The sequence below is a fragment of the Phymastichus coffea genome, unplaced genomic scaffold (genome assembly GCF_024137745.1).
Source record: "Phymastichus coffea isolate CEN01 unplaced genomic scaffold, Cenicafe_Pcof_1.1 PCOF00152, whole genome shotgun sequence".
NCBI classification, from domain to species: domain Eukaryota; kingdom Metazoa; phylum Arthropoda; class Insecta; order Hymenoptera; family Eulophidae; genus Phymastichus; species Phymastichus coffea.
The window spans coordinates 1-119,697 of NW_026706963.1; the positions used below are offsets into that span (position 1 = coordinate 1).

General features: G+C 36.8%; 11 protein-coding genes across 20 annotated transcripts; 6 read left to right on the plus strand and 5 right to left on the minus strand.

Moving 5' to 3' along the window:
* Window positions 1-6,421: 6,421 nt before the first annotated feature.
* On the plus strand, window positions 6,422-27,044 carry LOC131672534 (tyrosine-protein phosphatase Lar). 3 transcript variants are annotated; one of them, XM_058949821.1, is made up of 14 exons: window positions 6,422-6,571; window positions 6,662-6,772; window positions 6,853-7,131; window positions 7,201-7,485; window positions 8,762-8,862; window positions 8,931-9,260; window positions 9,322-9,472; window positions 10,444-10,740; window positions 18,153-18,292; window positions 18,359-18,731; window positions 18,827-20,238; window positions 20,308-20,534; window positions 20,645-22,490; window positions 22,561-27,044. In XM_058949821.1, the coding sequence occupies exons 1-14, from the start codon at window positions 6,466-6,468 to the stop codon at window positions 22,627-22,629; spliced, it is 5,727 nt and encodes a 1,908-aa protein (XP_058805804.1). In that variant the 5' UTR covers window positions 6,422-6,465; the 3' UTR covers window positions 22,630-27,044. The 3 variants fall into 3 exon arrangements, with proteins under 3 accessions (XP_058805804.1, XP_058805805.1, XP_058805806.1); XM_058949822.1 differs by lacking the exon at window positions 10,444-10,740; XM_058949823.1 differs by lacking the exons at window positions 6,422-6,571; window positions 6,662-6,772; window positions 6,853-7,131; window positions 7,201-7,485 and adding an exon at window positions 7,769-7,877.
* A 395-nt stretch (window positions 27,045-27,439) lies between these two features.
* Window positions 27,440-29,231, minus strand: LOC131672485 (uncharacterized Golgi apparatus membrane protein-like protein CG5021). Of its 3 annotated transcripts, none has more exons than XM_058949737.1 (5): window positions 28,960-29,231; window positions 28,456-28,530; window positions 28,145-28,379; window positions 27,725-27,967; window positions 27,440-27,637 (listed from the first exon to the last, which is right to left on the minus strand). In XM_058949737.1, the coding sequence occupies exons 2-5, from the start codon at window positions 28,509-28,511 to the stop codon at window positions 27,566-27,568; spliced, it is 606 nt and encodes a 201-aa protein (XP_058805720.1). In that variant the 5' UTR covers window positions 28,512-28,530; window positions 28,960-29,231; the 3' UTR covers window positions 27,440-27,565. The 3 variants fall into 3 exon arrangements, with proteins under 3 accessions (XP_058805720.1, XP_058805718.1, XP_058805719.1); XM_058949735.1 differs by having other exon boundaries at window positions 27,725-27,979; window positions 28,960-29,227; XM_058949736.1 differs by lacking the exon at window positions 28,960-29,231 and adding an exon at window positions 28,639-28,657 and having other exon boundaries at window positions 27,725-27,979.
* Window positions 29,232-29,315: 84 nt separating this feature from the next.
* On the plus strand, window positions 29,316-36,963 carry LOC131672484 (zinc transporter ZIP11). 3 transcript variants are annotated; one of them, XM_058949734.1, is made up of 7 exons: window positions 29,316-29,591; window positions 30,241-30,765; window positions 32,215-32,482; window positions 32,924-33,075; window positions 33,256-33,341; window positions 35,853-36,110; window positions 36,495-36,963. In XM_058949734.1, the coding sequence occupies exons 2-7, from the start codon at window positions 30,658-30,660 to the stop codon at window positions 36,571-36,573; spliced, it is 951 nt and encodes a 316-aa protein (XP_058805717.1). In that variant the 5' UTR covers window positions 29,316-29,591; window positions 30,241-30,657; the 3' UTR covers window positions 36,574-36,963. The 3 variants fall into 3 exon arrangements, with proteins under 3 accessions (XP_058805717.1, XP_058805715.1, XP_058805716.1); XM_058949732.1 differs by having other exon boundaries at window positions 29,318-29,591; window positions 32,215-32,644; XM_058949733.1 differs by having other exon boundaries at window positions 29,318-29,591; window positions 30,245-30,765; window positions 32,215-32,644.
* A 10,411-nt stretch (window positions 36,964-47,374) lies between these two features.
* Window positions 47,375-53,969, minus strand: LOC131672499 (transcription factor Sox-9-B-like). Its single transcript, XM_058949760.1, has 5 exons — window positions 53,501-53,969; window positions 51,148-51,294; window positions 49,058-49,433; window positions 48,631-48,989; window positions 47,375-48,384 (listed from the first exon to the last, which is right to left on the minus strand). Exons 1-5 carry the CDS (start codon window positions 53,662-53,664, stop codon window positions 48,054-48,056), a joined length of 1,377 nt encoding a protein of 458 aa, XP_058805743.1. The 5' UTR covers window positions 53,665-53,969; the 3' UTR covers window positions 47,375-48,053.
* Window positions 53,970-57,553: 3,584 nt separating this feature from the next.
* Window positions 57,554-63,481, minus strand: LOC131672517 (85/88 kDa calcium-independent phospholipase A2). 2 transcript variants are annotated; one of them, XM_058949782.1, is made up of 9 exons: window positions 63,234-63,481; window positions 62,873-63,148; window positions 62,543-62,794; window positions 62,367-62,457; window positions 61,835-62,291; window positions 60,875-61,176; window positions 60,348-60,801; window positions 59,346-59,939; window positions 57,554-59,157 (listed from the first exon to the last, which is right to left on the minus strand). In XM_058949782.1, the coding sequence occupies exons 3-9, from the start codon at window positions 62,764-62,766 to the stop codon at window positions 58,892-58,894; spliced, it is 2,388 nt and encodes a 795-aa protein (XP_058805765.1). In that variant the 5' UTR covers window positions 62,767-62,794; window positions 62,873-63,148; window positions 63,234-63,481; the 3' UTR covers window positions 57,554-58,891. The 2 variants fall into 2 exon arrangements, with proteins under 2 accessions (XP_058805765.1, XP_058805766.1); XM_058949783.1 differs by lacking the exons at window positions 62,873-63,148; window positions 63,234-63,481 and having other exon boundaries at window positions 62,367-62,542; window positions 62,616-62,651.
* Window positions 63,482-63,586: 105 nt separating this feature from the next.
* On the plus strand, window positions 63,587-67,740 carry LOC131672518 (transmembrane channel-like protein 7). Of its 2 annotated transcripts, none has more exons than XM_058949785.1 (5): window positions 63,587-63,657; window positions 63,996-64,313; window positions 64,487-64,734; window positions 64,840-65,514; window positions 65,585-67,740. In XM_058949785.1, exons 2-5 carry the CDS (start codon window positions 64,136-64,138, stop codon window positions 66,803-66,805), a joined length of 2,322 nt encoding a protein of 773 aa, XP_058805768.1. In that variant the 5' UTR covers window positions 63,587-63,657; window positions 63,996-64,135; the 3' UTR covers window positions 66,806-67,740. The 2 variants fall into 2 exon arrangements, with proteins under 2 accessions (XP_058805768.1, XP_058805767.1); XM_058949784.1 differs by having other exon boundaries at window positions 63,602-63,844.
* Window positions 67,741-67,824: 84 nt separating this feature from the next.
* LOC131672521 (ribonuclease H2 subunit C) lies at window positions 67,825-68,718 on the minus strand. Its single transcript, XM_058949790.1, has 3 exons — window positions 68,450-68,718; window positions 68,058-68,290; window positions 67,825-67,984 (listed from the first exon to the last, which is right to left on the minus strand). The coding sequence occupies exons 1-3, from the start codon at window positions 68,589-68,591 to the stop codon at window positions 67,952-67,954; spliced, it is 408 nt and encodes a 135-aa protein (XP_058805773.1). The 5' UTR covers window positions 68,592-68,718; the 3' UTR covers window positions 67,825-67,951.
* Window positions 68,719-68,809: 91 nt separating this feature from the next.
* LOC131672519 (zinc finger protein ubi-d4 A-like) lies at window positions 68,810-81,257 on the plus strand. Of its 2 annotated transcripts, XM_058949786.1 has the most exons (9): window positions 68,810-69,235; window positions 69,330-69,439; window positions 69,841-70,083; window positions 70,175-70,380; window positions 70,458-70,527; window positions 71,966-72,121; window positions 75,032-75,778; window positions 77,444-77,556; window positions 78,049-81,257. In XM_058949786.1, the coding sequence occupies exons 1-9, from the start codon at window positions 69,156-69,158 to the stop codon at window positions 78,178-78,180; spliced, it is 1,857 nt and encodes a 618-aa protein (XP_058805769.1). In that variant the 5' UTR covers window positions 68,810-69,155; the 3' UTR covers window positions 78,181-81,257. The 2 variants fall into 2 exon arrangements, with proteins under 2 accessions (XP_058805769.1, XP_058805770.1); XM_058949787.1 differs by lacking the exon at window positions 71,966-72,121.
* LOC131672520 (iodotyrosine deiodinase 1) lies at window positions 78,052-83,865 on the minus strand. Its single transcript, XM_058949789.1, has 6 exons — window positions 83,312-83,865; window positions 82,641-82,875; window positions 82,240-82,461; window positions 81,592-81,908; window positions 81,272-81,519; window positions 78,052-78,189 (listed from the first exon to the last, which is right to left on the minus strand). Exons 2-5 carry the CDS (start codon window positions 82,849-82,851, stop codon window positions 81,334-81,336), a joined length of 936 nt encoding a protein of 311 aa, XP_058805772.1. The 5' UTR covers window positions 82,852-82,875; window positions 83,312-83,865; the 3' UTR covers window positions 78,052-78,189; window positions 81,272-81,333.
* Window positions 83,866-84,714: 849 nt separating this feature from the next.
* LOC131672501 (ribosomal protein S6 kinase alpha-5-like) lies at window positions 84,715-94,387 on the plus strand. The gene is made up of 10 exons (XM_058949762.1): window positions 84,715-85,544; window positions 89,535-89,618; window positions 90,007-90,225; window positions 90,352-90,467; window positions 90,557-90,757; window positions 91,100-91,528; window positions 91,609-92,522; window positions 92,597-92,775; window positions 92,856-93,102; window positions 93,213-94,387. The coding sequence occupies exons 1-10, from the start codon at window positions 85,244-85,246 to the stop codon at window positions 93,247-93,249; spliced, it is 2,727 nt and encodes a 908-aa protein (XP_058805745.1). The 5' UTR covers window positions 84,715-85,243; the 3' UTR covers window positions 93,250-94,387.
* Window positions 94,388-97,780: 3,393 nt separating this feature from the next.
* Window positions 97,781-119,108, plus strand: LOC131672506 (uncharacterized). Its single transcript, XM_058949768.1, has 5 exons — window positions 97,781-98,211; window positions 98,289-98,618; window positions 118,567-118,677; window positions 118,759-118,914; window positions 118,990-119,108. Exons 1-5 carry the CDS (start codon window positions 98,005-98,007, stop codon window positions 119,050-119,052), a joined length of 867 nt encoding a protein of 288 aa, XP_058805751.1. The 5' UTR covers window positions 97,781-98,004; the 3' UTR covers window positions 119,053-119,108.
* Window positions 119,109-119,697: the final 589 nt, after the last annotated feature.

Consider the following 119,697-nt stretch of genomic DNA (forward strand, 5'->3'; position numbering starts at 1 on the left):
CTCGCATGTCCTGGCCACTTCCCAAAGGTCCAAGAGTCAATATTTCTCTCGCCTTTTATCGTAAACTCAATATAAGAGACTTATGTTTTATGATAGCCTGTATACGGAGGACACGTCGTTCCATAGACTTATTCCATGTAAGTCAAAACCCACTCAACCTTAATGGCTTGCCTGCCTGCCTGCCTACTTCTTCCGCCAGCGCCAGCGACCTCCAACATCAGACAGACATGTTCATGGTTTCAATATAACCGAAAGCTTCTTCTTTTCCTATTTCACCTTTCCTCCTCATCCGTCACTTTCATATTTTGCTTTCTTCATCCACTCCCCTTTTCTGATCGCCTGGCGCCGCGGCATCGTCCTCGTAACCGCCGGGGGGGGGGGGTCCCCGAGATCGATACATTTTCAAACGGGTTAAACTACCCACGCTCGATAAGTCTCATTTGCCGCGCCAAGTGTCCAAGCTCCTTTCCCCTGCGAATCTTATCAAAGTTACGTAAACAACTTTGCTGCGCAATCGACCTAATCCCGAGACATCGCTCGAGCGGAGCAGCAGCGCGCAGAATTCATTTATCTTTAATTTTCAATAAGTAAATCCGTTTCTCTGAAATAAAAGCCATAGAAGCGATAACGCTGATTGTAAAGCCCTCGTGAACACTATAAATCTTGGTCCGCACGCCTACACACGTACCACATACATACATACACATATATATATAGTACTAAGTGGCGCCGTGAGAGAGAGAGAGGTGTTGGCTTGGTTCAGCTTATAGTGTCGTTTCTGATGAGCCCTACACACTCAAGCTTCCTCGGTGGCGCACTTTCTCTGCTCTCCTCGCGCTATCTCTCGAGGAGCTTGACAGCTTTATTTCTCTCTCCTTCCCTCACCCTGTAAGCTCCTTTTATTGATATCGGATACGCGGTCCACGCGAGCGGCCTTGCCTTTTCATTTACTAATAAATAAAATTAATAGAGCTTTCTCAACGCAAGAAAGCCGGCGGGACTTTTCTAGGAAATGATTTTCAGCGAAACGCTGCCGGAATGCAGGTCAGAGGGTAAAAAACCAGCTGCGGGCTCATAGCATTTCCTAGGGGGAAAGAGAACGCAGCATATCTACCGACTGCCGTTCGACTATTAATTACAGGTAATCCATTAGCGCAGACAACGCCCGATCAACTTGCGCCATGCTTCTCGTTGCGCACTTCATTGTTCCTCCCACGCTTCACGGCCTTAGCCGGTTTCCCGCGGAAATTTTAAGCTGCCGTTCGGACTCGCGCGCAAATTGGACGAGCGTTCTAGGCATCCCCGCAGCTGGAAACTCGTCCCTCGCGAGGCATGCACGCGAGCCCAGAAAACAAAGAACGAAAAACGAAAAAAGAACGAAAGAAAGAAAAAGGTGGAGAACGCTCGCAAGAGGCATCGGCCGAATATTTGCGAGCTGCCTCGGCCAAGTGATTGTTTCGAGGATTATAGCGCGAGTCGGCGAACAAGCCCGCGATCGTTTGAAGTTAAGTCAAATTGAACTGTTTTTGAAGTAGTTTGATTGAGCAACATGAAAAGCGATTCCACTTGAAGCTCCAAACTCGACAAGGTCTCGAAAGAGCATGCTGGCAGGGCTTCAAATGAAAGTACGAACTCGCGTTGGCTCGTTTCACCGGTTCGTTTTCGACGCGATGCAGGCGCGGGGGAGTAAAACGGAGCTAGCTCAACTGAGGGAATGGGAAATGAGCAATGTAAAATTTAATCTTTGACGATCGCGCGCGCTCGCACATCGGATTGGCTGTCATTTATTTGGTTCGTTGGCGAGGCTGGCAAAAAACGGGGAGCTCGCGCCAAATGGGTCCGATGCATTGTTAAAAGGCTGCACGAGCACTAGACAAGGGCGTTATTGTTCGGCCGATCGCTGCGCCCTGGGATCGAGCAGAATAGGAGTTTGTCAAACAAGCGTTTCTCGGTTTGATTTATCGGCCAGGCGGTTAAATTATCCGAAAGTAGCCGCGAGTATAGCGGCCGATAGATCATATCGCTGCACTTCCTGAATTGTAGGTAGCCAGCTCGGTTCGCTTGCTCTCTATCCGCGCGTGCCCCGTGCAGTTGCCAATTGACGATGATTTGTGCCGCCGTGCTAAGAATCTGGAAATGCACGCGCCGTGAAAGAGGGCGGGGGCGTTGGGACGGAGAGTGAAAACCGTGCTGCAAGAATCCATTAAAATGAAAATAAAACGTCCCACGGACGAAAGAAAGCAAACGCCCGGTGCTGCGGTCGCGAGGGCCATGGCTAAGCGAGCAGTGGCGCGGCGAAAAAAGGAAAAATCGTGAGCTTCAATCGACTTGGCAGAAAAATCACGAGCTGGTGCGAAAATCCGCAAAAATAAAAAGGAAAAAAAAGAAAGGACAGCCAAAAGAGAGAATGAGAGAGGGAGAGGCGAGAGCCAGAAAAAGCCGCGCGTTAAAGTTTCAAGCGCGACCAATAATAATTCACACTTTAATGGATTCTTGCTCTCTTTCCCTGGCTCTCTGGCTGTTCTCCGACACGGGAGAGCGAGAGCTTCTAATATTGGCGGGCTCACGTGACGTAGAATGCCCTAGCGTGGGTGGAAAAGGCGGGGAATTGGGGGAGGGGGGTGCTTAACTGTAGGTGTATTTGTGCGTGCCGTAGGGTGGGTACCGAGCTCGAGCAGGCAGTTTGGTCCGCTAGTTGCTTACATTAGCATACGAATGGCCGATCGATCCCGCGGCGCTGCTGCTACTGGTGCTGCTGATACTGGTGCTGCTGCTGCTGCTGCTGCTGCTACTGCTGCTGCTACTGCTGCTGCCTCTGGTGCTCTCCTCGGTGACGGCGACGGCGACGCCGGTGATCGGCTTATTCTGACTGGCAAGTGCAGTTGAAGAAAAGACCGTAGATCAACGCGTGAAAGCCTCGAGAAAATGGAAGCTCGGCTCTCGGGTTGCCAACGGCTATCCTATGACCAAATGCCGCCAAGCGTTTTCAGTTCGCTCTCTGCCTCGGTCGGCGGCAGCGTTTCGGACTCGTATGCGTACGCTACTTTCGTCAGCGAGAGAGGGAGAGGAATTCGCCTCAGTTGCACGCGCTTTGAAGCCACGAGCAGCACATGCTAACGCAGTTAGCCAGCACTTTGCCAGCAGCAGCCGACGCTAACAACGTTTAGACAGCCCCGCTTGTCCTCTTCTAGCCACTTACCTTGGCATCCTTCTTCCCCCCGAGCTCACTAAGTCTCCAGAACGACGCGTATGTACACTCCGAGCCTGCACACTTTCGCCCTCGTTCTTTCTTTTTTTTTTCTTTCTTTCTTTCTTTCTGCCTTTCTTTCTTGCTCTTCGCTCGCACGCGTGCCAATTTTTTCGACGGAACAATGTCTGCCTTTCGCTCTCCTTTTTTAATATTTCCTCACTCATCGACTCCTCTTGTTTTCCTTCCTGGTTTTCTCTCTCTCTCTCTTTCTCTCTCTCTCTCTCTCTCTCTCTCTCTCTCTCTCTCTCTCTCTCTCTCTCTCTCTCTCTCTCTCTCTCCCTCTCTCTCTCTCTTCCACCCTCGTTGTCTGTGCTCTAGTTGCGTGTGTTCTCGAAAGCCCCTCTCGCTCGTTTCATGAATAATAAAAAGATAGAAGAGTGCTCTCATGCTGCTTGCTGCTCCTTCTAACGCGATCGTTTACCCTGAGAGGCCAATGTTTTTTCATTCTCGGCTTGGCCTCTCCACCCACCTTCCTTCACGCCTTCCTCCCTCCCGCCTTACCACGCTGCTCCCATTGATATGGATATGCTTATTGACTGTCGACAGGTAAAAAAATTGCCAATTAAAGTTCGATAAAAATTCAACGGCAGCCAGCTGGCGTGTGATCGAGAGCCAAATGGTTGTAGCACGCGTAATAAGCAGTTTTGTCATCATCAGTCTGTGAGGCCTGCCGCCACTAATCAGCCGAGCTGTGATCCAAATGCGAGCGCAAACGCTTTGAGCTGCAGCCTCGCTTGCTTAATGGCCTCCGACCGGCTGTTTACCTCCTCGGCGCTCTTTGAAGAACCCGCGCGCATACACACGAGACCATTCATCAGAATCCACTATTTGCACCGACCTATCCTCTTTTTGAGCCTGCGTGCGCTTCGATGTCTATATGACCGCGCATCTTCGTGCGCATGCGCAATTGCAATTGAAATCGAGAAAACGATTGCGTCGGTCAACCGAACTAATTTCCCGAGTACGGGCTCTTGTTAAGCAAAGTACGCGCTTGCAGCGGATCACTCACTATACCCGATAAATGCGGCTCGCCACTCGTAGCTACAAAAGAATCTCAAGTACTTTATCCAGCCGTAAACGCCGTTAAATCCGCGCCGGCGCGTGTTTTCTTTGTGAGAAGTTGGCCGAGTTACTCGACAACATTTCGCTATTGCAGGCTCTCTCCCTCTCTCCCTCTCTCTTCGCTCTTTGATCTCGTGTGACTGCTTGTGATCTTTATTTTTTTTTGTCCTCACCTGCTTTATTTGCGTAGCAAAGATGCTCTCGCGAATGAATAATTGAAGGCTAACCCGGAATGATTGAAGCGAAAGTAAAAGAGAGGATATAGGTGTGAGAGATGCAGCTGCATTTTTCTCAGCAGGCGCGCGAAGCGATAGAGCTGTGTAAGCAGCTTGATTGATGTTCAGTTGCAGTCAGCCAGTGTATTCAAAGCTATTATTGTTGTGAGCTTGCTTGAATGGCTGCTTCTTTTTTCGGCGCTCTTATTTTTCTCTGTCGTCAGCAGTGCCATTCGCGCGGGAAAAAAAGAAGAAAAAAAAGAAAAGAAAAAAGAAAAAAAAAACAAGAAAGAAAGAAAGAGTGAGAGCGAGAGAAAGAGAGTCTAACTTATAACCTTTTGGCTGTCATTCTTGTGAAATCGTCCGGCACACGGTGATATGTTTTCAATGCCCTGCCGCTATATATCCTGATTCGTCACTGATCTTCTCGCTTATCTCGCACTTTACTTCCCTCTGCTTCTTCTTCTTTCTTCGTCATTTCTTACGCTGCAGCTATCGACGCGCTTATTAAATGTATGTAATCTCGAAGGCTCTCTCAGAGTCGCGATCGTCGCGGTTGTCGAACATCAAACTTCTTTTCCTTTCTAAACGATTTACAGCTATATTTTTGCACCGTCAGAACAAAAAATAAAGTGCAGATCCTAAAAGGATTCGTTGCAGTATAAAGCCGCAAACGCAGCATACGGTATTGAAGACTGACATTGGTAATCGAAAGGGAGGCATTGAGAATTGTTATTTATTGTCAGTGGCATTGGCATATAGGCGGCAAGGAGCGGCGATCAAAGCGGCGGGAATGCCGGATCGAGTGAGAGAGAGAAAGAGAGAGAGGGGGGAAGAAAGAAGTAGAAAAGGAAAGGAATGAGCTCGACTAAAGAAAGAAGGAGTGGCTTGGGTGCAATACTATTCAATTTTTTAGCGATATTGAATTTCAATAGGATTCTCGGCTTGAGTCTGCTGGAGCTGCGCATCAATATCCACACTAAGAGACTAAGCTGCAAAGTCGAGGAAGCCTCGAAAGCTTTTTCTTCCTTTTTTAGCCTTCCCCTCAGCATCTTTCTACAAATGGAAGATGGACAGAGGCGAGCGTAACTTCTTGTCCTGTGGGAGTCCTGCGAGGGAGAGCGGAGGCGCGACTCCGCAGAGGAAAATACAAGCGTTAACTGTGGCGACGGGTAGCGCGGAGCGACGGTCCTCAAGCGATTCGCATTGAACATTTATTCGCGATGCCCGACTCTGAGACAAATTGTCCATCAATACCGACACCGTCGAGACCTCCATATAACCTTTCTCAAAATTTGTTTCATCAAATCTGTACAAGCGGGTGTCCAAGTGAAGCCTCGTAGAAGGCCAACTTGCTTTTTTTTCGAGGGAGTCTATTACATATTGCGCCACCTACTAATATACTCAATATTTCCACGATTACCACGAACGCTCGACAGAGTGCCCTCCGCTGCCCCCACTCCCCACTCACTCTAGTTGTAAACCGAGATTTTTACCGTACTACGAGTTGAATGACTGGCGGCGCCGCTCGTCTCGAGACTGATCTTTGACCTCTCTTCTCGCAGAGAGGTAAAAATAAATTTTAAATATGCCAGTTTATAACGTAAAATCGATTCCTCGTGTACTACTTGTCAATCATTCAACTGTTTTACTTGCCGATACACATCCAGCAGCGTACAGCGTCTTAATTGCAGATGCTGCGATGATTTTATTATCGTAAACATTTATGTTAGAAATAAAGCATAAAACGTGATTTTCGACCTTAATAAAAAAAAGCGATCAAAGACATTCGGGGCAATCAGAATTATTGAAATTAAATAAATATCGGAAGGGAGGTCTTAAGCGAATTCTGCCGTTTCAGCGGACCAACTACCCCAGGGCTTTCCGATGATCACTCAAGCACCAACGACCAAAGTTACGGAGAAAGGGCACAACGCTATGCTGTCGTGTTCGGCGGTCGGCTCGCCGCCACCCATTATTTCTTGGATGAAAGATATGCTACCAATTGACACCTCAAATCCCCGTTACACCGTACTGCAGTCCGGTAAGTCTCGCTCTACGCAAGTTCGTCACGCATCCCAACCCCCACATTACGTTAATAAGCTAATTCGAGTACGCGCGTGCGTGCGGCCAGGTTCGCTTCAAATATCAGAGTCAGAGCCATCGGATCAGGGCAAGTACGAGTGCGTGGCCAGCAATTCCGTCGGCACCGAGTACTCCAAGTCGACGATGCTCTACGTGAAGAGTAAGTGTATCTCTGAGCGTGGCTAGATTTGCTTTGCTCGGTGGGTTCGCGATGGGTTAGTTAAACGTTAATGCGAACAGTGCGCCGAGTGCCGCCGCAATTCTCGATACCGCCGGAGCCGCAGTTAAAGGTCACGCTGGGCTCGTCGTTAAACCTGACCTGCGTGGCCGTGGGCTCGCCGATGCCGTACGTCAAGTGGCGCAAGGAGCCAGCCGTGGATCTTACGCCCGACAACCAGATGCCGCCCGTCGGCAGGAACATGCTGCAACTGACCAACATCCAGGAGTCGGCCAACTACACGTGCATCGCCCAGAGCGAGCTTGGCATTATCAACGCCACCAGCCACGTGAAGGTCAACTGTGAGTACCGCTCAGGCACGGGAGCGAGAAGATTGGTCGAATAATTGCCTCTTTTATCTGTCGATTAAGCGCTGCCGCTTGCCCCGGAAAAGGTGCAAGTCTCGGAGATCACTGCCACTTCGGTGAAACTTTCGTGGTCGTACAAGGCGCCGGATCAGCTCGCCTACTACGTCATACAGCACAAACCGAAGCACGCCAATCAAGCGTACGCCGAAATCTCGGGCATTACCACCATGTACTATCAAGTGCGTAACCTCAGCCCCTACACCGAGTACGAGTTCTTCGTGAGTGCCGTCAATGAGATTGGCCGTGGACCGCATAGCGCGCCGGTCCTCGTTACCACCGGCGAAACCAGTCAGTATTTGCTTACCCGATTCTTTTCAATCTTGATCAAATCCAAACTGTCTGTTGGTTTTTCATTACTAACCACTTTCCAGTTTGCTTTTTATAAATTTCATTCCCCTGAAACTTTACTTTTTCCATCCACTTTTTCCCCACCTACTTTTTCGCCGCAGTGTTCGATTAGGAACGCACTTTCTTTTGATTTTTTTGGGGAGGGAACGAACAAGCCAGTGGAAAAGTCCAATTTTTTTTCCCAGCACGTTCGGCGTGTCATTTTTCTAATGCTTTTCTACCTCTTTTTCCAAATACCTTTGAAAGACAAATAATTTTTCGAAGCGACTTTTTTTGAGGAAAATTTTGCATTTTTTTTTTCATGCCGTCAACCGCGGACTCGATTAATACACGTAAGTGACTCAATATGCATTTTTGGTAGTTTATGCAAAAGCACTCATCCGACTTAGTGGTTTTCTCTTTTTTGCACTTTTATATTTTTTATCTCGTTAGAGATAGTACTGTCGATATATTGATTGGTTTTTACCAGTTTTTGCACACTAATTCTCTTCCGTTTTCGAGCACCAATAGTTGTTCGGCGTTAACATGCCAACGGCTAGTTAGTCATATGAGTATAAAAGTAATTTGTAGATAAAGTATTGGCTGTTGACATAATGTTTGATTTCGTGTATATGTGAACAACAACGACAATCGTTATTCATCTAATTCTCGTTCACACTTACACAAGCTACAAGCCCCACAAATAAAATAATCCAAAATAATAATCAACCAACTATTTTTCATTTAGCGGAATCAACAAATGGAGGTGCCAGTAAGTGAAAGTCAACTTTTAAGAGTGCTTTAGTCATTTTTATTTGTCTGACTCTTATTTTCATTCAGCAATGCCAATAAAGTCGGATAGAACCGAAAATTGTACGAAAAAATAACGTTGAACCATTACATGAACAGTTTTATCAGACTTTGAGTCTTACAATTTTTATGTTCTTAATGTTTATGTGTATTGCACATTGTAGTTGTAGTAAAGCAAAAGCGCGAATAAACGATCCTAGTAATCGGTTAGTCAACAGAAACAACATTCTCGCACAGTAACAGTTTGAAGCGTTGAGTTTTTGTTTATTTTGTAAAGTACGTTTGAATAAGCTAAAAGACGAATGAAGACCGGTGCAAATGAAGTGGCGTCGTTTTAATTTTCTTTAGTGTGGAATGTGAAGATCGAACGAATAAAATCGACGATGAAATAGCACGAGTGAAAAGTTAATTTGCAATTGTGTTGCAGCACCGGGAAGCGCGCCACGCTCGGTGCAGGTTCGGCCGCTGAGTTCAACGACAATGGTAATCCAATGGGACGAGCCGGAGACACCAAACGGCCAAGTGACGGTGAGTACTCCGAGACCGAGGCATTCCGGGGCTGATCGACTTATCGATGCGCGACGGCAATTTGGCAGGGCTACAAGGTCTACTACACGACGGACCCGGGCCAACCGATGTCCAACTGGAAGTTCCAGACGGTGGACAATAGCCAGCTAACGACAATCTCCGACCTGACGGCTCACGTGATCTACACAATTCGCGTGCAGGCGTTGACGAGCGTGGGACCAGGTCCGTTGAGCGCCCCGGTGCAGATCAAGACGCAGCAGGGCGTGCCCAGTCAGCCGGAAAAGCTGACGGCCGTGGAGGTAGGCGAGACCAAGATCACGCTCACCTGGAACAAGCCTTCGCACAGCGCGGAGAACATCCTCAGTTACGAGCTCTACTGGAACGACACCTACGCCAAGGTTCGGTTTCGCGCTCCGGTGGGTGTCGCTGGCTAGAGCCGACGAGTTTTGCCTGTCGCAGGAGAAGCACCACCGCAAGATCCCCGTGACCGAGAACTACACGCTGAGCAACCTCTACCCCAACACGCTGTACTACGTGTGGCTGGCGGCGCGCAGCCAGCGCGGAGAGGGCGCCACCACCATTCCCATACCCGTGCGCACCAAACAGTACGGTAAGCAAACGGCAGCGAGACGAGCAGACACGCACGGGCGCGCCGCGCGCCCGCTCCGGCTCGTAATCGCCACTCGCGGATCGAGCCGGCAGCGCCGGCCGCGGCGCCCCGACAGGTGAGCCTTCCTCTCTAGCCCGCTGTGAGCGGCCCTCCCGAGACGAGCGACAGCTGCACGGCAATCTCTCACGTGTTCGCCGCTTTCTCTCTCTCTCTCTCTCTCTCGCGGGCGCAAGTTTATGCGCAGTATGCTCCGGCCGCCTTATCGAGCGCCGCTGTAGCTGATGCTCTGCACGCTGCCCTCGTCCGGGAGAGCTGTCACTTAGTCAACAGCCCAGCAATTCACAGTTTCACAGTAGATTATATCACGTCAAGCTACAGTCGAAGCTTCTTTTGGTCACCGATTAACTTGATTCACGTATAGAGCACCATGATTATTGTCGAAAGCACCCATTCAATAAGATGAATACCCGTGGGAGAGTGAGAATGATTGCAACTTGCATGAATTTTATACAATATATAAATGCCACTTCTTTGGATTTGCTATAATACTTCGTATAAACATATCTATCTATATATATAGATCTACATTTTTTACATTCACATTTACATTTACATGTATATCTATATTATATCTCTCGCTATATCTATATATACATACGCTCTTATATGAAATTGCACAATTACTGAGCACTGCAAATACGTAAATCGATGTGTGTGTATGTGTATGTGCGTACGTTATGGCACCCCTCGTCTTACAATGGTAGTATTGTTCTTTTTTTTTCTTTTTTTATCTTCCTCTCATTGCAATAACGTTTACGAGATTTCACTTTGCGATGAATCAGTCGAAACGCGCTGCGGAACGTTGAATTGGAAGAGTCACCGTGAAAAATAATCGAAATTAAGAATGATAAATAGGCGGTATGAGGATCGGAAGTTGACGGTAGGGTGTTCTATAATCGAGTGTTATACAGTCCCCGGGGCACCACCTCGCAACGTCAGCGGTCATCCGATCAGTCCAACTTCAATACTGGTCAAGTGGGAGCCACCTCCAGCCGAACGGTCAAACGGCCGTATCGCTTACTACAAGCTACATTACGTGGAGACCGGTCGTAGCGACTCCGAATCCACGATTATAACCCTCAACCAGACGGAATTCGTGCTCGACGAGTTGAGCAAGTGGACCGAATACAGGATATGGGTGGTCGCCGGTACCAGTGTTGGCGACGGACCACCCAGCTACCCCATTACTGTCAGAACTCACGAAGATGGTATGTATGATCCTACGACAACAGCCAAATAATTTAACAACTACCGACCGACTACTTAACTTTTTCTCATCGATTTGCTCGATCTTATCCGATAAGCCATTATAAGTCCTTGCGCGCTTACAACGGTCTTTCTCACTTGGAAGTCGTATTTGTACTTTGCAATATTGGCATTTCGATTGTGCATCAAATTACGTTTAAAAAGACCCCGAGGTAACAGAAAACAAACTCCCAAGCGAGAAGATATCTCGAGACACTTAGGCAGCAAGATACAATTTTTCTCAAGAGCCAAAAATATAAAAGCCCGCCAAAAATTACATCACCTGTCTAATTCATACTGCGCATTAATGGCATAAGCATTTCTAGAAGTATGGATCCTCCAGTTTCTAGTGTTTTATTCTTTGCGTTTTTTCATATTTTGTAATATTATTTCTCCATTTTTCTCGATTAATCTCGTTCGCAATCATTTTTAAACGCGCATTTTTTCGAACACTTTTTTTTGTATATATTTTTGGAAACAAGATTTTTACTCGAGATTTTTTTATGAAAAGGATATTTTTTGGCTGGCATGGTTTATATTTTTGGAATTTTTGTAACCATGTTATCACATAATTTTTGCCCGTCAAGAAGATATTTGCAGGTTTTTTGCAGCCATGGATTTTGATTTGCTGATAATAATTTTTGAGTCAGCTAATTTTTTCAATTTTCAGGATTAATGGTTTTCGTAGTTTCATTTTATATAGATTGAAATCGCTGCCGTGTCTATTAATTCTACATTGGTCGATATGTACCATCATTGTTTTTTTTTATAATTTAACCATTTTTTCTTTCATTCATCAAAGCGCTTACAGGAGCGGATGTTCCAGGTTTCGAATATTAAAGTTCCTAGAATTAAGTTTTTTCAATATAAATTAAGTAGGGATTTGGACCGTAACAAAACTCATTTAATATTCGCTGTTTATTTAACATAAGTTAATTGTAAGTATGTAGTAATACGCCATCAACTTTTTACAAAAAAATAAACAACAGAGCATAGCTCAGCTTATTGACAATCAATTTTGCTGCAATGAAAGTCACAGTTCCAATATACTTTACACCATAAATATCAGAAGTTGGCCAATACTACAAATACAATTACACAGTTCACACTTATTTTAACTTTGCTTAAAACACGCAAATAAGAATATTAGCATTGCTAAATTAATAATACCTTCGACTTCGCGTTTGAATTTATAACTGAATGCAATAAGTAACATATGTAGAGGATTTTCTAAATTAAAAATAATCTTATATTAATTTACATGCTTATTATCATATATTAATTAACATATCCTCTGATTTGTGTGTTTATTCATTCGTAAAGCTATACTACTCTAAAAGTAACTGTACCTTTCTATGCAAAGTTGTTTCATTATACTATATGACTAAAATCTAAATCTCTAATATCTTTATAAATTTAGTTTTTATTGTTTGTATATGTTTAGAGCATGATATATTATTTTATTTATCTTCTACTATCGCCGTCTGTTTGAACTGATAATAAAATTGGAGATTCGTTTAAGAATTCTATCGTGACTTCTAGTAAATTATAAAAAATGATCATATCTACCGGAACATGCTAAGCTCCACCAAGTATTTTTCTAAGACGTTATTGATTTTCTTTTATTTTCGCCAAACTTTTCAAAAGTTTAATGAAGGCTGAGGCAGAATCTAATATTTTTAAACCAGTGATAATGTCAAAACTTGAAATGAATGTCTAAGTACTGATTCACGCAGAAAAATAGAAATGGTTTAAACTAAAAACTAACACAAATAAACAAACTTTCTAAAAGTTTGGCGAGATATTTAGGTTTATGAAATTAACTTGGCTTTGAGTGACTATTTGCGGTACTTTTTACGGCATATACAATAATACGGATAACTTTTAATCCGTTTTTCGGGCACATTATTATAATAAATACACCGTAGATGAATATTTGTACACTAAAGCACTATGTGTCGTTATTTCTTTTACGTGTACGTTCATGCGTACATACTCGTATAAATATATGTGTATATTCTGGACGAACTTCACCTTACGCGACACCACTGCACTCACTAACTTTTCATCGCTTTAAGCGCCGCACCCCTATCACTTAATGTCACGTGTAATCGATGGACAAAATTTACAAATATTTTACTGTATGATTGTAGATTCAACGTATTTCAATAATAATTGTTCACGCTCTTGGGCACTTTCGCACCGCACGTAGGTTTCTGCACAATCAACAAAATAAAGCAAAGAAAAGCGGCTTTTGCCCAGATTTAGGAAAAATATTCTCGCTGCTTGTTTAATTAACCAAGCAGTTTTTTCTGAGGAAAATAGTGAAGGGGTCACTGTTGCGATGAATATAATTAAAGAATAATCAATTCACACGCAATGGTCACCAAAATCTGCTTATGCGTTTTACAATAAATAACGTTGCAAAGTATGTCATCATGTACATATTTCAATTTCACTTTCCTTGTAATAGATAATGTAGCAATGAACCGTGTGATAATGAATAGATTTTAAATATTTTGAAGACATACTATTTGTAACGTCACAGCTCGTAAATTTATGCACCACTACAATCATGCAAAAGTTCGTGTTGATAAAATAAAAATTGTATAGTCACATACGGTGTTTACATCTGATAAAATATTGCACCTAATTCGTAAGTACCAAGCACTAAATGCAAATAAGCAGCAGCACCGAGTATGGTCAATGCACCTTCACAAGTAGGCGCACATAATAAAAATATGAGAAATAACGAAAGGCATAGCACATTATATCTTGTCTCGCACAAATCTTCGTGTTTGCGTGCTCGTACCTAATGTTTTTTATAAATATATATATATATATATATCAGTACACTAAAAGTCGAGCTAGCAAGAGAGTGAGTTATATATAATGGTGCGTAGACAGAATAAATGAGATACGTGTGAATGTAAGAGAAAAAGTAAGCTTACATGGCAACTTCAAGAGTACAATTGTGTATTTTTCAAAAGTTATGTCTGAATAGAGAATCAAACATCTTGACAGATACATGTTTGAATTTTGAACGAAATTTACAGTTTATTTTTGACTCGTCGTCGGCAAGCGTCCTTTCAAGTAAGTTACTTGCGTAGTTTTACTTACGTACGCATAACCAAGAACCCAAGGGAATCTACACCGACCTCGGAAGGATGCTCAAAAGTTTCAAGTAGGCTTCGCCCTTCCTAGTCGACTGCGACACTAACAACTTATTTTTTTGCGGGCAGAACGTGCATTAATTTTTATAATATAATGTTAAATTTCAAATAATATAGTATTAAACTCTCGGTAGCTCAATGGGTAAGAGCACATGTTCCTGTGCAAGAGGTCGCAGGTCCTTCAAACCCTGAGCGTGTGAAAATTTTCAGAAATCGAATTTTCATGTGCTTGTTATGAAAAAATTCTCTTCCTACAACCTATTAGAGAGGCTAGTTGTATATCTATCATGATTATAGGGAACCAAGACTAATGCGTACAGATACCTATTGTATTTCTATATCGTTCAAAATGAACGCAGTTTTCAAAATTACAATATGATAAAATTTTTAAATTCACAGAAATACGAAATCCAACTTTATATTGAACGTAAAAATAATCTATTTAATAATCTCCTCAAATTATACCATTTACAAAGTAGAAAATCTATAGGTCAGATTTCAATTATAATGGCATTGTTGATCTGAAGCATCAACAACTATTCATATTAAAAATCATTTCTGTAATTTATGTTTTTATCATAATCTCGTATAAATGAAGATTAACATAAATATAGTTTACTTAGCAATCTAATGAAATGAAGCACGTGTCGATAAAATTACGAACTCTTGCACTGCTAATTTAAATCATCGGCGAATCATTTACATTGGGAATCACCTTTGTATTTGATACGTATTTGTTTTAGTATCCTGATTTCGTATTTTCTCGCTTTATCGTCAGAAAATTATTTACAGTGTTTATTTAGTGAAAAAATTCTGCCATGAGGATATAAACTGTTTAGATGTAAAAGCATCCGAGGGTAAATGTTAAACTTGCCCTGGTATAAAAGAACAAAATAGAAATGGCGTTTAATGGTGTTCCGCGTTCAATAAACAACGAAAAATCGATGAAAAGTTTCTTTTAGTATTTTCATTAGTGAGATATCTACTTTTGTATGAAACGTAAAAAACGCTTTACTGCAGAAGTACAGAATGGAATTGACAATATCGAGAATGGCCGACGACGACGTCTCAATTTTACCAGGTTCAAGGATTACGAGTGGTTCACATTTGAATACCAATAGATAAAATTAACTATACTATTAATTTAGTTAATCGATGATTATTTCTTGAAAAAAGACAGCTTTAAAATTGAAAACAAAAGATATCAATAAGTCTGGTAGAAATGTATTTAGGGATAAATTATAAATATAAAAAATATGTTAGAACAATTCTAGTCACGTTATTACTACTGTTTTTTCTTGAGCTTTAGGTAAATATCATTTCAATAAAATTATGTAATTAAAAGAAATCTTTCATAGCAACGAATGAGTGCAATGTAATCATTTCAAGATATCTTAACCGATAAGGTCACAAGCAGTTCATTAGGGTAATATAGTATTTATAGACATTAACTTTTACATTTGTAATAAACATAAATATTCCGAATCTTCTCTCATTTCAATCCTTTGGAACTACGAGCGTGCGAGTGTAACTGGAGCAAAGAATTTTTTTGAAAACATTCTGTAATTTTTGTCACTCGCCACGTGCCATATTTTTCGACAAATGGTTTTTGTTTCATAACTTTCCAAAAATGATCTACTTTCAAAAATACAATTTTGCTGTATAAATTTTATGAAGACTTTCCACTTTATTTTGTGCATTCTTTTCAATTATTGATATTTGTACTTACAAAAACTCTCAGTAGAATCACTGCATCATCAAAATAACAGTTTTTTTGTAAGGAAATAACATTTTTTTACGTAAAACGCTAATAATAACTATTGTTTTGATGATGATTGACGGCCTTTAGTTCTTTAATAACATTCTTAAAGTAGTGATTGCGCATGTGAAAAGAAAAGGAATCGATATTCTCACGTCTCCCGCCTGTACAATAAGATCAGAACTGTATGCTTACCGGAGTACTCAATAATGAATTGAATAATTTAAAAAAGTTTTTCGATACGTATACCTACATCAAACGTCTCGTTGAGTGAACAACCATCAGATGTCCGGGTTCAACAAATTTTTCAATTCTTATAATATTAATATTTACATTTTTAATGTACAAGTGTTTTACTTACGTTCAGACGAGACGGTTGGAATTTTATGATATTAAAACTAAGATACAATTGAAACTTTTACTCTTCATAAAATTTTTATCAAAATAACAGTCTACATATATCGACTGTAAGCAGAACTAAACCAAATGACTTAAGCGTAGAAATATGTCAAATCTAAGTAATTATATTAAAAATATAATATAGATTAACCAATCTACATGAAACAATAAATACATATTACTAGTTGTAGAGCGAAAGAATTTTTTTGAATACGTTTTTGGAAATTCTCTAAAACAGAAAAAAAAACAATTTTTGATGAAATTTTTTCTCTTTTCAAATATTGTGGCGACTTTTGCCGGTCCAGACTATGAAAGTGAGTATTTATCTCAAACATTTTTGTCTCTCTGTTCGTCTCTAGTTTTTGCAAATTTTTTATGTATTTTTATATTTTTTCACATATTTTTGATGTTGGATGAGGAATTTTTGCGAGACGAATAATTTTACTAACTTTTGTTTTTTCATTTAATTTTTCCGAATCAAATTTTTTATTAGCAGTATGAAAACGACCACTATTTTTTTTTAAATTAGTTAGGCATTCAAGAAATGGATGATTTTTTTATTCCAATGCCTTGATTAGATTACGGGGTGATGTAAAATATAACGACAATAATGGTGAAAGCGACCTCGAGAAAATCAGGAATTTTTATTATTAAGAAAATATAATACATCGTTATATTTGTCCTTATATTTGTCGAGGAAACATCCTCTTCGTGTCAAATTTTACAAAATATCAACACTTGTAAACATTACGTACATCAGGAAATTCCGTAAACTCTAACTATCCAATAAAAATAACGCGAATATTATCTCTTGCGAATAATTTTTCTGAACACCATTCTACTAATTTACATTGTGTTGTGATTTTACATACTTTTTGATATTTAGTAAATGTATAATTTAATCAGAATAAAAAGTATATGTTTTGTACATACTAAGAAAAGAGAATAAGCTATGACTCTAGCTGTTGTAAATAATAATGTTTGAACGTTCTCGCTAATTGATTGTGCAAACACAGCTTTTGCAAGTACACGCAATTCATTCATCACAATATTTTTACATATTAGTTCGTTAGGAAAATAGCTTTTTATTCAAATATGAACTTATCGATCAACCATTTTTCAAATGAACCTTATGGCTCTTATTGTAATCGGCGGCATTCGTATAAGCAAATGAGAAAAGTCATCAAAATCTAACATACTGATTCAGTTAAATGTTATCTGATCAATCGATAGGATGGGACCATGATACATATATGTATAATATCGAAATGAATCGAAGATCACATATATTATTGGTATTCAAATGGAAATGATGATTAAAAACTAAATTTCCGAAATTGAGCAAATCTCGCTGTTTCAAAATTAACAGCCTACGTACAAAATTCCTCGATGTGAATGAATGCTACAGATCTATTCATTTTCTCTATTTTTAATTTTTATTGCTTTGTTATCCTTATTACGAGATAGTGGATTTTTAATATATACATTTAATTTTTGTTTAATTTGCATAATATCTATTTAGTTAGTAATGTATAATCCAGTAAATTTATTTACATATTGATTTGTTTCAGTATTCCTTACCAAAGTGCCGTCCATCTAATTTGCCGCCTATTTATTATTATTATCATTATTATTATCATTATTATTATTATTATTATTATTATTATTATTATTATTATTATTATTATTATTATTATTATTATTATTATTATTATTTTAATTATTTTAGTGTAGTTCTTAATATTATTAGCCTACATTATTATAGTTAAAATAATATTAAAAAGTTTGGTTATTTTATTTTTGTTGGTAAAAAAAGACGTATAATTTTAGAATGAATCTTGAGAAAGAGTACGTGAGAGTATTTATGAAAACGAATGAATGTTGAATAAAAGGGAAATGCAAGTGATGAGCATAGTTAAACTTGAAGCACGTAGAAAGTGCGAGAGGGAGAATCAGAAAATGAATGAGAGTATGCGTGTGTCAGATACACGTAATGATAGAGAAAGTAACTGAAACTAACGTATGCTTTGGAACCGATTTGCAGTACCGGGAGACCCACAGAACGTGACGGCTCAGCCAATAAACTCTACAGCAGTGCACGTCAGGTGGGAGCCACCTAAACTTAAAGAGCGCAACGGCGTTATCCGCGGTTATCACGTGCACGTCCAGGAGGTTCACGAGGAGGTAGGTGCTCGTCCGCGATAAATGAGGAGGCGTACGTAGCATTGAACCACATTCGACGCCTTACAGAACAATCGCCAGCTCGACGAGCCAATCCGTAGCATTATTCTCGAGGAGAACGTGTTGTACGCGAACGTGAGTGGCTTGCAACCCGACACCAGCTACTCGGTGCAGGTGGCCGCGCTCACAAGGAAGGGCGACGGCGCGAGATCCAAGCCGGTCGTCGTTAAGACCCCCGGAGGTGTGCCCTACAGACCCCAAATGAATGTCAAAGTTTTCAATCAGGAGGAGCCTATCAAGATAGAGCTCGAATGGACCAAGCCCAGCGAGACTTTTGGACCCATCCTCGGCTACAGGATACGCTACGGTATCAAGAACCAAACCCTGAAGGAAGAGTTTATAGAGGGTGATGATACTTTCAGCTACAGAATCGAAGACCTTGGTAAGTAGTATTTTCAGTCGGTTGGAAGCTTTTCAATCATATCGCAGGCAAAATATAACTGTTGTTTGTGACCTAACAACCGATTATTATTGCAGAAGAGCGTGGCGTTGACTACGAGTTCCGAGTAGCAGGCAAGAACGCGATGGGCTTTGGCCAGGAACAAGTGCGCAACTGGTACAGTCCAGAGAGCATTCCGACAGGACCACCGCGCAACCTAAGCTACAACTTCCAAACTCCGGACACGGTTTGTGTGAGTTGGGAGCCGCCAAGTATCCATCAACGCAACGGACAGATCATCGGTTACAGTGTGCAGTTCCACAAGCGTCAAGATCACACGAGCGAAGTCAGTCGTAACACGAGCCAGACCCGAGCGGTATTCAGCAATCTCGAGAACGATCAGGAGTACCTTTTCCACGCTAAGGCGTACACTCGCCTCGGTGCTGGGCCCTACTCCGAAAAGATCACCATTCGCACCGACAAGGATATTGGGCGTGCGCCCATGTCACTTAAAGCCATTGCGACTTCAGACTCGAGCGTAGAGGTTTGGTGGGAGCCCGTGCCCAACCGTGGCAAGATTCTCGGCTATCAGATATTCTACACGATGACCGCCGTCGAGGATCTGGATGAATGGAAGCGCAAGCAAGTTGGCCTTACCGAGTCCGCGGATTTGCTGAACCTCGAGAAATTTGCCACTTACGCGGTGGCCGTTGCTGCGCGCCATAAGGACGGCAAGCTCGGCCGGCTCAGCGAGAAAGTTACGGTCAAGGTATCGCCGGACGATGTGCCTCTCAATCTACGAGCACCCGAAGTTTCCACCCACTCGATGAGCCTCAGTTGGGGTCCTCCCATCAAGCTCAACCCCGTCAATTACAAGGTTTCTTTCGACGCGGTCAAGGAGTTTGTTGACTCGCAAGGAATTACCCAAACCCAGCTGATACCCAAGCGAACTCATCTTTTCGAGTCCACAAATCTTGAATGCGACATTAAGGACCTGCAGCCTTTCACTACCTACAACGTGAACGTGAGCGCGGTTCCGGCTGATGGTTCCTATCGACCTCCCTCCAAAATCACCGTCACCACGCAGATGGCCGCGCCTAAACCCATGGTTGGGCCAGCATTTTACGGCGTTGTCAACCATGAAGAAATTCAAGTGATCTTACCCCAAGCCTCCGAAGAATATGGTCCAATATCGCACTACTATCTGATCGTCGTGCCCGAATCTCCTGATACCATTAACAGGCAACCAGACGAGTTTACCGAGGATCAAATCGCTCACTCACACCCTCACTCTCATCATCAGCAGCAGCCACAGCAAATTGGCAAACCCGGCCAAGCTCCTGTCTCCGACAACCGGCCATATATCACTGCTAAATTTCCTCATAGAGACATTCCCTATACCTTTCATCTTGGAGACGGTGGCACCTACGAGGGTTATGTCAACCGCAAACTTGACAAAACTAAAAAGTATCGGATATTCGTGCGAGCGATCGTCGATACTCCCAGAAAAGTGAGTATTTGTTCTCAATTTCATTTTTTATTTCTCCAGAGTAATTAATCGTTAATTTATCGTGTATAGCACCTTTACACATCATCGCCGTTCTCTGAGTGGTTATCCCTTGACATGAGGGCACCTCCTCCCGGTGATCCACCGCGTCGACCGAATCCTGATGCACCACCCGATGGAAATCCTGAAGTTTCAGTCGACAGAAGTGGCCATGAACCTGGCATGGTTTGGGTCGTTGGACCCATCATCGCTGCTCTCATGGTCAGCGTCTGTTTAGTCCTACTGTTCGTCATTAAAAAGTAAGTTATTTTTAATCTCGTTATAAACAAGGATAGTCGAACACAATATAACTTAGAATTTGTATATTCTATTGATAAGGTGATACTTACAATTGCTTTTTTATTTGCAGACGCAGACAACCCTGCAAAGCTCCCGATCAGACAGCGGTAACGCGTCCACTAATGTCGGCGGACATGAGTTCGTCGCACGCGCCTTCGGATCCCGTTGAAATGCGTCGACTGAATTTCCAAACGCCCGGCATGATTTCGCACCCTCCGATCCCTATAAGCGAACTTGGGAATCACATAGAGCGACTGAAAGCTAATGACAATCTCAAATTCAGCCAGGAATACGAGTCGATCGAACCAGGTCAACAATTCACATGGGACCACTCCAACATGGAAGTGAACACTTCGAAAAACCGGTACGCGAACGTAATCGCGTACGATCACTCGCGGGTGATTCTACAGACGATAGAAGGCGTGCCAGGCTCGGATTACATCAACGCCAATTATTGCGACGGCTATCGCAAACAGAACGCTTACGTGGCGACGCAGGGTCCGCTGCAGGAGACATTCGCAGACTTTTGGCGCATGTGCTGGGAGCTGCGCTCTGCGACCATCGTCATGATGACCAAGTTGGAGGAACGCACGCGCATAAAGTGCGATCAGTATTGGCCGAGTCGCGGTACCGAGACGTATGGCCAGATGCAAGTTACCATTCAAGACGTGCAGGAGCTGGCCACTTACTGCATCCGCAGCTTCCAAATAAGTCGGATCGGCGGACAGGGCGCTACCGGCGAGAGAAGAGAAGTAAAGCAGCTGCAGTTCACTGCCTGGCCGGACCACGGAGTGCCCGAGCATCCTGCGCCCTTCTTGCAGTTTCTTCGACGCGTGCGCAGCCTGAACCCGCCTGACGCCGGACCTCTGGTGGTGCACTGTAGCGCCGGAGTTGGGCGGACTGGCTGCTTCATTGTCATCGACTCGATGCTCGAGCGCATCCGCAGCCACGACAAGAGCATCGACATATATGGCCATGTGACATGCCTGCGTGCCCAGCGCAACTACATGGTCCAAACTGAGGACCAGTACATCTTCATTCACGACGCGCTTCTCGAGGCGGTGGTCTGCGGTCAGACCGAGGTACCGGCGCGCAACCTGCATTCTCACATGCAGCGCCTGATGCAGCCGGCCTCGGGTCCCGAGGCTCTGGGCCAGCCCGACGGCATCACCGGCATGGAGCTCGAGTTCAAGAAGCTGGCCAACATCAGGGTTGATTCGTCGCGCTTCATCTCGGCCAACCTCGCCTGCAACAAGCACAAGAACCGGCTTGTGCACATACTACCGTACGAGTGTACACGCGTCTGCTTGCAGCCGCAGCGCAACATCGAGGGCTCGGACTACATAAACGCCTCGCTGATCGACGGCTACCGATACCGCGCGGCCTACATTGCCACCCAGGGTCCTCTGACCGACACCACTGACGACTTCTGGCGCATGCTTTGGGAGCACAACTCCACCATTGTGGTTATGCTCACCAAGCTCAAGGAAATGGGCCGCGAGAAGTGCCACCAGTATTGGCCATCCGAGAGGTCGATACGCTACCAGTGCTTCGTCGTCGACCCGATTGCTGAGTACAACATGCCTCAGTACATTCTGCGCGAGTTTAAGGTGACAGACGCGCGGGATGGATCGTCGCGCACGCTCAGACAGTTCCAGTTCATCGATTGGCCCGAGCAGGGCGTACCTAAGTCCGTCGACGGCTTCATCGACTTCATCGGGCAGGTGCACAAGACTAAGGAACAGTTCGGTCAAGACGGCCCCATAACGGTGCACTGTAGTGCCGGGGTCGGACGCACCGGCGTCTTTATCACCCTCAGCATTGTTCTTGAGCGTATGCAGTACGAGGGAGTCGTCGACATATTCCAGACCGTCAGGATACTGCGCACACAGCGCCCGGCGATGGTGCAGACCGAGGTAGGCTTTACACATAACTCTTGATCCATGTCACTTCGATTTCATGATGCTTAAATGTTGCGTTATATAGGACCAGTACCAGTTCTGTTATCGAGCCAGCCTCGAGTACCTGGGTTCGTTTGACCATTACGCCAACTGACAGCCAGACAGCCGAGAGTCGGCCGCCAGCTCAACTTTGGCCTATCGTAGTGATCGTACACGGCAAAGCCAGCGCGAACACGATCGGACAGCCAAGGTCAGGAAGGTCTAGTGGTACGATGAGTCGTCGTCGTCGCCGCCGTTCCCACCGGCAACACAAACTCAGCTACAGTCACAACCACAGCTGCAACAACAGCAGCAACAGCAACCACCGCGTCCACATCGCCGACAGCATCCCCATCCACCTCCGTCATCGGGCTTCTCGGCCAGCCACTTCGACGACTCTTAATCATGACCTCCATCTCGCGTGTCGCTCAGCTCTACCAAAGTCATCGCCGATGCTGCTACGCATTTTATATTTGATTGACAACAATTGTTTGATTAGGAATATACGTGTAATCGACCATCTGACTTGACCAAGTTTCTAAACTTTGCTCATCACTGCCAATTTTAATTATAGTCGACTTTTCGGTAATTTTTTAATCAATTTTAACTTATAAATGTTATTAAATATTTTTTGTTAGATCGGTGTTTATTTTTACAATCGTTAATTTCTTTTTATCTCAAAGATATCCAACAGTGCATTTAAACATTAATACTTTTTAAACTCAATCGTGACCACGTTACTACTTGTTGTATTAATGCCAAAATAAGGCTGCGAGTAAGTTTTTTACTTAATTTTTCTATAAATCATAAAGACAAAACTAATCATGTTGTCCACTCTTTCTGAGATTGGAAAACAAAAACTACGTTTTTCAAAGGATTATTCTTAATTTTGAAATAAATCGTCAACGTTATTTATGTAAACAAAGACAGAATACAGAGTGAGAGAGAGAGAAAGAGAGAGAGAGAGAGAGAGAGAAAGAGAGAGAGAAAAAGAGAGAGAGCGTGTGTATGTTTAAGAGTGTGTGTTTTGCGTATTGTATGGGAATGTATAAAGGTCGCAATTACACTGCCAAATTGATAAATGACAAGTACGGATACTTTTTATTTTAATTTAGCCGGCTCTCGAGCAAATTGATAAATGACAAATATTTACGACTGCAAAAAATATTCTTCAAAACTTCATTAATTTTAGTATATAAGTGATTATTGTAATATTAGCCAAGTGAACAAAGAAATATAAACAGTGCGTGATAAACGAATGAACAGTGTACCATCGTACAAAAAAATTGTAATATTAACAAGATCTAAATGTACGTATGTAATGGGCATGAACGTTTCATGCCCTCGTCCGTGTGAATAGTAAACAAAATTTACACATATATGTATATATATATATACATATACGTATGTATCAACAATGAATGTTAAGGCATCAATTTTTGTTGTCCTGTGAATCTCGCTGTCCACTGTTGCGTGCATATTGTACAAAGTTCATCTTGATGTTTTTATAAAGAACGATTTGAACCAAGAAAATATAATTGAATAGCGTATAAAAAACAAAATCCTTTTACAAAATGTTCGTTAACTTATCAGCAATTTTTACGATAGTTGGATGAATATTTTACATCGGGCAAACAATCTCAAATAATAATCGGTCGGTCTTCGTGATAATTGCAATTTTTTTATTGCATATGCCTAACTTAATTCACTCAATATGAGCGATAATATACTATAATCGAGCGTTTCGGTATGGAAATATCGATTATAAACCAGTTAGTATAATCCCAATTGCTTAATCATGCAGGCCGAGCATTATTATGACTTCCCTAAGCAATAAAATAATTATTCAAATATATTTTGGAAATCATAACGGCACTTTTAATTTAATATTATTGAGTTTATAATATTAGTCATTAATGTCAATAACAATTATTAGCAATTGAAATGATGGCGATTATTGGCAACACCTAGAAAGACTTTCTCAAATTTTGAAAATGAATTTTTAGAAACAATTGTGTAATTTTATTTGGATCTTGGTACAAAAATATTATTTTCTACTATAGTACATGAAAAAACAAAGCTTCCTTTCCAAGGAAGCAAAAATATAATCGAGTAAATCGAGAACAGGAATTCACTGTATGTATATAGAAGCACCACCACTTAACCTAAAAAATCAATATACGTTAAAAACGCAAGATATCTGGAGACGTTTATAATTATAAATGATAATTGTTTGATAGAAAAGAAAACCTCGTGAAATGACGGAAGGAAAGCAATTAATAATAGTATTATAGAATACCCCTTCCACCAAATGATAAAACAGAATTATCCATTGTAATTTTTAAATAAGAATGTATTTGAAGATTTAGTAATTGCTTGTAGATTACTGGTAGATTTTTATATTTGTTATAAAGTTCTGTCTTTTGTACCATTTTATTAAAGGGGTCCTTGCGTACACACACACACACACACACACACACACACACACACACACACACACACACACACACACACACACACTATTAACCAGCGTAATTTATTCTCAGAGTTCAGTTTGTAAAGAGCATGAAATTGATAATAATGTTTACGTAAGTAATAAAAGTGACATTCCCACAAATCACGTGTAATGCTTTGTCGAGAGTCTAACACATACTTATTAGAAATAGACATTTTTATTTTAAAAATATCATGTTATTAAAACTGAAACCGCATTAGTCTCTGAAATATATATATTTTACCATCATCTTTTGATTTTTGTTGTTTGTCAATTTGAATAAGAAAGAAGTTCTATTTTCGGTCTGACCTGAATTTTTTTATATGTATGTCCGTGCATATCTTTACAACAGTTCGATCAATTTGGTGGGAGCGAACTCGTTTGAAACGTATGTATGTGGAACGACCCCATTGTATTACCAACTTGATTGAATCATAACTTTACGAGTAATTGCAAACAATTTTGAAGTCGGCTTTTTTTTAATTAGTCTTGTAATTGTTTCTTGTTTAGCTTGAATACTTATTTATTTATTGGCTATACCAACTACAAATCTCTCCATTTAATCATAATTTTTAACAGTGAGTAATGTAATGCTTTAAAATACTTAAATAATAAAGAGGATTACATTTTTTACTTATATAAAAAAATTAATATCCGATCAATAGCAATTTTTATAACAATATTAATGCTGACGGAAAAACGACTCATAGTCAACGACAATAATAATATGCGACTCGTGCAAAAACTTACATAAAAATAAAAATTACGTTTTCCAAATAAAACCATTTACAAAGAGCTCTTACAATTTAAAAAGGTTTATTGTAAAAGAAAAACATTGCTTCTTCACGGACATTCAATATTGGCTTTCGACGTGCATTCTACACGTTTTATTACCGTTATAAAAATGGAAGTCAAACGGGGAATTTCTTCATTGCAGAGGATCAAGAAATATTAATTTAAGTGATTTTTTTTAATTTGTTTATAACTCGCAAGAATTCATAAACGTGTTATTGGTATGAATGAAAATTTTTATGACTAATAAATAATATGCGACATCGAAGAAAATTGAATTAATTGAAGAATAAGACTTTTTGTTTGCAAGGCGATTCGTTTTATTTATTAAAAATTATTCAATTGTTCTACAGTTGTTAATCTGATAATGTAAGACAGCATTCTCAGAGTAATAGCAATCGACTGTGAAATTATGTAGAGATAGGCTCTTGCAAAGCAAAACTGTATATTGTATTTTTTTTTTATTTAAATAATCAGTAAACATTTTTATGTAATATCAAATGACGAAAAACGGGAAATTTACTTCCTGTTGTATACGAAAACTATTTTAGATTCTGATGAGATGAGTACAGGATTGCAGATCTTTTTAAAGACTTTTCAAATTGAAATTTAGTTAATTATAAACGGAAGATCCTTTTCTATAATCTACTATGTATAAGTGCTATAAATAAAACTTTGTTTCACTACACCTCGTACATTTTATTTGTAACTTTTAATTCAATTATCTGCAGTCGTCCAGTATTTTTTCCGCAACATGTGCTAAAATTTTATAAATGCTGCGGAATTGCAATACAATCTCAAAATTTGAAATATTTCATATACTAAACATATCACATAATGCACTAAAGTGCCATTTATAAGACTTGATTTTTTCTATCCTTTACTATTTGTCTTTTTTCTTGACACCAAATTTACTAAATATAAATAATCAAGTATGAAAACCAATAACGAATATTTAAAAAAAGGCGCAAGAATAACATGATGGTAACGGGTGTAATTAAAAAAACTGTATATGGTGTATTCAATGGAATATTAACAAAAAAATTATTGTTAAAAGGGTGGAAATTTATTTTGTGATACTTTCTTGACAGAAAGAATACAACAGGCTAACACAAAAGTACTGATTATAATATTGGAAATTTGTAGTTAAAAGAAGTTATAAATAAATTGATACTGTGTAATAGACGTTGACAAGAAAAATAGTGTGTATATTGCATATGCTGACGGACGTCAATAAAACGTCAAATAATCTATTATTGGAAATGTTTATATTATGTTCATTAACCTTCCTCATTGAATAGCTGTTTTTCTTCTTTAGTAAAATACTTTCAGTAGATTTAACTGTTGAGAATTTAAACACTTTATTTTTTTATACAAGCAGAATATTCATGATAGATAAATAGAAGTCTTTTCATTGAAAAAAAAAATTAATCTTTCCACTTGACCATGAGAATTTTATAATAATTTACAGGTAAATGTGTTTTTTTTCCTTTTATTGATTTTCGCACACTTTATTGCAAATAAGCAATGTACCCATTAAAAATATTTGCTTTTAAAATGTAATTTTGAATAAACTATAGAATATTATACTTGATTTGGATAATTATGAGGACGAAAATAAAAAATACAAATGCAAAAATTATTTAAAAACGTTACTTTATGAAAAATTGTATATGAATGTTTAATTTAATTTAATTTACATTTATATAAATAAGTAAATAACTAGATGCACATCACATTCTTTTTAAATCGTAATTTATATTTTTTATATAACATTTGAAGTATCACTAAAATTTCTAGAAGGTGAATTTGAATTTTTAGTCATCATTGAAGCCATCTGTAGAAAAGTTTAATATATTATAAGTTAATTTGTAACACCTATAACATTGATGCATGGGTATATTTTGTATAAAACATATCTTACATTTTGCAGTACTTGCTTCTTGAAAAATTCTGATGTGGCTGAAGAAATATTTTTATCTCCTCCTGTTTTACACTTTACGTATCCATAAAGATTAGATCCATTCAAAATTATGGCAATCAAAGCAAGAAGTAGCCACTTTGGATTCAATCCAAATAGAGCAATCAAAAAGAATATACACCACAGCAGAGGTGATAAAATCAGTGCTAACCAAAATATTCTTGCCTCTGAAGGGTTTATTCGATTCTGATGAGCACCCTGAAAAAAAGGGTATTTACTAGATTATGACTTTAAATTAACCAACTATTAGTTACAATTAAATGCAAAGTATTATTAAAAAAAAAGTATTTTGTAGCTTATTTTAAACTTTTATAGAAACTACTTCTTCAAACAATATAACAAAATTAAAAAAATTGAATAAACCTTTCTTGATTCAAACACCCAATGGCTAATTCCATTATCATCTACATAATTCCACCATCTAAGTCCAACCATTAATCTTCCAGTTACATTCTTGACAGTCCAAAAATCCATAGACAAAAGAAGAACTACAATTACAAAGCTTACTATGAAACCACTGGTAAAAATTCCACAAAACATATAAACAACTATGGCTGATACTCGAAAAGCCAGATGGAATAAAGTAACATATGGGTGCCTGTAATGTTATCATTATATAAAATGTGGTCATTGATTACTTTTACAAAACTATGTATTCAAAGAATATTTCTTACATAAATTGATTTTTCCCTTCATTTTCTTCTCCAAATGCTATAGTATCATCATCCATTATTTGTTTTCTTATGACACTGGTTCAATAATTGAAGAAAAACAATATTAATTTCTTGTCAAGGTTATAGAACATTAATTAATGATCAAATAAAAAAAAACTGCGTTTTAATAAATGATGTTGATACCCAATAACTTAAAGTATGCTTTTAAAAAGGCTATGCTGGAAAAGACAGAAGGTTAAAAATGTATACAAGAGTACATTGGTGATTTCAAACAGTGAACTATTACATTTCAAACTTTTTTCTAGAGATTGCATTACAAGACTAGAGATTAACTAATTAAAAAATATTGATTCCTTTTATCTGCAATCAACGCTTAGTTTCAATATACTTGCTAAAGTGTTTGTGTAATATTTTTAACGTAAAAAAAGATACCCCATTCACTGAGAAAAATGAAAACTCTATAAGCAGTAAATAGTTACAACAGAATATATAGAGATTACTTACGTCAATTAACAGTTAGCCGAAACGTCTAATGGATATAGTGGTTTTAACAATGTATATACATTCATACACGTTTACAGATAGCAGACTGTTTTCAATGAAAAAATTTTTAATCTGGTGTGCAAGTTTTTATACGGCTTTAATAGACAAGACTAATTAGTAGTTTGCATTTCTATTAAAAATTCAATATAATTAGAAAGTTTTATTGAATTTTCACACGTATATATTACATTAATGATATTATATTGTGGATTTGATTGCGTTGCATGCTTTCGATGCAGACGCCATGTTGATTAACGCGCTTGCGCTCTGTGTCTTATTTAGGTCTACTCTGTTAGTGATGGCTGCATACAATCTAGTTGCAGTTCTACTTAACCGCAGCGTGTTTTTTATTATTTTACGTTTTTTTGAATTTCTGAAGAAACCTCAACAAAATTTCTAGTAACTTTTACGTAGTAGCTTATTATTCAGAGGTTAATTACAGAGTCAAGCTATAAATAAAAGTGTATTATGTACAATGTAAAACGTTTGTATAATAAACGTTATTTGTTAATATTTGATGCAGAATAGAAATTATTCATAGGCATATTCCACGTACTCACGTCAACTACACTATAGTTTGAATTCGATTGTTCGTAAGTACACTCTTATGACTATATAAATAGAAGTTAAAATAATCGTGACTGAAACCATGTCTTTTTATATTGGTTCACTGAATTCATGACATGTAATAAGAATACACAACAACATAACGGCTTAAAAATTTGTTTGTCACTTAAATTCAAACATGATCTTTGACGTATACTGCGCTCTATATCCGAACACATTGTTTAGGTCGATATTTTGTTCTTATTCATTGGGGATCATCCTAGTATTTATACAGTATGTGTATCGTCCGCACTTTCTGGAAAAGTATAGAAGTCATAGGTCTTGTAAGCGATGCAGTAATATTTCTAATGCGCTGACATTGTAACATCATTCGGTGCAATAAGTTTAATAAACCCCTTTAAATTTTCTATTAAAAATTAGCTGATTTACACTTTAGTTTCTTGATCGTAAAATAAAAAATTGAAAAAATTAAGAAAATCAATTACATATTTCATTTTTATTTTCATTCACTAAGTAGCGTGCGTTGAATGAATTCGACGGAAATAGATCTAAACGATAAGATAATATGTTGACTATCACATTATACATTTAATAATTTAGTAACTTGTGTGTGCGTAAAATATAATTGAAAATATCCAGATATACAAAATAATCGACTGGTTTTTTTAAATCTAGGAAGGTCAGTAAATATCAGTCGATATTATAAGTTGGCAATTGGAAAATGTGCAGCTACAAATTAAATATGTCAATGAAAGTGAGAGCAAAAAGTTAAAAAACCTTGAAACGCACACGCGGAAATGTCTAAAGTGAGAAGATAAAGTCGAGAAAAAAAGGAAAGGACCGTTATGCTTTAAAAAGTGCTGCAGAAGATAAATTAAAAATATTGACGATCGCAAAGAGGAAGAATAAAAAGTTTTCGAGTCTTATAGATGAAATTGCGAATGCTCAGCAGACGGATACGTTGTTGTATAAGGTGGTGGGGTCGCCAAGAGATAAGGTAGATCAAGAGCACTTGGTAGCATTATTACAAAGCAGTTGCGGCGACAACAATCCGACGTACCTGCTTCGAAGAAACGCAGCTCCACCACAAGGATGTTGCGAGAATATTCACCGGTGACACAGGCTCTCTTAGGCACCCTGCTTACATGGGCACTCACTGCTGCTGGCGCCGCTCTCGTCGTTGTTATTCGCGGTAAACAGGTAGGTAATCGCCCACATTGCTTAATCAACTGTTCGCTCGCATATTCGTCTTTTCTTTGAGAAAGGAACGCTTTGTCGCTTGTCTCTGATTTAATCTCGAATACGATGCTTGCAAGTCGAATAAAAAACTTACATTTTATTGTTGCATAAAAAATGTCATTCTTTATCAAAAACTCTCGGTAATTGTTGTCATCGCTTGTATAGTCGGTTGATATCTTTCAAGCAACTGCTCTGATAACAATTAATAACATTTTTTGAATAGAGTAAGAACATGAAAATCTATTGAGATCATCGTGCGCGAGTTCGTTGTCTCCAAAAAACGAACTGATCTAATCGCAGCGTACTCTCTAACTGTATACATTACTCATACCAAACAAATTGACCACTTAAAATATGCACATATAGCTTAATACTCATATAAATTTTTAGATTGGACCTAGCATGCTAAAGATGTATATTTTTGTATTCATTGAGAACCTAATCACATTTTTTAATTAATCAACTTGAAACAATGTATTGTTGAAACAATATTATTATTTATATCTTAGAATATGTCGATAGATATAATAAAATAGATATAATCTAATAAAATAGACAAGGGGATGGAGATACTGTCGATCCCGAGTTTGTTTAAAAGCAAAAATATATCGTATACTTTATAATTACCAACGTAAATCGATAAAATAACAGTTTTTAAATCTACCAGCATTGTTATTTATGTGTTGTTTGGCATTGGTACTTTGAAAACGCGAACAAAAACAAACAAGCGTGTGAAACCCAAATAAAATAATTTTTCGCTTTGTATTTAACGAAATATTAACAATTTATTGGTATTTTAAGTATTGAATATCATTATGTTTATGCATATGAATTTGCATAAACGTATATATGCTCAGCTATCTGAAACTACATCCTTGAGTGTCCATTGGAAACTGTATTAGAAAGCTGTATTGAAAAACATTCAAACAATTAATATGCGAGAAAAACTACTATAAAATCCGTGTGCAATGAACTTAATTGGGACCACAGTTATAAAAAAAATCTCGTAAAGTTGGTTCATTCAATATACATATCTCGCAAAAATTTAATCCAGGATTTACCTACAATTCATGAAAAGCTAAAGAATCAATGCATATATAAATTATATCTTGTTTTATCATCGATATTATTGGTGGCCAATATTGTTGGATAGCACATTCTAAATCTTATTTCGTACATAAATGAAATAACGATTTTATTATTAGAATGAATGCTCAATGAATAACAAATTCTTTATATTTTCGATCTTTTGTATTATTAGACTACGCGCACGACAAAGTCAGCGAAGTAATTGATGAAATTACGGATTCGATTTTGTATTTGTTTTGTCCTAAGAGTATTGTCTTATCAATATAAAATGTAATATATAAGAGGTGATTCGCAAAATAACTGGTCTTTAAAACGTTTCAGAGGAAATTGCTGGACGGAAGCTTAGGTTTTGCTGCTGGCGTAATGGTCGCAGCAAGCTATTGGTCTTTACTCGGCCCAGCAATCGAAATGGCTAAGGAGAGCAAATTTTACGGAGTCGAGGGTGAATATGCGTTCGTACCAGTGAGCATTGGCTTCTTACTGGGAGCAGCATTTGTGTTCGGCACTGACGAGCTCATATCGAGCCTTGGCATCATATCGAGCCTTGGCATACAATCGCCGAATGTGCTCTTAGCCATGCAATCCGTTGGTACGCAACACAACAACAAATCACTCCATCAAAGATATACCCTCGGCAAACAAAAAAGTGATACAGAAGATTTTAACACTGATAGCAGCCCACTTAGTTATATTTCTTATGCATCCGAAGTACCCAAAGTATGCACCCAAGTCGAGTCGTCTACTATAGATGGTATCCCCCTTAATTAAAATATTATATATGCATACTTCACAATTGCTCTTCAAACTCTTTATCCAACTAACATTATTTCTCAATTTTCTTGTTACGTTATTATGCACATGTTCTCTTTTTCTGTTTGATTCAACCATGTACGTTATTACTTCCATTGACGTTATTATTTCCCTCAATAAATCTACGGGATGATTGTATCCCTTGCTGTTAGAGCGGATTTTATTCAGCATTAAACATTTGTATGAAAATTAAAATTTATTAGGTTAACTACTGTTTCAGGATTCTATGAGCAGCATGCTCGAAGAAGAATACCGATTGGCACTTCTAGGACAAATCAACAAATCGAAGTTGGCACTTTGTACGAGGATCCTAGTAGTGAGGCTAAGAATAATCAGTGGAAAAGGATACTGTTACTTGTTGTTGCGATAACTGTAGGTTTGAATGATTGAGTGTATTTTTTCGCTCTATAATTTCCTATCAATTTATTCAGAAATAAAAAGCTGTTATAGCCTCGTTACGTTAATGCGCTGATCGATTAGTACAATTTATTGATTTTACATTTTATTTCTTTGTTGTTAAATATTTCAAGACAATCTGATTACTTTTGACAGGTACATAATATTCCCGAAGGATTGGCTGTAGGAGTAGGCTTTGGTGCTGTAGGAAGTAGCGCATCGGCAACTTTTGAAAATGCAAGGTTAGTTAGCTTATGATTAATGTTATTTATAGGTAAATTGAGCGAGTGAGAATCTCGAGAAACATTCTGGCCAACCGAGAACTCTCGCAGAATTTTCTTTGCTTCTACACCAGCCGGTTAACATCCGCACGATATATAGTAAAGTGGAGGTCGCTGCTGGGTAAAGAGAACTATTCGTGGTAGGAGGTCCGTATGAATGAACGGCATGGTGGTGGTCACGAGTGCAGCGCTGCCGACTATCACTCGAAGACAAACCTCATTGGCACGCTAGCAGCTAGTTTTTCTTACGCTCGTTCTTTTCCTCTCTGTCTCTCTTTCCTCATCTCTTTAACGTCTATCTTCTTCCTTCCTTCCTCCTTCTGTTTTTATCTTTTGGAATTGTTTGGAAAACTTCAAACGGAATGCACATACAGCATCGGACGTTCTAAATTCCAGAACAAGCTTCCTTTATCATTATAAAAATGTGGAATCTTTCTTAGACTTAAATCTTGCACCAGGATAAATTTCTCCAAAATTATTCATTTATTGGCACGACTACAATATCATAGGAAATCCTAATATTTGAAAAATTCTTTTCTGTTTTCTTTGAAATTAAAAAAAAAGCTGAAATAAATTATTACGATATTTATCAAAAAAAGCCTTCGCGTATTTTCAATTAGTAATTTTAAGAAGCAATACCATCAGTCGTCATTTAATTACATTTGCTCTTCATGAAATGACTGAAGGCATGAAACTTTTTAAAATTTTAGTATGAAAAAGAAAAGATTTGTAAAAGTTGACAGTACTGTAGATAACGTTGAATGGACGTATAATTTCGAAGCTGAAAATATGAAGCGCGAGATGATTTTAAAGGAAGGAAGGAACGAAAGAGCCACTAAGCTGAGAGAAAGAGCAGAAGTAGAGGGAGTCGTGGAATGCATGGGAACAAGCTGTGCCACGAGAATAAGCGAATGAGCCAACGAGCGAGCTGGCTCGACCGCTCGATTCGCCAGTGCAGCCGCATTCCACAATCAACGAGAGAGAAAGAGAGAGAGAGTGAAAGAGAGAGAGAGAGAGAGAGAGAGAGAGAGAGAGAGAGAGAAGAGAGAGAGAGAGAGAGAGAGAGAGAGAGAGAGAGAGAGAGAGAGAGAGACATACAGACAAACAGAACCGCTGCTGAAGCTGCTGGATTGCTTCAAAAGGAATGAAAACTATTGAACTCATCTTTTCTATTATACCATTTAACTATTTCCTTTTGTTTGCCTTTTAACGCTTGTCCCTATGTTTGCGTGTTTCTCTCCCGCAGCGCGTATCCCTATGATCATTATAACTTCCCTTTGTCTAGTGTGTTGAACTAGTGTGATCTTTAATTTTCATTCATAAGCGTTTAACTTCACGAGTTCTATATTTTTGAAGTGATTTTTCTGCCTTATAGATTATAAAGGAAAATAAAGGCCATTTGAATATCTTGTTGCATACTAACACGTAAGATTAAAGGAAATGATGGTGTCAATCGAGAAAAACTACTTATACACGAGAAAGGAAATAAGCTGGTTGGAAGAATAAGAAAGATGGAAGGGAGGAAGAGAAAGAGCGAGAAAAGGAGAGAGAGAGAGAGAGAGAGAGAGAGAGAGAGAGAGAGAGAGAGAGAGAGAGAGAGAGAGAGAGAGAGAGAGAGAGAGAGAGAGAGAGTCGCGACGAAACTTACATTCCGTTCTCACGAGCGGACATTGACCGGCGTTTCGTTAGTACAGATTCCGCTAACTCGCTTACTTACATCTTGCTTTCTCTCTCTCTCTCGCTCTCTCTCGCTCTCGCTCTCTCTCTCTCGCTCTCTCTCTCGCTCTCTTTCTCTCTCTCTTGCTCTCTTTCTCTCTCTCGCTCTCTTTCTCTCTCTCTCTCGCGCTCTCTCTCTCTCTCTCTCTCTCTCTCTCTCTCTCTCTCTCTCTCTCTCTCTCTCTCCCTCTTATACTTTTTATCTTTTTTCTATTGTCATTTTTTAAAATTGACAACTCAAAAGATTTAATGAAAGATAATATATTCAAAATATCATGGACTTATAGGTGGTATATGAAAATTTGGATTGCAAATTGTTGCCTATCTAATTAAAAATATTCAGTTATCCAAGTAAACTACAAAATAAAGAAATACGTTTTCAACTATTTATATACTTCAAAACAAATAAAAATTGTGCAAAGATTGCTATTGCAAAGAGAAGAAAATTATTTAATTATAAGCAGAAAAATGTACTTGTCCCCATTTTTGTGGTTTGAAATAATTTATTTTCATTGACTTTAAAGCCTGAAGTAAAAAGTTTGAATTCCAGTACCTGTACATTTTATTTGAAGATATATTCATGGTTGAATATTGAAATTTATATGTATGAAATCAAGTTTTGCATATAGATTTATTACGGCAATATAAGTTATTATCAATAACTCGATATTGATTTTTAATTTTTAAGTTTTATGATTATTATAAAATTATGCTGTGCACGCAAAAAATTGAATATGATTATTATTTATGTTTCAGAAATTTAGCTTTTGGTATAGGTATTCAGAACTTTCCCGAAGGTTTGGCAGTGTCGTTACCATTGCAGGCTGTTGGTTTCAGTACATTTAAAAGCTTCTGGTATGGACAGCTATCAGGAATGGTTGAGCCACTGGCCGGTGTACTGGGTGCTGCTTGTGTCACTTTTGCCGCGCCTGTACTACCTTACGCCTTAGCATTTGCAGCTGGCGCTATGATTTATGTAGTAATTGACGACATCATTCCTGAAGCACATCAAAGGTACTTAATTAAATCGAACAACATGGGTAATTACGATTCAACTAGTGCTCAAATTGCTTATAAAAAGTTTATCTGAAGCTTAAAAACCAAACAAAATTATATAAAATGAAACCTTATTCGGTTATTTTTCGGTTCTCATAATCATTAAAAACATATCTTATTTTGTGACTCGAAAGTTGTAAATTGCCCAAAATAAGTAAAATTGTTTGCAGTGGTGATTTTATCAAAATTTTGCGAAATATGATGTTATCAAATTCATGAATTGATTTGATTTAGGCCTTTTCTTTAAAAGAACTTGGCCAGCTTCTAAACTGCTTAACACGTATCTGAGGCCATTTTCGTTCCCTACAATAGTGCTTTCAAGGAGGACATTTCTTTTTTCAGCGGCAATGGAAAACTAGCCAGCTGGGGCGCTGTTCTTGGTTTTTTGGTGATGATGTCGCTAGATGTTGGCTTAGGTTAAGAGACGTAATTGCGACGAAGGATTTGATAAAATATTTGAGGTAAATTTAGCTTCTAACGTTTGGGAAGAGAACGCTGAAGCTAAAACTTCGAAAATACATGCATACATTATGCATCGAACTGAAGAGTCATTGTATGACTGTACGATTTTTTATAAAAAATGCATTTCGTAAAGCGTGTTAAATATTGATAACCGTGTACTAATTTTATCGATGTTGTATATTTTTACTAAAAAGTACGCAGCACAACTTTTTTGCATTTACAATTCTGTACCGTGTAAGTTTCAACTCAATTGTAACGACAATAGCATTTAGCGAAAGCCTAATTATTGAACAGGTCATAAATAAAGTGATATAAAAATTGCGAGGAAGGTATAAGTTAAGAAGAGATAATAAAGAGGCTCAAAAGTATTAAAATAATAGCACCGTAAATTATTAATTAAAAGTAAAATATTAAACACTCGGTTCTTGATTCGAAATTTTACTTACACATTTTACCTAGACATGCAAACGCAATAAAGGACTTAGTATTTGAGTCAGGAGAAAAACCGGAAAATGATAGTTAGATCAAAGCACTTGAACGAAAATCCCTCGTCGTGATGACAATCTCGGAGAGGCCTCCGTTGTTTGCCCGCTCACATTAGCTTTTTTTAATCTACACGAGGTTGCGCGTTCAAACTTACAAAAGAGGAAGTCTCACGGGCTTGCCTTCGGTTTACTTTGCTTACGGGGTAAACAAGGCTTGATAGGTTCATCGCTTACACCACTTACAAAAACATCTCTACAAGTCTTGAAGAGCTTGAGTGTGCACAAGTCTTTGTATGTCTCGTGTAGCTCTCATCTCTTTTCATTATTTCTCCAACGCGTATTCATGAGTATTGAGCTCAATGCGTTAAATTGCCATGCAACATTTCTTTGCAATGTTCATTGAAAAGCACGTTAGGTATGACGGCTCTCTGACAGTGCACCTAAAGAACCGCTTGTGTACATATATATAGATGGATCGCAAAACCGAGAATTTATATAAACATTTTAAAATGTAACGATGAAACTCGCGACCTCTATTTCCCATCATAGTTCAGCCATTTCACTAGGTCTATTTTCTCTGTCCAGCCATTTTAAAGTGTCTGCGATATTTCGAGAGGCCGGGCACTCTTAGACATTTCCTTCTCTTATGTCTAGCGTGGGGAATGCCATTTTATTTTTAGAGACTCTAGAGGGCAAAACGTGTAACCGAAGTTTAATTCAAGGATTAAATCCGTAGTTACCTATCAAGGCTTTATTTGTTGCATCATTTGCTAATATATATTGAAAATGGTTGACTGAATGGGTAACAAACTTCTCTTCCAAATTTTACTTATTGAGCTGATCAATTCAAACTGTTGCAAATTTTCTGAATTATTAATCGTCTACAAGTGATCAAGTATATTATCACCGATGCAATGTACAATGGGAAGAATTTTAAAAAAGTACATAGAAGCCGATAGTTGAGAAAACGAAATTATTTAAACTTTCACGAAAATCCTAACAATCATTTGCACAGTTGCAATAAAAATAAAGTATTGAAATTTGCAACAGCTAATATTGTTAGAGATCCAATTTACACGTGGCTTATATTAATTGATAACTTTCAAATTATTCTTAACTCTGATAATTTAAGATCAAAGTTTAATCTCTTGGAGTTGATATATAATATATTTGCAAGCCGCTTATCCGTAGAATCGTCGGTTCAGCCGAGCAACGCAGACGGAAGCCTGTTAGCCAAAATGAGAAGTAGACAGTTATGTTAAAAATGCATTATCAAGAAATTGCTCAATGCAAATTTCACATTTAGACATTGATAGCTCCTAGCCAACACTACGGCTGTGAACAAGTAGATATTAAATAACCAACTACTTTAAATCAACATATTAATTTGCAACAGAGCGATTGCATATCAAATTGATTATAAATTACAGTATTAATATGTCATTCATCAAATAACGTTAACCGCACTTTAATTCGATATATTGGAGTCTGTCGTAAGATATTTAATGAAAAATATTATTATTTAACACAATTCTGCTCTTCTTTCTCGAGAAAACTATTTTTGCAGGGATTCAAATATTCCAATTCTTGGTTCGTTTTTTTTTTTGTAAAATAATTTTTTTTGTATATGCTCAAACATAACTAAAATGGTAGGACAAGACTTATTTTAATGAATATTTATATTTCGATTTTAATTCATTATCAATTTTTTAATAATCACCGCAATTAATTGACCTATAAAAACAGATAAAACTTAAAAATGACCCCTACTACTAGTTTTTTTTTTCTTTTTTAAGAAATCATTTTTGAATTGTTGATACTTTGTACACATGAGAGCATAATTTTATTTATATAACTATGTATAAATATCCATACATTATATATGTACAGAAACGAGACGAAGAGAGAAACAGGGACAGAGGAAATGGATGTGACAGAGAGGGGGGAAAGACCGAGCTAGAGCACGAAAAAGGGAGAGGGAAAGAAGGAGAATGAACCAGCTAAGCCGCTGGCCTATTCAGTGAATTCAGTCCTCATCCGCCAGCCGGTCATTCACGAAATATGCATGCTATCTTTATTCCGGTCGCTCATCTTAATCTCGCATTGTTTTTTTTTTCTATTGTGCTTCGGCAATTTTTTCGTTGCGAGTTCACGAACTTTGTTCGACCATTTCTGCTATTCGAAACGACACTTTAATCGAAGACCAACAAATTGAGAAGTACTGTTTAAATCACAGTTAAGTGCAAAATTTGTGTGCATAAAATTTTTCAGCGGCATGTCTTTGTACAAAAAGAAAAGAATCAAGTTCCATAACCTCGAAAAAGATACGCGTGCGCTAAGCACTTGGTGGAAAGAGAAATCGTGTTGGTGATATATTCGCACGTATTTGCTGCTACTACTACCACCACTATAAGTTGTGTGAAACATCCGCCGGATAACTTGTGGGAAGAAGGATGTCACTGATTATAGAAAATTCTATTTTACAAAAGTTATCTAAACGGAAGAAAATAAAAATAATTCTGGTACGTCGAAAGAATATTGTCATTCAAGAATATCAGCGGAATTTCATTAACTTTTTTATTGCAAGAGGATAAGTTTCTGTTATTAGGTAATGTCGAGTTTTTTTCTTAATTTTTAGTATTAATAATAGTAAGTGCATAATAACTAACAACTAAACTGGCATCTGTCTATTCACAATCTACTTAACAACAGTTTTATTAATATTATCGGAATATTAACATTCTCGTCGCGGACGATCGTCTGTTCATTCATTTAAATTACTCTAGATTGATTGAGACTACGTTGGTTGGAGATATTTATTATTCGCTCGTTAGCATACTAATACGTGAAACTGCAAGTAATTTGCTGGGACGAGCGAATTCTATATCCATTTGTCTCGCGTATAACTGCGCAAATTAATGTTACTTTGAAAATTGCTCTCATTTCAAAAAATAAAAAAAAGAAAACCTCTCAATATTTCAACATTAAAATAATTATAACAAACTAGCTGAAATTACTTTACGGCAAAAATTTAAAAGTTGGACTAACTCTCCGGAACGATGTAGTTGAACAATTATGTGAAATGACTGAACTAAAATAACACTGACAAACTGTTAACCAGAGGTAAGTTTCTCGTAGTTTGTATCAAGTTTCACGGTATTGAAATATTTTCAATCGAAGTCGACCGAACTAAAAATTTGCAGCTTTGGTATCAGTTTTAATTAAATTATAGGTGTGCCGTGAAATTATTCTTTTTCTTTACTTATATAATTTTATGCAAGGTCAACGAGCCGTCACGATGAAAACTTTGAAGTTTATTTAATATTCGCGTGTTTGACATTTCCGGTAGTAGATATATAAGCTGCTGTCAAGCCCGTTGAGAAGGTTTAGATGAAGAAATGGAAAATGAAATTGTTTAAAGCCAAGGCTTTATAAACTGGAAGCACGTAGACGTAGGCTTGAGATCATCGCGCAACAAGTTTTCACATGTCAGACGCATTTCCAAGATCACTCGTGTATGGCAGACGGCTGAGCCCCTCTCTCGCATATTTGTTGCGTGACACTAGCGCAGTACATAACGGCTATCGTTCCCATTGACTTTTCTCGTACCGACTGTGTACGTATAGCTTTTAGACATGCCGTTACAGTAGTCACGTTCCACATTGGAATTTCGACAAGTCTATAACCGACTCCGCGAGCTAACGACGCGGAAAAATAGGTAATTTCCTCCTCCTGCGCGTTATTCAGCTAAGTTTCGATGAGGTAACGAAAAAATCTCAAAATGAGTAATAATGTATAAACAGGAGTACACGTAATGCAGACTGCTGGTCGCGGCGGACAACACGAGAGGGCGCTAAAAGTAGGGCCTTATACGGTGGCAATATCTCCTCCGCAACTCACGCAAGACGCGTTTCTGTCTACCTCGGTCATGGTTCTTTTTTCATGCTCGCCTTATTGCATTCCAAGAGAGATAGAGAAGAAGAAGCCGTAACTGGCTACCTTCGCCTCAACATTCCTTGCCCCCCCCCCCATACTCTCTCTCTCTCTCTCTCTCTCTCTCTCTCTCTCTTTGTTCGTTAATTAAACATCCACGCGTCATTATTGATTCAGCATTGATTTCGCATTCTTCACTAGATTTATGTCAATTGAGATGATATTCGCAACGAGAGAGAGAGAGAGAGAAAGAGAGAGAGACTTGCACAGTTGAGCAGCACTACTTCCACCCGCTCATGCCGACATTCGATCGAAAATGAAATAATTAAAAAACGACCGGAAACAAAGTCCAAGTGTTGCGAACAAGTATATAAGAGTGCTAATAATTTCTGAGGTAAATACGCTTTGAAGTGGGGGCCTTAATATAATGTATAATATTGAAACGGTGAATAGCCGCGTGGAATGCCTGCAAGGCCTCCGAGTTCGGTTTGCGGCTCTTTAAAGTTTAAAAGCCAGGCACGCACGCTAGAATTACAGAGAGCCCGTTTAAAGCTATATGAGCGAGCGAGAGGGGAAATAACTGCTCATCCGACTCGCTCGTTCCTTTCTCAGTTCGTTCGTTTGTTCTTCGGCTCGGCTCTCGTGTACGCAGTAAATGGCTTTTAGATACGTATATATTCCTATTTCTCATTCATCCGCCGACTTTAGTCGTGTACATCATTACTATTAGGAGTATTACTATTATTAATTCCTTCTCTCTCTTGCACGCTGCTGTCGAGCGGCTGTTGCATTTTATTTCCGAATAATGAGTCTGCGAGTCTGAACTGCGACTAGTTTGCAGATAAATTAAAAATTCTTTTAGCAAAGACCGCTTTCGTGAAAGACATCAAGACAGGCAACGACGTTGTTCGTTCGGTCGAAAAAACCTTTTTGCTATCTAGCACTTTATCTTCTGCGACATTTTCTCTGAAGCAATTAATAATTTCGCAATTATTCAGGTCGATCGAGAGCTCGTAACGAGGAAAGTTTCCAGTTTCCTTATTTAATTGTTTCAATAAAGTTCATTCAATTATGCAATGGCGTGAAATTCGGTCAAGGTATTTGTGCAAAAGTAACAGATAAAAATGTCAATTATGTATCTTCAATGCGCCATCGTCGCCTAGTACAGTAGTCTAGTTTTTACGATCGCGAAATAATTTTCCAACGTTGCATTTCTCTTTGAATTGTTGCCCTGCCGAAAGTACGCGCGAATAGTCCAAACATTTCACCGTCATATTGTATTCTCGCAATTTCTAATGCACACTCGAAGGAGAGAAAAAATGACAACCGACGATGTCTTAATGATTATGCAATGTAACTATTACGGAATGCGGTCAACTGTTCTCAGTTACCACGACTTTATCCGCCACGTATGCTGCATTGCTACTTAACATTTATTGTATTCAGTGCTTTATACCTGCAATTATTCGCGTTGACGGGTATATATCGATGTATTTTTAAGATTGGCGTCGCGTCGCCGAAACTTTTACAGAAAAAGGAGTGCACTCGACGGGCAAAAAACAGCACGCAAACAGCTTTGAAAATCTTGCGAGCGCGAGTATCTTCGCGAGCATCAATGTACTTCTAGGTACGGCACTGGGGATTCGATGAATTACACGGATTTTAATGCGTACTACGAGTGCAACCATACGTGATTGATAAGAATTCCACCGAACGCTTTTTTTAACTGTAGGCTAGCCAGAGCCACACACTTCGCTCGCTCCACCTTGACACGCCGAGCAATGAGTTGAATTCGCGTGTAACGTTCAAATCTGAGCAGATGCAAGAATCTCGATTTCTCCGTGTGCGTGAATTGACTATGAGGCAGCTGCTTACACACATTCACATGCGGCGAGTTGTACAGCAATGAAATTGTATTTCTATGCGTACATCAGTGCAGGAAAGAATAACATAAATCGGAAATACAAAGGGAGCCGAGTTGAATGGCGTACAATAAAGTTCTATATTCGCCACAGCGGGCCTGTTTTCCTGGCGTAACGTATAGCTATCGTACTTTATAAAATAACCGCGCCAAATATTTCTGATAGCTGCAAAGTGCCACGGATACTAATGCAAAAGTCGACGTGACATTTTATCTTCAAATCGGCCAATCTTTCGTCCACGTAATATTGTAGGGGAATACCATTGCTAATGGAGCCGGAAAAAGTGTTCATAATGCTTCTCGTCGACATTAATTATATTTGCGTTGGCAAGAACAATTCCAAACTGCATGAATGAACTGGACGCTCAGAGTACGATTATGCGAAACTTATTACGCATTGCAACTTATCGGTAGATACTCCGAGAGTCGAGCTGAGAGTAGTTTGTGCGCATGTTTTCATTTACAATTTTTTATTTCCATGTTTATGTCTTCTTTATTATTTATCTAATCATAATTTGGATTTCGATACTATTCAAACTACATTGAGCGATGACGTAAGCGCTTCGGATAACACTTTTTCGCCTTATTATTCTGTACGAACTCTGGGTATGTCTTTATACTGAAATCAATTGCAAACTAATAAACCTTGCTGGCAATAGTTTTTCCTTATGTTTCAAATCTAACACTTTCTGCTTGAGCTGTTGGCTTTTTCACAAGCGAAATGCAGTACAACATTACTAAGTTACAAAAATGTAAATGCAAATCTCAAAATGCCAAAGTGAAAACGTGATAATTGCATTTTTCAACGACACTTTTCTTCACTGACAAGTTATGGCTGATCATTCTCAAACGTACTTTCCTTTATGCAATCTCGTATAGATAGCATCAAGACCAACATACTTTCGATTTTAAATCTATTCACGTGGTCGTAAAATATTTTCCATTGCTCACGAAAAATCTTTTATAGAAATTGTATAATTCATGCGTATAATTTTTCTAACTTAAATTTTTTTTGCACTCTATCATCACCCTTTAATCTATCTAATTATCTATTAGAAAACAGGTAAAGGTAGGGAATGTATCCGACTAAAAACTCGTTTTGATCGTGATCCTTGTAGTCTAGTGTCTTTGTATGAACTAACTTTCTTTGTGCATGATTCTTTAAACTGGCGCAAAAATAGCGAAACCGTTCACATTTTATTTTGGCTACTAAACTAAATTTGACTGTAAAGTAAATAATCAGTTTAATAATTACATGAATTTTTTATCATCCTCGCCATTCTCATAATTTAAATATATTTTCCATCAGGTCACCCAACTGCAATCATTTGAGCCAGTTTATAGTATTACGGAAGATCAACGCCCAAGTAATACCAGAAGAAAGAACAGAGCATTATTTTATATCTATTTTTATTCCTTCAGTCAAGGAATTCATACATAAATCTGTTGTCTTATACAGAATATTACAGTTGATCTGCACTACTGCTGATAAAACAGGTTTCTTCAGTAATGTAACTGTAATTTTTTTTATTCGATACAATACCGACTACAACTTTCTGTATGATCACTATCTGTCGGTAATATAGATATCCGTGATACCGGTTTCAAGGTTTATGTCGTGATCATATATATTTATTAAAAAAACTAATGTAAATACATGCATATTTACACACTCATACACGTATACACACACACCCACCTTTTTTTGCCTTTCAATTCACATTGAATATTGTTTTTAAAAATTTTTAATCTAGCTTATTTGATTAATTATAAAATCTCTATTTTTTAAAAATATAATATTTATTAATAACTTTTTATATGTAAAAAATGGTTAGTTTTAATAACAATTATTCCAATATTTTCTTGAAATAGGTGCAGGTTCAGCGTCACTCGGATATAACAAAGGCTAACAGCTTGGATAGCACAGATCACGAAACTGGTTTTCACAATGATTTGACAGATGTATTTGATTCTGAGATCATTGTGAAAGCTGATTTTGTTCAAATTCAACAGTAAACTGTCTCCGAAAAGTCTACATTCTATAGTTGGCTAACATAATTACTTTATTCTATTCGATTCATCCAAATGATAATTAATGTAAAAGTTATAAAGAAAATAATAAAATATTAATAAATGTTGTTAAACGTTTGTGCTTTTGATATTTATTAATACCTACAATATTATTTTCGTACATAAAAATTTTTATGTAGTTCGGTAGAAATGAAGATTAGATTGTATACAATGGAATTCTAGCCTTCCGAGGGGTAAACAAATTTCAGTCCATTTAAAAGTTTATGAAAACAAGTGGTGGGTTGCGTTTTTCGATTTACTTTTATAATAAAATACATTGTCTACGAAACAAACATGCTAAATTCACAATAAATTATTTTACACTTTTGCGAGGTGCAGAGAGTTACACGTAATTCTTCGTTTAAAAGCTTTAATAGCTTTTTCAAGGTTTTTGTCCTGTGTATTTTTTTGGCAAACATAGTTGGTTACGTATATCAAATAAATCCTTAACTATACGGGTTATCAAAATTTTATATCGTATCGCGCTGAATATAGTGTGGGAAAGTTTTAAAAGGCTCTCTTACTCTCTCTTCTCTCTCCCTTTGCGCGATGGCTCTTGAAGTTGAGCAGTTGAAAGGACTGCTAAGCCTCACTAACTTTGACAGAATACTTACTTTTTTTCTACATATTTTTAATCCGGGTGGGTTAAGTTTTTCTTCGTATTAAATAAGAAGGAAAGGTTCATATAGCTACCATTCAATCATATTAACACTTAACTTGTATCCAACTTTTAAAAAATAAGCTTAAATTAAAAAGTCGAACTACTGTAAAAAAAGATACTCCTACTGTTAGTTTTCAGTGACACAAAATTAATAAGTATTTCTTTTTTAGCATGGACGTTTACAGCGGTAATTAATTAAACCGCCAAAATAATTTATTAGATATGTATTGACCAGTCGAATTAATCCTCAATTTTTTCAGACAAAGTCATGTTAAATTCCCATATCTTTTATGGAAAGAAACAAAATTAGTTAATAGAATTTTATTTGCGAACCTCTGATCGTCATAAATACTGATTTTACTCGAGTTCCCGGCTTTGTCCGTTGCTCTCCCACACATGCAGATACGCAGGTCTAGTGAAAAGAACAGACGGTTTTTTTGTGTGCCTGTGTTATCTCATTAAAAAGTCATGCAGATAAGTCTTCATAAAGTGAATATATCTTCACCAAATCCCTTAAAAAACACGTGAATTTTTCATGAAAAAAATGAAGATTTTAATATTTTATTAAGTCATTGAAGCTATATAAATAAATAAATTATTTATTAATTGAATACATATTGAAAAATAGCTATTATCAATATCATGTAAATTGTATTCCTAAAAAAATTTTATTCGGTCGCGGCTACTTTGAAACAACAAATGCTTCTGAGTATATTGCAACGGGGATCATCTACATCTGCTGACGATTTTCAAATCTGCTTCCCTTGATCATTCGTTCAAAATGAGCCACGCAGTCATTTATTTTATTCTCGCCATACTCAATCCATCAAGTTTCTTAAAAGGGCTCGTGCCGAGCATTACTTATCACATCATCTAGAAAATCGCTCAAATGACCACCTTAATAAAATATTTTTTTTATATGTTAGTGTAATATAATTGATAATTATAATCAATTGATTGTTTTTCCTTTTTTAGCAACAAATAATTATGTTCAAGCTAATTTCCTTTAAAACTCATTATATCCGCAGATGCTGACTAATACGAATACTCCGACATGCGAGGATGCATATTCCGCGTACATACATTACTGCCCTTCTGCATGCCTGCGTTTTTATAATGTACTACTCAAATTCGATTCCAAGGAACACATGTAGACAAATGCCAGATACTCTCAAATCCAACCTTTCTTATGTCGCTTAGATTTTCTGATTATATCCATAACCGCTCTTCAACTTCTTCCAGAGATATTATAATTAAGTGCATCTCAAAATATGGGCACATATATATATATATATATATATATATATATATATATATATATATATATATATATAACATCACCGTCATGCAAATAGTAAAAATAGCAAAAGTTAATGAATCAATTCAAAAAATAGTTTTACGTGACAATTTGATTATATAAATTACATTTCATATTTCATCAATACACTGGGAAAAGTAAGTTTAATTTATAAAACATTGTAATTGACAAGATTTTTAATACCTCGATAAAATAATGTTATCGAATGACATATTTATTCAAATAAAAATATCTAACTAGGGAACGTTTGAGAAAGCTTTAAAATGTTTTTTAAAACTAATCAGCAAATTATTTGACTTTATATTTGTTATGTACTGTCGCAAAATAACACAAGCGTCTATGAATATCTGACTTTAATAGTTGTATTAAAAATTAGACAATTTCCATGAGAATAATTAATAAAAAAATTATATTATGTAAATTGCAGTAATTGAAGGAATACAATTTAACACTGTAAGAACATATTCTGTTGGTATCTATTCAATGAGAGTGTTACAGCATATATAAGCTCGAAATTAGTGATGATCATGGTAAAAGAATATTATAAAATTTCATAAATGAATGATTGAATTCAAAATTATGCATAGATATTTCATAAACAATGAAAATTATTTCAAAGCAGAATATGAAAAGTACACTGGGTATATTGGATATTATAAAGGAAATTCATTTATATAAAAAATTACGTCAATTGGATTTAATATTTATTAAGACGAACTTAGAACTATCCTACCGTTTATCTCTATTAATTTTCTCTCTAGTACTTTTACCTTTTTTCGAGAGAGCGAAGATTTGTTTGGCCTAGCCCAGGAGTCCTCGACTGGCTGTCATGGAATGATGTCATGAAAGTTTTGACTCGATTTCGCATCTCTTCCCTAATATTTTGTTGCTCTCAATTTCTTCAATGTTTTAAATTAATATTTCAATTATAAACTAAAAAGGCACATTTACGTATATTACTTATTATAATCATGATTGAAAGCTTATAAAATCTACTGAAAGTCGTTCTCTTTGAAATAAGCGATACGAACTGAAAAAGGTAGCAAAAGAACTAGTAATTAGGCCATGCATTCATATTGGAAAAAAAATGCCGATATTGCACGTAAGAGCTTGTTGGCACGTGCTGATGATTCGCACTCAACTGAGTTACCGCGTGAGGATCATGATGATGCTGAGAGAAATATTGAACGGGAGGAAGCGTTGTGAGCGGTTGTAATTCGTGGTATCTCGTCAATTCTTCTTGACTTTCGCGCGACTGAAATTGCTGATGCTGTTTGTCTTCCCAATCACTTGTGTCACCATTGAAATTTGGTTGCAGCTGTTGTCCTAAAGTAGAATACTGTCGCTTGCCTGATCTCCCGTTACAGCAAGTTTCATCGTACCTAAAAATAAATGTTGCGAGTTCATTGCTAAGAGTTGTTGCGGGTCAACAAAATTTTCAATAGTTTCTCGGGAAATTGTGCTAATAGATGAAATGAAAAGCGAAAACGTACAATTTTAGATAGATCAATTATCGACAATTTGTTAAAGTCAGCAAAATTTAAATTATGAATTATATAAAACGATTAGAAGCCATTGATTATTGAGAAAACAGCTTGGCAAATTGAAAATAAAGAATAAATAATTGCCTTGGCCAAGAAGCAGCAGTGTGAGTCGGATAAGTGGAATTGTAGTGATGATGATTGGTCGCTAATGATTGCTGCTGGGCTTGCGTCAAATATTGGTCGAGTTCATTGCTGTCGAGGTTGCCTTCGTGGGCACCGAGAAAGTTTCCCAAGTGCTCGTCTTCGATGGGCAAAGGTGCCGGTAGATCAAAATAATTACGTAGCTCCGTTTCGGATTGCTGTTGTTGCTGCGATTGCTGCTGCTGCTGCTGCTGTTGCTGCTGCTGTTGCTGCTGCTGTGCCTGTTGAAGGATTTCTGGGCAACTGTGTAAGTAAGACGAGGTGAGTTCCTGCTGAGCGTTGAGCAGACCGTTGATCTGCTGCTGTAATTGTCAATTGAATAAAGTTGAAAATAGGATACCGATATAATTGTACAATTCTATTGGCATACCTGACTGGTATAGGTTTGAACACGAGGAGTCGTAGGAGGCGTAGGTGGTGACAGTGCTTGAGGCGTCGTCGGCGGAGACGCAGAACTGATGGAATTGGTGGTTTGAGGAGAGCCAGACTCACAGGTCGTAAGATCCTCTTGCTTGAAACCAACGCAACTCACTCCCGACTGCTGCAGCTGTTGTTGCTGATGTTGCAACTGTCGTGAAGTGGAAGACCGCGAGGATTCCCGACAGTAATTACTTTGGTTGCCGGATTGCTGCTGCTGTTTTTTGCGCCGAGGTTGGTATTTATAATCGGGATGTGTACGTTTGTGAATCACTCGCAATCGATCTGCCTCCTCGATAAATGGCTTTTTTTCGTTCTCTGAAAGCAGCCTAGCAGATCGTAACACGTGTCATTTTTTAGCTAAATCGTGTATCCGATTGACGAAAAAAATCTTCGAGTATATTTTTGAGCAATCAATCAATATCTTACGAAAGTATTACACATTCGGATTTTAAATCGTGCGCGCGCGCAATGCGTAGTCTATACAACAATATAATGCGTATCTACTTTCTCTTTATAACTTATACTTAAACGATGATTCATTACGGAATCGAACAATTTGTTAGTACGGCTAAGTCGCAAGTGACACGAGAATCGATGCGCCCGCTGCGACTTATATTTTCTCCGTGGCAGCATGCCGACAAAGAAATTGAATGATGACTATTATTTTAACGTTCTCAACTCTACCTGGCTTCAAATTCTTTGAGTTCATTCCTTCTCTCTTTCTCATCTCGACGATTCCTAATGATGCTAAACAGATATAGCTGTACAGTTTAATCGTGTATTTTATTGAAAATTTATGAGCAAACATAGTTATAGAAACTTTTTCTCGTATAAATTCATTGTTCAAATATTCAATTATTAAAACTTATGTGAAGTAATGACTTCACAAAAGGCTTACACCTTAAAATGTCTTTGAATGATCGAGTTTTCAGTATAATGAAGATGTATTGTAATTCTGGTGAAATTATATCTCTTTCGTGGAAAAAAAATGCGAACAGCTGCAATAGCTTACTTTTAAGGTACGTCGGCATATCAGTACACTCGTATTCGACTCTATGTACATATCAGTATATCGTTATTTTGACCTATTCACGACTATCACAATGCCAGCTAGGGGCTGTGACTAACTATACGGCTAATCGACTATTTCTATATGCTTTAGCTGATATCATCTAACTAGCAAAGCTCAAGTAAATAACCACATCAGCTGGAAATGCGATTACTTTTTTATAACAGCGTTATCAAACATCATTGCTTGCATTAGACTTCTAGCGGATTTTGTGCTGGAAGTTTTCGGATTATCCAGGGCCGACTTGAAAATTTTAAATAACTGCGTAATTTTGCATCGTTCGCTATCAACGAATACCATCATTTCAATCAACTGAATATAATTTTAGGACAGACAAAATGTGTACGAAAGTATTTAAAATTGATTTGTAGAACCATGAAGTTCTTAAGCCTGCCGTGACACCTAAAGGATTTACATGCCGACGTACACACATAAAACAGATGTTCGTTGGTTGATTTTCATGGAAAAAAAAATTATTTCTTACCAAAAATGAAGTATATATAAGACAAATTTACCGAAGACATCGTATAAATTTTCAAAATAAAATCACTTCGGGATTTTTCAATTATACAACGAAATAATTTTGTTGTTGTTTTATCACTGACTTTTACAATTTACTAGAAACGTTGCAGCACCACGGCGACCGTCGAGAAATTTTGTTCAACCAATGAACGGGATTCATAGGTAATCGACCAATAGCTTAATAAGAGAAATGATTTACTGATATCGTATATTTAGCTTATTTGTACTACTGAATCAATTGTTGCGCTAACTGTGAACCTTTTTTCAGTAGCGAGCCTATAGAGATTTTCTTTATTTTTATAAACGATTTTCATTTCCAAGATTTAAGCTACACAAACAAATAAATCGATATTAATTGCACTTTTACCATAACGATCGCGGTATCCAATGTTATGATTCGCTTGATACTGAGTAAGTGGCTTAAGCGGGAAATAAAGAAAAATGATTACCTCCAGAGTTTTCCGAGGGTTTTCGAGAGCTCGGCATTGTGAAGCTGAGGATATTGATCCGCGAGCTTTCTTCTGGCTGCCTGTGCCCAAACCATAAACGCATTCATTGGCCTTTTGACATGTGCAGCTCGTTTGTCCGTCGAACCTCTGCAAAATGAAAATCAATATTTGTTCAGCTGAAATTTTTTTTAATCCAGCTCATATTACCCTTTCCCTCTAATAGGTACCCTCCGCAAGTTTCTATTTCAAGCAATAGATATCACGTGTACGGATTGAGTTATTGATAATTTCCCGATAAACCCAAATCAATAGGCTTTGTTAAATTTGTTCATCTAATCTTATGTACACAGCGCGTGGGCGCCTTGAAATCTCAAGTTCTTACAAGAGATGTGAATATTTTTCAGTTTTCCATCGAATGCAAATAATAAAACCAATTGATTCTCGTATCCATTTATTTTATGAAAGGTACATTTAACTACCTATCGGCATTACCGAAACAATGTTATTAAGCTTTAACCTTGCATTATCTATGACTGTGTAACGTGAAATAGTAATCCGACGCATTTTAGCCGTCGCGTAATTCCGCACTGCATGCTCGTTCAGATAGCTTTCAATTTTGAAAGACGACAACGCATTCTTGCTGTCCTCGATTGAAATATCTAAAAACTAGAGTAACCAATGGGACGTATTTTACAAGGAATATCTTTCTTTGCTCTTTATCCAGGAAAAATAAAAAAAATACGTAATAACGTAGTTACACGCAAGGCGCATTTTTTTTAGAAACATGTGATCAGAGGTCCAATTTAGAATTCAAATCACGCTTTTCATCCGTCTACACACAAATTTATGTAAAATAACTTAGCAATTCAGTAAGTCTATCTAATTATGTATAGATTATACTTTCATTACTTCCATCTCGGAGACAAAGTCCTGTAATGCTAACACTTTAGACTATTGCTACCACACATTCAGTACAAAAAATAAAATGCATCAAAATCAGCTTATATGTATTATATTTTCAAATAGACAAACAAGGAGCTTATACAACGAATACAATCAGATACTTCATCTTAATTTCACTTCATCATTATTGCAAATTTCTGAAAATGTTAATTTTTTACTTGTTAATAAACCTTTTTTAGCAGAATTTTTTGCGCGATCGCCATTTGTGAACATGAAACAATTCTTTGCTTTGTATATAGCTTAACATTACCTTCCGACCGATCTTCATCGTAAAATAGGTGAAATGCCAAGAATAACTCGTACGTAAGTTGACAAATCTATATCAAGAACAAATGATGCCAATAAATAACATTTTGATAGCGTGGTTCTCGAATTGAAATGTTGCATTTTCATTAGAAGCTCCTAGTGTCAGAGGAAGATCTCATACGACGGGTTTTCGGTTTCGTTGTAAAAACCTTCTCAATTGTTAACGAAAATATGAGAGGTGTCAAGCATAAATAAAATAAAAATAAAAATTATTAGTATTAGCTGACTGCAAATAATCAAGCTTCTGATCACGATAGTTGATTTGCCGAAATATTCTTAACGACACGTAAAATTTTCGATGTATGGCGAATATTTTAGCAAACATTATCAAAATAAACAATCAATTTATTTTAAATCTAGAAAGCGAATCGAACTTGCTTCCATCATGCTAACAAGAATAATAATTTCTCTTGCACGTGATATTTTATAAAAATATTCTGCAAAGGCTAAAAGATGAACTTATTATGAAAAATAATAATTATTCATTATTCTTCGAATCTCATTGAGCGGCGGATCAATCGGTCACACGCATAGCCTCCCAAGCGAGTCTTGCTAAAACTACGGAAAAGAATACTTAAAAGGCTAAAGTACATTAGACGAAAGATTTTTCGCTGAGAGAACGAGTAAAATGTGCTGGCCGGTCTGGTATCAAGGATCAATTAGCTAATTTACGCTAATGAATGGACAAAGATGCATACTTGTGCATGCGTATATAGCCAATGCAGAGGCGCGTTTTCCCAGGCCATGGGAAAAACGAGCGCGTCATAATTAAGTTAGCGCTCGCATGCGTAGGATATATGCGCCTCGATGTATAGCCTGTCGCGTGGACTTTTTTTGTTTTTTTTTTTTCATGTTTTCTTTTTGTAAATACTTGTTATTTTCTCAACAGATGTGCATAAATTTCCTGTCAACCGGTATTTATTTCGACGTGCGGTTTTCCCGTGAGACCTCGTCGGCAACTCCATTGAACGAACGACCGCAAACGAGGGAAAACGCCAAAAAGGGAGAAACGCAAAGCAACCCCCGAAGAAAATGCCACGCGAAATGCCTCGCGAAAGACGAGCAGCCAAAGACCGTAACTCACTTGCTAGCAACAGGCACCAATGTCCAGTCGTATCCTTGAAGAACCTTGGCAACGGCTTCGCTGATCCCTTCGTTCTGCGTCGCGCTGTCGTTGCTGTCGTGGGCAGCCCCGGCAGCGTTCGCGCTGCAGCTCGAGGACAACTGCATCGTCGTCCTCTCGCTCATCTTCGACGAATGTCCGCGGGCGTCGGCCGGCCGCTGCTGCGCACGCTACTCGCACGGTCGGTCGCTCAGCAGCACATCGCGCGCCGCTGGGGCTGTCGGGCCGGGTCGAACACACCAAGAGGCCGCGAGCACTTTGCACTCACAGAAAGGTCACATGTTTGCCGTGGCTCGGGCAGCGGCGCACGTACGTCGGCTTCGAGAGCAGTCGATGATGTCGCGCGCTGGCGACGCAACGGACAAGCGTGGCCGCGGAAAGGGCTGCGTGGGCGCGCGCGCGCGGCACGTCAGGCGAGGTGGTTGCGGACTCGTCGCTCGCTAAGCTCTCAAGGCTCTCGATCGCGCGCGGCCGCTCTCTCTCTCTCTCGCTCGCTCGCTCGCTCGCTCCGCGCTCTCCATTACCAGGAGGGCGGGGCAACCGCGACGCACCACTTGTTGCGCGCACTCCGAATGCGCGCGCGCGTGTGCGTGCGTACGGCTGCGCGCGATCGGCTCCCATTCACTCGCAAGCTCGTGGGGAACGCTCGGACGTCTTCCTTTCGCCTCGCGCTCGTCGGGATCCAGGAGCCGAGGCCCGTCGGGGGTGCTTGCCCACTGGATCGCGGCGGGTCGGGAACGGCGACGGCGACGCGTGCCTCGCGCCGCTGAGGACGAGCGTGGGTCGCGCGCGCGCGCGAGAGGCAGAGATACGGCACGGCAGTGGGAGCCGCTCGGGCGCGCGTACGCTCCACCCACAGCCGCTCGCGCTGACCCATTGTGTGGCTGGGAGCGTGACCAGCGCTGGATTGGCGGAGCCGCCGCGTCGCGCGCTCGCCCCGACCATTGCGGGCGCGCGCGTGCTCTACGCGCACTGTTTGTCCTGTTGTCCAGTCGAAATGCGCCTTGCCCGAGCAAGTATCATGTCGTTTGTTGACTTGACGTTTCTATATACGCGCGCCCCATTATCGCCGCGCCTTTTCGTATCTACAAAATCTTCCGTTCGCCCGGCCGCCAATGAAGCTCCCTCCATTGTTTTTCACTGCCGCAAGTTTATCGCGTCTGCACGCAAAAGCTATTCCACCTATATTTCATGCGCTTCGTTGCTTATTTTATTTTCTGTTTCTTGTTTTTCGGACTAGGCTCCCAATTCAATGGCATCAACAATTTATAATCTGCTACAGCTTCGTAAAATTTAATCGTTATCTCCGAATCAAGGCCATATCTCGACCCTTATCTTGCTAGACGACATTATGCGTATCTTCAATCTTAAAAATGTTCTCTTTGCAATGAAGATGAAAAGAGTGTTTTGAAAAAATCTGGTCGAATAAAAGCAAGTTTTGCATTCGTATATTCGTGCTGATTAATAATTTAATATAAGAAATGGAATAACAAGTAAATTATTAAACGGTTCAACAATGGACAACGTTTTTCCAGAAAACAATGAAATTTCTTCAACCAAGACTCACCGACCTTTTCAAGCTTTTTATTAGAAAACACATTCGTGAGTACTGAAACTGTTTATCTGTATCAAATATCTTTATGCCAAGGGTTATATTGCTAAGTCTTCTTTCTTTGATTAATAAATTAAGTAAAAAGTACAATATAACGAATATTTGGAAGATGGAAATTAAAGTATAGTCGAGGCGCTACTGAATCTTTGTACAGGGCATAAAATAATCTTTCACAATTTGTCAGATAACAAATCTAAATCTAAGACACGGCTACACCTGAAACTTCATTCGAGACTTCTTTAATATATAGTCCGCGGATGAAGAATCAAAATATGTGTATAAACACAAGACTGCTTGTGATTTGTGGAGATGATTTTTTTATTTTATGCCGTCAATTGTGCGTACGTGTTACATACTGACAGTCTGATCCACTAATGACAGATTAAACTTAAAAACTGTAAGTGCCCCATTTTATCCGCTTCCTCTGTCTCTTTGTACGCCATTTAAAATATTTTTATAATAGCTTTTAAGTGTTTCGTATACTACTACAAAGACCAATAAATTTGATGAAATTTCACATAAATTTCCATTCTGACATACATACTACTCTAAGCCAGTATGAAGATTAACTTAAGAAAATTAACTGTCTGTTGGCAACTTAATAAGTATTTTAACGGTTAAGATTCGAATTTTGTCATTACTCTTGTTCCATGCTCGTTTAAGGTAGGAAACAATACGGCGAAACGTGACAGGCGATAATCGATCTGCATTTTTATAAAGGATGCTCTGTAGCTTGTTTCAACCCCTCTGGAACAGATTACACACAGTTGTACATTATTTTGACTACTTGATTGTTGATTCACAGCCAGTTAGGACACGAAAATCATTAAGAGTTGTAAAATTGCCGGAAGAGTCCTTGTTTGGACCTGTTTACGTTTATGTTTGACATGAAAGGCTTTAGCTAGTCCCCGTGAAGTTATTTTTAGCGGGAGATTAAGTACGACGAATTTCGCGAATTTGCGAGTGCGCAAGTAAACAATAAAAGGAGCGAGAAAAGTCCGAGTCTTTCGTCAATTGGCATCTGAGCCAAAGCGAGAAAGCGAGAAACGTGCAGACAAGTGGGCAGGCCGATGGAAAGCCACATAGTTGTATACGCACTCGAGGCTCTTTCCGCAATTTCAGAGGAGAGGTGGTCCATAGCACCGCCTTTCGCCTGCGCATCGCCGGTTCTCTCTCTCTCTCTCTCTCTTTTGCTCTGTCTTTCTCTTCGTCTTTCCGTAGAACTATCTTTATCTTTTCGAGACGCACCAACGCATATTTATTTTCATCCGACTCGGGCGCGCATCCCGAGTCATCTTCGATGGGCGAGCAAGCAGCTGTAAGCCGCACGTGCGTGTGCGAGAGGATGGGCGAGCGCCTATCTAGCCGTCGTATCAAAAATGTGCCTTGCAAATGTGCTTACACGCAGAGCGCGCGCCTGCAAGGAGAAGAAAGAAAAAACGACGGGAGAGAGAGAGAGAGAGAGAGAGAGAGAGAGAGATCGGAAATCATTTTGTGGAAATCATCGCGGCGCTCGATTATTAAAAATTCCATTTCTCGCCGCGGTCCGCAGCCAGCGCGACGATTCTCGGTAAAGCGCTCTCGCGCCGCGTCGTACTCGCACTAAAATTGTCCATTGAAATGCCCCGATAAGGATTTTATCAGGAGCTAAATGATCGGTGCACAAAGAGCTCGATTAAAAGCTCGTATCGTACAATAATTCTCCCCTCGAATCATAAATCTGATAGTGGTCCGCGTTGACGCTCCGAGCATTATATACGAATCGCCGCGCGAGAATGCGGTTAATTTTAGAAATTGTCATCCGAACTATATAAACGGCTAAAACGCGCAATCGCGAGATTAACTGGAAAGGCAAAGAAACGAGCCTCGTAATGACACTTCTGTCTCTATCTTGAGTGTGTCGCGGTTATCGCGGTAGATTGAGACGCGGCTAGTTCCTATGTGATTGCATATTAATTAGGCGGATCAAAACAAAATACGATCATCTCTAATGTCATCGCGTACTCCTAACAGTCATTTCAGTTATTTCGAAATATTTCAATAACATTATTGCATACTCCGCTTCCTTATTTTCTAATTAACTTCCTATTCGATAGTTTGAATTAATATCGGTTTTTAATCCAATCGTCCAATTGTTATCGAGTAAACGAAATAAACAAGAAACTAGAGTATATCGATCCCAACTTCCGAAAAAGTATCCAGTCAGCGTGCCTACCAGTGTTAGTTATTTGTGGCTTACAGCGCGTCAATTCCGTGTACTGTGTATACAAAAAACTTGTGAAACGAACCGACTGGCTCCTTGGACCATGCCCGCAAAACAAATGAGTATAGAGAAGGAAAAAAAGGACAGCGTCTTTGAAAGTATCGTCTGCAGTAACTAATTTAGATACTTTGAGGTTTCTACAAATCTTTATTTGATTATTTTCATGCAAGATACACGAAGAAAACAAATTTGCTGTCAATACAATTTTCATGGAAATAAATTTTTGTGATTTTTATTGGAACACGCAGTAATAATCTATAGTGCAAACTAAAAAAATTACCACAAGAGTTCTGAAGTTATTGAAGGCGCCTGGCGATAATAAAGGGATAGTACACAATACAGATTTAAAGAAGTGTCTATCAATTTGAAAAAAGCCAACGTACTCGCATTGCGCATTAACAATTTTTAAATAGAATTTTTATTTTGACATAACTCCATTTATAAATTATCCTTTTGCACTTTTACCACTTATTATTTTTTGATAAAATATTTTAAACAATTATAACGTACTTAAAATATTGTTTGCAAGGCAGTCTCTTAGAATTAATATTTTGAGTATGAGACTAATAATCTAAGTATAATATTATATAGTATAGTATAATATTATACAGACTTTTATATGGCAGAGAATAATTATTTTTATAAATAGTATTGTTATCGATGTAGTATTGTCAAGAATGCTTGCAAAACTCCACTACTTTACTTGAGTTGTAAAATATTTTAAATAAATAAAAGGGTTATATTCAATAAAGCTTATTTTCGATACTTGATTCTTTAGTTAATCAGTTTGATTGTAATCGGAAATATCAGATTGAACATATAAATATTTTTGTTAATAACTACAGCTTTCGAAATTGAAGTATAATATTTACCTATCAAGCTTTTATTTGGATTCTCAAAAATCTCAAGTAAATTTTATATTTCATGTCATTTGACGATTAAATTATATGGTTATCTTTCGAATTCTCTCACCTCGTAATTTTAACCATTGTTTTTTGTATTATTCTCAAAACTGTACACAAAACGAGACATGGCAGGGTTATGCTTAGCGACCGATTCGGCCATTCAAAGCAAAATACTACTTAAACTTTTTTCGATATATTTTACAAGCATTCAGTAAAAAATAATTATTTTTATATTACATTGTACATACAGGAAATGCTGTGTTTGAGACTAATATAATTTATGTGAAACTAAAAATACGCTGTCAAAAAAATTATTCCTATGATAAATTTGAATCTAGAACGACAAATTAATATTTTATTTTACTTGTAAAGTGAATAGCACCAAATATCGATTTTTTTTTATTTTTTCCATCATAAAATTTACAGCACGTCATTTTTTACTTTTAACATTTATCACATATAACACTTGCGAGCGAAATGTCATATCAATTTACCGTATGATCGCAACAGCAAAATCCCAACAAAAGCGATTCTTATAACATGTAATACTCGTAATAAAAATAATAATAACTTCAATTAGAAATTGAATCGAGTACAGCAGCGAGTTCTTTGATCTGATCTCTGTTAGCGTGCATAAAAGCCTTAGCTGTCCATATCATTTCGGCAAGCACTGCATCGCTTTTCTCGTCCATGGCAATCTCGGCAGACAATTGTGGATTAAATCTGTAGTATGGCACACCAATCATCGAGCACCAAGTGCGCGCACGATCAACTACACGCCCATCCGTGAGAGTGGCTTGGTCCACTAATAAAGTAACTAGCGTCGTTATTCCCATAGCTATTAATTCACAAGACAAAAGAAATTTTTTAATATAATATAATTAATATTATTTTTATATTTCAAAATTTTTTTAATTTAAAAATCTAAAAATTTTCGACCGACTTTTATCGTTGAAGTTAAGTTGGCCGCAATAACAAATGCAATTAACTCATTATAATGAAATTGATCTTAGACATTACTCTCACCTAGTTTTGCTGTATCAAACAGTCCTTCTGGCCTGTAAACGTCAACGTTTTGCAATGGCGACATAGGAATCATTCCAGTTCCCAATGAAACAACAAGCTGCAAAGGAACAACTTCGCTAGTTCGAGCGGCAGCTTCAAGCGCCAAATTGTATTCGTGTATTTCTGTCATAGCATCTAATGTAGGGTTATTAGCAATAAGGCCTCCATCTAAAAATCTTCCGAAAGCTCGAAAGTAAGACGGAGCAGCACCAGTGGCTCTTGCAGCTTTCCAAAGAAGCTGTGCCTCTGGTGGTAAAGTTTCTTTGACTGTATCGCTTGGCTTAATGTTCAGAATTTCACTGGGCGACTCAAAATTGCGGAAAAAATGTAGATCCACCGGTTTACGGTCGGCAAGCACACCTGTAATCATTAACTTTGGATGACTAATATCTGCCATGACGTTTTCCTCTCCCAGAGTCTGTTTTAAAGCATTTTCTAATGGTTCGCTTGCGTAAGGTCGTTTCCCAACGAACGCATCGTTTTTAATGCGAAAATACAAAGCCTGGCATTCTTTTAAACTTTTCCCAGCTGCTATGCCCAGTGCTAAAATTCCACCTGTTAATGACAAATAATTAATAGCACAAATGATATAATTTGTTGTATCGTAAAATTTGAAATGAAGATGATTTGAGCTATGGAACAACTAATAATGGAATTGAAAAAGCACGCTTATAAAGTAAGTGTAGGTCAATTAGAATTCACAATCCAACGAATTATTGCGTTACTATCAATAGCGGAATATCTTTTGCGGAATCATTCAAATAGTATATAGTATGAAAATAGTATGTATTTTCTTGCAGTCAATACAATAGCCCGGGATAAAGTATAGTTGAATGTGCCAATGGCCCCACTTCCCAAGATCGTGTGTCGATGCGCATAGTCATTGATCAGATAAAATTGAATTAAACATTATGAAAGTACGAACTGACTGTCTAAAATCAGCTTAATTTTGACAGGCAATACCTGTTGATGTGCCAGCAATCCAATCAAAGCAAGAACCAATGGGTTTGCCAAGAGTATTTTCAATTTCTAGCAGAGTCTGGATTAATACTAAGCCTCGTATTCCACCACCGTCTAAGCAAAGTAACCTTCCACCTTTCTTTAGTTGGCGCTTTTTTGATGCCATTTTTTCCATACTTGAAACATAGAGCATCTGGTCTAGTACCGTTCTTGGTACGACCGTTGGCGGTTTTGGTGGTGGAATTCCGTCGAATTCTTCATTATGCTTGCATCCAATATGACAGCTCATTGTAATAGGTGGACAGCGCTCTGCGCCCACAGCATGCAGTATATATAGTATTTTTTGTCCATCAGGATTCTCTATATCAACTAAGTGTCGAGCTGTTTGATTTCTCCAATTTTTCGCATTTACATCTACGCCAAATGCTATGAGTAATTGTACAATAGTTGGCGTGGACTAACGAGGGATAAAAATACTTCAGAAATTAACGTTGCTAATTAATGTTGTTCTTGCAATTATAATTAATTACCTTTAAAACTGCTACATGTAATACGCTGTTTCCTTCTCGATCTACTATATTTATATTTGCCATGTGACTTAATAAAGCTGCTACACACTCCAATCTTTTACGAGCAACCATTACGTGAAGAGCTGTGCGACCATCGAAGTTCAGTGCATCGATATCGCAATTTTTTTCTATTAAAGCATTAATAACTTCTTTACTACATGACCAATGTAAAGGTGTTCCGCCGAATTTCATATCGTCTGGCTTAAGACTGTTTGGCTGGTTATGAAGAAAATCTCCAATGTAGCCTGGCGTTGTTATACCGCCTAAAAATTGTTCATCGACATATTGTAATTTACGATTTTACAATGAAACGATTGAAAATTTTTGCATTTTTCATTTCCAAACAATAGTAATATCTTAGATACTACTCGTTTCTTAAATTTAATAAATACAAATTTCGACAAATTAACAAAGAAAGCTAAAACTTTTATTAAAGGATTAAACACTATTTATAAGTAGCTAAAACGATACCCAATTCAAAAATTCTTTATGTTCAACCTTTTGACTAAAAATTAATATTAAACTTAAATTAAGTGAATAGAATATGACGCGTATTTGTAAATCGTGAAGTATGATTGTATATAAATTATGATTTTTGCGCTTTTTACAAGAAATAGCCTATAGAAATGTATAGGATATTTTATGCATGTTCATGACAATATTCCTAATATTGCTATATATTTTGATTTGCAATATTTTTCATTCGTTCGTAATGTAGTAAATAGTTGTGTATCTAATTTATAAGCATTTTTTTATTTACTTTTTTGTTTGACTATCTGGCTAAATATAAAATCAATGAATTACATTTTTATATCACCTTTAAAGAAAGCACATTAGAAAAGTGAAGATTTTTTTATTATAATTTTTCACATAAATGACAATTGAAATTAAAAAATCATCATCTAAAATCAATATAAATACCTGAACGTTCTGATGCAGAGATATTCACATCTGCTCCCATAAGCAAAAGTGCCTTTACACATTCTGGTTTATCATTGAGACAAGCAATATGCATCGGTGTGTAACCATCGCTATTACGACTATTCAAAGTACTTGGAAGATCTGAACCAAGAGACATGATAATTTCTTTTGTTGTATTTGCTGCATAATGAAACACAGTATTAGCCTTGTAATCTAAATGTTCTAATGAACTTTTTGCTGAAATTAACATTTGTACAATTTTCAAATTGCTTGTTTGGATAGCAACTTGAAGAGGAGAAGCTCCTGTGTCTGAATCACTGCTATTTAACAAACTGTTGACTACATCATGATTGAAAGCATCATATAATAACAAGTGAGCTGAAATATGTGCTAAATTCCATGTGGGGTGCTCATATAAGACATCACATAATTTCTGTAGTTTGCTAACTTGCATTACCTGTTCAAAAAATTGTGATCATTGCAAATTAACTTTTTTTTATTTGTAGTTTAATATAGATTTTCAAACACTTACCTCTCTACAAATATCTACCAAAGTTGGAATTTTATCCTTGTAAATAAGAAACCGAGATTGCACTTCTTCAAGATTTTCGGAACGATATAAACTGCAAGTGAAGCATTAGATATGATTAGTGCTGGATGAGTTTAAATTACCTAATAATGTAATCAAGTTAATTGATAAAGTTGCACCTATAGCCATAAAGTAAAGTTTCAGTACATGGTCTGTGGAGTACTATTTCATATTTTTGATTTTCTAAATTACCAGGAGTATATAATACCATGCCATCTTCACGACAGTAGATATGACGCTTATGATACTCATTTGTTCTAACTTCTTGTACTTGACTTGCAGGTATTTCTGTAAAAACAATATTTCGGAACACAGTAGATGCAATGGATCCAAGCCATGCCATTGTCAATCAAAACAGGTGATATAATTTTCTAAAATTAAATATAAAATCAAAGTCAATCACTAATCAAAAGTACATTTTTAGATAATTTGATCAAAATAATGTTTACCAGATGATAAAGTTAATCGTTTGTTGACAATTTAAATATGTAATTTAACAACTACCATATTTGGAGGTGACCCTGTGATATGAACACCCAGTAAAATTATGACAGCATATACTTTACGAAAGATATCGAATTAGATAAAGTATGTATGTATTATGTAGTTGTCAAGCAGAGGTCTCAAGCAGTCGACTCAGCAGATAAAATAACCATAGATTATATGAAACTTGAAGATACTATACACCAATGCGCCTATCCTTGCCCTTGTCTTGTCTTGAGGAGCTTGAATTGATCAATGAAATCTGACATCGAATCATTGCGCATGAGACATATAAGACTCATTCCATACAGAATGCTTTTTTCTTACCTTTATTGCTCCATCTTTTGTCTCTTTGTCATGTGTCCTTACTTTCCGATACGAGTTAATAATGTTTGATCACTTTGTGTACTTAGGAAATTGTAGTATATCACAATCTACTTTTATAATCTCTGCTATTTATTGACTGATAACTTAATATCACTATAGAATGATAATAACAAATACTAGTAATCAGTCGTCGACAAACCTTATCTAGTCAGTTTAGTTTGATGCGTTGTCACCGGTGTCACTACCAGACTATCAGCTGCCAGCACATACTCATTCTATGATTAATATCTATCATCATACTACTATACATACATATATGTAATACTTTAGTTTTGACCAGCTTCAGAGAATCCGGAGATGTTGCAAAATGTGAAACTATTGGAAAAGCAAATGCTTACAATATATTTGCTTGGCAACTGACAACGTGAGCAGTTGAAAAAATTCATTTTTTATTATTCACGTACATAGATTTAGAAGTGTGAATTATTTAACGATCAATGTGCTATTATATGAGAATTTGACATTCAATTATTTTTTGAACAATTTAAAGCTTTATCCAAAGCTTGATCAGTATCTAAATATCATCTTCTGCACTGTGTAGCAACTTAAAGGTGTTAACATTATCTTTATCAATAGGAAGAATAACGCCAAGTTTCAATTGTTAATATTACAATACTCGATTGTTTTGAAACTTTAGACATACAGGTTATCGCGATTTTTATGTCACAAAAATAACAATTAATATGTGCATACTTTTTATAGCATACACTATAAGAAATCTGGTGATCTAGTTTCAACTATTTTGCTACTATGGATCTTGGTTGAAAAGGATAGATTCTAATAAAGCAAAGTGAAATATTTTTTTGAAAATATTCAAGCTGTAGAAACATTAAATAAACATAATGTCAGGGGGAGATAAAAAAAAGCGAGCAGGAGATCGTGCTCAGGGTTGGGATGATGCTGGTGCTGAGTTCTACCAAGAGAGTTATTCAGCTGCCATTGAAGCAGATTTGCAGCAAGTATTGCAAAGGGATCCATCACATATAGCTACTCTGTTACCCAGTAAAAAGTCACGCGTTGGTATGTATTACAAATCATAATCAATCTTTAATAAACTTGAATATGTAACTGGATATTTTTATATGCAAATGTTGGGTCTTATTTTTATAAATTTCAATTTTTTCATGTAAATTAAAAATTTATTTACTTAGAAACTTCAAATGACAAGGTTTCTTTCATTTTCTAATAATTAGCTACTACAACAAAGCGTGTCAGACATGAACCTCGGTCTACAATGAGGAGGCGCACAAGTACTCGCACAAGAGGTACAACCAATACAGCTAGGCGAATGTCTACAAATATTCAGGAATCAACAGTTTCTATGTTACCTGATTTATCTGAAAATCTGTCCAATGAAGAACGCACATGGGAAGAAATCATGCAGATTAAAGCTATGCCCATATGTATGGCTCAAAAAATACAATTGAAAAGACAATTACAGGTGCATTAAATTTTATTCAATAATAATAAAATTTTATTCAATAAATACTTTGTAACATTTTTTAACATAGTAAAAAATTAGCTCACTAATTTGAATATTATTTAGAATGCAACAAAACTTCGACTCCAAGGCTTTGACCAGTTGAAATGGCAACGTAGGAAAGCTTGGCAAACTTTTCGAATTAAGGCAAAAGAAACTTATTCAAAGATGGAACTTTGGAGTACTAGTATTAAGAAAATTGGTGGTAATTTTGGCATGGGCATAGTTGCTTATTTTTTATTCATCAAGTGGATCTTATTTATAAACCTTATTCTGTTTGCCATCATTATGGGTTTCCTTGTTCTTCCAACAATAATGTTGGAAGCACCTCAGAAAGAAATATGCAATCCATTCAATGATTCAGATACAAGTTGCTGCCCAGAATTATATTGGAATCGTTCACGAGAATTCAACACTATTGAAGATTTATTCCAAAGCAATAATTTATTTAAATACAGTTTATTATTTTATGGTGCATATTCTTCTTCTACCTACTATAATAAGGAAAAAACGTTTTATTATAATTTGCCATTAGCATACGCTGCTGTAATGATAGTTGTTTTCATGTTGAGCCTGTTAGCTATTATAAAGTCAGCAGCAAAAGGGTTTCGTGAAAGAGTTATTGAAAACGAAGGCCAATTTTATCAATACTGTAATTTAGTGTTTGGAGGATGGGATTACTGTATTGATAATGAAAAATCTTCCGAAACTAAGCATAAAGCTCTGTATAACGAAATTAAGGTAAAGTTAATTTTTTTATTAAAACATTTTATTTATAATAACTTTACTTTATCAATGTTTTTTTATTCAGATATTGTTGGAATCTGAAAGATTTGAAGAAGAACGACAAAATCGCACCCGAGAAGAAAAATTAAAATTATGCATGATTCGCTTATTTGTCAATGTTCTTGTTCTATTGATTCTCTGCTCCAGTGGAATTTTCATATATTACGTTATTAAGTTTTCCTTTGATCAAATTCATAATGACTCAGAAGTGGCTAAAGAACGTAATTTTGACGCATTTAATTTCGTTTCGTTCAACCAAATGTTTTTTGAGTTTCTGCCTTATGTCTGTATAGTGTTACTTAACATTGGCATTCCTGTTCTGTTTCGACATCTAGTTAGTCTTGAGAACTATAGTCCACCATTTGTCGTTAAACTTACTCTGTTTCGTACCGTATTTTTACGATTCGCATCTTTAAGTGTGTTACTTAGCAGTTTTTATATAAAAATAGTTAATAGTAACAATAATCTTGAATGCACAACGTCAATGCGTCCGCTGTGTTGGGAAACATTTGTAGGACAACAATTTTTAAAACTTTACATTACAGATTTTGTAGGACAAGTTTTTATGACATTTTTTATCAATTTTCCGAGATCGTTTATTGGAAAACGTTCAGAAAACAAATTTTTAGAATTTATAGGTCAACAAGAATTTGATTTGTCAAAGCATGTTTTGGATGTTGTTTACATGCAAACCGTTTGTTGGTTTGGTGCATTTTTTGCTCCTGCTTTGCCACTGTTTGCTGTAATAGGATCTTTTCTCCTGTTCTATGTGAAAAAATTTGCTTGTTTGGTAAATAGTAAACCTCCAAGTCAAATTTATAGAGCAACTAGATCTCAGTCATTATTCATGCTGATACTTTTAATTTCATTTTTGATGGTTTTGATTTCACTAGGCTATTCATTTGTCAAAATAAGACCTTCCAAAGCTTGTGGACCATTCAAAGGCCTTGACTCTGGATGGAATTTCGTTTCAGAGACATTTTTACAATTACCTCTGTGGATTCGACTTTGTTTATCGTTTATGTGTACAACCAGCTTCGGAATTCCCGCGTTCCTTCTACTTGTTTTATTATTGTATTATTATTATGCCGTATCAATGGCCAACAAAAACATGGTTACTGTTTTGAAAAATCAGCTGGTGTTAGAAGGACATGATAAGCAATTTTTGTTAAACAGACTGAGTGCTTTTATCAAGCAGCAACAAGAACAAAATAAGTATCATCAAGATCACAGCGAATTTACATAAATAGCGTTTTTTATATTCGTATTATTGATAGAATACATAATCTGTTTCTGAAATTATTTAATGAATGCACTTTAAACTTTTTATAACTAGTCATTTTTTAATAAGTAATTTTAAATAATGAAAAAACAAATTAAATGATAATAGACGTAAATTTATAGCTTAATTTTCTACTTTTCACTAAAACAAATTTTTTAGTGAAAATTCAGAATACTGAATATATTTCCGATTTCATGTAATAAAAGCATGAAATTAGTGGGTTTGAAAATGATAGCTAGGGTCTTTTTATAACCAATGAAATGCAAGTAGAATCATGAAAAGCTGTCTTTCTTTTCATTTTTTGAATAGATAAACATTACAATTTTTTTCAATACACTATTGATAATTCACAAGACTACGAAAAAATGAAGACTTATTATCTAAATAAGCGTATAACTGAATACAATAGATAAAATTACTAACAATAATAGCTGTTCACTTATTTGACTTGAGTGACAAACAAGATTATGCGCATTCCAAAGAAATGCATTTGATTTTACTTAAAATACCTCAGAAATATTGATTATTGCATCAATATTTCTATAATACATTCGTTTTTATATTTTAATTAAAAATAGAATTTTTATCCCTTAACTATAGCATTAAAGTATTAATTGTTTTAGTTTGCCAAGAAACTTTGTAATAAATTTTTTACCACTAGAGAGAAAATGTTGATGTATGTATAACTAGTATACGTATGTACTACTTTGAAAATTATATTTATTTCCAATTTTTTTTGTCTGTGCTGGTATTACTGTAGTCATTTGCGTTCTTACTACTTGTAAATATGTAGTACATTTACATATTTTATACAGAATCATAAAAAATTTCTAACTTTGCAAAAAACAATACTCTGTGAATTTTGCAATTAAATTTAAATTCCTATTTCATTAATCAGAAATAGTTTTCTCATTACAACTTATTAAATGTAAATTAAAATTATAATACACAATTTATCAAAATTATTCAAAAGACTAAAGGTGACGATTTTTATATAAATTTAAACTTTTATTGAAACTAGATTATTAAATATAATATAAATTGTTTTATTCTGCAATATAAAATTATATACAGTATATCTGTTTATCAAAGTGATGTTTAAACATTGGTTTATGCTACAATTTTTTCTTCTGTTGAATGTAGCTACAATAATATATACTTCAATAAATGATACTGGCTATATTAATTAAATTTATTGCTAATATAAAAAACTTACAGCTTCTGCTATGTCAATCCAATCTAATGCTGATATAAGAGTATCATTTTTTGTAGGCATCTTATCATAGTTCCAATAAGTAAACTTTGTAAAGGTTGCAGTTGCGTACATATTCTGCTCCATTTTGTCTATCTCTGGCTTATTATGTCCGTAAAATGTTACTCCTGTATATTGTTTTGGTACCTCAATCTTTGTTCCATAAAGAGGATAACCTCTGAAAGTTGATTGTAAATCTAAAATTACAGTAAATTTATTATAAATCTGCTAAGAAATACATTTGACATACAAATTGTACTCATTGATTTCTATTGTAATTTACAGAATTTGTTTGGGTGTTCCAATTTTTACATTTCCTAATAGAAATAATATATAAAATATTTTTGAAAACTTACATTTATCATCAATACTTTTGATATGTGGCTTGAAATATGTGTTGACATTGGCAGAATCATTACTATGAATTTTACAAGGCATCAAGTGTAATTCAGGACTTGAATTAACCATTGTATCTTTCTTTTTAATACACAAATGCATGATGATGATATCAATTAATTTTTTTCTTGACTTTTGAAGATTCGTTTAATTTGTTCAATAACCAGCTGCAAAACCATACGAAATATTTTCTGACAGTTCTAGCTTTCCGATTCCCGCTTTTTCTAGATATAAGGGCTATTTCACACAGCTTAACGGCTCATAGCTGTTTGACAGTTTTCTGTTTCTTTTCATGATGTCGGATATCCACTGTCCATGTAATATCGCCTGGCAGTCTGAAAATTTATATAAATCTTTCTAGTTACGCAGCAACAATTTAATATCGAGTAAGGAATCATTTATATAATTTACAGTCTCATTAATTATATATTTGACAAATTTATGAATGAAATGAATTTGATGTAAATTCAAATCGTTACCCCGTTAATGACGTTATATAACCGACAATACAAGCATATTGTTAATACGGTGCGTTCGCGTAGCCCGCATTGTTAGCATCGCTAACCAACACAATTACACAAGAGAAGCTCACGTATAGTTATATATATTGATATATATAGCGTTTGTCAGTTCGATGCTAGTCAGAATGCTAGTAGGCGGCACAAAATGACGGCTGTGTCTGCGCCTCCGAGTTGTAACTCAATAATACAAGTTGTTAATGAAGCAAATTTGAGTAAAATTGAAAGGTAAAGTACGAAAGAGAATTAGAAGTAACTTTTCTTTTCATTTAATTCGACTCTTGAAGGGATGTTTACGTTATAAGAGATTTCTCGTTTCTAGTTTTTTCAACGACTCAGCATATAGGGAAGCCATTGAAAACTCTTCTACCTACAATAGTCGACTATGCAGAGAACGCAGGTTACGGATGCCTTTTCTAGACTCCCAAACGGGTAAGTAGTTTTACAATGTTATTGTTTTTCGTTCAAGTTTAGCAGGTCGTATGTTTTCATATATTTCGAAAAAAATCGGAGTCACAAATTAGACCATCAATATTGTGTCTACAGTGATATGATACGGAGAAAAAATAATGCACATAAATTTTATTCATTTACTGTAGATTAAAAAAAGTTACACTGCTAATGAATTCTATCACCATTTTGTATCAACATTAATTTTTTCAATAAATAATTATTATTGCACTGTTTGTACTCACATATGTTCTTCGTCATAAAACTGTACTTAAGTAATTTATTGATTTCAAAATATTTTAATATGTACCTAAAAATATTTATATAATTGAATTAATACACGAAAGAAGCTTTGTATCATATTTAATTTGTTCATGTTGTAGGAGTTGCACAAAACCATTCAGCCTTGTTCATGTCTCCAAGAGAGCGTCTTCCAGGTTTACAACATGGCCAAATTTACACATATCCAAGCAAAAGATGGCGAAAAAAAAGAAGACAATACTTAATGAACTATCTTCATCCAAAACGCATGATTGCAAGAGGTGACTATGAAGATGGCATTGAATGTGTTGAAAACAATGGACCTGGAATTAATGACGATAGTAAAGATTCTTTAGGTTTGAAAGGTATTAATTTGATCAATCATGGTATGATTTTAGAAATAGGCAAATTATATTAAAAGCATACATTGATACAAATGCTGTTTATCATTTTCAGATGAGCACAGCAAAGATGCGTGGTTCTATGATGAATCAGATATGTTAGATATAGATCCATATGAAGAACCTGATCAAGATAGCGATTTTGATTATGAAGAAAGTTATAGCAGTAAACGGAAAAGAAGAAAACCAAGAGGAGGTGGCCATCATCCAGTTAGAAGTCATCCACCAGCTAGTGAAAGTCCAGCAGGAAAAAGAACAAAAGTAAAATTATTAACTTATTGTAAAAAATAAATATTATTTGAAACATGATTAAATTAATTATTATATTAATTGTTAAGGGTGGAGGTCGGGGTCGAAAAAAAATCAACTATGATGCCAGTGATTCAGATAAGCCGTTCGTTTGTGACCGTAAGTTTAACCATAGATACAACTACAAATGACAACTTCCTCTTATTTTTCAACAATTATTATTACTGCTCCGTACATTTAAACGAATGCAACCAAGCTGCAAACACTGTGTCAAAGGATTTTATTTTGTTAAAAGTAATATATAAATTATATAATTTTTGCTTTGTTTAGAATATTAAATTTGAAAATTTTAAGAAACAAAAAAATAATGAAAAAGAATAGAAAATGCACAAAAGAGTTATAAAATACTGTTGTGGATTGTATAGAATAGTTTTAAAGTAAAAGGCGACGCAAGTAAATTGAATAATATATACTACTACTTTGTTCACGATATTATTTATCTAATATGTCTAAAACAATTTCAAAATATTAAAAATATATGAGTTGTTTCTATAGTTACAATTTTTATTACTTAACTCAAAATGTTAGCCACAAGAAGCTTTTTTCTTCATTATAAGAGGAAAATTTCCATTCAAGCTTAGTCTGCTTGAAAATATTTGTGACAAACCGTACTTGATCATGCCAGTTATTGAAGTAGATAAATAATCATTAGAAATAGTCGATTTTAAAAGAAAGTCAAAAATACATATATACTCGTATATATATTTTCATATATACACGTATATATACTTATTTTTAAGATTATTTCGAATGTGCCTGTTATAAATTTACTCATAACGCTCTTGCCCAAAGTTAGAAATAGAAACCAAAGGTATTTCATAGATAAGTATTATACTATTCTTCTGATGATTTGATTCAACCTAACCTACTAATAGAAATTGAGCGTTACAAATAAATATGAGATACCTCTGGAAACGTTTGATACACACAATAACCTCATAGATAATTTGCAGAAAGCAAGATTGTTATTTACTTGGCTCACCTTTGTAGCGAGCAAATTTTAATGTAGGTGTAATAGCCTTGCATTATATTATTAGTTTTGCTTTTGGGCTGGAAAACCCTTTCACTGCTTGTTAAACACATAGACTGATAGATGGCTAGGGATGTGTTTTAGTGCGGACGGTGTGCAAGTGCTTTCCAAAGAAATCCAATACCTTTATAAATGTAAGAGACTTTCAGAGCTCTTACTACTCTTTGACAAACTCTTTCACCATTAGATGGAAAAGATATACGTACTAACAGGTTTAGAAAAGTAGATTGTTTGGTTTTAGTAATTTATAGTAATACTTTGAAGTCTCTTACAGTAACTTGTATTTCTTTATTTCCTAGTAATCAAACATATCTCATAGAACTCCAATATTTTCCTATAGATCTATTTTGTGTTGTTTTCTTGTGGAAAGTGGGGTAAAATAACAGATACCTCTCAAATAGAAAAAAGAGAAATAAACAAGAGAAATGAATAGATTGTTGGCAAAATAGAAAAAAAAAATTAGAACTAGGTGGTTTGCGGGAAAACAAGTACTTTGCACTTTTGCAGTATGCAGCGCACGGTATAAAACCAGACCTGGTCTGGTCTACCATTACGGTCATTCCCACTCTACTTCCTCCGGCGATCCTGCTAAGGAACTAAGTCCCAGTCCCGCCGATGTTGAATCTCGGAGCGTAGCAGACGCAGTTGCTTCGGACCAAGCAGGTTGGAGCTACAAAAAGAAATAAGCTCAGTTTTTTCTTTCTTGAAAGCAGAACGCTCCATCTATGAATATATTCTCGTTATTTTTCTTTGTTATCACTTTATTCATTCTTAATAATTCTTCACTTTTTTCATTGTCAATAATTACTTACTCCTTATATTCACTTGCATTTTATATCGCATCTCCGTATAAACCTTTTCTCAATTTGTTGTCACGTTGATTTCGATATGTTCGACGTGAATTTATATCTACTCACGCGCTCTTTGTTTAGACAACCCATTTTTACATTATCACAGAATCATTACATGACATACACATACAAACGTACGCAGAACATGTACACACCCACACACACACACACACACACACACTTATATATTTATTTTAGAATCAGCATCTGTATTGCAAACCGTGTTAATTATTTTTCATGTGATTTCTGCCATCGGTTCAGTTCCAGGTAGAACATTTTTTTATGCGAAACTGATGTTGGTCGCATTTCCACGGTATTGTTATTATTATAACGCAAATTGATATAGATTGCCATTTTCAACACGATGCTTCGTTGTTCAAGCAAGTGCTATTTTTAATTAATTAAATCTTTATTCCAAGTCGTTCATATTATAATTTATTGACATGCCAACTTGGATTGTACAGCAAAATTATTACTAATCTTGGCGAATCAGAGTCAAGCTTTCCCTGTTTTCAAAAGACATTTCACAAAAGTTGATAAATCATTATTTGACAGTAATTCAGGTACTCGTGTCTACATCCAGCGTTATTACTTCTTCAAAATATAAGACCTCTAAGGTGATCGAGCATTTTATTGTGAATTGATTTTTTAAACGTCACTTCGTCTTTCAAAAACACGAAATAATTGTAATGTTCTTAAATACGAGTTCTACATTACCCTTACGGTTACAAATAAAGGAGCTATTGATGACCCGAGACAATTGTTATACCATATTTTTCAGTTTATATATATTTTTGATTGCGTTGTAATAATATAATTTAGGAGAAAGAATTCTAGCACACACCTAACACAGTTTGCAATAGCATGGTGAATTTGTATTTGTTCGCACCTGATTCACGTTTTATGAACAATTTATAAAATAATTTAAAATCAGCCACTCGATCCTCGTTCGTTATCTCAGTTGTCTAACAAAATTTACACGTTCATTATTATTAACTCTGCGAGTGTTTGATGTGTGAGTGTATACTTTTATTACAAAAAAGTCTTGATTCACATTCAATCCGTGCATGATGTATTTTGCTTTCAATCGATCGATTCTAAAGAAAATTGTTTGCTTGAGCAAAGCAAACTAAACCTACCAAATGTTATGCATTCATATATATTTTTTCAATTATCAAACTAGTCATTATATATTTTGATGCAAAGTATAGCAAATACAGACTATAGAGAAGTTTGAGATTTCTATTTTGAATTATGCTTGTGTGTCTGTGTATGTGTTTTGTAAGATGTTTTCAACCAAGAGTTTAGATTTTTTTGGTGCTGGATTATATTACCAAACGTGCATGCTTTAGAAAAGTATTCAAATATGTTTCTCTTTTCCCGTGTGTTGTTATGAAAATACTATTAATTTTACAATGTAAATTCTTGTTATTTGATTGAATTATTAAAAAAGTCAGTAAAGGCATGAAAATCTAGTATTTTTAACGTATGTAGAAAAATATTTGGTGCTGGAATCATCACTGTAGCATCTTATTTATCATAATTTCAAATTTTCATAAGTATTTCTCTTTTCCTCACGTATATGCAAATATATATATATATATATATATATATATAGAGCAACCTTCGCAAGATTGTTTCAATTTTTTTATCAATCAACGTATGGAGTATTGTTAAAATTATTTTGGTTTCACCAACATCACGGTAAATATGCAATATTTTTAGTTTTTGAAGTACTGCATTTGTGTACTTATATTCACATTATTTACAAGTATTTGTTTTATAAATTTACTGACCTCTACATAATACAGTTATTCGAACGATGTTCGACATTCAAAGTTTAATACAAAAATTATGGAAAAATTGTACATTTCGAATCCCAATAATAGCATTTCTATGTGCGTGTGACGTCTACGGATATTTTATTGATTTTTTTTCGAAATTATATAGTTTCGAAATCTTGACAAAAAAAGGAAAACAATTTAAAAGTCGGAACAGAGAAGTTGAGTACAATGAAACGTATACTGGAGATGATTAAACTTCATTTTTCTACTGATTCTTGACAGACCCTCGTGTCACTTGTACAGTAAATTTGATAGTAAGAGCGAGAATCGGTAAACTATAAATAAATCTAGTGGGGTGATCGATCTTACGAGGCAGTAAATAAAAAAAAGGGTTTTAGACGTCGGATGGACGGTCGAAGCATGTCACTGTTTTTAGAAACACGCAACGAAAAAGATCTTGCGAGTGTTCGATGAGAAAAGAAGCCAAATTTCGTGAAGTTTCGAATCGACGTGAATTGCACGGACGATCGAGTCGAAATTGCATAGAGAAAACGCGAGGAAGAGAAAAATGCCCATAAAACATGAGTGCATGCAAAAGTAGCGTTAACAGTGGCGAGCATAAGCGCACATCTTGGTTTTCGTTGCTGCGTGTGCCTGGTGTTCCGCTTAGCGTTGAGGATGTTTAGAAGTAAAGAGCTTGCCAAAGAGAGAGAGAGAGAGAGAGAGAGAGAGAGAGAGAGAGAGAGAGAGAGAGAGAAAGCGAAAGAAAGCGAGAGAGAGAGAGAGAGAGAGAGAGAGAGAGAGAGAATTGCAAAGTAACGTAAAAGCGAGAGAGAGAAAGAGAGAGAAAGAGAGAGAGAGAGATTTGCAAAGAGAGACGCGGGCGTTGGTATCTAAGCGCAACTTGTGGGTATGTGGTCGGTTTATGTGTGTATCAGGTGGTACGCGCCGGGGTCGCCAGAGCACTGCCTCCTCGAGCACCTCGAGCCCCTCGGCAGCGGCTGCCCCCTCTATACCCGGTGGCGGCTCGAGCTCAAGCGGCGGCGGCGGCGGCAGCAGCGGCGCCGGTGGCTGCGCGCAGAGCGCCGCTCTTGCCGGCGCCGGCGCCGGCAACGGCGGCGACGCCGGCAGCCACTGCGCCGCGGGCGTCGGCCCGCCACCGGCCGGGCCGCCGGCGCAGCACCAGCAGCCCGCGCCGGCCCCGCCGCCACCCCCGCAGCCGCAGGCCCCCCAGCAACAGAAGCTGCCGGCCGAGCCGAGCTGCGCCGCTCCAGCCTCACCTACTGTCTCAGCTCTCGGCAGCAACAGCGCCAGCCTGGGCCCGGGCCTGCCTTCTGCCGCGGCGCCGCCTCCTCCCAAAGACGAGCTCCTGCTCGCCGACTCTCTCCTCGCCGCCGCCGCGCAGGCCGGCCCCAAGCCGCCGCTCGACCCGCAGCAGCAGCAGCAGCAGCAGCACCCGCACCAGCACCAGCACCAGCAGCCGCAGTTGCAGATCCAGCAGCAGCAGCCGCCGCCCACGCAGCACCACCTCGGCAACCAGCACCACGCCGGCGGCATGGACGGCAAGAAGAACAAGACCGTCAACCCCTCGCCCTACTGCGACTTTTGCCTCGGTGACGCGCGCGAAAACAAGAAGACCGGCGGCTCCGAGGAGCTCGTCTCCTGCAGCGACTGCGGACGATCAGGTAAGCAGCGCCCGCGGCAGCGTCCAGCCGACGGCCCGCCGGCGCGCCACTACGGCTACCGCCATAACAAAGCCAACGCTCTTGCCAACTCTGTCTAACCGCCGAGTCGTCTGCCCCTTCTGTCCTTTGCGTCCCCGTCTCGGTTTTCCAGCCGCCTCTGTCCAGCGCCTATGTAATGCGCCCCCGACGTCCAGGCGACTCGCGTTTCCGCTGTTCGCGGAAAATCCGCGCCAATCCTCTCGCGAAGTCCATTCACAAAAGGGAACGGAATCTAGCTGCCACCACGATTGTCATATCTGGAGCTACGATCCTTATCGCGATTGATGATGCAACGATGCAGACTTTACTTTTTCAAATGCAATAGCTCTTTTTCGGAACGTACATGTTGTTGTGGTTCGATGAGTTTTTTATACGTTGCAAAATTAGATTTAAAAAAACAACTTGTGATATAAATATGCGATTACGCATTTCAAGAAGACTAAGGCGTTGCTTGCCATACCTAAGCTAACTTTCGTTAAAAAAACTTGCAATTGCGTTATATCTTATATCTATAGGAAAATATCTATTCGTTTTTCAAAATTGTTGTATAATATTTGTGTAGATAATGTTTCCTTGACAAAATTGAATTCATAAAATCGATGATCGGTGAGCCATTTATATTACAGTTTTGTTCGAAATATCATCGTTTTTTAATTCTAGGTAACAGACAATTTGTCAGGATCAAATTCTGTGAATGCAACTGTTCAAAATATTGTAATCAAACAATAATGCCATGATAAAAGTCAGTTTATCGTGTAAATTAGATGTAAAAAAGGCTAGAAATCAAAAGTCAGAATTGATTCTAAATCGTACAATTTTCCAACTGCAAAGATACGGAAAATCGGAATATATTTTCCGATATTAAACGTAGACTGAAGTGCTTAAAAGTAACTTGAGTTCCTGAGTTCTGACTTCAGATTCGGTTGCACTAAGAGAAAATGTATACTTATACTATTGTAACCCCTATGGCATAGAGATTTTTTTTTATTGTTTTTTCTCATAAGCTCATGTTGTCATATATTTGAAAGTTTGTTTGTACGAGTGTGTTCAATGGGTAATAAGGCCTTTTTGCGGTAACTTTCTGTATCCAGATTATGTAAATTTAAAATGAATAGAGAATGATAGTGTGCTGAATACGATATTTATATTGTGCTACGTAAGAAATCAAGTGAACTAATTTCAAGGTACGCCTTGTTACATTCAACTATTGAATGAAATGCTATTATTAAATTTAATTAATAAATGCTCGTAGTATAAAAAGTTGAAAATAAATTGAAAACAACTGAAGGAAATAAAATATTTGTCAGTTGAAGAATTCAAAGATAGCTTGTTGTATTTTTTTTGGACGTTTAGTGCTGAGGAAAGGTGAAAGTTTAACAAGCGTAATAACTTTAATTTTGTTTAATATAAATTTTAAACATTTACAAAAGTACCTCTTTAGGTTATACTACCATAAATGTAGTTTAAACACACTTGATAAATTTATAATAAACTTATAAACCACACATTAGTAAATAGCATAGAGTTCACTATTCTTCGGCACAAGATAAATGTCCTGAGCGCCTTACTTCTCTAATCTCCTAATCCTTTCCTTACACTGACATAAACTCTCGTAACATTTTTTAGGACATCCCACGTGTTTACAATTTACTGCAAACATGATAGTATCTGTGCGAAAGTACAGGTGGCAATGCATCGAATGTAAATGCTGCTCTATTTGTGGAACCTCCGACAATGATGTAAGTGAACTATTTTGTTTAAACAACGGTTTTGTTTAGTAAAATCTATTTCGTTAACTAAACTTAGATTAAAGTAAAATTTATTAATCTCTTGATACATTCACTACTAATTCTATGATACTTCAAGTAAACGTAGTTTGTATGATATAACAAATCTTTAGAAAATTTTGTACAATTCTTTTCTCGGTAGGACTATAAACCTTCGTCGTTAAAATAGTTCAAACTTTTTATTTGCACACATTTAACAAAATACAGGATTATTTTATAAGAGCGAGTATTCTTACTGAACATGTTATTACGTTTCTATTCTTCTATTAGATATTACATCTTTCAATTTTTTTATTTCTATCTGCTCAACTATTTCTATTTACTGAATGAACTATAAATGTAGACAAACTTATTATTTCAAATAATTTTATTTTCCAAGTCTTCATTGATATTTTCTAGACTTATTTTAATATATGGATTATTTTATTTCAATCCTTTGATCAGGACCAGCTATTATTCTGCGACGACTGTGATCGAGGTTACCACATGTATTGTCTTGCCCCACCACTAACTTCACCTCCTGAAGGATCCTGGTCTTGTCGTCTTTGCATAGCTGAATTTCACCAGCGCCATTGAAAAGAAAACCTGTTATTACGTAAAAATAACGAATTAACTGCTAAAAAAGTTGACAGTGAATGCTATACGTGTGCGTTAAAATAAATGTGTTTAAAAATCTCCTAACTTTTTTTTTGTTAGGTGGTCTTAACATCTTGCCAACAAAAATTATATTTATTAATGCAAGAGTACATTCAAATCTAAACAACGAAAACAAATAATGTCAGAAAGTTATAGACATGAGTATAATGAAATAACGAAAATGATTTTTAACGTGTTATTAATATATTCATTTAATAAATTCATCTTTGTTATAATTATCAGCAGAAAATGAAAACAATTTACTATTTTCCAAAATTCATAGCTAAACATGCGTTTATTTTTAAACTAATTTAAATAAAATAATCCCACTCGAATTTCGTAATGCTTTCAATAGTTTTACATTACTAATAATAGTCTGCTAAAGTTAAAAAATATAAAAAAATGTTACAAAGTTGTACTGCACAATTGAAATGTTTTTATCCCTTGAAAACTACTGTTAACTTTAAATTTGCGTGCTGACGATACCTCAACTCTCGCCGTTATATCAACGAATAAGTTTAGCTTTACTTTAATGGCTCAGCTCAAGTCTCATCACAGTTTTGTTGTATTACTTATAATTTTAATTTTTTAAACTTATCAATATTTCATTGTAAATACATTATTTCTTCATATATCATGCATACACTAACGTTGCCAAATTTATCATAAGTTTCATAAATAGAGTATTAATTAAATAACTGAGATACGCAGTAATGATTTCATGAAATACTTGAACTACCAATTAAAATATATAGATTTTATCTATGGCCACAAGATGTTATATCTAAGAGAAACTGGTCACTTTCAGACGTGATTGTTATTTGACTAACATTTTTTATTAATGTCACTTTGTCTTATTAAAAAATAATATACAAATAGGCTTCAAAACTCTATAAACAGAATTTCGTTGTTATAAGGCAGCTGTCTTTGTTGACTCTTCCTATTTCAAAAAAATAGATAAAAACGAAATCTGACACTTCTTCTACTAGTCTTTAACAATTATATAATCTGCTATTACATATATATTTTTATTTAATAAATATGTCATCAGAGATTAGAGAGGGAATTGCTAACGGTATGCTCGGCCGTGTACCTTCTAAAGTCTGTTGTAACCATCAGTATGTACTAGTTGAAAAAAATATCATAAATTTATCATTGTGCAGTTGGCAATCTTATGACCTCCATTTCTTTTAATAATTATATAATAATGTATACATAGAGTATAAATATTTTTTCTATATTTTAAGATGTGTTTCTATAGATAGTATAAGATATTCTTAGACTTAGAAGAGTGGAATACCTAATTAAACCACGAATTCGATCAAAATGAGTAACTCAAATTAAAATTCAATCTCATCTATAAATATATTTATTATAGTCAATTTGTACTTTACCCATATCTGTCACATTTATTTAATTAAATTGAATAATTTATTTAAATATTAACTGAGTTATGCAGACGTATTTGATCGAGATTGACAGTATTTGTTATTTATCTAACCATAGTTCTTGTTTCAATTTAGTATTGCATATCAAATAAATCGATGAAATATTATATAATAATAAAAAAATACTAATATGTAGAATTCGTGTTTGGATTTTTTAGAAAAGTTAAATCATTTATTAAACAAATTTTGACATAATCCGAGTATTCTATTATATCAAGAATCATTGATTCAAATTTCTTCTTATTTGTTTTGGTTTTTCAGATAATGATCTATTCATTATGCAGGTGCATAAGTTTAAATAACAATTTACTCGTGAAGTCCATAATTCATTCATATAATTGTTTATAAAAAATTGACTCAAATTGGTTTAAAAATGTACTGATAAAATAATTTGAATATTAAAAAGAACTTGTTATTTTATCTTAATGATTCATGAAATTACATTATCTGCTAATAGTTTACGGATGGAACACAAGAGTAGTATAAACATTTTAATGTGAAAATCGAGTTATTATTCGCTAATAAAATGGTTTCGCGTTTATAACCAGAAAAATGTAAGTTTCTTAATTAATTATCTGAGATGTTAAATTTCAAAGAAAAACGACAGAATAATATGCAAACGAACATTATTGCTACGTCAAGAAGTGACATTTGTACAAATTTTACCAGTAAATCTAGAAAAGGCCATAGTTAAAGTCATAACAAATCATGAATTCATAGACACTGATTAAGAAAATTTTAATCATTTTGCTTGAGATCAGATTATTGTGTATGTCGCTAATTCGTATGTTGCGTACATAATTAATTTTTTACACATTATATACTTTTGTGATACTTGGAAGCATCATTTTGCGTACCAACATAATTTTAAAAACTGCAGATGTCTTAAGATTGCAATAAACAGATATACAAAATGTTTCATTTATAGTAATTAAATGCGCCCATGCTTTTTTTTTGTCTTAAAAATTAAAAAAAAGTTGAGTATATGTATGTACTTAAAAAAATTTTTACTATTTTTATATTTACTATACTGTAATACTTTATAATTTTTATTTTACATTGTGGAAGTAAAGATTGTTGAAACGCTACGCCATTGTTATTTCAACAATTCAAAATAATTAAGATTTTACGTATGCCCGTTTACTGATGTCCATATTCTTGAACTTTTTTATTGAATAATCTTTGCTTGTTTTTCCATTGTGCGATTTGATGCCCTGAATAATGAATTGTATAATATTATAAAAAGCCCACGGATATGATAATTATAATATTTTTAAAATCATGAAACTAACGAGCTGTACATTGCAGTCGTAAAGTAAAGTACATAAAAGTACTGTCTGAATTCAACGTAGTTAAATGTAATAAAGATTTGTAAATGAGAAGACATGAATAATTGCACGATTATGATAGTACAAGCAAAGTATGTAATGTGTCGTCTGATGGATGAATTGCCGTTGATTTTTATACCTTATGTTTCACTGATGTCGCTTGATGTAATTTATATGTTTAATATTAAGATTTTTGTATGTAAAATGAAATAAATAAAAGTTTAAGAAACTAATAACAAAATAGTTACTTGACACCTGAATTTATAGAATCAAAATATTTTTAAGTTGCAAGCGTAACGACGTAGTTTGTGAAGTTTTCATTCAAATTCGACAAGAATATCATCAAGATCTTTTCTATGAAGATCTGGAACTGTTGCATTTTTGTCTGGGTAGCCAACGGGAAGTAGTAAAACAAGCTTCTCGTTCGCAGGTCGAGACAATAAGATTCGTAAAGCTGGCCCGCAATTTAACGGTGTTGATGTCAATGTTACCAGGCCAGCATACTATTTATAAAAAATATCTTCAATTGAGTAAATGAAAATACACATAATACAAACCACTAGCGTTCGACATACCTGAATTGCAGTAATGAGGATGCCACAGGCAATAGCAACGCTCATTTCTTTATAGTAGTGTACTTTACGTTTTCCATTGAGAAGGTATCCGTAATCTTGCTTAAATACAAGAATCAGGTAAGGTGCATCTGTTAAATATTCTTTGTGCCAGTCGGTTCTCAAGGGTTTCAAATCGCTCGTCCACTTCTTACCCATACGTTTCGTATAGTTGATTTCTTCTTCGTGCTCTACAATTTCACGAATCTCTTGTTTTATTGTTGGATTAGAAACAACTACGAATGTCCATGGCTCTGTGTGTGCTCCACTTGGCGATGTACCTAACAATTATGTATTTTATAATTTTTCTGATCATACACTTTCGCAGATATAAATATAAGATGATAAAATTAATACGAAATTCGTGTCGTAACGATGTCAATCCACACATATGACAAACCATTATATGTAAATCTAAGTCAAAGTTAATCTCGTTCGTGTCAACGAAATTTACCTAAATGAGTATAACTTGAGAAAGTACTCGTGAATATTTGAATATTAGAATCACTATTGTGTAAATTCGGTTAACAAAAATGGTTGAAAGATGATAAATAGGGAATATAGAAACAAACTTACAAGGGATATAACACGAATTTTAGTGATGTAACTTACCAGCAGCTTTTATGATATTTCGAATAACCTCTTTCGAGACTGGGTCGCTACTAAAGAAGCGTATTGTACGCCGAGCATTGACGATCTCGTAAAACTCATGGGATTTTCGACACATTTCCATTTCAGATGGACGCGTGTATGTAAATGCGACATGTTCCAGATCGGCCGGCAGGTACGGTTTGTCCCCGTCATCTTCCGATAATTCTCGATATTTATCAAAGTCTGCTTGAAACAAGATATACTATTATTCGCTTTTCTTATTTTAGGTGTTGTTAAAAATAGTGACGTTATTGCTACATTAGTAAAGCACGGTAAACTAACTCTAGTCGTTTAATATGATTAAGCTATTTTTCAAAAAGACCGCAAGTTACATAATGATGCAACTTAGTATGAAGACTTGCCTTCGTCGGGTTTCAATTCGTTCGACGAGTAATTCTCGTTGCCGTTAGCGACAATTCGCTTGTTGGCATTGTCTGATTCTTTCTTTCGCCATGAGTCCCACAACAAATTAATCAAGATGACAAGTATTAAAGTTGTTAATACGTAATGACCATAATTGGCAAAGAATTTAAAAGGTGGAGCGTGTTGTATGAAAAAATCTCTGTATTCCATTATAGCCCACTAAAAGAAATCGACCTAACAAAAACCTTGACTGTTGAACAAATTACAATTTATTTATTGCTATGCAACTTATCGTAGTGGTAATTGGTTGTGTTTTTGTTTTGATTGATGTTTATTCGTTTATGTCATGTAAAAAAAAGCTGCATTCCAGATGACATCGTAAAAAAGTAATGTAAATTCATTTTTACCGGTAAATAAAAAACGTGTCGCTTTCTATATTACACATTTTAAGATAGTTGACGAATATTTATATTAGACCAGTGGAAACATCGAAACTGGTTATGTGAATTATTGCAGTCGATTTTTCTTAATTTTTATAAGATCGTATATACTTTTATCAAAAAAGCACGCATGCGATAGATAGCAATTATTTACATACTATTCGAATTTTTCAAGCAAGTTGGAAAATCTTGTAAATATGTTCGTAATTTAATGAAAAATTACCACATACTTTGTTAAGTTATCCCGCAGGAAGGTCAATTTGGCTATAGAGAAAAGTTAAATTAATCACTCTGACATAAGCTATTAATTTTTATAGATATTTTTGATAACTTTTGCACACATCAATTGACCAAAATAATTTTGTATGACGCTTAAGTATGTTTTAAATTATATTTTCCAGTGTTAGCTTTGATATATCTGAATAAACGTAAAAGGAATGTGCAATCTTCTTACCGCATGGAGCTCTAACGCTTAACTGAGATTTTTTATAGTTTTGTAGGACGACTTTTCTCTTATCTTCGTTTCACGCGCGAGTCATCTCTAGATGATGTTTTTCCACGTCTTCGACATAATATGTCGCGATAGTATATTTTGATGCGGCCACAATGATAAGCCGGAGATTGACACGATTCCCGGAATCATCGGAGTGGTAGGTAAATGAAAATTGGCATTTTATTGTTCGCGAAAATCTGAAATTGCGCAATCAAACAAACTTAATACACAATGACAGGCATTCTGTTACGTACTTGCTAGTTCAGCGAATGTAATTCCAAGCGAAAAGACAGTCATGTTCCATTTTACTACAATATACTTAGATTAGGTAAAGAACTAGGATTTTCTATTGATTTCTGATAGCTCAAATGAAATAAAAACTGTTGAACTAAAATATAAACAATGATGACCTCCGTAGAATTTTAATCAATCGATTTTCGAGATTACTGAAAAACCTTGTCTTTTGGTGCCATATTTCTGTTATCGTTTAAGTCAATAAGTGATCAGTCTTGCAAAACATCGATCATTATGATTAATTAATCAAAACATGAGCGTACTGGGCGTAAAACATTTAAAAATTGTATTGTAGAAAAACTCTGTTTAGAAATAAATCACCATTTTGGTGATCATTTTGGTGATTGTAACAAGATGCAGATTATTAATACTCTCGTACAGATTTTATTTTTTATACATTAAAATGTAAATGCAAGGATAATTTATCGGCTTTACTTAATATCCTCCTACAAACTGATTGTTTGCAGAAATGACTTCTCTTTTCGCTCGACGAGTGAATACAAAAAAATGTCCTTAAAAATAATCTCGAATTTGTCGTATTTTTTACAAAATTACGTATAGCATTGACTATACACTACTTGAACGAATGTTCGAAGGTCGGGACTGAGCCAGGCCTGGACTGAGCAACAGGCACTCTCTATAGTATACATCTCTTTCTCTTTCATTCTCTCATTCTGTGTCGCTCTAACTTCTGACGTACTATACTCAGCGCTTCCCCCACTCCAGCCTCGGCAGCCCCACTACTTACGAGCGCCGTCGTTTCTGCCGCCGTAATTCTTCGGGGGAGTGGGGAAAACGAAAAACGGCGCGCGTGCACAACAAATGTGTCAGTAGGATAGTGCTGCTCGGTAGTGCTACTCGTGTTTGTTCGAGCTTGTGTCTGCTTGCCTGTGTCGTTCACGAAGCATATGGCCTTGGTAAAATAGCCTAACGTTTTTCTTTCGCTATTAATTGCTGCGTTATTTCAATGTAAAAACAACGCTTTTCAACGTCAAACAAGTTTTGCGACTGGATTTCGATCAAGTTCGTGTCATGCTATGAAAAATACTTGTGGATAACATCATTATCGTACTTTCGAGGATACAAGTACGCCACGAGTGCAATGTCGAGTGTATGTACGTACTTCAAGAATCATCGTATTTTTGTCATAACTTTCGAAACATACTAGAGCAGCGCCATGAAATCACTTCAGTTCTCCTCATCATGAACTCACGACAGCTGCTTGATTCGATATGAATGATGATCGAAAAACAATACATCGCAAATTATGACATGGCTTGATGTCTACAGTCGATACTTCACGTTAACTTTCCAAATTGAAAAGAAACTCTCCTCTTACGTAATGAGATAAGGGAGCGAAGAAACTTTTAAAATCATGACTTTGGTGCAATCAAATAACGACACAATGAACAATACAAATATAAACACCAGGGTACGGGTACAGAACTGCGTGACTATCGAAAGCGGATATTGTGAAGGTGACAGTCTGGACAGTTTAAGGCGCACAAGAGATACTTCCAAACCATCTAACACCTCTAGCGAAGGATTTGTATCTAGGTCGTCTTCATCGAAACTTGGCTTAGTCAAGGCCATTAATGAACTTGAGGTTAGGGATTCCCCTATGTCACCTGACGCAGAACAGGTAGACAATACTGATGAACCTGTACTCCAAAAAGGTAAGTTGTTTTTATTAAATATCATGTTTATGTTCAAATTTTAGAAACAGTAATTTATCCTAGATCTATATTTATCAATCATTAAATAATTTGCCAATCCATATGGTTACTTAAGATTTTTATCATATATCAAAGGCAAATATTTAAAAAATATTCAAATTTATTTATCTACTAATGTGTGTCACAATACGAAACGGAACATTGTTCAATAATCGATGTTTTAACATTAAATGAAATATATCGCATTGACAATGAAATAACTAGAAGTTTCATTCGTTTATAAGTTTCCTTTTGTGTTAGATTTTAATTAGCTCTATGAATGAATAAGCTCTTTTTCATATTGAAAAAACATAACGTAAGCATTCCGTGGAATTCCAGGTTATGTTTTCTACGCTTTACGTTTATACTGTTAATTTATTATTTGAATTCTAGAAAGTTTCGATAAATTATAAAGCTATAAAATTGCAACAACAATTTTAGTATTTAATAGTTGAAATATGTTGTTTTTGCCACCTGAAACTAAAACTTTTATATCTCTTTTCAATTTTTAAATAATACTTTTGTCACTCCACGTTTTGAAACGCGCACCAATCGAGTATTAAATATTTAAACATTTGACTGACATAGTAATGAAGTTTTTCTAAATATATCTTTGTAAAAAAGAACGATGTAAAATAATCCAATTTTGCTGATAAAATAGTTAAAGATTACTAAAATGTTGACGCATTCCACTTTTACTAACAACTTTCTAATAGTGAAAGTATATAGACTAAGTGTAGAAAACTTACCTAAAATAAATATAAAATCAGAATTTTATTAAATTTTCTCGTATAAGTTGGAATTTTTAATTTTCCATTGATAATGTATTTATAAAATTAAAAATATCTCTACCTGAAGTATTTGCTTTCAAGTCACAAAACCAGTAGCTACAGTCAAGCATTCAATAATGTAATGTAAAAGCATCATTTTTATATAAAATTTAGCTATACAACAGATAACTAAAAATGACCAAACTACTTTGTAAATATTGATTATTTCATGAATAATAAGGTACGAAGGTTATATGAGTCTAGAAAGTGAAAATAATACATTTAATTTCTTACATACAGTTACGAAACTTGCAAAAACTTAGCTATGACAATTCGCTGTCAATTGTAAAACCCGTGTATATCGTTGCAACAAAGTTGCATCGTTTTCGAAATTTCTGTTCTAATATTGATTAGCTATTGTAACAATAACAGCCCAACATTAATTGGTCAAGATAAAAATGCAACGAAATCATACGAAACAGTTACGAAAACAAACAAACTACGGCAGTTTTTCTGACGAAACTTTGTTTTATCGTAAAGAACTTTTTTCTTAGATGGAATTGCAAACTATTAATAAGAAAAGTAGATTCATTGATCATTCATGAAAAAACGCGCTTGACTTTGATCTGCCGATGTAATATTCGCGACTACTGTAAATAATAAGCTACTGTTGCGCTGAAGCTGTCGCGCGCATGGTGAGAAAGAAAGTTGATCCCGTTACGAAATAGCGAGTGAATGCCGATTATGTAGGTCAGACAAAAACGGAACTTCCGCGAGGTACGGTGGATAAAGATGCAATTCAAATTATTTTACTCTTTTTTAATAGCGATATTTTTTTTTATCCAGATTGGGATATGTAGGTTATTTTGAGTGAGCAAATAGTCAGCATAATACCACATGTAACATTTTGAAATTACGTATAAATCTTACATTTCCCGCTACTGACAGAATATTTCAACATTTTGTTTCAAGCAATTTTTATAATTATTCATTACTTCATTAGAATCTGGTTATAAATTCTAACCATTAAGTAGTAATCTTACATCATTTTTCATCTTTTTAGATAAAGGCATTTCAAATGATTCTTAAAACATTTCATAAGTATAATATTCAGTTTTCTATGTCATATTGGGATTTCTTTAATTACCTCATTGTTTTAGATGGTAAAATTTTTTCGAATGGTTTTCCATTTTCAGATTTATGTTATTGGATTAGAAAAGAAATTTCCTTGGCAAGAGTGTACAACCGTGAAAAATTAAATTACATTAATCGAGGTACTATCCTGTTCAACAAAATTAAGCATAAAACTTACCAAACCTTGGCTGAGTTTTGTATCCGACCAAATACTTCAATACTATTAATTGTTTTTTGAATAAAATGGAAATGTTAGGTGAAAAAGACTTGAAGTGTTTTAGCGAAACAAAGAACGGTACTTTGTAGACAATAGTTTTTCCACCTTTTGATTCAAAAATAAATATTTCTCGAACAAAAGGCGAAGAATAGCCAAAGAATTTTCGGGAGATTCGATTTAGTAGTAGACAATAGGTAAATTTAATCGAAAGAAAGAAAAATTGTTATCATAAGAAACATTAAAACATAATCAATAACATGCGCACTCCCGGCCCTGACAGTCAGTCGTCTGCGCTGGCTGGATCTGTGTCAAGGTAAAGCAAGAGCATGTGCAGGTGACCTACTTTTATTCTCGCGTACGCGACGGATAGCACGAACATAACAGTTTATGCCATCTTGTTAATAAACATTGCGTAGACATTTTATACGAAAGCATCAGTAGCCACGCAAACCATCGTGTTAGTTGTTAGGCCCGTTCCAGGCCATTACGATCAGCTCTACCAGTGTAGGTGACCGATTTTCCGGAAACTCCGTGTAAATAAAAATATCGTTCGTATGGTGATGAAATGTTAGTATATATTTTAGGTCATTATAATGAGCAGGTTAAAAGTGACCGCAATTAAAAATGTTTAATGAAAATAAAATAAAATAAATTTTAATGAAATTGACATTAGCTTGTCGTAATACTCATAAAAATATTGTTGCAAAAATAACTATTCAATAATGTTCAAAAAGTTATTAACGTTGATTATATTATTTATCCTAAAAAGTACTTATTTATTTTCAAAATTCATTTTCCGTTCAATCCCATGAACTTATCTCCATAAGAATCAACACTAATATTACTCAAAATAACTATGGAAGAATATAAAAGTAGGAACGGATAATAGCCGGCGATCCCCTGCGGCGTGGTGAAATTTTTCGGGCACCGCGAGCATACTTTATTTTCATCCCTTAGCTACCTGTTTTGATGGGTTCAGTCGAATTTGCAGTTGCTCATCCGAGGCAGATTTAAGGCGGTAATATATTACCTCCGACAAATTTAACAAATCCCATAATAACCAACGGACTCTTGCTTCCTTGAAAACGATGCTTTGTTTTTGCTTTGATTGTAAATTTTTCATTTGTCGCTACAGTTGCTTTGTTTTCGTCACTACGTTTCAATTTTGGATTTCTTACAAAATCTGAGCCTTTTGCATATTACCGAGAAAAAGTTTTTCTTTATATACTTTTCTCATTAGAAATCACGAGCAGACGATAAGGCTATTTTTATGACGTCTGCCTGTGGTTACGTATGTGTGCTTTTAAAGTGTGATGGATTGTTTGAAAGCTTATGAAATCAGCTTTCAAATGAGTTGCTACAGGATGGTCTTCATGATACTTAGCCCGAGATCACGCTGTATTGCTAACCTTTTTTCGAATACGAATGAATATGGTAAAGCACACGCGTAGTACTAGTCAGAAAAATGTGTTATTTTTATTTTTGTTAATCCGTGAAATAAATAAATTAATCTTATCGTCACGGTTTAATAAAGATTTCGAACTCTACAAACGACTCTAAAATAAAAATATTAATAACGATAATTTGAAATTAATCAAATGATTATTTATCTTGCCGGTTTCGTTTATATAGTTATTTGTAAATGACATTAAAATATTTTTCGAGAAAACTTCAAGATCAATATGAAATAAAATTAGAAGCTATAATATCATCTATGAGGGATCAAAGACATTTTCCAGTAACTTTGTTCTTTATTCTTGCTAAGCATCCTTTATTGAACAATATTAATTTAATGTTGAAATAAGTCACAATAATATATATTTATTTCAGTTAATTCAGATATCATTAATAACAGAATACGTCGTCAAGTGGATTTGTCAGATTTTAATTTGCTGAAAGTTTTGGGAACTGGAGGTAAGACTTGGTTTAAATGTCTGTCTGCGTCTGAATTGTATAATCTGTAAAGAGTTTAAGATAGTAACATCATTTAAATACAATAGAGTACGACGATAGCCTCCTACAAGTAAAGAAGCTTTTTGGCATTATTCAAAATGCGCGCGCAGTTAGGTATTCCAAATGGAATCTAAGTAATAATCGCGGGAATTATTTGAAATTGTTTGACATGAACTCTATAATTTATTATCTTTTGATTACCTGAAAAATCGTGATATCTAAAATTATTTTTAGCTACATTCGTCTATTTTAAATGTTGATAATGTACTGTAAGAAAAATATCGAAATGACGAAATGTTTGTCAACACGGTACATAAAATTTATTCATAATTCATTATAAATCTTGCAGCTTATGGAAAAGTGTTCCTTGTACGAAAAAAAACGGGTATAGATGTCGGTCGTCTTTACGCACTAAAACTGCTAAGAAAATCATTACTATTGCAAAAGAGAAAGATGGCCGAGCACACGAAGACGGAAAGGGAGGTTTTGGAAGCAATTCGAGGCAGCCCTTACCTAGTGTCTCTTCACTACGCTTTTCAGACCGAGAGTAAACTTCATCTTATTTTAGGTAAATTACATTTGCGAAAATTGAAAATGATTGAAAAGTTTAATCCGCATAAAGTTACTATTGAGCTTGAACGATTTCGGTTAAAATATGATTAAAACAATGACATTTTCATACTTTCACTCATAGATTACGTTAGCGGGGGCGAATTATTTACGCATGTTTACCAACGGGACCATTTCTCGGAGACAGAAGGTCGAATCTATATCGGTGAAGTTATCTTGGCACTTGAGAAACTTCATTCTGTAAGCATACGCAATTCAATCAAACTCACAAATCTAAGCTAACAGAATTTGATCATCCAATTTACATCTGTTATTATATTTGTTTTTAGTTGCATGTAGTTTATAGAGACATCAAACTTGAAAATATTCTACTTGATCACGAGGGTCACATAGTTTTAACAGACTTTGGTCTGAGCAAATCATTAAAACCAGATGAAAAAAATGTTAGGCCAAGAGCTTACTCTTTTTGTGGAACAATCGAATATATGGCACCAGAGATAATTAGTAATAACGCTGATGGCCATGGTCTAGTAAGTTTACAAGATTACTTGAGATTAATTGCTTCAAAGAAAGCCAACTTCAAAATATTTTACAATTGTTTACAAAGCTACACGTCAATAACATCAATAATGAATGAAGATCATTCTAGAAACAAGCTTTTAAATGAGTCCACTCCGAGTTCAAATCGCGTGTACCATCCCAGGGACATGCGCTAACATGCGCAAAAAAAAATTCAGAAAAAATATGTCGAAACTTATCCTATTTGAAGTTGGCAAAAATAAAAATTGAAATTTTTAGAGATAAATGTTTGAAACCATTTTATTTAAAGAAGAAGAGGACTAAATTTATAACCTACTATTTTCCATTTTTAGGCAGCTGATTGGTGGAGTTTAGGCGTAATGTCATATGAACTTTTAACCGGTGCTTCACCTTTTACCGTGGATGGTGAAAAAAACTCTCAACAGGATATTTCGCGTAGAATCCTTACCAAAGATCCACCAGAGCCTAAAAATCTAACCCCTGAAGGAACAGATTTTATCTGTCGTTTATTGGTTAAAAATCCACGTGAACGCCTGGGTGGTGGTCCTGAAGATGCTGCTGAACTGAAAAATCATTCATTTTTTACTAAAGCACCACCCCCTTTTTCATGGGAGGCTCTAGCAAAACGCGAGATACCACCTCCATTGAAGCCCCGAATTGCCCACGAATTAGATACAAGTAACTTTGCAGATGAGTTTACCAAACAGCTACCCACAGATGTCCCAACTATGGCGCCACCAAATTGCGAAAAGTTATTTCCGGTACATTGAGAAACAAATCGATCGAAATATAATGTTTGGTACTTAGGATTGAATTCTTATCAGAATTTCTCAATTTTCAGGGCTACTCTTACTTTTCACCGTCGATGCTACCAAGTGACGATGCACATTCATCCGCTCATCCAGATAGTACAGATGAATCACCTTTCTTCAAACAGTATGACATCCACCATAGAACTAGCTTCCTCGGCGATGGTAGCTTTTCGGTTTGCCATCGTTGCTATCATCGTGCGACGCGTAAGGAGTATGCTGTTAAAATAGTCAAACGACGAGTTGATTGCAAGTCCGAAATAGCACTTCTTAGATATTGCCAAGGCCATCCCAACATCGTGAAATTGATCGAAGTGTTCGAAGATAGGAAACATACTTACATAGTTATGGAACTACTTACAGGAGGAGAGCTTGCAGCCCGCATCAAACCAAGAGCTTTCTCAGAATATCAGATAAAGTGCATAATGCGTCAACTTGCTTCCGCCGTACAGTTTATACATCTGCATGGAATTGTTCACCGTGATTTGAAACCCGAAAATATCGTGTTTCTTAATTCGAGATGTGACGCACCTATCAAAATCGTAGATTTCGGCTTCGCTAGAACGGAACACTCACTGGGACAATCTCAAGTACCAGGATTTACTTTGCCTTACGCAGCTCCCGAAGTACTTGCAAAGCAACACTATAGCCAAAGTTGCGACATGTGGAGTCTTGGCGCAATTATGCATACGCTTATAGCGGGTAGGCTACCATACCAGAATGGTAGTGCTGATCTTGTATGCAAAATCAAATCTGGTGATATTAGTTTTAACGAACCATATGTTCGAAATACTATCTCAGCTTTAGGAAGGGAAGTGCTCAAGGGCTTGTTAACTCTAGAACCGACAGATCGACTTTCTGCCATTTCGTTAGTGAATCATCCGTGGCTTAACACTGACGACAGCTCTGTTCCCCAACTCAAGACTGTATTGGTTGGCGGTCAAAGGTAAGCGTACTTAAGACGATAATTCAAGAAATCATCATTTCAAAAGTTTTTATTATTCATTTTATTTATTTTAGTCAAAAACGTAAATGCAGCTCCTCTATCAGAGAAGCTGACGAGGCAACGCTCGCACAACGTCGTAAAATGGCAAAACATTCTTCCTCCAGTTCTTCTTCTTCAACTTTAGTTGCTCCGACATCCGATACATGCCTTCAACTAAAACCGCCTGCATCCTTTGATTCTTCTAGTCAGAGTTGTAAGTCTATCAATAACACGCCAGAAGAATAGCCTGTCTAATATAGATTTTGTAATATTAATTTAAATATATATTTTTAGACAGTCTACAGAGCGATTTTGAGAAAAAAAAAATTGACTCCAAACGCGTAGAGAAACACTTGGAGACTCAGGTCACTCACAGCAATAGTAATGAAAGTTTTACTAGTCAGGGACCTGTAACTCGATCAAAAAAAAGGAAATTAGCCGAGTGCAGCGAATTAAACAATACTAATAACAAACAATCAAATTGTCACAGGAAACAGAAGATCGGAAATAGGCCACAACGGCCACAGACTATTGTTATAGAGTAAATATTTTAAAAATCTAGATTTAGTATCTCGCGTTCCGTCTGCATTTCTTATATGAACATGCTTTGGCAGTAAAATGGTATTAATAATTACTGAATTAATATTACAGTGATTTAGAGAAAGTTGAGAATTTGAAGAATCTCTGAAAATTGGTGGAATTTGTTGATAGGCATTTCGTTTTGATCAACGTAATCAACATGATGTTTTAATTGTATAGTTCATATGTTCATTAAATAATATGAACAAGGTTCCATAGATGCTGAAGGCAAACCACGTTTACCTCATAAGATAGTTTTAATACATGATAGTTGTGTGTATGTATATGTATATATATATATGTATGTATGTATGTATGTATATATATATATATGCGTGTCTTTATGCTCGTGAATGTGTATTGTGCGTTTTAGAAAATCAAGTGCAATTCTGTTATTATAAATAAGATGAATATATTCACGTTAACGTTTTCATATGTACATGATAAAAGATACTTTCACGTTTGCCTTCATGAAGTAATGTCGTGGTAAAGACTGAAATGAATGTACGATTGACTCAAATATAATTTTTACTTTGGAAAGAAAAATTATAACTTTGGCATTCGGCGTAATAAGCTTTGTGAGTAGAATAGACCAAAGACGACTGACATATTATCGCAATGACCAAATAAATAAGAAATGTATAAAAATGGTGGTATTTGGTGGAGGTTCCTCGCTACCTGATCATGTTAATGTGTCGAAGTTGAACACAGTTGATTTATACAAAACGATTAGAGATGATATGTTATTATACTGTTCATTATTTGAAAAGTCTAAATACTGGATAAATGAACCAGATAACGTTTTTACATTTTTAAGGAATTATATTAATATGCCGATGATATCTGAGCATTTAATTTTTGTAAAAATGTTGAATCAGCTTGAAATATATGATCGTTGGCATTGCCTAAAAACCTAAAATAAACGGTGAAGTTTTAGAAGAAAAGAAATCAATTTTAATAAATTATTTATTGATTGATAGAAATTTACATTGATAAATTAAAGGATTGCATGATGTAAAACTACCATTAACATTGGTAATTGAAATTGAATACTTTGAAAGAGATAGAATTTCGAGAGAAAACGAAAATTGGGTCAATACTGTAAATTAAGCCAACAAATGCGATCACGAGAAAATAACTTTTATAAAAATCAGCTAACTACTCATCTTGTAGAATATATTTTGAACATAAGAAAATATCAAAATCTGTTATTTCGACTATACATGCAAAAAAATTATTAAAAAACATATTTTACAATATTTGTGTGTTTCCTTCTCATTATATTACCTTTCCGTAATATTATTTATGATTTTAAGAATAGATAGATCGAGTCATTACAAAGTCTGGCTCAAAAAAACAATAAGGTAATTTATCAGTCAATGACGCTTCATATTTTTAGCTACTATTTCTGACAGGTTGAACTTGTAGCTTGACATAATATACGTCTAATAATTATTACTACTAACTTAATAATTAAACATTTTTATTTTCATTCATGATTTTTAATGCGTTTCAGTAAAATATAATGATATAGAAGCATGTGATACGTAATTATTTTACTCTGAATACTTGATTTGATGAAATATATACAGAAACCTGCAGCAGCTATACAGTAACATCATTCTCCATTGCGTCTGTCGCCGCTTTTGTGCGATAATTTACGTATTTATGATCCGTTCGACTCCCGCGACAATAAAACTTATTCTTGTCACTTGTAGATGACGAAAACGTCAAACGGTGGCTACCATAGATCATGCACCGGCGCATCTCGGAAAGAAAGGCTACTGCCTATCATAAATTCAACGCGGGACGATGCAATCTTACGGCAGTTTCGCTTAATAGCTTGAAAATCGCCAATCTTAATGTTCTGAACTCGATACTAGTCGAGACGGCACAAAACACGAGTTACTTTCCAGAAAAAAAATTAAATTCCAGAAAACCTCGCTGCTAAATTGTCAAGTATGTTATCTAAGAATCTTATCAAGTTTTGTAAATCTGTCGAAAATTATTATCCGTTGGAATGACTTAGAAAGAAAAGAATACAGATGTTGAAAATAGTGAAGATTTCAAGATTACGATGCGCTTCACTAAAACGCTGCTCTTACCTTTTGGCCTTGGGCCCCTAGATGTTTCCGAAAATTATAAATGCTTGATGACTTTCCGCACTTTTCTAATACTACTCGTAATGATTCTCCAGTATTTACACAATTTGTCGCCTTGATAGATATGAAGGTAAAATCTTGTTCTCTTGCGCCTTTAGTCGTGAGCTTCGAAAAGTATCAAGCTGGTTGTCTCGTTCAGCTTTAGCATTATGATCGCCTTTAAGTACATAATGATCACAGGGTGGAGAGGCAAAGTTGCCAAATGTTATTGCACATGATAACGGATGATTGGCGAAACACCGGTGACAATTGCCAAAAGTGCGAGCTATAACAGAAAAAGCGAGAATCAGAAAAACTTTGATAATTATCAGCATGATTTTACCGTGCAGGTGCTGCAATGCCATATATTAGCATTGTGCCCGTTACGGTAGGCTCTATACCATTCTGAAAATAATACATAGCCTAACTAATGCGTGAATATAGTATATTACGATACAAGTGCAGGAAAGTAGATTTTCGTCATGTGTGGTATTTACCTCCGAGCGAAGCGAGGGCGGATAGATACACGAGACGAGAATTTTTTTTCCCGCAAATGTATCGCAATGTACTATTTTAACACTCCTTGTGGAATGTACTATTTTGAACGCACGTTTTTGGCCGAGCGTGCGAAAAGTACCTGCTTTCTGCAAGGATTGTTGAAAAATGCTACTTTCGAAGAGAAAAGAAAGTTATTGTGTTTTTCTTTCGGAAACGATTAAAAGTTTGTTAAACGTTATTATAGTAAACTTGATTCACTAGTAAAAAATCGATAAAATGAATGTTTGATATTGCTATGGAAATTTATGTCTGTTATTTTCGTACCGGTTTTGAATAGTCATTGTATATTAAAAAATGATAACTGATATTTCGATGATTAATATTGTCATAACTATTTCGTATCCATTTACACATTTCGAACGTCAAATCAGGCCGAATTCAAATAAGCACTACATATCGTATACCTACAAACATAAACTTTTAAACCCATAAATTCACACGGTTTTAATTTTACGTAAACAACGTATTTGGTGTTTATTATAACGTGATTTACGGGAAGCTTCAATTTAAGTCGAGCACCCATGTCTACCGCAAGATATTTGTAAAAATTCCCCCTATTTAAACACTTTGTTTTATTGTAAATGTTTAGTTCACACGGAATGCTTCAAAACGCTGAAGTTTTCAACCACTTATCGTTTACCGTAGTTTTCCTTTGCTTACGACCCTGAACTTTTTTCTCTACGCATAATCGAAAATTTATAACATACATATAATATAGGAATATAAATCGTGAATATGTATTTGTTAGTTATTAGGTTATTGATTTAAATTATTTATCTATCGTGGAATCTGTACGAGGGAGAGTTTAGAGTAAATTAGTACTGCGTTCTTAAAAGCACGTGCGTCCAAATTAGTTATGCTGTTGTCACGCCAAAGCTTAGCCCAGGAACAGCCGCAATAAAGATCGATTGGACTTCCACTGATCCGCTTGTCGAGAGACAATTTAGGCCCGTTCCCGTTAATGGCCACCGGTCCTCGTTTTGCTCCTCGGCAAACAGGGCACTCGACGTTGAGCACAAGCGGTATTAGCTCGGCATTCTTATAGCTGCGACGGAGACGCTAAGCAAACCAAACGGAACTTCACAGTTTTGCGCGGAGCTGCTCGTTTCCCTATTTAACAATGGCTTTGTTGGCAGACAACGCGGGCTTCGTTATTCTTATGGACCCTAGCAGACCTCATCGGGATTCCCCACTTCTGGAAGGCTAGGTTTATCTGTCCGTCGTACTTAAACAGCCATTTGAGTTATTATGCTCGTAGACAATGCACTCTTCTCTTTGGAATAATTTATGCATGGGAACGAGAAGATTTCACTTGGATTTTTAAAGGAGCTGGATCTTATCTACCTTAACCCTCTGTCAAAGGATATTGAAAGAGTGAAAGACAGAGAGCGAGTGAGAGAAAGAAAACGCTAGCCAATAAATTTCCAATGTTTTCAGCGCGAAGTTGGTGTTTGAATAGAAAAGGCTTTAGCGAAGTAGATTTTAATAGCACGTCAATTTCAAACTGATGTAGGATCTTTCTGTACTATTTCGTGAAACACTTTCACCAGCAGGAATTCTCCAATGACGAGATTTGACTTTTTTTTGCTGCTTTCTTTACCGAAAACAATGAATTTATGACGAATTCACGAATTCACGCCACTTAAAGGAAACGATCGAAAATGAAAAAGTTGGAATAAATAAACGTTCAAAAGTGCAGCGCAGCTTCAATTTCAACCTGACATTCAACTCGACAAGTTAGAGTAAAACTGCGAGCGTAGTTCTCCCCTTACCGCGGCTCGATCGTAGATTCAGCGAGAGTTTAGTTTTTCCCCGATACGAATTTCGCAGTGGCTAGCAAGTCTATCTACCCACTTTGCATACGTAATAAAGTTGCGAATACCTTTCGACGGGGAGGGTTTAGTCGGCTCGCGACTGCCTAATCGAACGTTTCGCGGACTACCCACGCGACGCGAAATAATCCGACGCTATACTACTTGCGACATTATTGATAATGTCATGCTGACAGAGGTTTCATCGTCTCTTCGCACGATTGCTTTCATGACTGGCCTGAGTCTCGAGTAAATTGACCTCGATCGATAAAAACCTTAGCAGGAATTCACCTGTGCCATTGTGTGTAGTCTCGCGAAGTCCATTCGCGCGCGCGCGCGCGCGATCGCTCGTTTATGGATCCCATGAAATTCGAGAAAGATATCGATTGGGCGATGCGATCCACGCGCCTACTGCTGTCGCCGTTGGGCCTTTGGCCCACGAAATCCAAGGTTTATCGAAAGTTGGTGCGACCCGTCGCGCTCGCGTTATGCCTCTTCGCCATGCTCTTCGTGACGATTCCATTGTGTCTGTTCGTGATCTTGGTCGCGAAGGACTTGAAAGTACGAAGCTAATAATAAATAATCGATAAGTTAAAAAATAAGAAAAAGCCAAGGTACAATGCTCGTCGTGTTTACAGATACGCTTAAAGTTGATCGGCTCTCTGAGCTTCGGACTGATGAGCTTGTGTAAATACGCGGTGATGATTTACAAAGAGGGCACGATGGCCGAATGCATCTGCAGCATGTCGCTTGACTGGCGGGCGTTGCGAGACGCCGCCGAGTATAAAATCATGACGAGCAACGCGAAAACTGGCCGACTGCTCGTCGTTGCATGCGTGATTTTCGTGTACGGTGGCGGTATGCCTTGCGTGGCCGTGCTACCTCTCTTCGAGCGATCTACTCTACTTGTCAATGAGAGCCTCAGACCGCTCCCGTATCCCAGCTACTTTGTGCTTTTCGATCCGCAGGTAACAAAGTGATTTTTATCGTTGACTTGCAGGTACAAACCAAAAGCATCATACGTCGCACGTTTGTCGCGTATGATTCGCAAATGTCACGAATTTACGATGATTCGTTTGTGAATGAAATGCATTTTTTTGAACAATGCGCGCACGTAAAGACTTCAGACCTTCCTGTGTCTAATTCAAAGATATGCAAATTGATGGATAATCTTTTCTCTATAATTAGCATTTGTTTGAAAATAAATGACGATTTTCGTAACAGAAACAGTTGATATTTTCGCCGTGCAGTTTTGAAATGTTCTTTATTGTCTACTTTCGTCAAAGAAAAAAATTAAATCGGTAGCACAGTAATCATCGAAGTAGAAAATATCAATTAGGTTTGACGATAAATGTAAATGAAGGAATCACAACTTGTACTTTGCGAATTTCTTTCAAAACGCATGATCCACACAAATTGTACACTCGGACTGTGTGAAATTTCAAATAACTTTGAAATACAGAACATCACTCGCTTGTTTATTCTTAAAAGTTCACTCATTTGTCGTGCGATTCATGGTTCGAGGGCAATGAAATTGTTCAGTCAACTATTTTTTTAATAAAAAATGTATATCTATCGTTCACAGCAAAACCTAAGTGTGTAAAATTACACGCGCCATTGTGTTGCTCCCATTTAAATACCTTGTCGCCAATTTAGCACGGCTCCAGATGTTATCTTACACACTTGGTGTTCGGAGTATGCATTTCGTAAATCTATTGGATACAGCATCTTTAAAACTGTCATCCTCGGTAACGAACTTTAAAACGCACGGACAAGTGAATCAGATAACTAAAATATAACTTACCGCACAATTTCCACAGCGTTTACACATTATTCTCTTATTTTATTTATTTACTATTATCTTGTTATTTGAAAACCGCAGGTGAGGCCAATCTATGATTTTGTCTTTGCTCTCCATTGCATCTGTGGTTTTGTCAAGTATACGATAAGCTGTGGCGTCTACAGTATCACCATCCTTTGCATTATGCACATTTGCAGTCAGATTACTATTGCGCGCAACTTATTGGACAAACTTGTCGAGAATTTCGATTGCCAGTTACTTGGAGAAGCTGTCAGTCAGCATCAACGTTCGCTGAAGTAATTCACTTCTATCTAAACGTTCCAATTAAAATTGAAGTCTTGAAAGTATTTTATTTTCTGAAATTAAATGACAAAAAACAGCATTCTCTTTACGCAATCATGTCGTTCATATCTCATTAGAATTAATGTATTATAACAATGCGATATCGCAATTGATACGTGTAGATTAGATGATTGTGAAGTTTGCAACGTTCATCGTGAACGAAAAAATCGAAAATTTAAATATGAGGATTTGACTTCATATATTGCTATAAATATCAAACTAACAATATAAAATACTATAGTCAGTAGTTTATTCGATTCCCAACGCCTAAAAACCACCCTTAAGACAGTTTACACACGAGCAAAGGCGAAGCTGGCTTCTATAAATTTGTGTATTAAAAAACACCACAAAATTCAGCGCTTAAAAGAATTTTAAGAAGAAGAGAATAATACTCCCTACATGCGTAAAAAGTTTCCGGGGTCGGAACGCACCCTACTCACCCTGACACCCTTGCAAATCTTGGCATCCCATGCGCGCAAAGGCATAATCAGCGCGTTTTAATTTATTTATTCCCAAACACCCAAAAATAATTTTATCAAAAGTTTTTATCATAGAAAGCATACAATTATCTATCCATGAGCCAAGTTTCGTGGGTCGGAACGCACCCTGTACACTCTGACACCCTTGCAAAGCATGGTATCCCATGCCCGCAAAGGCAACAAAATAGCGCGTTTTAATTTATTTATTCTCAAACACCCAAAAATAATTTTATCAAAAGTATTTTATCATAGAAAGCATACAATTATCTATCCGTGAGCGAAGTTTCGTGCGTCGGAACGCATCCTGTACACTCTGACACCCTTGCAAAGCATGGCGTCTCATGCGCGCAAAGGTGAAATCAGCTCGATTTAATTTATTTTTTCCAAAACACCCAAAAAAAATTTTATCAAAATTATTTCATCATAGAAAGCATACAATTATCTATCCGTGAGCGAAGTTTCGTGCGTCGGAACGCACCCTACTCACCCTGACACCCTTGCAAATCTTGGCATCCCATGCGCGCAAAGGCAAAATCAGCGCGTTTTAATTTGATTTTTCCAAAACACCCAAAAATAATTTTATCAAAAGTATTTTATCATAGAAAGCATACAATGATCTATCCATGAGCCAAGTTTCGTGCGTCGGAACGCACCCTACTCACCCTGACACCCTTGCAAATCTTGGCATCCCATGCGCGCAAAGGCATAATCAGCTCGATTTAATTTATTTTTTCCAAAACACCCAAAAAAAATTTTATCAAAATTATTTCATCATAGAAAGCATACAATTATCAACCCGTGAGCAAAGTTTCGTGCGTCGGAACGCACCCTGTACACTCTGACACCCTTGCAAAGACTGGCGTCTCATGCGCGCAAAGGCAAAATCAGCGCGTTTTAATTTATTTATTCCCAAACACTCAAAAATAATTTTATCAAAAGTATTTTATCATAGAAAGCATACAATGATCTATCCATGAGCCAAGTTTCGTGCGTCGGAACGCAGCCTACTCACCCTGACACCCTTGCAAATCTTGGCATCCCATGCGCGCAAAGGCAAAATCAGCGCGTTTTAATTTGATTTTTCCAAAACACCCAAAAATAATTTTATCAAAATTATTTCATCATAGAAAGCATACAATTATCTACCCGTGAGCGAAGTTTCGTGCGTCGGAACGCACCCTGTACACTCTGACACCCTTGCAAAGACTGGCGTCTCATGCGCGCAAAGGCAAAATCAGCGCGTTTTAATTTGATTTTTCCAAAACACCCAAAAAAAATTTTATCAAAATTATTTCATCATAGAAAGCATACAATTATCTATCCGTGAGCGAAGTTTCGTGCGTCGGAACGCACCCTACTCACCCTGACACCCTTGCAAATCTTGGCATCCCATGCGCGCAAAGGCAAAATCAGCGCGTTTTAATTTGATTTTTCCAAAACACCCAAAAATAATTTTATCAAAATTATTTCATCATAGAAAGCATACAATTATCTACCCGTGAGCGAAGTTTCGTGCGTCGGAACGCACCCTGTACACTCTGACACCCTTGCAAAGACTGGCGTCTCATGCGCGCAAAGGCAAAATCAGCGCGTTTTAATTTGATTTTTCCAAAACACCCAAAAATAATTTTATCAAAATTATTTCATCATAGAAAGCATACAATTATCTATCCGTGAGCGATGTTTCGTGCGTCGGAACGCACCCTGTACACTCTGACACCCTTGCAAAGCATGGCGTCTCATGCGCGCAAAGGTGAAATCAGCTCGATTTAATTTATTTTTTCCAAAACACCCAAAAAAAATTTTATCAAAATTATTTCATCATAGAAAGCATACAATTATCTATCCGTGAGCGAAGTTTCGTGCGTCGGAACGCACCCTACTCACCCTGACACCCTTGCAAATCTTGGCATCCCATGCGCGCAAAGGCAAAATCAGCGCGTTTTAATTTATTTTTTCCAAAACACCCAAAAAAAATTTTATCAAAATTATTTCATCATAGAAAGCATACAATTATCAACCCGTGAGCGAAGTTTCGTGCGTCGGAACGCACCCTGTACACTCTGACACCCTTGCAAAGACTGGCGTCTCATGCGCGCAAAGGCAAAATCAGCGCGTTTTAATTTGATTTTTCCAAAACACCCAAAAATAATTTTATCAAAATTATTTCATCATAGAAAGCATACAATTATCTATCCGTGAGCGAAGTTTCGTGCGTCGGAACGCACCCTGTACACTCTGACACCCTTGCAAAGCATGGCGTCTCATGCGCGCAAAGGCAAAATCAGCGCGTTTTAATTTGATTTTTCCAAAACACCCAAAAATAATTTTATCAAAATTATTTCATCATAGAAAGCATACAATTATCTATCCGTGAGCGAAGTTTCGTGCGTCGGAACGCACCCTACTCACCCTGACATCCTTGCAAATCTTGGCATCCCATGCGCGCAAAGGCAAAATCAGCGCGTTTTAATTTGATTTTTCCAAAACACCCAAAAATAATTTTATCAAAATTATTTCATCATAGAAAGCATACAATTATCTATCCGTGAGCGAAGTTTCGTGCGTCGGAACGCACCCTACTCACCCTGACACCCTTGCAAATCTTGGCATCCCATGCGCGCAAAGGCAAAATCAGCGCGTTTTAATTTGATTTTTCCAAAACACCCAAAAATAATTTTATCAAAATTATTTCATCATAGAAAGCATACAATTATCTATCCGTGAGCGAAGTTTCGTGCGTCGGAACGCACCCTGTACACTCTGACACCCTTGCAAAGCATGGCGTCTCATGCGCGCAAAGGTGAAATCAGCTCGATTTAATTTATTTTTTCCAAAACACCCAAAAAAAATTTTATCAAAATTATTTCATCATAGAAAGCATACAATTATCTATCCGTGAGCGAAGTTTCGTGCGTCGGAACGCACCCTACTCACCCTGACACCCTTGCAAATCTTGGCATCCCATGCGCGCAAAGGCATAATCAGCTCGATTTAATTTATTTTTTCCAAAACACCCAAAAAAAATTTTATCAAAATTATTTCATCATAGAAAGCATACAATTATCAACCCGTGAGCAAAGTTTCGTGCGTCGGAACGCACCCTGTACACTCTGACACCCTTGCAAAGACTGGCGTCTCATGCGCGCAAAGGCAAAATCAGCGCGTTTTAATTTATTTATTCCCAAACACTCAAAAATAATTTTATCAAAAGTATTTTATCATAGAAAGCATACAATGATCTATCCATGAGCCAAGTTTCGTGCGTCGGAACGCAGCCTACTCACCCTGACACCCTTGCAAATCTTGGCATCCCATGCGCGCAAAGGCAAAATCAGCGCGTTTTAATTTGATTTTTCCAAAACACCCAAAAATAATTTTATCAAAATTATTTCATCATAGAAAGCATACAATTATCTACCCGTGAGCGAAGTTTCGTGCGTCGGAACGCACCCTGTACACTCTGACACCCTTGCAAAGACTGGCGTCTCATGCGCGCAAAGGCAAAATCAGCGCGTTTTAATTTGATTTTTCCAAAACACCCAAAAAAAATTTTATCAAAATTATTTCATCATAGAAAGCATACAATTATCTATCCGTGAGCGAAGTTTCGTGCGTCGGAACGCACCCTACTCACCCTGACACCCTTGCAAATCTTGGCATCCCATGCGCGCAAAGGCAAAATCAGCGCGTTTTAATTTGATTTTTCCAAAACACCCAAAAATAATTTTATCAAAATTATTTCATCATAGAAAGCATACAATTATCTACCCGTGAGCGAAGTTTCGTGCGTCGGAACGCACCCTGTACACTCTGACACCCTTGCAAAGACTGGCGTCTCATGCGCGCAAAGGCAAAATCAGCGCGTTTTAATTTGATTTTTCCAAAACACCCAAAAATAATTTTATCAAAATTATTTCATCATAGAAAGCATACAATTATCTATCCGTGAGCGATGTTTCGTGCGTCGGAACGCACCCTGTACACTCTGACACCCTTGCAAAGCATGGCGTCTCATGCGCGCAAAGGTGAAATCAGCTCGATTTAATTTATTTTTTCCAAAACACCCAAAAAAAATTTTATCAAAATTATTTCATCATAGAAAGCATACAATTATCTATCCGTGAGCGAAGTTTCGTGCGTCGGAACGCACCCTACTCACCCTGACACCCTTGCAAATCTTGGCATCCCATGCGCGCAAAGGCAAAATCAGCGCGTTTTAATTTATTTTTTCCAAAACACCCAAAAAAAATTTTATCAAAATTATTTCATCATAGAAAGCATACAATTATCAACCCGTGAGCGAAGTTTCGTGCGTCGGAACGCACCCTGTACACTCTGACACCCTTGCAAAGACTGGCGTCTCATGCGCGCAAAGGCAAAATCAGCGCGTTTTAATTTGATTTTTCCAAAACACCCAAAAATAATTTTATCAAAATTATTTCATCATAGAAAGCATACAATTATCTATCCGTGAGCGAAGTTTCGTGCGTCGGAACGCACCCTGTACACTCTGACACCCTTGCAAAGCATGGCGTCTCATGCGCGCAAAGGCAAAATCAGCGCGTTTTAATTTGATTTTTCCAAAACACCCAAAAATAATTTTATCAAAATTATTTCATCATAGAAAGCATACAATTATCTATCCGTGAGCGAAGTTTCGTGCGTCGGAACGCACCCTACTCACCCTGACATCCTTGCAAATCTTGGCATCCCATGCGCGCAAAGGCAAAATCAGCGCGTTTTAATTTGATTTTTCCAAAACACCCAAAAATAATTTTATCAAAATTATTTCATCATAGAAAGCATACAATTATCTATCCGTGAGCGAAGTTTCGTGCGTCGGAACGCACCCTACTCACCCTGACACCCTTGCAAATCTTGGCATCCCATGCGCGCAAAGGCAAAATCAGCGCGTTTTAATTTGATTTTTCCAAAACACCCAAAAATAATTTTATCAAAATTATTTCATCATAGAAAGCATACAATTATCTATCCGTGAGCGAAGTTTCGTGCGTCGGAACGCACCCTGTACACTCTGACACCCTTGCAAAGCATGGCGTCTCATGCGCGCAAAGGTGAAATCAGCTCGATTTAATTTATTTTTTCCAAAACACCCAAAAAAAATTTTATCAAAATTATTTCATCATAGAAAGCATACAATTATCTATCCGTGAGCGAAGTTTCGTGCGTCGGAACGCACCCTACTCACCCTGACACCCTTGCAAATCTTGGCATCCCATGCGCGCAAAGGCAAAATCAGCGCGTTTTAATTTATTTTTTCCAAAACACCCAAAAAAAATTTTATCAAAATTATTTCATCATAGAAAGCATACAATTATCAACCCGTGAGCGAAGTTTCGTGCGTCGGAACGCACCCTGTACACTCTGACACCCTTGCAAAGACTGGCGTCTCATGCGCGCAAAGGCAAAATCAGCGCGTTTTAATTTGATTTTTCCAAAACACCCAAAAATAATTTTATCAAAATTATTTCATCATAGAAAGCATACAATTATCTATCCGTGAGCGAAGTTTCGTGCGTCGGAACGCACCCTGTACACTCTGACACCCTTGCAAAGCATGGCGTCTCATGCGCGCAAAGGCAAAATCAGCGCGTTTTAATTTGATTTTTCCAAAACACCCAAAAATAATTTTATCAAAATTATTTCATCATAGAAAGCATACAATTATCTATCCGTGAGCGAAGTTTCGTGCGTCGGAACGCACCCTACTCACCCTGACATCCTTGCAAATCTTGGCATCCCATGCGCGCAAAGGCAAAATCAGCGCGTTTTAATTTGATTTTTCCAAAACACCCAAAAATAATTTTATCAAAATTATTTCATCATAGAAAGCATACAATTATCTATCCGTGAGCGAAGTTTCGTGCGTCGGAACGCACCCTACTCACCCTGACACCCTTGCAAATCTTGGCATCCCATGCGCGCAAAGGCAAAATCAGCGCGTTTTAATTTATTTTTTCCAAAACACCCAAAAAAAATTTTATCAAAATTATTTCATCATAGAAAGCATACAATTATCAACCCGTGAGCGAAGTTTCGTGCGTCGGAACGCACCCTGTACACTCTGACACCCTTGCAAAGACTGGCGTCTCATGCGCGCAAAGGCAAAATCAGCGCGTTTTAATTTGATTTTTCCAAAACACCCAAAAATAATTTTATCAAAATTATTTCATCATAGAAAGCATACAATTATCAACCCGTGAGCAAAGTTTCGTGCGTCGGAACGCACCCTGTACACTCTGACACCCTTGCAAAGACTGGCGTCTCATGCGCGCAAAGGCAAAATCAGCGCGTTTTAATTTATTTATTCCCAAACACTCAAAAATAATTTTATCAAAAGTATTTTATCATAGAAAGCATACAATGATCTATCCATGAGCCAAGTTTCGTGCGTCGGAACGCAGCCTACTCACCCTGACACCCTTGCAAATCTTGGCATCCCATGCGCGCAAAGGCATAATCAGCTCGATTTAATTTATTTTTTCCAAAACACCCAAAAAAAATTTTATCAAAATTATTTCATCATAGAAAGCATACAATTATCAACCCGTGAGCGAAGTTTCGTGCGTCGGAACGCACCCTGTACACTCTGACACCCTTGCAAAGACTGGCGTCTCATGCGCGCAAAGGCAAAATCAGCGCGTTTTAATTTGATTTTTCCAAAACACCCAAAAATAATTTTATCAAAATTATTTCATCATAGAAAGCATACAATTATCTACCCGTGAGCGAAGTTTCGTGCGTCGGAACGCACCCTGTACACTCTGACACCCTTGCAAAGACTGGCGTCTCATGCGCGCAAAGGCAAAATCAGCGCGTTTTAATTTGATTTTTCCAAAACACCCAAAAAAAATTTTATCAAAATTATTTCATCATAGAAAGCATACAATTATCTATCCGTGAGCGAAGTTTCGTGCGTCGGAACGCACCCTACTCACCCTGACACCCTTGCAAATCTTGGCATCCCATGCGCGCAAAGGCAAAATCAGCGCGTTTTAATTTGATTTTTCCAAAACACCCAAAAATAATTTTATCAAAATTATTTCATCATAGAAAGCATACAATTATCTACCCGTGAGCGAAGTTTCGTGCGTCGGAACGCACCCTGTACACTCTGACACCCTTGCAAAGACTGGCGTCTCATGCGCGCAAAGGCAAAATCAGCGCGTTTTAATTTGATTTTTCCAAAACACCCAAAAATAATTTTATCAAAATTATTTCATCATAGAAAGCATACAATTATCTATCCGTGAGCGATGTTTCGTGCGTCGGAACGCACCCTGTACACTCTGACACCCTTGCAAAGCATGGCGTCTCATGCGCGCAAAGGTGAAATCAGCTCGATTTAATTTATTTTTTCCAAAACACCCAAAAAAAATTTTATCAAAATTATTTCATCATAGAAAGCATACAATTATCTATCCGTGAGCGAAGTTTCGTGCGTCGGAACGCACCCTACTCACCCTGACACCCTTGCAAATCTTGGCATCCCATGCGCGCAAAGGCAAAATCAGCGCGTTTTAATTTATTTTTTCCAAAACACCCAAAAAAAATTTTATCAAAATTATTTCATCATAGAAAGCATACAATTATCAACCCGTGAGCGAAGTTTCGTGCGTCGGAACGCACCCTGTACACTCTGACACCCTTGCAAAGACTGGCGTCTCATGCGCGCAAAGGCAAAATCAGCGCGTTTTAATTTGATTTTTCCAAAACACCCAAAAATAATTTTATCAAAATTATTTCATCATAGAAAGCATACAATTATCTATCCGTGAGCGAAGTTTCGTGCGTCGGAACGCACCCTGTACACTCTGACACCCTTGCAAAGCATGGCGTCTCATGCGCGCAAAGGCAAAATCAGCGCGTTTTAATTTGATTTTTCCAAAACACCCAAAAATAATTTTATCAAAATTATTTCATCATAGAAAGCATACAATTATCTATCCGTGAGCGAAGTTTCGTGCGTCGGAACGCACCCTACTCACCCTGACATCCTTGCAAATCTTGGCATCCCATGCGCGCAAAGGCAAAATCAGCGCGTTTTAATTTGATTTTTCCAAAACACCCAAAAATAATTTTATCAAAATTATTTCATCATAGAAAGCATACAATTATCTATCCGTGAGCGAAGTTTCGTGCGTCGGAACGCACCCTACTCACCCTGACACCCTTGCAAATCTTGGCATCCCATGCGCGCAAAGGCAAAATCAGCGCGTTTTAATTTGATTTTTCCAAAACACCCAAAAATAATTTTATCAAAATTATTTCATCATAGAAAGCATACAATTATCTATCCGTGAGCGAAGTTTCGTGCGTCGGAACGCACCCTGTACACTCTGACACCCTTGCAAAGCATGGCGTCTCATGCGCGCAAAGGTGAAATCAGCTCGATTTAATTTATTTTTTCCAAAACACCCAAAAAAAATTTTATCAAAATTATTTCATCATAGAAAGCATACAATTATCTATCCGTGAGCGAAGTTTCGTGCGTCGGAACGCACCCTACTCACCCTGACACCCTTGCAAATCTTGGCATCCCATGCGCGCAAAGGCAAAATCAGCGCGTTTTAATTTATTTTTTCCAAAACACCCAAAAAAAATTTTATCAAAATTATTTCATCATAGAAAGCATACAATTATCAACCCGTGAGCGAAGTTTCGTGCGTCGGAACGCACCCTGTACACTCTGACACCCTTGCAAAGACTGGCGTCTCATGCGCGCAAAGGCAAAATCAGCGCGTTTTAATTTGATTTTTCCAAAACACCCAAAAATAATTTTATCAAAATTATTTCATCATAGAAAGCATACAATTATCTATCCGTGAGCGAAGTTTCGTGCGTCGGAACGCACCCTGTACACTCTGACACCCTTGCAAAGCATGGCGTCTCATGCGCGCAAAGGCAAAATCAGCGCGTTTTAATTTGATTTTTCCAAAACACCCAAAAATAATTTTATCAAAATTATTTCATCATAGAAAGCATACAATTATCTATCCGTGAGCGAAGTTTCGTGCGTCGGAACGCACCCTACTCACCCTGACATCCTTGCAAATCTTGGCATCCCATGCGCGCAAAGGCAAAATCAGCGCGTTTTAATTTGATTTTTCCAAAACACCCAAAAATAATTTTATCAAAATTATTTCATCATAGAAAGCATACAATTATCTATCCGTGAGCGAAGTTTCGTGCGTCGGAACGCACCCTACTCACCCTGACACCCTTGCAAATCTTGGCATCCCATGCGCGCAAAGGCAAAATCAGCGCGTTTTAATTTATTTTTTCCAAAACACCCAAAAAAAATTTTATCAAAATTATTTCATCATAGAAAGCATACAATTATCAACCCGTGAGCGAAGTTTCGTGCGTCGGAACGCACCCTGTACACTCTGACACCCTTGCAAAGACTGGCGTCTCATGCGCGCAAAGGCAAAATCAGCGCGTTTTAATTTGATTTTTCCAAAACACCCAAAAATAATTTTATCAAAATTATTTCATCATAGAAAGCATACAATTATCTATCCGTGAGCGAAGTTTCGTGCGTCGGAACGCATCCTGTACACTCTGACACCCTTGCAAAGCATGGCGTCTCATGCGCGCAAAGGTGAAATCAGCTCGATTTAATTTATTTTTTCCAAAACACCCAAAAAAAATTTTATCAAAATTATTTCATCATAGAAAGCATACAATTATCTATCCGTGAGCGAAGTTTCGTGCGTCGGAACGCACCCTACTCACCCTGACACCCTTGCAAATCTTGGCATCCCATGCGCGCAAAGGCAAAATCAGCGCGTTTTAATTTGATTTTTCCAAAACACCCAAAAATAATTTTATCAAAAGTATTTTATCATAGAAAGCATACAATGATCTATCCATGAGCCAAGTTTCGTGCGTCGGAACGCACCCTACTCACCCTGACACCCTTGCAAATCTTGGCATCCCATGCGCGCAAAGGCATAATCAGCTCGATTTAATTTATTTTTTCCAAAACACCCAAAAAAAATTTTATCAAAATTATTTCATCATAGAAAGCATACAATTATCAACCCGTGAGCAAAGTTTCGTGCGTCGGAACGCACCCTGTACACTCTGACACCCTTGCAAAGACTGGCGTCTCATGCGCGCAAAGGCAAAATCAGCGCGTTTTAATTTATTTATTCCCAAACACTCAAAAATAATTTTATCAAAAGTATTTTATCATAGAAAGCATACAATGATCTATCCATGAGCCAAGTTTCGTGCGTCGGAACGCAGCCTACTCACCCTGACACCCTTGCAAATCTTGGCATCCCATGCGCGCAAAGGCATAATCAGCTCGATTTAATTTATTTTTTCCAAAACACCCAAAAAAAATTTTATCAAAATTATTTCATCATAGAAAGCATACAATTATCAACCCGTGAGCGAAGTTTCGTGCGTCGGAACGCACCCTGTACACTCTGACACCCTTGCAAAGACTGGCGTCTCATGCGCGCAAAGGCAAAATCAGCGCGTTTTAATTTGATTTTTCCAAAACACCCAAAAATAATTTTATCAAAATTATTTCATCATAGAAAGCATACAATTATCTACCCGTGAGCGAAGTTTCGTGCGTCGGAACGCACCCTGTACACTCTGACACCCTTGCAAAGACTGGCGTCTCATGCGCGCAAAGGCAAAATCAGCGCGTTTTAATTTGATTTTTCCAAAACACCCAAAAAAAATTTTATCAAAATTATTTCATCATAGAAAGCATACAATTATCTATCCGTGAGCGAAGTTTCGTGCGTCGGAACGCACCCTACTCACCCTGACACCCTTGCAAATCTTGGCATCCCATGCGCGCAAAGGCAAAATCAGCGCGTTTTAATTTGATTTTTCCAAAACACCCAAAAATAATTTTATCAAAATTATTTCATCATAGAAAGCATACAATTATCTACCCGTGAGCGAAGTTTCGTGCGTCGGAACGCACCCTGTACACTCTGACACCCTTGCAAAGACTGGCGTCTCATGCGCGCAAAGGCAAAATCAGCGCGTTTTAATTTGATTTTTCCAAAACACCCAAAAATAATTTTATCAAAATTATTTCATCATAGAAAGCATACAATTATCTATCCGTGAGCGATGTTTCGTGCGTCGGAACGCACCCTGTACACTCTGACACCCTTGCAAAGCATGGCGTCTCATGCGCGCAAAGGTGAAATCAGCTCGATTTAATTTATTTTTTCCAAAACACCCAAAAAAAATTTTATCAAAATTATTTCATCATAGAAAGCATACAATTATCTATCCGTGAGCGAAGTTTCGTGCGTCGGAACGCACCCTACTCACCCTGACACCCTTGCAAATCTTGGCATCCCATGCGCGCAAAGGCAAAATCAGCGCGTTTTAATTTATTTTTTCCAAAACACCCAAAAAAAATTTTATCAAAATTATTTCATCATAGAAAGCATACAATTATCAACCCGTGAGCGAAGTTTCGTGCGTCGGAACGCACCCTGTACACTCTGACACCCTTGCAAAGACTGGCGTCTCATGCGCGCAAAGGCAAAATCAGCGCGTTTTAATTTGATTTTTCCAAAACACCCAAAAATAATTTTATCAAAATTATTTCATCATAGAAAGCATACAATTATCTATCCGTGAGCGAAGTTTCGTGCGTCGGAACGCACCCTGTACACTCTGACACCCTTGCAAAGCATGGCGTCTCATGCGCGCAAAGGCAAAATCAGCGCGTTTTAATTTGATTTTTCCAAAACACCCAAAAATAATTTTATCAAAATTATTTCATCATAGAAAGCATACAATTATCTATCCGTGAGCGAAGTTTCGTGCGTCGGAACGCACCCTACTCACCCTGACACCCTTGCAAATCTTGGCATCCCATGCGCGCAAAGGCAAAATCAGCGCGTTTTAATTTGATTTTTCCAAAACACCCAAAAATAATTTTATCAAAATTATTTCATCATAGAAAGCATACAATTATCTATCCGTGAGCGAAGTTTCGTGCGTCGGAACGCACCCTGTACACTCTGACACCCTTGCAAAGCATGGCGTCTCATGCGCGCAAAGGTGAAATCAGCTCGATTTAATTTATTTTTTCCAAAACACCCAAAAAAAATTTTATCAAAATTATTTCATCATAGAAAGCATACAATTATCTATCCGTGAGCGAAGTTTCGTGCGTCGGAACGCACCCTACTCACCCTGACACCCTTGCAAATCTTGGCATCCCATGCGCGCAAAGGCAAAATCAGCGCGTTTTAATTTATTTTTTCCAAAACACCCAAAAAAAATTTTATCAAAATTATTTCATCATAGAAAGCATACAATTATCAACCCGTGAGCGAAGTTTCGTGCGTCGGAACGCACCCTGTACACTCTGACACCCTTGCAAAGACTGGCGTCTCATGCGCGCAAAGGCAAAATCAGCGCGTTTTAATTTGATTTTTCCAAAACACCCAAAAATAATTTTATCAAAATTATTTCATCATAGAAAGCATACAATTATCTATCCGTGAGCGAAGTTTCGTGCGTCGGAACGCACCCTGTACACTCTGACACCCTTGCAAAGCATGGCGTCTCATGCGCGCAAAGGCAAAATCAGCGCGTTTTAATTTGATTTTTCCAAAACACCCAAAAATAATTTTATCAAAATTATTTCATCATAGAAAGCATACAATTATCTATCCGTGAGCGAAGTTTCGTGCGTCGGAACGCACCCTACTCACCCTGACATCCTTGCAAATCTTGGCATCCCATGCGCGCAAAGGCAAAATCAGCGCGTTTTAATTTGATTTTTCCAAAACACCCAAAAATAATTTTATCAAAATTATTTCATCATAGAAAGCATACAATTATCTATCCGTGAGCGAAGTTTCGTGCGTCGGAACGCACCCTACTCACCCTGACACCCTTGCAAATCTTGGCATCCCATGCGCGCAAAGGCAAAATCAGCGCGTTTTAATTTATTTTTTCCAAAACACCCAAAAAAAATTTTATCAAAATTATTTCATCATAGAAAGCATACAATTATCAACCCGTGAGCGAAGTTTCGTGCGTCGGAACGCACCCTGTACACTCTGACACCCTTGCAAAGACTGGCGTCTCATGCGCGCAAAGGCAAAATCAGCGCGTTTTAATTTGATTTTTCCAAAACACCCAAAAATAATTTTATCAAAATTATTTCATCATAGAAAGCATACAATTATCTATCCGTGAGCGAAGTTTCGTGCGTCGGAACGCACCCTGTACACTCTGACACCCTTGCAAAGACTGGCGTCTCATGCGCGCAAAGGCAAAATCAGCGCGTTTTAATTTGATTTTTCCAAAACACCCAAAAATAATTTTATCAAAATTATTTCATCATAGAAAGCATACAATTATCTATCCGTGAGCGAAGTTTCGTGCGTCGGAACGCACCCTACTCACCCTGACATCCTTGCAAATCTTGGCATCCCATGCGCGCAAAGGCAAAATCAGCGCGTTTTAATTTGATTTTTCCAAAACACCCAAAAATAATTTTATCAAAATTATTTCATCATAGAAAGCATACAATTATCTATCCGTGAGCGAAGTTTCGTGCGTCGGAACGCACCCTACTCACCCTGACACCCTTGCAAATCTTGGCATCCCATGCGCGCAAAGGCAAAATCAGCGCGTTTTAATTTGATTTTTCCAAAACACCCAAAAATAATTTTATCAAAATTATTTCATCATAGAAAGCATACAATTATCTATCCGTGAGCGAAGTTTCGTGCGTCGGAACGCACCCTGTACACTCTGACACCCTTGCAAAGCATGGCGTCTCATGCGCGCAAAGGTGAAATCAGCTCGATTTAATTTATTTTTTCCAAAACACCCAAAAATGAAGGACTCAAAAGCATTTTATCATGGAGAGGATACAACTAGCTATCCGTGAGCGAAGTTTCATGCGTCGGAACGCACCCCGTACACTCTGACACCCTTGCAAAGCATGGCGTCTCATGCGCGCAAAGGTGAAATCAGCCTTGTTTTAACCTCCGAGTGTATCTGTGACGTACACAAAGTCAGTCAGTTCGGTACTTTATTACTCGAAACATAGACATGGGATATGCTGTAATATAGAATTTTAAGCTGAGATGAATAAAAATATTGGTTAAAGTTATTAAATAATATAAAATAATTCAAAGAAAAGTAAAAATTAAAAAAATTATCGCATCTTGTTCGATAACTTTATTTCTAAATTAATAACAATTTTTTCAAGCAGTTTTTTCATACAACATGAAAATGACAACTAAGTAGTTTTTAATACTGCAATAGTTTGAATCTTTGCGAGGTAATGTTGTTCTTGTTTGATTTGTCACGCAAATTAAGGCAATTAAGTTTTTTAAAAAGAGCAACTCCCTTTCTCTCTCTCTCTCTATCTATCTATCTATCTTTCTTTCTAATGTGTCGCTGAGATTTGATTTACAGAATGTTATATGTATTAATCTGTATCAAGTATAGTTTGATGAAATGTTTGGGATTTCGTGCCGCCTAAACTGTAGTAGTAATGTGACCTATACAAATCATAACATTGGCCGCCGTCGCGTATCTTATATTTCTCGATTTTCGTGGAGTGATCAGCCGGTTGGAATCCTTTTATAGGCCAACCAATGAAGCCAAAAATGAAGTATTTTGTGACATTAATACTAACAGCAAACCGATTATGCAAATTTGTTTATTACTATGGGTAGATGAAAACGTATATGTTTCCAACTCGCAACTTTCATTTAATAACTTTTTACAGCCGTTTGAAATTTGCAAAAACATGTTTTTCACGTATAAAACCAAAACTATTGAAGTTAGGTATGTACCTCAATGGAATAAGTTATAGATAATAGAATTATCTATAAAATGAGCTATCGCTCATCTCAATCGAATAATTAATAATCAATATAATTACAAAAAACATCAAAAATGATCAATAAAGGTTACATTTCAAAAATTCATATCTCCACATAGAATGATGTTGAAAGAATTAGCTTATGATATTTTGTAGATTGCATTGTCTTCTTCATGTATGCTAAATCTGAGCTATATATAGTTATTACTTTCGGCACTATAGTCATGAGAATCAAACCTTTTTTTTATTTAGTACATCTTGCATAATTCCCTGTGGCTCAGCCGTTAGAGTTATACATTATTTGAAAAAAGTTTTTTAAATCTCAATCATCAAACTACAACTTTGTCATTTGGACTTTTGCTCTAAAATCAGTTTAAAAGGGTGAAATTTGTCGTTGAATATCGGGCAAAATGTGCCCGAGCGTGAAAGAAAGCGAGCGGCGGGAGATACAGATCCCGCGGAGGGGAAGTATATATAGTAATAGAAAAGCCAGGCGCTCGGCGTTTGACTGTAATATTACTTATTTTGATATTATTTACGCTATTTTACTGAAATTTTTTTTCGTTTTCAAGTTAATTAAGTACGCATTCGATATTTGTTAAATAAATAATACGAAACATATCAATATATGTGTATATTTTATTATAATGTAGGCAAATAGTAATTTATATTTATTTTTAATACATTTATCATTTAAGTATAATGAAACAAATTAAAATTTATTGTAAATAACATTATAAATATAATTATTATAAATAATATCTCCAACTGTTAATTAAATTTCAGTAAAATATACATATATCAAAATAAGTAATAATACAGTCAACAACCGAGCGCCTGGCTTTTCTATTACTATATATACTTTACCTCCGCGGGATCTGTATCTCCCACCGCTCGCTTTCTTTCACGCTCGGGCACATTTTGCCCGATATTCAACGACAAATTTCACCCTTTTAAACTGATTTTAGAGCAAAAGTCCAAATGACAAAGTTGTAGTTTGATGATTGAGATTTAAAAAACTTTTTTCAAATAATGTATAACTCTAACGGCTGAGCCACAGGGCATTATGCAAGATGTACTAAATCAAAAAAAGGTTTGATTCTCATGACTATAGTGCCGAAAGTAATAACTATATATAGCTCAGATTTAGTATACATGAAGAAGACAATGCAATCTACAAAATATCATAAGCTAATTCTTTCAACATCATTCTATGTGGAGATATGAATTTTTGAAATGTAACCTTTATTGATCATTTTTGATGTTTTTTGTAATTATATTGATTATTAATTATTCGATTGAGATGAGCGATAGCTCATTTTATAGATAATTCTATTATCTATAACTTATTCCATTGAGGTACATACCTAACTTCAATAGTTTTGGTTTTATACGTGAAAAACATGTTTTTGCAAATTTCAAACGGCTGTAAAAAGTTATTAAATGAAAGTTGCGAGTTGGAAACATATACGTTTTCATCTACCCATAGTAATAAACAAATTTGCATAATCGGTTTGCTGTTAGTATTAATGTCACAAAATACTTCATTTTTGGCTTCATTGGTTGGCCTATAAAAGGATTCCAACCGGCTGATCACTCCACGAAAATCGAGAAATATAAGATACGCGACGGCGGCCAATGTTATGATTTGTATAGGTCACATTACTACTACAGTTTAGGCGGCACGAAATCCCAAACATTTCATCAAACTATACTTGATACAGATTAATACATATAACATTCTGTAAATCAAATCTCAGCGACACATTAGAAAGAAAGATAGATAGATAGATAGAGAGAGAGAGAGAAAGGGAGTTGCTCTTTTTAAAAAACTTAATTGCCTTAATTTGCGTGACAAATCAAACAAGAACAACATTACCTCGCAAAGATTCAAACTATTGCAGTATTAAAAACTACTTAGTTGTCATTTTCATGTTGTATGAAAAAACTGCTTGAAAAAATTGTTATTAATTTAGAAATAAAGTTATCGAACAAGATGCGATAATTTTTTTAATTTTTACTTTTTTTTGAATTATTTTATATTATTTAATAACTTTAACCAATATTTTTATTCATCTCAGCTTAAAATTCTATATTACAGCATATCCCATGTCTATGTTTCGAGTAATAAAGTACCGAACTGATTGACTTTGTGTACGTCACAGATACACTCGGAGGTTAAAACAAGACTGATTTCACCTTTGCGCGCATGAGACGCCATGCTTTGCAAGGGTGTCAGAGTGTACGGGGTGCGTTCCGACGCATGAAACTTCGCTCACGGATAGCTAGTTGTATCCTCTCCATGGTAAAATGCTTTCGAGTCCTTCGTTTTTGGGTGTTTTGGAAAAAATAAATTAAAACGCGCTGATTTTACCTTAGCGCGCATGAGACGCCATGATTATGCTTTGCAAGGGTGTCAGAGTGTACAGGGTGCGTTCCGACGCACGAAACTTCGCTCACGGATAGATAATTGTCTGCTTTCTATGATGAAATAATTTTGATAAAATTATTTTTGGGTGTTTGAGAATAAATAAATTAAAACGCGCTATTTTCGCCTTTGCGCGCATGAGACGCCAGTCTTTGCAAGGGTGTCAGAGTGTACAGGGTGCGTTCCGACGCACGAAACTTCGCTCACGGGTTGATAATTGTATGCTTTCTATGACGAAATAATTTTGATAAAATTATTTTTGGGTGTTTTGGAAAAATCAAATTAAAACGCGCTGATTTGCCTTTGCGCGCATGAGACGCCAGTCTTTGCAAGGGTGTCAGAGTGTACAGGGTGCGTTCCGACGCACGAAACTTCGCTCATGGATAGATAATTGTATGCTTTCTATGATAAAATACTTTTGATAAAATTATTTTTGGGTGTTTGGGAATAAATAAATTAAAACGCGTTGATTATGCCTTTGCGCGCATGGGATGCCAAGATTTGCAAGGGTGTCAGGGTGAGTAGGGTGCGTTCCGACCCCGGAAACTTTTTACGCATGTAGGGAGTATTTTTCTCTCCTTCATAAAATGTTTTTAAGCGCTGAATTTGGTGGTGTTTTTTAATACACAAATTTATAGAAGCCTAATAAATAAACTGTCTTAAGGGTGGTTTTTAGGCGTTGGGAATCGAATAAACTACTGACTATAGTATTTTATATTGTTAGTTTGATATTTATAGCAATATATGGAGTCAAATCCTCATATTTAAATTTTCGATTTTTTCGTTCACGATGAACGTTGCAAACTTCACAATCATTAGATTAGCTTCGAAACTGGAAGAGATTTTCAACGTGATATGCCTTTTCGAAGTATTCGGAAGCTCGTGCATCGTCTGCTTTTTCGGCTATTATTTAATAACGGTACGGGCGCATGAATCTGAGAATGACCTGCTTGTGTCAGTCGATACAAACGCTGATTGTAAAATATCGCCTCAGGATTACGAAAACAGAGAGACAGTCGCTTCGATAACGTACTCGCTCCTTTTGGTTTCGTGTGTACTCAACATTTTCATGCTGTGCTACGTCGGCGAAATTTTAACTGAGCAGGTAATCGTCGACCTCTCGTCGGAGAATTACGAGCGCGTTGCCGGCTTTGATTGTGTCGGTTTTTTGTGTCTTTTTTTTCAGTGCGAGAGTATAGGATATGCGGCGTACGTGACAGACTGGTACCGGCTCCCGCGGAGGCAGGCGAAGAATCTAGTTCTATTGATTGCCACAACGCAATGCCCAGTATACCTGACGGCGGGAAAGATGTTTAACCTTTCGATACTGAGCTTTTCCAATGTGAGTCTGGGATGTTTTTTTTTCTCTGCTTCGTCCGAGAACGACGAATTTTTGAAAAATCAATTACATTTTTAGCTCATCAAAGCGGCAGCAAGTTATCTTGAAATTTTAAGAACCGTAATCACTGTTCTAATTTAACGGATCGACAGATTCAGTCAAATTTGTGGATTTAATCGATTCATTAGACTTAATTTGTGCAACGTTTGATTTTATAATTGACACATATATCAAGTGAAGAAAAAAAATGGTCTTTCTGGTGTTCCTTGCGAATTCTTTTTTCAAACCTTTTGGTCGAATTCGTTATGCTATTATATACATTATAATAATCTTGCTACATCGTTATGTGGCTTATCATGCGATTTATTGTATTAATGAAAATCTTGAGCGAATCGACTGCGACGTCATGCGATATCTAGAAAGCCCTTGTATATCTTTAGTTCAGAATCATAACATTTCCGTTAAATTATTTTTCGTCGGAGTCCTTAGAACTCAGGTCACCCTAGAACGTCGTAAATTATTTAAATACGACGGAGAAATTGAGTTGGCAACATGTCACGGGCTGCCCCGTTTCACCAACGATGGTCGTTAATATAAAGCTCAATGCCGAGGAAGGTACCGGAAAATTTGTAGTTTACAAAATAAATAGTTATAGTGCAGCGCAGTTATAGAATAGTGCAATTATAAAACCGTCTTAGACAGATCAGAAAATTTCTGTGACAAAAGGAAACAGTCAATCAGAAAACCCAATGTTGCATTCGAGGATGCCATGGAAAATTTAGTGTA

Coding starts and splice junctions, on each gene's coding strand:
- LOC131672534 (XM_058949821.1), top strand. CDS start 6,466: ATGCTGTCGTGTTCGGCGGTCGGCTCGCCGCCACCCATTATTTCTTGG. Junction 6,773..6,852: donor GACGATGCTCTACGTGAAGA/GTAAGTGTATCT, acceptor TAATGCGAACAG/TGCGCCGAGTGCCGCCGCAA. Junction 7,486..8,761: donor CGTTACCACCGGCGAAACCA/GTCAGTATTTGC, acceptor ATTGTGTTGCAG/CACCGGGAAGCGCGCCACGC.
- LOC131672485 (XM_058949735.1), bottom strand. CDS start 28,511: ATGGATGATGATACTATAGCATTTGGAGAAGAAAATGAAGGGAAAAAT. Junction 28,380..28,455: donor GAAGGGAAAAATCAATTTAT/GTAAGAAATATT, acceptor ATAACATTACAG/GCACCCATATGTTACTTTAT. Junction 27,980..28,144: donor GGGTGTTTGAATCAAGAAAG/GTTTATTCAATT, acceptor CCTTTTTTTCAG/GGTGCTCATCAGAATCGAAT.
- LOC131672484 (XM_058949732.1), top strand. CDS start 30,658: ATGTTGCGAGAATATTCACCGGTGACACAGGCTCTCTTAGGCACCCTG. Junction 32,645..32,923: donor CGAGTCGTCTACTATAGATG/GTATCCCCCTTA, acceptor CTACTGTTTCAG/GATTCTATGAGCAGCATGCT. Junction 33,076..33,255: donor TACTTGTTGTTGCGATAACT/GTAGGTTTGAAT, acceptor TACTTTTGACAG/GTACATAATATTCCCGAAGG.
- LOC131672499 (XM_058949760.1), bottom strand. CDS start 53,664: ATGAGCGAGAGGACGACGATGCAGTTGTCCTCGAGCTGCAGCGCGAAC. Junction 49,434..51,147: donor ACCCTCGGAAAACTCTGGAG/GTAATCATTTTT, acceptor ACGATCTGCTAG/GCTGCTTTCAGAGAACGAAA. Junction 48,385..48,630: donor ACTGCTGCTTCTTGGCCAAG/GCAATTATTTAT, acceptor ATTTATTTTTAG/GTACGATGAAACTTGCTGTA.
- LOC131672517 (XM_058949782.1), bottom strand. CDS start 62,766: ATGGCATGGCTTGGATCCATTGCATCTACTGTGTTCCGAAATATTGTT. Junction 62,458..62,542: donor ACTTTACTTTATGGCTATAG/GTGCAACTTTAT, acceptor CTTCACTTGCAG/TTTATATCGTTCCGAAAATC. Junction 60,802..60,874: donor TACATGTAGCAGTTTTAAAG/GTAATTAATTAT, acceptor ATCCCTCGTTAG/TCCACGCCAACTATTGTACA.
- LOC131672518 (XM_058949785.1), top strand. CDS start 64,136: ATGTCAGGGGGAGATAAAAAAAAGCGAGCAGGAGATCGTGCTCAGGGT. Junction 64,735..64,839: donor AATTGAAAAGACAATTACAG/GTGCATTAAATT, acceptor AATATTATTTAG/AATGCAACAAAACTTCGACT. Junction 65,515..65,584: donor CTCTGTATAACGAAATTAAG/GTAAAGTTAATT, acceptor TTTTTTATTCAG/ATATTGTTGGAATCTGAAAG.
- LOC131672521 (XM_058949790.1), bottom strand. CDS start 68,591: ATGCATTTGTGTATTAAAAAGAAAGATACAATGGTTAATTCAAGTCCT. Junction 68,291..68,449: donor CAAAAGTATTGATGATAAAT/GTAAGTTTTCAA, acceptor CTGTAATTTTAG/ATTTACAATCAACTTTCAGA. Junction 67,985..68,057: donor GGATTGACATAGCAGAAGCT/GTAAGTTTTTTA, acceptor ATATTATTGTAG/CTACATTCAACAGAAGAAAA.
- LOC131672519 (XM_058949786.1), top strand. CDS start 69,156: ATGACGGCTGTGTCTGCGCCTCCGAGTTGTAACTCAATAATACAAGTT. Junction 75,779..77,443: donor CAGCGACTGCGGACGATCAG/GTAAGCAGCGCC, acceptor AACATTTTTTAG/GACATCCCACGTGTTTACAA. Junction 77,557..78,048: donor GTGGAACCTCCGACAATGAT/GTAAGTGAACTA, acceptor TCCTTTGATCAG/GACCAGCTATTATTCTGCGA.
- LOC131672520 (XM_058949789.1), bottom strand. CDS start 82,851: ATGGAATACAGAGATTTTTTCATACAACACGCTCCACCTTTTAAATTC. Junction 81,909..82,239: donor AAATATCATAAAAGCTGCTG/GTAAGTTACATC, acceptor CATAATTGTTAG/GTACATCGCCAAGTGGAGCA. Junction 81,520..81,591: donor TCCTCATTACTGCAATTCAG/GTATGTCGAACG, acceptor TTTTATAAATAG/TATGCTGGCCTGGTAACATT.
- LOC131672501 (XM_058949762.1), top strand. CDS start 85,244: ATGACTTTGGTGCAATCAAATAACGACACAATGAACAATACAAATATA. Junction 90,468..90,556: donor CACTTGAGAAACTTCATTCT/GTAAGCATACGC, acceptor ATTTGTTTTTAG/TTGCATGTAGTTTATAGAGA. Junction 91,529..91,608: donor ATTGCGAAAAGTTATTTCCG/GTACATTGAGAA, acceptor CTCAATTTTCAG/GGCTACTCTTACTTTTCACC.
- LOC131672506 (XM_058949768.1), top strand. CDS start 98,005: ATGGATCCCATGAAATTCGAGAAAGATATCGATTGGGCGATGCGATCC. Junction 98,212..98,288: donor TGGTCGCGAAGGACTTGAAA/GTACGAAGCTAA, acceptor TCGTGTTTACAG/ATACGCTTAAAGTTGATCGG. Junction 98,619..118,566: donor TTGTGCTTTTCGATCCGCAG/GTAACAAAGTGA, acceptor ATATCGCCTCAG/GATTACGAAAACAGAGAGAC.